Source organism: Schistocerca serialis, chromosome 9 (genome assembly GCF_023864345.2).
Source record: "Schistocerca serialis cubense isolate TAMUIC-IGC-003099 chromosome 9, iqSchSeri2.2, whole genome shotgun sequence".
Taxonomy (NCBI): domain Eukaryota; kingdom Metazoa; phylum Arthropoda; class Insecta; order Orthoptera; family Acrididae; genus Schistocerca; species Schistocerca serialis.
The window spans coordinates 245,907,329-246,046,846 of NC_064646.1; the positions used below are offsets into that span (position 1 = coordinate 245,907,329).

The 139,518-nt window shown below is 40.9% G+C and overlaps 2 protein-coding genes across 2 annotated transcripts in view; one reads left to right on the forward strand and one right to left on the reverse strand.

Moving 5' to 3' along the window:
• Nucleotides 1-5,096, reverse strand: part of LOC126419077 (uncharacterized) — a 13,318-nt gene extending 8,222 nt beyond the window's left edge. The window contains exon 1 of the mRNA XM_050086164.1: nt 4,886-5,096. Coding sequence (XP_049942121.1) covers nt 4,886-4,900 — 15 coding nt within the window. The 5' untranslated portion in view covers nt 4,901-5,096. The remainder of the gene's footprint in view (nt 1-4,885) is intronic.
• Nucleotides 5,097-53,205: 48,109 nt separating this feature from the next.
• LOC126419516 (uncharacterized) lies at nt 53,206-120,101 on the forward strand. The gene is made up of 7 exons (XM_050086705.1): nt 53,206-53,548; nt 57,175-57,347; nt 58,559-58,754; nt 111,707-111,753; nt 115,606-115,788; nt 118,105-118,300; nt 120,012-120,101. Exons 1-7 carry the CDS (start codon nt 53,206-53,208, stop codon nt 120,071-120,073), a joined length of 1,200 nt encoding a protein of 399 aa, XP_049942662.1. The 3' UTR covers nt 120,074-120,101.
• The last annotated feature ends 19,417 nt before the right edge of the window (nt 120,102-139,518 follow it).

The following is a 139,518-nucleotide window of genomic DNA, read 5'->3' on the forward strand; positions in this document are numbered from 1 at the left end:
CTCGCAGATCCGAGCAGGTCTCGGAGGCCGAATGGGACTCACTGACCGCCGTGTCATCCTCATCCTTTAGGCTCACTGGATGTAAACACGGGGGGGCATGTAGTCAGCACACCGCTCTCCCAGCCTTTGTCAGTTTTAGTGACTGGAGCCTCTACTTCTCAAACAAGTAGCTCCTCAATTTGCCTCACAAGGGCTGAGTGCACCCTGCTTGCCAACAGCGCTCGGCAGACCCGACAGTCACCCATCCAAGTGCTAGCCAATCCTGAAAGCTGATGTGAACAGGTGTTACCACTGCGGCAAAACCGTTGGCCCCTTATGAGTCCACCTAATTTTCAACATTCTTCTGTAGCACTACATGTTAAACGCTTCGATCCTCTTCTGTTCCTCAAAAGCCACACATTTATGTGGTCTGTCCCAGGCGAAACTTCAGGCGATGTGAAGAGCGATGCGACTCGACAATATGTGACTGAAACGAATGAGTTGGAGTGGTGCTACCTCGTGACAATCCAATGCCAGGGTTTGGATTTGACGAAATCCTGGAGAAAATTACCTGCCGTCGTGAGTGGTGTTACAGCATGGTGGTGTTTTTCGTGGTTGAGGTGCTGTCTTCTTATTGCGCTAGCGGAACGATATAAACAATTTTTACAGCTTTATGTACTGTGTACACTAGAGGAACAGTTCAGTGACGATGACTGTATCAGCGTGACAGTGCACTCTATCGTGAAGCAGCATCTGTGGGACAGTCGTTTGTGGATAATGACATTCCTGAAATGGAGTGGCGTGCCCAAAGTCTTGACCTGAACCCAATGGGACACATTTTGGATGAGTTACAACTTCGACTTCGCTTCAGATCCCAGTGTCCAATATCACTACCTTTTCTAGTTTCGGCTGCAGAGGAAGAATGGGTTTCCATTCCTGCACAGACATTCAGACACATCACTGACTGTGTCTGGAGCACAGTTCAAGCCTTCATAAGCTAATAGGTGTTCTGATATTTTTGATCAGACGATATACTTGTGGAAGTGTGATTGCGTGCCAACACTGACTTCAGTATAAAGTATAAAATACATTCCAAATGTAGACTTTTGAATTAGGTACCCATCCAACTGGGCTCAAATATCAGCCATCGCCTAGCGTGCTTCAGCACGTTACATGTTATAATTTTCTGTACACTCATAACTGTTACAGAAACCGTTTCACATGCATCCTCGCATTTGGATGTAGTAATGCACTCGTCTTTGCAGTGAGTTGCCAATTATTTCGACGCCCCCCTCCCCTTCCCATTCCCCGAATTATCTCGTAAGTCTTGACAAGACTGTAAACTTCACTACTCCAGTTCCTCAGCTGTATCATAGGGACTGCTGCGGATTTCACTGTTGGGATGACTCCAAAGAGAAAAAACAGGATCGAGGTCATATGATCTCACACCCTGGACCATACTGATACGCGCATTTCGTCTGACATCAGTAGCAAAACGCGGAAAATCAGGCATCTGCCGCATTCCCAATGAATGAAATTTGAGCCCAATGAGGCGTGGATTTAATCGAAAAGTTTACATTTCAAATACGTTAGTACTAACTAGGACAATATTTGATACTGAAGTTAATAGCGTTATGTAATCACCCATTCGCATTTAACTCGCAAACGGTTCGATTGCGAACCCGTGTTAAACATAAAGTTTTTCTTGTTTTATCGTGTACTTCCACCATATCGCTTTTATTTATGAAACATTCTGTAGATCAATATTTCTCTCATAATTGTAACTGTTGCAGTTTTTGAGCAATCGTTAGTAATCTATGCTCCAGGATAAAACCGTTGTGTATTTGTAAATCTTTTTTTATTTGTCTTATTTGGAGCATTTCACACTGTAGCATTGGTGCTCTACAAGGAGGTTCCAGACGCGATAAGCTAGACAACTGCTTAACGAGAGGTGTTGACATCCACGCCGAATGTAGGTGAATATAGAATAGTTTTGCTGACACGTGTTAATGCCTCCACACACTACGTCACAACGCGTGCAGAGTCAGTGTGCGCAACATTTCCTACGGTTGCAATTATACACTCGTTATTAAAGTGTTCAGATTAGATTACAACTCCTACTCATACATACATACTGAGCAAGTCGGCATGCAGTGCTTGGAGGAGGGTACTTTATATCAAAGTTAACTACTCTGTATTCCATTTGTGTATGGAGGAGCGGGGTGGTTTGGGGAATGGTGGGACTGCGCACCTCCGCGTTCGTCCTCATCTCACTTATTCTTTGAACGTATGGGGGATGTATCATGAGAACAGTTGAATTATTGTACCATAAACGTCTGAAATCCTTTCTTTAAATTTACCCACAGAGTTTCTCAAGAACAGCATCGCCTTTCTTCCAACGATTTCTGTTTAAGTTAGTGAAGCATCTCTGATATACCATTAACCGAATTTTCCGTCCATACTTGGCAGAACGTGATAATAATATTAAAAAGGAAAAAAAAATTCTACTGTTCTGAAAAGTTGTATTTATTTAGTCGCGAACCGGTCTTCGGTTTTTCAGGCTATCTTCATGTGACAATTGAATGTCGCAAAGACAGATAAACATGCTGTGCGATTTACACATGCTGTGCGATTTACACAGATATTGTTTGTACAGAAGCTACAAAAATGACGCAATGGCCTTGCCGGAATAGCTACACCGGTTCCCATCAGATCACCGAAGTTAAGCACCGTCGGGCGTGGCCGGCACTTGGGTGCGTGACCATCCGGGACCCCATGCGCTGTTGCCATTTTTCGGGGAGATAATTTGGAGAACGCATATGATATGAATAAAGCATTTCGCTGAATAAAACGTAGATTAGACAGTTACTGATAATTACATATAACTACAAGTATCTATAAGATAAATTTAATCGGTACTGCACATATAACGAAAGCATTCATTAAGGAAAGGATTAGCTTGCTTGTAACTTATGAGATAATTTGCAATTTGTGATGTTACCTACGTCAGACTAAGTTTATGTGAAGTGGATGAATACGACATGCTAGAGTTTATGTTGGGGGAATTGGGGCTTAACTCAACTGAAAACATTGAAGTACGAACGACGGTGTAAAACGTATTATCCACAAAAAGTGATGTTTCGAGTTCGAGCTCCGGTCCGATAAATAGTTGTAATGTATCAGGAAATGATTCATCTTGTCATGTCGATTATCCTGATCTTCCATATAAAAAGGAATCTGTCTTGAATATACCAAGTACATGACTCTGCATCTGTGGCCTACTAAGCGCCGTCACAGTTTATGGTTCGCTCCCATTAATGACGGGTATTTTGAAACAGTGAGCGTCTCTGTACTTAGGTCGCCATCATCGGCGTTGTTGCTGCCTGTAAAGGCAACAGTGCCTCTGTTTTAGTTACTTCAGCCGGTGTTCTCCGTAATAACTGCTAAGAAATTGTTGTTCTCGAGTATCTGTCTAGTCAACGCCGTACTACAAACTACCAATCGGGCCTCCTTCATTCAACATACGGTCTATGGTTAAGCCGTGTTTGAACAGTCGGGTGGCTTTCGATTCAGAGAAAATGAAACTCTTTAAGTTTTGTAGCTTTAAAGCTAAATATTTGCTCTTGGTTGTATGTAGCAATGAATCCACTTGAAAATCCTCCAGCCGCGAGGCTTTAAAAAGCCGATTACTTACAATGCCGATTTATTAATGACATATTACAACACTAAGTCCGCAGCTCGTGGTTTTGCGGTAGTGTTCTCGCTTTCCACGCACAGGGTCCCGGGTTCGATTCTCGGCGGGATCAGGGATTTTTCCTGCCTCGTGATGACTGAGTATTGTTGTGTCGTCTTCATCATCATCATTCATCGCCATTACGGTCGGAGGAAGGCAATGGCCAACCACCTCCGCTTGGACCTTGCCTAGTACAGAGGTGCGGTTCTCCCGCATCCTGCCCTACGCTCCTCGGAGTATGGGACATCATCATCACAACACTAACATGTATAATTTATACTTTTTCTCTGTCGGAACCATTGTACACAAAGGGCTCCACTGCAAAACGGCTGTCTACAAACCACTACAATATACAGGGAAATATCATAAACTGCAGAAATGATGTGATCAAGAGCGATGTGTCTACAAACGCCCAGAAGTTGAGAGGAGAAAAAGTCCCAATCTAACAACCAATGTGTTGCTCTAAGTCGATAACTTATCAATGCAACCATCAGTCACATACCGGTCATAGCTAACATAGGACTACTACTATCGCCGTAGAAAATTTATAGAGATGCTGTTAATGGGCAACAGTGTATGATGGTACTTTTTATGTTAGTAGCGTTTTTTGATACTGCTGAAATTTACTCTTCGGACGAACGTATGAAATTTGTGCTGGAATGAACCTTAAAACGTCGTTTTCAATGTACGAGTGCTAATAGACCTGTGAGAGATCCGAACATGAAGAAATGAATGAATACCGTGCCGCGTGGTTGCTTACTCGTATTCCGGTGGACAAAAGTATTACCGTCTCACTAAAGGCTCCGAAATCTTCCCATTTATCACCATCTCAGTTTCTGTAATTAGTTTTGGTGAATCTGCGTCTTCGGTTTTCGCTCACGAATGTAACGTGCAGTGACATGTCCTGTCGCGCAACTCGGACGAGTTAATCGAACTTTCGTGTGGCTGAAAGTATCTGTACCCTTACAGAATGGGCATCTGCGGCACTTCCAAAGACCTGAAGGCCACCGCACACACGGAACTTCTGTAAGACGGAAACAATCCGGAATCATGACTTCGCGTCACGGACAGATCTGAGCAAGACCCTTGACTGGGTGGCGCAGAGCTACGAAGTACTTACTTAGCCTTTGAAGCAGCAGCGGAAGTGTTAGAGAAGGCCGAGGCGGTCCTCACCTTAAAGGCTGCCATCCTGGCGCTGCTGTGGAGCTGTGTGGTCTGTGACGGCGCCCATCGGAGGCGGCGGGCCTTTTATACCGGCGGCGGCCCCGTCTCTGGCGCGGCTCGGGGATTCGACACACCCGCCGCCGTCTCCGGGCGCGGACTTTCTACGTCGCTACTACGAAACCCTCACACTGGCGCGCGACCGTCGCCCGCTAGCCCTACCGCCGCTGCTGCAGGCGCCACACTCTGGTATGAAGAGCAGACATTAAGTTTTAATCATCACTTGACAAAAAAAAAAAAAAAAAAAGTTACGTAACTGACAAGGAGATCACACGCACCGGATTCTTTTTTTTAATGTTACGGGGAGTTTAGAGCTCAGATATCAACGTCAGAGGCAGTTCGATGCACCTCCCAAAAATTCCCGAGAAAATCGACTGTGAAGTTGCCTGAGCATTTTCAGTACTGTGAAGTTTGGTCAGCTCTTCACTAGGCAGTGTACCTTTTTGGTAAACGGCCTTCCTGCCATGTGTGGCACCTACATTACATTCCTGACTGATGCAAGCTTTTAAAGAAAGGTGTTTGTTCTAGAGCATTTCCGTGAAGAGTAAAAAACGTAGAGATGAAAAATAATTTAATTTATAATGTCTTTAACTTAAGCAATCGTTATTAAAACTTTTTATAAAAGATAAGTGATTAAACATTTATATTCGCAATGAAAACTAGATTTTTGTGTGCGACATGTGATTAGAAATAAGAAGACGTGCACTTTTCAAGAACATGACCATTTGATATGTGTTAATTAGCATATATTTGTTTAATTTTAAGTTTAAATTACGTAGGTATTCGAAGTGAATGGGAAAAACCAAAAAAATATTGACCGAAACAAGACGAATCACTGATCCAGCGATTACGTCTTCAGCACTGCTGATTATTTTCCCATCTTAGTGTGTTTTACGTTTCATAGAAACACTCGTAGAACATGGAAATGTTCGTAGAACATAGCCGTTTGTTTAAAAATGTGCATATGTCGGGAATTGAATTCATGCCCCACAAGTGGCCGGGGAGCATTCTACCACAGAGCCACAGTGTCTAGTGAAGAACTGACCACACACTACAGTATTGAAGCTGCTCGGGAAACCTCAAATTCGATTTTATCGAGGTTTTCTATTTATTTTGTATTTTTAACAGCTTTTGGTGGCTGATATTTTAGTTCTGAACTTCATGTACCATTAATATAAAAAAATTACAAAAATCCGGTTGCATTTTGTTTCCTTGTGAGTGTGTTTTTGTTTAAAAGTACAGGTTGAAGGCCACCTATTTTTTTTGCCGGCCGGAGTGGCCGAACGGTTTTAGGCGCTACAGTCTGGAACCGCGCGACCGCTACGGTCGCAGTTTCGAATCCTGCGTCGGGCATGGATGTGTGTGATGTACTTAGGTTAGACAGATTTAAGTATTTCTAAGTTCTAGGAGACTGATGACCTCAGCAGTTAAGTCCCATAGTGCTCAGAGCCGTTTGAACCATTTTTTTATTTCTTTTTTTGAACTTAGTACCTAACGTATCATTTCAGAGAAAATGCCCTGAAAATATTCCTCTTTTCATACAAAATTCAAGGGGTCGGCGAATCAAAGTGGGAATTAGTGTGGTCACTTTATCCGTCGTAGTTTTTTCTTGTCTTTCGATGAAAACTGTGCGGTGCCAACAGAGATGGAAGTGTCACCTGAAAAAATGACAAATGAAAACACCTTCAGCAATCTAAATTTCCGGTTTTACTTTATTTGTGCAGCCAGTTTCCGCATTACAATACGCCATCTTCAGGTCCCCTGACGTGTAGTAGGCATCCCATCTCATGTGCAATCGAAATTTGGTTCAAATGGCTCTGAGCACTATGGGACTTAACATCTGAGGTCATCAGTCCCCTAGAAGTTAGAACTACTTAAACCTAACTGACCTAAGGACATCACATACATCCATGCCCGAGGCAGGATTTGAACCTGCGACTGTAGTGGCCGCGGTTCTAGACTGAAGCGCCTAGAACCGCTCGGCCACATCGGACGGCAACCGAAATTTGGGCCAGCACACAGTCACTGGTATCCGAAGACATCTTTTTAACAAAGCGATCCCTTGGATCGATTCTCCAAGTGTTGATCGAAGGGACTGTTTTGTTAAAAAGAAGTCTACGGATACAAGTGACTGCATGCTGGCCCCTATATCGATTGTACAAGAGGTGGGATTATTCCCACACGTCAGTCAGAGGTAACAGTCCAGTTCTCGCAACCATTTCATGTAAGACGAACTTACAGAGGGTTGGCGTGAATGTTAGTAACAACAGTGGTCCATTTTTTGATGACAGTGATGAAGAACCTGATTACGGAGAAGGAAATTCATCAGACGCTGAAAATACGCCGGTGTTACTTAGCATTATATTGCCACCAATCTAACTTCGTAAGGTTTAGACAAGGCATTTATTAATATTTTGGTAATTTCTTTAATGTTAGCGGTATATAAGCTGAATGTTATAGACGTCGATGAACGCTGGTAACGTTCGTTTTACCTTTTAAAAATAATAATATCCTTAGCGTTATACGAAATGAATCGCTGGCACAGGAAATTTTTCCGGACAGGTAAAAGTAAGCAATTATTAAACCACTTCATGACAAGGCAGACTTAAGCAATTATCGTCCAGTTTCCTTGTTGACATCTCTTTTCAAAATATTAGAAACAGTAATGTGCTCCGACGTAGTCGCATTTGGGAACAATTTACTTTGCATGTTAAAGATTGGATTCCAGAAAGAATTCTGTTTATACGTTCACTCATCAAACAGTGCAAGCCTTAAATAATAAAATATCGCCAATTGATACTTTTTGTGATTACTTCAGGGCTTTCGAGTGTGTAGATCACGATACTCTCTCAGAACAACTCAAGTTTTAAGGAATTTTACACACAGCTGATTTGAACAATATTTGACAAACAGAATGCAAAAGATTGAGTTAAAAAATTTAGACAGTGTCTGAAAGGTAGAAAATTTTAGTGAATGGGGTAAAATCGGAAAAGAAGTCCCACAGGGCTCAATCTTGGGTCCTACTCTGTTCCTTATATATGTGAATGATCTTCCACTTATCATTTAACAAGCAAAATTTATACTTTTCGCGAACGATAATAATGTTATAGCAAATCTCATTAGAGATAAAACAACAAGAGAGTTTGTAAATGAAAATTTTCAAAGAATTATTAAGTAGTTCTCTGAAAATGGACTCTCCCTTAATTTTGAAAAAATACGCTACTTTCAGTCTGTACATGAAATACAGTCTTATCAATAACTAATGTACCACAAGAGCGGGATTCAGTAAGGTGGGTAGCACACTCCAAATTTTTGGATGTATACGGGGTGTTACAAAAAGGTACTGCCAAACTTTCAGGAAACATTCCTCACACACAAATAAAGAAAACATGTTATGTGGCATGTGTCCGGAAACGCTTAGTTTCCATGTTAGAGCTCATTTTAGTTTCGTCAGTATGTACTGTACTTCCTCGATTCACCGCCAGTTGGCCCCATTGAAGGAAGGTAATGTTGACTTCGGTGCTTGTGTTGACATGCGACTCATTGCTCTACAGTACTAGCGTCAAGCATATCAGTACGTAGCATCAACAGGTTAGTGTTCATCACGAACGTGGTTTTGCAATCAGTGCAATGTTTACAAATGCGGAGTTGGCAGATGCCCATTTGATATATGGATTAGCACGGGGCAATAGCCGTGGCGCGGTACTTTTGTATCGAGACTGATTTCCAGAACGAAGGTGTCCCGACAGGAAGACGTTCGGAACAATTGATCTGGGTCTTAGGGAGCACGGAACATTCCAGCCTATGATTCGCGACTGGGGAAGACCTAGAACGACGAGGACACCTGCAATGGACGAGGCAATTCTTCGTGCAGTTGACGATAACCCTAATGTCAGCGTCAGAGAAGTTGCTGCTGTACAAGGTAACGTTGACCACGTCACAGCCGGCCGGGGTGGCCGAGCGGTTATAGGCGCTTCAGTCTGGAACCGCGCGACCGCTACGGTCGCAGGTTCGAATCCTGCCTCGGGCATGGATGTGTGTGATGTCCTTAGGTTAGTTAGGTTTAAGTAGTTCTAAGTTCTAGGGGACTGATGACCTCAGCTGTTAAGTCCCATAGTGCTCAGAGCCATTTGAACCATTTGAACCGCGTCACTGTATGGAGAGTGCTATGGGAGAACCAGTTGTTTCCGTACCATGTACAACGTGTGCAGGCACTATCAGCAGCTGACTGGCCTCCACGGGTACACTTCTGCGAAGGGTTCATCCAACAATGTGTCAGTCCTCATTTCAGTGCAAATGTTCTCTTTACGGATGAGCCTTCATTCCAACGTGATCAAATTGTAAATTTACACAATCAACATGTGTGGGCTGACGAGAATCAGCACGCAATTGTGCAATCACGTCATCAACACAGATTTTCTGTGAACGTTTGGACAGGCATTGTTGGTGATGCCTTGACTGGGTCCCATGTTCTCCCACCTACACTCAATGGAGCACGTTATCATGATTTCATACGGGGATAATCTACCTGTGCTGCTAGAACATGTGCCTTTACAAGTACGACACAACATGTGGTTCATGTACGATGGAGCTCCTGCACATTTCAGTCGAAGTGTTCGTACGCTTCTCAACAACAGATTCGGTGACCGATGGACTGGTAGAGGCGGACCAATTCCATGGCCTCCACGCTCTCCTGACCTCAACCCTCTTGATTTTCATTTATGGGGGCATTTGAAAGCTCTTGTCTACGCAACCCCGGTACCAAATGTAGAGACTCTTGGTGCTCGTATTGTGGACGGCTGTGATACAATACGCCATTCTCCAGGGCTGCATCAGCGCATCAGGGATTCCATGCGACGGAGGGTGGATGCATTAATCGTCGCTAACGGAGGACAATTTGAACATTTCCTGTAACAAAGTGTTTGAAGTCACGCTGGTACGTTCTGTTGCTGTGTGTTTCCATTCCATGATTAATGTGTTTTGAAGAGAAGTAATAAAATGAGCTCTAACGTGGAAAGTAAGTGTTTCCGGCCGTATGTCCACATAACACATTTTCTTTCTTTGTATGTGAGGAATGTTTCCTGAAAGTTTGGCCGTACCTTTTTGTAACACCCTGTATATTAATGAATACTTGACTTGGAAGAACCATTTTATTGAGCTTCTCAAACAGTTAAGTTCAGCTACTGTTGCTCTTCATATAATTGCTCATCTTGGACACAAATGTATTAACTTCCTGAGATATTTTGCATGTTTCCACTCTATAATGTCGCACAGAATTATTTTCTGGGGTAACTCATCACTTACAAGTAAGTATTGATTGCACAAAAGATAACAGTAAGAATTGTTTGTGGTGTTCATCCACGAACGTCATGTAGATACCTCTTAAACAAGCTTGGCATTTTAACAGCGCCGTCACGATACATATTTTCGCTAATGAAATTTGTCATAAGTAACCTTTCAGAATTTGAGAAGAACAGTGACCTAAATACCTGAAAAACTAGAGGGAAAATGACCTTTAGTGCCCATTGTTAAAGCTGTCAGTGGTTCAAAGAGGAGTACAATATGTAGTTATAAAATTTTTGATCATTTGCCCAATAACCTGAAATGCCTGACAGGTAGTGAAGCATAATTTAAATCTAAAATGACTTCTCCTGGACAACTCCCTCTATTCCATTAATGAATTTCTATTGAAAAACTGCCATTATAAAAAAAGTATAGTTCATGAGTAAGACTAAAAATAATCATGTGTTAATTAATGTTAACACTAATCATACATAAATATCCTATGAACTGACTCATTTCACATCAGTTCAATAAAAGAATGATTCAAATGATCTGTGGTACATCTGACTAACTAACTAACTAACCAACGCTGTGGCCCGTATGGGAGCACGATGCAGAACATACATGGTCGTCCGTGGTGAACACACCGTGTTAAGAACACGTCGGGCCTTTTGTAACGTCCAGGGAACCATCAGGATCCGCGGTGACTTCAGTGTAATTATTGTCTTGGAATAAAAGTGTAATTTTTGTTTGTCACATTGTGTATATCCTTCAGTTATCTTCTGCTCCATACTATAGTTCTACGTATGATTCAACTTTCATGGAGCTGTGTTACTTGTCAGTGACACGTCATGCGAAAGTTACTTCCGTCTTTGTACACCAGTATACGTTCACTCAGCAGAATAGCCTTCTAGAGCCTGCAGAGGGCCGTTAACGTTTGTTGTGTTCTGTAATACAATAGTCACGAGTAGTATGGACATTTCTGGAAAATAAAAAAGGTCCTTTATGGAGGAAATTGCGTTGCTAGTGGCGACTGTGTGGACGCTGCTGTCTCGCGCATGCATCGTAAAGAAGTTATTGTCTTGGCTATGTGCAGATGATATTTGTATTCAGTTGTGAAATCTGCACGAGAGACGTTTTTAAATGACAGAAGTATGCATTAAGGCCCTCATAGATAAAAGAAACATCCTGTAATAATTTCCTCATGAACCAGTGGTCGTAGGCAGGTGTGAATGTTTACGGCGAAAAGAAAAATATGGGACCATCAAAAGTAAGGAGTCGGTGGAAACGATTCACGCTGTGTTTAGAAAGAAAAGACATTTCATGATAACGACACATCACCTTGAAACGACTCCGTTCTGTATTGTCGCTAAATATCTTGAACTTTTATTATCCGCTTTACGAGTAGTTAGTCTCGACTGCGAAGTTTCGTGACCTTGCTAAAACCTTTAGCCGTTATCGTGGCGTAAACTATGCGCTCAAGAACATTATTAAAAATTACACCTGAGCACTTTTGAGAACTGTTTTTACCGAAACTAAATATTTAATAAAAGTTAACCCTATGTAAAACCTGTCTGATTATTGTAAAGGCAATCATTTCCCGGAGCTTTTTAGTGGAATTTAGGGGGATCGTTTTACACGGAACAATTATCTCTTCATTTCACTCTTGTTTTATCGTTTCGATAAGTCAGTATTTTCCACTAAACCATAGTACCAGTATTTACAACTGTTTCAGAATCCAGAACAAATTCATCTTGAGTATTTTCCTTCCGCAAATAAATAATACTGTGTGTAGAAATTGGGCGCCAGTTCTAAACAGATAAACATTGACAAAAGTTGTTTTAACTGGACTTAAGATCCTTGTCTATTTTTGGCTTGAAAAACTGCAAATTTATCTTTAGTACCAGATTGAAAGAAACAAGACATTTAGCGCCAGCCACTTTTTCAATAAAATTGACAATATTTTTCGACTAGAAATGAAGTTAATGTTTTTGTCTTATTAGTTTCACTTTAAATTTGAGAAAGTAAGTAAGGGAAATAAGTCCGCCCGGCTAGCCGCGCGGTCTAACGCTATCCTATAACTTTGACGCCCTGTAGCATCTTTGGATGAAGTTTCCGGACATGGGTTCCTACATAAAACTTAATATACTAAGTCCCCTTACGACCTCTAGAAATGTTTGACATGAATTGTGAAACGCCCTGTAGAAGAGGCATTCTAAGTGTGTACTTGGAAAAGGAGACGACGACGACGAAGAAGAAGAAGAAAGGAATATCACCATTTCTAGTGCTACTTGAACGTTTTTCTTGGTATACATATCAATGAACAATTTTCAGATTATCCTCATACTATTTCAGTACAGATGGAGAAAGAAGTGCTTAAATTCCGTGAACAGTAAGTAAACTTCCGTTAATTTTAGTCCTTAACTTAGACTGAACAACGGAACATGCGCTAGAGACCTGTCATGCTTATCCTTTGAGAGATAAAATACAACTATTTGATCGAACTATCGTGACATTACATTTCTGAAGACATTACAAAGACTGTAATCAAAACTAAACGTAAAGAGACACAATGTGTACATGTGCAAATGTGGCAGAAGAACAGTGCAAATTTAGAGCACGTAAGTGATGCACAGGTGATTTAAGTGATTAGCACTCTGTCTTCAGGCCCCAAGTGGCCCATCGGGACCATCCGACCGCCGTATCATCCTCAGTTGAGGATGCGGATAGGAAGGGCACGTGGTCAGCACACCGCTCTCCCGGTCGTTATGATGGTTTTCTTTGACCGGAGCCGCTACTATTCGGTCGAGTAGCTCCTCAATTGGCATCACGAGGCTGAGTGCACCCCGAAAAATGGCAACAGCGCATGGCGGCTGGATGGTCACTCATCCAAGTGCCGACCACGCCCGACAGCGCTTAACTTCAGTGATCTCACGGGAACCGGTGTATCCACTGCGGCAAGGCCGTTGCCGATTTAAGTGATTACCAAAAGCAAACTGAAAAGAGAGGCCTTGAAAAAAAAAATTCAATTCACATATAAAAACTCACCGCAAAGAAAGGAAAATCTAATGCCCTGACAGATATTTCACACTATTCATAAGTACGGGGCTATTACGAATGATTGAAGCGATTTCATAAATTCACTATAGCTCCATTCATTGACGTATGGTCACGACACACTACAGATACGTAGAAAAACTCATAAAGTTTTGTTCGGCTGAAGCCGCACTTCAGGTTTCTGCCGCCAGAGCGCTCGAGAGCGCAGTGAGACAAAATGGCGACAGGAGCCGAGAAAGCGTATGTCGTGCTTGAAATGCACTCACATCAGTCAGTCATAACAGTGCAAAGACACTTCAGGACGAAGTTCAACAAAGATCCACCAACTGCTAACTCCATTCGGCGATTGTATGCGCAGTTTAAAGCTTCTGGATGCCTCTGTAAGCGGAAATCAACGGGTCGGCCTGCAGTGAGCGAAGAAAAGGTTGAACACGTGTATCTGGACATGCTGGAAAATTGGCTCATGCCACAACTGGAGACCGACAGCACCGACTTCATCTTTCAACAGGATGGTGCTCCACCGCACTTCCATCATGATGTTCCGCATTTCTTAAAAAGGAGATTGGAAAACCGATGGATCGGTCGTGGTGGAGATCATGATCAGTAATTCATGTCATGGCCTCCACGCTCTCGCGACGTAACCCCATGCGATTTCTTTCTGTGGGGTTAAGTGAAAGATTCAGTGTTTAAACCTCCTCTACCAAGAAACGTGCCAGAACTGCGAGCTCGCATCAACGATGGTGTCGAACTCATTGATCGGGACATGCTGCGCCGAGTGTGGGAGGAACTTGATTATCGGCTTGATGTCTGCCGAATCACTAAAGGGGCACATACCGAACATTTGTGAATGCCTAAAAAAACTTTTTGAGTTTTTGTATGTGTGTGCAAAGCATTGTGAAAATATTTCAAATAATAAAGTTATTGTAGAGCTGTGAAATCGCTTCAATCATTTGTAATAACCCTGTAAAGCAAGCAACTGAAAATGACCCCATTAGCACTGTACTGATTTAATGTCATAACACGACAGTGAGATAATAAAAGCTTGCTATGTATTACGTTGTGGACACCATTAAAACAAAACTGTTGTGGAATAAAAAATGTGGAACCTTTTTTGCCACTTAATAGCTCACTGGTTAAGTACAGAGAACAAGTTCCCAACGTAATAGCCAGTGTATGGTTTGGTCAACAGATTTTTCAAGTTAGTGGAACTATAGTACGAGTTATATACTCATCTGCCTTGACTTATTAGAGCGTCTAATGTAGCTACACATTACGTCGACAATAATTTAGAATCTGGACATTCATGGAATCATTAATCACAGACTTAAACAATGAAATCAGAAGGGTTGCTGGGATACATTTTTACAACAATTAATATCGGTTAGTGTCATGTTCGGGAAAGAATTCTTATCTGGACTGAAACAGCGTTGTACAATATTCATTTTTTTGAACTCAGCATCGCCAATTAATGAGATGCATGTCTTTAGAGAGGCAGTTGTGATGTTGAGCTTGATGATGGAAGCAAAAGAGAAGTAAATACAAGTCCACAGGATTTGACGTCCTAGAAAAAGCGTTCGACAATGTAAAAGGTCGTAAGACGTTCTAAATTCTCAGGAAAATAGATGTACGATCTATGGAAATACAGGTTATAATAATACGTAGAAAAGCCAAAAAAGAAATTAAAATAGATGAACGAAGTGCTCGGACAAGAAGAATGTAAGAAATGAATGTGTCTTTCACCCCCATTGTTCTACGTATACAACAAAAAAGCAATGACGGATGTAAGAGATAGTTTCGCTTAATATGAAAGAATATCAATGATACGATTCGCTGCTGACTCTGCTACCCCAGCGAAAGTGAAAAATTGCAAAACCTTTAAAATGGAATGACCAGACTGATGAGCTCACAGTATGTTTGAGAGTAAATCGAAGAAAGACGAACGTAATGAGGAGTAGAAGATACGAGATTAGCGATAAACTTAACATTGAAATTGGGGACTACGACACAGAGGAAGTGAAGTACATCTGCTACCTTTGAAGCAAATTAACACATGCGAAACGAAGCTAGGAGGACGTAAAAACAGGCTAACAAAGGTAAAGATGGCATTCCTGGATTAAAGAAGGCTACTAGCATCAAACGTTGCCCTTAATTTGAGGAATAAATTCCTGAGAATGGACCTTTGCGACGGGATGCAACTAAATCGTGGACTATGAGACTGTGGAAAAAGAATAAACTCGAAACGTTTGAGATGTGTTACTAAAAAGGACGTCGAATATTAGTGAACTGGTATTATCCGAAGAAAAAACTGCATAACTTTCGAATTGACAAAGCTGTTGACAGCTGGGCAAGTTCCTTACTTCCTTTTTAAACTTGATCATAGTGCACAATTGGTACGACATCAGTATATTACTCTGAAAATATTCCCTTTTTTAACTAATTTTGACCCATGAATGAACAATAACGCCATCTGACTACTACTGATTAAATATTCCGAAGTAAGCGGAACGTTTTTAGAGCAACGGTGAACATAAGGAGATCCTGAATATGTGTTTAAGTAATGACATGTAATGAGCAAGACATTAAACTGATACCCATCAGTCCATTGCTGAACTGGCACTTCCTATGTTTCGTCGCAGTCTGAGTTCTGCCGCTGTTAATTAATAAATGTTGAACGTTTGTAGTGAATAGCTTCAGTGATTGCCCGGATTAAGTTGTCTACTTTTATATTAATTCCTTCTCTTTTCTGGAAGCAGTTTGCCTGTGATATTTTCTGTAGCTTATGAGGGTCGGTGACGAGCCAGGCTAGGTGGTGAGGATTAGGCCAGTGACTCGGTGTCCAGTCAGCCCCCCCCCCCTGTGAGTTTTATTCTTCATTCAAAAGGGGGGGGGGGGGGTGGAAGGATGAGACTGACAAGTGTGTAGGCGGCAGGTGCAATGCCTTAACCTAAGCAGCTGAATGGGTTGAAAATAAATAAATCGCCAGGTCCTGATGGGATTCTAATTCGGTTTTACAGAGAGTACTCTACTGCATTGGCTCCTTACTTAGCTTGCATTTATCGCGAATCTCTTGCCCAACGTAAAGTCCCGAACAACTGGAAAAAAGCGCAGGGGACGCCTGTATATAAGAAGGGTAGAAGGACGGATCCCCAAAATTACAGACCAATATCCTTAACATCGGTTTGTTGCTGGATTCTCGAACATATTCTAAGTTCGAATATAATGAATTTCCTTGAGACAGGGAAGTTGCTGTCCACGCATCAGTGCGGCTTTAGAAAGCATCGCTCCTGCGAAACGCAACTCGCCCTTTTTACACATGATATCTTGCGAACCATGGATGAAGGGTATCAGACGGATGCCATATTCCTTGACTTCTGGAAAGCGTTTGACTCGGTGCCCCACTGCAGGCTCCTAACTAAGGCACGAGCATATGGGATTGGTTCCAAAGTATGTGAGTGGCTCGAAGACTACTTAAGTACGATGTCCTCGATGGTGAGTGTTCATCGGAGGTGAGGGTATCATCTGGAGTGCCCCAGGGAAGTGTGATAGGTCCGCTGTTGTTTTCTATCTACATTAATGTGCGGCTGTTTGCTGATGATGCTGTGGTGTACGGGAAGGTGTCGTCGTTGAGTGACTGTAGGAGGATGCAAGATGACTTGGACAGGATTTGTGATTGGTGTAAAGAATGACAGCTAACTGAATAAATGTAAATTAATGCAGATGAATAGGAAAAAGAATCCTGTAATGTTTGAATACTCCATTAGTAGTGTAGCGCTTGACACATTCACGTCGATTAAATATTTGGGCGTAACATTGCAGAGCGATATGAAGTGGGACAAGCATGTAATGGCAGTTGTGGGGAAGGCGGATAGTGGTCTTCGGTTCATTGGTAGAATTTTGGGAAGATGTGGTTCATCTGTAAAGGAGACCGCTTATAAAACACTAATACGACCTATTTTTGAGTATTGCTCGATCGTTTGGGATCCCTATCAGCTCGGATTGAGGGAGGACATAGAAGCAATTCAGAAGCGGGCTGCTAGATTTGTTACTGGTAGGTTTGATCATCACGCGAGTGTTACGGAAAAGCTTCAGGAACTCGGGTGGGAGTCTCTGGAGGCAGGAGACGTTCTTCTCGTGAATCGCTACTGAGGAAATGTAGAGAACCGGCATTTGAGGCTGACTGCAGTATAATTTTACTGCCGCCAACTTATATTTAGCGGAAAGACCACAAAGATAAGATAAGAGAGATTAGGGCTCGTACAGAGGCATATAGGCAGTCATTTTTCCCTCGTTCTGTTGGGGAGTTGAACAGGTAGAGAAGATGCTAGTTGTGCTACGAAGTACCCTCGGCCACGCACCGTATGGTGGATTGCGGAGTATGTGTGTAAATGTAGATGTAGATGAAACACCCGGGAGTCGCACTATGGCAGTTCTTCGCACGGTGTGTCCTGCACAATATGGGGTCTACGCCTCCATTTAAAGAACTCTTACAACATACTGTAACGAGCACCTGCACTAGTGTAGGATCTTGGTTTGCTATCCAGTCAACATATATTTCGAAAGAACTTTTTGCCGAGGGCTTGCCTTTATGGAACGCTGTGGAGCCAGAACTCTACCACACAGACAGATCTTTACATTCCACGAGAACTGGAGGCAGCTGCATTGAGTTAAGAAATCTTTCCTGTCCAGAATGAAATTTTGACTCTGCAGAGGAGTGCGCTGATACTCGGGAACTTTGCAAAGGTCCCGAGTTCGAGTCTCGATCCCGCACACAGTTTTAATCTGCCTGTAAGTTTCATAACCTTTCCTGTGTTTGTAAAGCGAGGGGGCCGGCTTTCTGGCGCCACTGTACGCAGCGTGAACACCTTCTTGTCTAAAAAGCTGTACAGGGCTCCCCATTGGTTAATGTTAAAAATTGGAGAGGAGGGAGGTCAAGATACCAGTTTCCTAGAAATTCAGACTTGGAGGCTAACTTGTTGACTGAAGTGAAAAACTTACCTGAAGCATGGGAGCGCAACATGGAGCTATTTAAGAACTGTGTACGTGAGGGTTACGTAATTGGTTAACTTTGTAAAACGTTTGTTAACAGTATCATTGCCCAGCATTTCGCATAGCCTTTTTCACTGGTGCATGGAGTTTGCGTAGACTGGAAGAGAGAAGTACGTTTGGGGGGAGAACACTTTGCATTTGATTCAGAGGAGAAGACATCGTTTGGAAATCTTGAGGGAGCACTGAAATTATATTTCGCCCACAGATGTAGATTGGCAGCTGACGTGTTGCAGACGGCAGCACACTACTGCACTCGGAACTCTTCACACTACTGAAAGCAGGATCTGGCGAGAAATTGCAGCTTAAGTTATTAGGGTATTAGACTTACTGGGCACGTTATTGGGATCGAACAGGTTCCGTGAAAGTTATTGTTTTCGCAAGTGAAGGCTCATTCATGACTTGATCAGTGGTGTTATCTGCATGTTGTAATTTTTCATTCTTCTGGTGCAGTCAGGCAATGACTGAACATTCATCACAGATTTGTTTTTTCTGTAACTCATTTGTAAGATCCCAGTTTTGTCCCACTCACCTAAACTATCCAGGGTATGACAGGTTATTTGACTGTTGGATAAGATCTCTCCCATGTTAATAGTTGTCAGATTAAGTGTTCCCTGCATTTTTTTTAAAGATCAAATGACCTTCTCATTGTTTCCTATTAATGTATATGTTCACAGTGAAGTTTATATTTAGTAGGGGTTGATATGGACTCGCGTTCCGTTTCATAGGTGATGCCCCTGTTTATTATCTTCACATGTCTCATGTTTTCTAGGGCCAGGCCTGTCCTCAGTTATCCATTGCGCTACAGCTTTATTAAAACATATGAGCCCATGGAGAGGATTTGACTATCAACCAGTATAGCCTATGCAAGTCATTCTGACATACAGAGGGATATGCCAAAAGCTCAGTCGATTACTCACATAAGGAAATGGCGATGCCTGCACAGGATTTCGGTTACTTTGGTCATTCCGATCCACGGCTAGAAATCACAGTATAAAATTCAGAATCCTGTGCAGATTCGCTGGCTGATCGAGCATTTTGCGTCACAGGCCACTACTCGCTGAGTTGAAATTTTAACGAATGTTAGTTATAACTTCGATAAACAGTAGAAATTTGGGAAACTAATTAAGTTGCCTCCACAAGAAATTAATCCATGCACTCCGTTTGTACCGTTGTCTTAGTGTAATATTGGCTTTTATTGGTCTATCTTGATTTTATGAACAGTATTATCATCGGTGTTGCACTGTTTTCGAGGTGAAATTGCTTCAGAGGTTGTAGAGGTTGCTGATTGATTTCATGTATGAGGTAAAGGAATTAGTGGTGTCTTACTAATTTCAATTTTTGTTTACATGCATTAGGTGTGTTGCGCACATTAAAATTTGAGGGCTTACCAGACAATATATAAGTTGAAGTGCGCAAGAGCAATTAATTTAGTTAGAATGAGTATAGTGGAGCGGGATTCCTTAAATTTGGTGATCCTAGGTAGGGAGGGCAACTTGGAAAGCCAACAGGATATTGATCTGCAGCCTAGTTTTTTTTTTTTTTTTTGGTCATCGGTCTTCTGACCTGTTTGATACGGCCCACCACGAATTCCTCTCTTCATCTCAGAGAAGCACTTGCAACCTACGTCCTGAATTATTTGCTGGAAGTACTCCAATATCTGGCCGCCTCTACAGTTTTTGCCTTCTACAGCTCTCTCTAGTACCTTGGAAGTCGCTCCCACGTGTATTAACAGATGTCCTATCATCCTGTTCCTTTCTCATCAGTGTTTTCCACATATTCCTTTCCTCTCTAATTCTGCTCAGAACCTCCTCACTCCTTGCCATATCATTCCACCTGATTTTCAACACAACATGTCAAATGCTTCGATTCTCTTCCGTTCCGGTTTTCCCACAGTCAATGTTTCACTACCATACAACGCTGCACTCCAGACGTACATTCTCAGAAATTTCTAACTCAAATTAAGGCCGATATATGATATTAGTACTCTTCTCTTGGCCAGTAATGCCCTTTTTGCCATTGCTAGTCTGCTTTTGATGTCCTCCTTGCTCCGTCCGTTATTTTACTGCCTAGGTAGCAGAATTTCTTAACTTCATCTACACTCATGCTCATAAATTAAGGATAATGCTGATACATGGTAAAACAACACTCTGGTGGGCGGTTTGCGGGTTTAAATCACCTCGGGGTATGACCATGCGGTGCATTTGACCTGTGGTCATCGCACGGTGGCGCTGGCAGCAGTTCACATACACATAGATCTGCTGGTGCATGTCAGAGTACGGTGCAGCGAGTAAGTGTGCAGACGTTTCCAGACGTGCTAATGGTGACTGTGTGTTGAAAATGGTTCAAAGAACACATAATGATGACGTTATGAGTGGTAAAATACTAGGGCGACTGGAAGCTGGTCAAACACAGCAGGTCGTAGCACGGGCACTCTGTGTGCCACAAAGTGTGAGCTCAAGATTATGGGAACGATTCCAGCAGACAGGAAAGGTGTCCAGGCGCTACAGTACGGGACGTCCACAGTGTACAACACCACAAAAAGACCGATATCTCACCATCAGTGCCCGCCGACGGCCACGGACTACTGCAGGTAGACTTGCTCGGGACCTTACCGCAGACACTGGAACAGTTGTCTCTAGACGCACAGTCTACAGACGACTGAACGGACATGGTTTATTTGCCCGGAGACCTGCAAGGTGCATTCCACTGACCCCAGGTCACAGGAGAGCCCGTAAAGCCTGGTGTCAAGAACACAGTACATCGTCATTGGGACTGTGGTCCCAGGTTATGTTCACGGACGAGTCCAGGTGTGGTCTGATCAGTGATTCTCGCCGGGATTTCATCTGGCGTGAACAAGGAACCAGATACCAACCCCTTAATGTCCTTGAAAGGGACCTGTATGGAGGTCGTGGTTTGATAGTGTGGAGTGGGATTATGATTGATGCACGTACACCCTGCCAAACAGATCGTTATCTAGCGCAACCTCAATTTTCTTTTCCATTCTTCTGTATATTATTCTTGTAAGGAACTTGGATGCATGAGCTGTTGAGCTGATTGTGCGATAATTCTCGCAATTCTCAGCCCTTGTCGTCTTCGGAATTGTGTGGATGATGCTTTCCGAAAGTCAGATGGTATGTCTTTCGACTCATACTGTCTGCAAACCAACGTGAATAGGCGTATTGTTGCCACTTGCCCCAATGATTTTAAAAATTCTGATGGAATGTTATCTATCCCTTCTGCCTTATTTTACCTTAAGTCCTCCAAAGCTCTTTTCAAATGGTTCAAATGGCTCTGAGCACTATGGGACTTAACTTCTGAGGTCATCAGTCCCCTAGAACTTAGAACTACTTAAACCTAACTAACCTAAGGACATCACACACATCCATGCCCGAGGCAGGATTCGAACCTGCGACCGTAGCGGTCGCGCGGTTCCAGACTGTAGCGCCTAGAACCGCTCGGCCACCCCGGCCGGCAAAGCTCTTTTCAGTTCTAATAGCGGTTCCCCTGTCTCTTCTAAATCGAGTCCTGTATTTTTTCTATAACATCAGAAAAATGTTACCCTCATAGAGCCTTTCAATGTATTCTTTCCACCTATCCACTTTCTACTCTGCATTTAACAGTGGAATTCCCTTTGCACTCTTAATGTTATCACCCTTGCTTTGAATGCCACCGAAGGTTGTTTAGACGTTCCCTATGCTGAATCAGTCCTACCGACAATCATTTCTTTTTCGATTTCTTCACTTTGTCTTAGCTTCCCGCCACTTCCTATTTATTTAATTCCTCAGCGACTTGTATTTCTCTGTTCCTGAGTTTCCTGGAACATTTTTGCCTTTCTCCTTTCATTGATCAATTGAAGTATTTCTTCTGTTACCAATGGTATCTTTGTAGTTACCTTCTTTGTACCTATGTTTTCCTTCCCAGCTTCTGTGATCGCCCTTTTTAGAGAAGTCCATTCCTCTTTAACTGTACTGCCTGCTGAGCTATTCCTTATTGCTGTATCTATAGCCTTAGAGAACTTTAACCGTATCGCTTTATTCCTTAATACTTCCGTATCCCACTTCTTTGCGTATTGAGTTTCCCTGACTAATGTCTAAAACTTCAGATTACTCTTTATCACTACTATATTGCGACCTGAGTCAATGTCTGCTCCTGGGTACGCCTTACAATCCAGTATCTGATTTCGGATTCTATCTGACAATGATGTAATATGACTGAAATCTTCCCGTATCACTCGGCCTTTTCCAAGTATACCTCCTCCTCTTGTGAGTCTTGACCCGAAAGTCGCGGTCCAGCAGTAGCGTTCTCGCTTCCCGAACACGGGGTCCCGGGTTCGATTCCCGACGGGGTCAGAGATTTTCGCCTGCCCCGAGATGACTGGGTGTTGCTGTGTCGTCTTCATCAGCATCATTGATCCCCTTTACGGTCGGAGGAAGGCAATGGCAAACCACCTCCACTATGATCTTGCCCAGTACTGCGGTGCGGGTCTCCTGCATCGTCCCCTACACTCTGTCAAAGAGTATGGGATTTCATCATCATCATTGTGAGTCTTGAACAGAATATTCGCTATTTCCAGCTGAAACTTGTTACAGAACTCTATTAGTCTTTCTCCTCTCTCATTCCTTGTCCCAACCCATATTCTCCTTTAACATTCTCTTCTACTCCTTCCCCTACAACTGCATTCCAGTCTCCCACACCTATTAGATTTTCATCTCCCTTTACGTACTGTATTACCCTTTCAATATCCTTGTATACTTTCTCTATCTTTTCATCCTCAGATTGCGACGTCGGCTTGTGTACCTGAACTATCGTTGTCGGTGTCGGTTTGCTGTCGATTCTGATAAGAACTCTATCACTGAACAGTTCACAGTAACACACTCTCTGTCCTACTTTCCTATTCATAACGAATCCTACTCCCGTTATACCATTTTCTGCCGCTGTTGATATTAACCTATACTCATCTAACCAGAAGTCCTTGTCTTCTTTCCAATTCACTTCACTGACCCCCTACTATATCTAGATTGAGCCTTTGCATTTCCCTTTGCAGATTTTCTAGCTTCCATACCACGTTCAAGCTTCTTACATTCCGCGCCCCTACTCATAAGTTATTCAATCTTTTTCTCATGGTCACCTCCCCTTCGGCAGTCCCCTCTGATTGGCGGACTATTCCGCAATCTTTTGCCAATAGAGAGATCTTCATCACACTTTTCCAATTATGGGACACATGTCATGTGGATACACGTAATGCGTCATTAACATAGTGGTTTCCAATGCTTTCTGCATTCTCATGGCGTTGATCATTTCTGATTTTTCCGTCTTAAGGGGCAGTTTCCCACCTCTAGGACAAGAAAGTGCTCTGAACCTCTGTCCGCTCCTCTGCCCTTTTTGACAAGGCCATTTGCAGAATGAGGATGACTTCTTATGCCTGATGTCTTCTGCCGACAATGCTTATAATAAATCAAAATTTAAGCAGTGGAAGGTTAATTTGTAATTATATCATATGAACAATTTTTTTGTCATTGTCATCCGACATCAAATTTGAAATTAGAAAAATCAGTAATTCTGCATTCAAGCTTAGTGGGTCGCAATGATAAAAGTCGAATACCAGATAAAGAATCGCTTCTGGATATCTGATGATGGATAAATTTCACAACGCGTCATATGAACACTAAATTCATTCCTTGCCTTCTGTTTGACTTTTACTATTGCGACACAGTCTGCCTCAAATGGTTCAAATGGCTCTGAGCACTATGGGACTCAACTGCTGTGGTCATCAGTCCCCTAGAACTGAGAACTACTTAAACCTAACTAACCTAAGGACATCACACACATCCATGCCCGAGGCAGGATTCGAACCTGCGACCGTAGCAGCAGCACAGCTCCGGACTGGACGCCTAGAACAGCACGGCCACCGCGGCCGGCTAGTCAGCCTCAATGAAGATCTATTGATTATTACATTAATAATACTATTATAAAATAATAATAATATTAATAATGGTTATCCACCGTTGCTGTGTGCGACAACCTTATAACCGAGCCATCCCTCGAAGAGAAGAAAATTTCTTACTGTCAATACGCATAGTGAAATCAAACAGTAAAACTTGAAACATTTGTGGATAATAATCATACGTGAAGATAGCAAATTTTCTTGATTGATTACTGGTTTCGGCTAATTGACGAGCCATCCCTCAAATCAATCTAAAATGTTGTTCAGTGTGTGACTATCGTAACACATAGTGGTATTCTTAGAGTTCAGACGCACTAAAATGTAAAGTCGTAGTCGGTTATGTAAACCGGCAACGTTAAACACTAATCAAATATTGTTAAAGTGCCCGTATTGTCACACATGTGTACAAACGATCGGCAGAAATGAAAACTGCATCGCCCATGAGTGGATGTAAATAAAATATCATTTCTGATATTCATAACTGTAATAAGAAAGTGTGTATGAGAGAGCTGTCGTTTGTACACATGGGTGGTAATATGGGCACTTTAACAATATTTGATTAGTGATTAATATTGTCAGTTTACATAACCAACTACGATTTTTCATTTGAGGTCAGCTTAGCTCTAAGAATACGACTGTGTGTAATGGGTGTCACTCACTGAACAACAATTTAGATTGATCTGGGGATGGCTCATTAATGAGCTGAAACTGGTAATCAATCACGAAAATTTGCGATCTTGACGTAGGAGTTTTATCCACACAGATTGTGTATCTCCCCACCGACAACGTCAAAGAATGAGAGTAATCTTTACTGTATCTTTAGTAACCACAGTAAATGTAAAGCAAATCTTGTTGTCGTCTATTTGCTTACACAAACATGTGGCAGTCACCACTGAGTGATAATGTGACGTAATACTCACTAGTATGTGGTCACTAGATCAATTTCTCTTGTTTTTCCTTTTTGCTGAGTGCAAGATCATTGTTTCATGAAACATACTAGTTGACTGAAATAACTTGATCAAAGTATACAGATACGGGAAAACTTAATTTTTGTTCTCTTCTGGAAAGTTGTTCCTAAGCCTGTATCTGGTATAAACAAAAACACTATTTTAGTTAAGTAACTTAATCCAGAGATTCTGATGTTGGAAAATACTAATTTTTTGTTAGGTAAAACAAAAGTCACTTCCTCTGAATTCTATTTATGTCACACACATCAGTTCTCTAAGGTGAAAGAGGTAATATTATTTGGTTAATTCAGCCCAGGGTAAATTAAAAAAGGATATAATTTGTAATAATACTTTATCGAACAGAGACTATTACTATGAAGTCAACCAAGACTGCCTGGGATGAGACAACTTTGGCGTAAGTCAGACTACGGCCCACTCTGCCGCTCTTATGTATATGTAGCAGGTCCTGGTTTGGATGTGATGGAATGGATTTCGTGCTCGCCTTTCCACCCTCTGGAGATAAACTATGACAACTGTGCTTTTCTGTGTTGAGGTGAAAAGGCCGCAAGGTCGCTATGATTTTTCGTTTGGTGCACATCACATCAGATGTTGCTACAAATGAAATTTAGGTAGGATATTGAATTTTTCTTTAGACTCGGGAGGAAGTCTCCATTTGTCTTCAGTGTCGACGAAATAGAGGTTATGTAGCACGTTCACTTCTGACCGCATGCGCGCGATAATGAAATATCCTAACATTCCTCATATTTTCTAAACCGCTCGAGGTATCGATAAGAGATTTTGGCAACGATACCACGAAAAGAATATAGTAATTCCTATTCCAAAGAAAGTAAGTGGTGACAGGTGTGAGAGTCACCGAACTATCAGTTTAACAAGTCACGGCTGAAAAATACTAACACGAATTCTTTACAGACGAATGGAAAAGCTGTAGAAGCCGACCTCGGGGAAGACTAGGTTTGATTCTGTAGAAATGTAGAAACACGCGAGGCAATACTGACACTACGACTTGTCACAGAAGTTAGATTAAGGAAAGGCAAACCTACGTTTATAGCATTTGTAGAGTTAGAGAAAGCTTTTGACAATGTTGACTGGGTACTCTCTTTCAAATTATGAAGGTGGTAGGGGTAAAATACAGGGAGCGAAAGGATATTTACAATTTGAACAGAAACTAGAAGGCAGTTGTAAGAGTCGAGGGGCATGAAAGGCGAGCAGTGGTTGAGAAGGGAGTGAGACAGGGTTGAAGCCTATCCCCGATGTTATTCAATCTGTACATTAAACAAGCAGTAAAGGAAACCAAAGAAAAATTTGGAGTAGGAGTTAAAATGCAGAGAGAAAAAATAAAAACCTTGAGGTTTCCCAATGACATAGTAATTCTGTCAGAGACAGCAAATGACTTGGAAGAACAGATGAACGGAATGGTCATTGTCTTGAAAGGAGGATATAAGATGAACATCAACAAAAGCAAAACAAGGATAACGGAATGTAGTCGAATTAAATCGGGTCATGCTGAGGGAATTAGATTAGGAAATGAGTCACTTACAGTAGTAGACGAGTTTCCTATTTGGGGAGCAAAATAACTGATGATGGTCGAAGTAGATAGGGTATAAAATGTAGTCGTTGCTGAAAGTATTTGTATGGAGTGTAACCATGTATTTAAGTGAAACATGACGATAAACAGTTTAGACAAGAAGAGAATAGAAGCTTTTGAAATGTGGTGCTACAGAAGAATTCTGAAGATTAGATGGGTAGATCACATAACTAATGAGGAAGTATTGAATAGGATTGGGGAGAACAGAAGTTTGTGGCACAGCTTGACAAGAAGAAGGCACCGGTTGGTAGGACATGTTCTGAGGCATCAAGGGATCACCCATTTAGTACTGGAGGGAAGCGTGGAGGGTAAAAATCGTAGAGGGAAACCAAGGATGAATAAACTAAACAGATTCAGAGTCTGGGTCGGGCACACAGTTTTAATCTGCCAGGAAGTTTCATATCAGCGCACACTCCGCTGCAGAGTGAAAATCTCATTCTCAGAAGGATGTAGGTTGCAATAGTTACTTAGAGATGAAGAGGTTTGCACGGGATAAAGTAGCATGGAGAGCTGCATCAAACAAGTATTTGGACTGAAGACCACAACAACAACATCACGCAAAGAGAAGGGTATTTTGTTACATGGTTAATATACGTCCTTATCTACGGAGATATAGCAGATGCTATGGTTTTTATTTTATTTTTCCAATCCAGTATTGTTCTTGACCTGAGAAACATGAAAATAATTCACAGCAAATAGTGTACCTTTCTGTGTTCCTGTCCCCATTCAGAGTGAAATGTTGATCATCTTCACCTTAACTGTCTTTTGATGTGTTAAAAATAGGTTATATATATATATATATATATATATATATATATATATATATATTTAATAATCTGTTGTAAAATTATGATTAGTCTAAAGAGGTTCATAAAGTAATGACTATCACGTTTTTGTAACCTTGTTATCCACAGATACAGATGTACCGAATCTGTTATTTCTAGTAGAACAATGCTGCATTTTTGCTACAGAGAATCGGAGAAGGAGTGACCCAATAAAACTCTTTGGTAACTCCAAAGCTGTGAAAACACTGACGATGTACAGCACCTTGCCAACTATTCGTCAAAGTTACTATCAGTGATGAATTAAAATATATTCGTGCTAAGAAGATTCACTCCCTCGCTCTGTACAGGGATAGGAAGGGTAAGTTGTAAATTGCTGTTTGCTGCACATAAATGATGTGTAGAAAGGAAATCCCTTGGTAAGTTTCAGTCCTAGCTGTTCATTATTAAAGATACACAAGGCTACAGGATTCCCCTGAAATTACAGCAGAATTGGCGATTTATTTTTATGTGATTTGTTAAACTTTTTTACTTCAGAGAAGTGTTAGCAGGGACGAACATTGAGTAATGCAATCTTATTGTCAGTTTGAATTTTGCTTTTTTTTGCTAAAACACAGTATAAATTGCAGAAACTCACCATGGAATAGTTATTGCAACCGAATGTTGAAACAGAGTGTCTTTCTAAACAAGCAATAGGCAACCAGGGAGGTCAGTACCTTACAGAAAACCTCATTGAGTCAATTTGCTTAACATAAGAGAAAAAAATTTCGCGTTTATTTTCATACTATCAAATTCTCTTTTAACTAGCCATCAACGACTTTTTAAAAGTTACAGTACTGGGCTTAAAAAAAATAAAATTAAATTAAACCGTAGTTTCGGCTATATCGTCGTAGATAAGGAAGTTCCATATATTAACCAGATGGCAAAAAACTCTCCTCGTTGGGTGCTATCATTTGCTAAAAGTTCCTTTCGATATCTCGAACGGTTTAGGAGATACGATGTACGTTATGATTATTTCATTCTCGCGAGCATGCCGTTGGAAGTGAACGTTCTACATCAATTCCATTTTCTGATGACAGAGATCTCCTGCCAGGTCTAAAGAAAACTTCAATATCTTCGCTAAATTTCGTTGCCAGCTAACGCACGAAAAGCAAAAACATAGCGAACTTTATTTTTCATTGCTAACTTTTCGGATTTCGTCCAGTATCGTACTTAGATTCGAATATCACTTTAAGAATGATCATTATCGAAATTTTTGGCACTTCGTCATGAAGCTGACAAAGCTATAATAAACGTGAAAATTACATTTTTTTAATGATTAGTTTGTCTAAAATCGTGCGAGAAAGACAACAGAGCTAACGGTTCAAGGTTGTTGTTCTACCCGTAATGGTACTGCTGCACCTTGGCTCACAGGCTGACCAACGTCCTCTGTGGGCGCGTATAGCTGCGCTGTACAACGCGCCGAGTCAGCATACGGACAACCGGCTTCCGTTCTCTCCTTATAATTAGTGCGCTTCGCAGCCGGCTGATGAGACTGGTGTAGTATTTTGTCAGAATGAATAATCTCTAAATGTAGAAACAGAAAGAAACCGGTAGACTGTGTGCTGACTCACAGCACCGTCCAGCGCAGCTATACGCACCGGAAGCCCAACTCACACGGAGTCAGGTTCTTACAAGGGAACCTCCCTATCGCACCGAACCTCCCTATCGCACCCTCCTCAGATTTAGTTATAATTTGGCACAGTGGATAGGCCTTGAGAAACTGAACACAGATCAATCGAGAAAACAGGAAGAAGTCGTGTGGAACTATGAAAAAAATAAGGAAACTATACAAACTGAGTAGTCCATGCGCAAGATAGGCAACACAAGGAGAGTGCAAGCTCAGGAGCGCCGTGGTCCCGTGGTTAGCGTGAGCAGCTGCGGAACGAGAAGTCCTTGGTTCAAGTCTTCCCTCGAGCGGCAAGTTTAATATTTTATTTTCAGACAATTATTATCTGTCCGTCCGTTCGTCCGATGCGAGGTAACTGCGCCGTAGTATGGGGACGCTACACCTAAAAAAACATCGAAACACACGTCGTCAGTCGAATACAGCGCACGGAAGAGAGAGTATTCCTGCTAACGAGGCTCGCTGGCTGGCAGTTGACTGTTCGCTACTTTGGACGAGAGTGCATTAAATACGTGAGATGTGTTCCGTGGGCAATATGAATGTAGCAAATATAGTTCGCGACTTCAATAACAGGGTCAATGAATATTTTCCGAATTGTAAGGAATCGGAAAGTTCCTTAAGGGATCGAACGATTGTCGAACATTTGTATGATTATTTCCTACATTCGTTGATAAACAGTACGTGTGGTGATGACGATACCTTGCTGATTGCTGCGGGGCTGTATGTACCAGATGATGTGATTGTTGACGATCCGTACGAAGAACACGAAGAGGAAATACTGCGACTTCAATCTGATGGTATTTCTTTGGGTGATCGTGCGTCAATTATCAAAGTTCAGGCACTCACACATAATCGACTTCGCTCTACAAAATTCCAGGACATGTTCAGATTTGCATGGACATATGCAGGATTTGACGGTCTACAAACGGAAAAATTTGAAAACATTAAAAACTTATGTTTTGACAGAGCACAGGGAAAACTGTGTGACTGTGAAACTGTTGCATTCATTTGTTGCAATTTATGTGACAAACTCTTATGTTTTCATCACTTTTTTGGGAGTGATTATCACATCAACAAGAAAACCTAAATCGGGCAAGGTAGAAGAATCTTTTTACCATTCGCCAAGTGTACAAGTAAGGTCGGTCGACAACATATTCCTGTCATGTGACGCACATGCCGTCACCAGTGTTGTATAGAATATATCAGACGTGTTTTCATGTTAAGGAATCGGTTGACCTATGACCTTGCGATCAAATGTTTTCTGTTCCCATTGGAGAGGCACGTCCTTTCCTCTACTAATCGCACGGTTCTGCGGTGAAGTGGCAAAACACAGATACTAAACTTATTACAGTGAACAGAGACGTCAATGAACGAACGGACAGGTCATAACTTTGCGAAAATAAAGAAAGTAAACTTTTCACTCGTGGGAAGACTTGAACCAAGGACTGCTGGTTCTGCAGCTGCTAACGCTAACCACGGGCGCTCCTAAGCTTACAATGTCCTCCAATCTTGCACATGGACTACTCAGTTTGTATATTTTGCTTATTTTTTTCAAAGTTCCACACGACTTCTTCCTGTTTTCTCGATTGATCTGTCTTCAGTTTTTCAAGGCCTATCCACTGTGCCAACTTATAATTAAGTCTGAGTGGGGTGCGATGGGAATACAGTCTCTCTACCGGTACCCAGGTGGAGGGTGACGGCTACCGCGCATGCTCACCGCATCTCTCACGTTGTGTATGATTCAGCGCCGAAGCTAGCCATATGGCTCGGCTCCTTGAAAGGTAGGACCCGTGCGCCAGCCGAACTGCAGTCTTTCTCAAACCATTGTAAATAAACTATTAGGCAAAAAAAATTGATTCTCTCATCTCTTATAGCTTCATTCAACAGCTTCATGATGAACTGCCTATCACTTCGTTTATGGTCTTATTTTTTGTGATTTTTAGCAGCAAGTAAACTACTACAATAATTTTGGAAAGTTTGCAGCGAAAAATTTAGGTTGCTGTGAATTTGCGTTTGGTGCATGTTACGTCGTAAGTTGCTGCGTATGAAATGTAGCTGCAATATTGATTTTTCATTTAAACTTTGAAGGATATTGCTACCTATTACCAATCTCGAGAGAGAATGGATCGTATATAAGGAGCTTCGTCCCGAACTCGCGCGCCAGTGAAAAAGCCAGAATGAAATATTCACAAAACTCCTCATAACTCGTAAACGCTTTTAGTTATCGAAACAATATTTCGGAAAATGATAGTAGCCAAAGAGGAGAGATTTCAGCATTTGAATAAGATGCGAAACTTCCAGATATACTGCAATATTCAAGCGTCTACAGATTTTTTCATTGAAATGATGAATTCTAAGCAGCATGCATGAGAATTAATGTGGGTTTGGAAGTACATATGTGAGGAAGTTTCACTTTAATTTTAAGCCGATAATGGACATTTTCAAAAAATATTAACGTGTCTTCCCAACGGTTGTTGTTTTATGATTCTGTCGCAATATCATCTGCTTATGACTATTAACGAAATGATAAGCGGTTTATCAAGAAGCTGATGAGTGAAGCTATAAGATGCGTGAGATAAAATTTTTGAAGCTAATGGTTTCTTTACGATCGTTTGAGAAATATAGAAGGTCGACCGGAAGGAGACGTTCTGTTATAGTCTGTAGGGTTAACACGTTGTCTCAGAGTTGTAGGCTGTGACGTCAGTCGCCAAACAGGACTCCTGATTGGCCAGTGCAGGTAGTATGTAGTGAACACGACTAGGCGTCACAAGAAAAATAGCAGCGGACCTACGAGTATCACTGGAAACATGTACAGCCGGCCAGCAGAGAGCCATCGCATGAGCTGGCAAGTAAGATAACAACGAATCTTACTCCGTGTGGGACGGGCTTAAGGGCGCACACGGTTGCCTGCTAGTCAAGCTGCAGCTGTGCCATTACGGTCAGAACGAAAAGCTTGCACCATTAGTTCTGTAGCCTCTCTCACACGATTTTACAGAATCGGTTAATCCAAAAGACTTGATTTTGAAGTGTCTATCATCTCGTTGTCATACTATTGTGATATTTTCATTTAATTCGGAACAGTTTGCAATGAAAATTATGTTTTGTGTCTGGTGCATATTACACCATTTGCTCCAGCGAATGAAATTTAGCTAAGATATTGAATTTTTCTTTGGACTAAGGTGGTGTTCTCTATCTGTCTCCAGTCTCGAGAAAATGGAACTTATGTAGCACATACATTTCCGGCCACACGCGCTCGGGAATAAAATATTCATAACATACTCATATCTCCTAAACTGTTCGAGATATCAATACGACATTATGGAAAGTGATACCACGCAAACGGGATAGTATTTTGTTATATGATTAACGCATGGAACTACGGCGATATAGCAGAAGCTACGGTTTTTATTCTATTTTTTTCAGTTCAGTACTGTAATTCTTGTAACAGTCTTCGGAGCTACTGAGAAGGGATTTTGCTAGTCTGAATATTTCTTATCTTGTGTTTCAGCAAACCAATACGTTGACGTTTTTCATAAGGTACTTGTTTAATAAGACATTCCGTTTTAAGATTCTGTCGTAATAGTTATTGCAAGGTGAGTTTGTGCAATTTATACTGTGTTTTGGCAAAAAAGCAAAATTAAACCTGTCAACAATAGAAATGTAACTGATGAAGCTCCTTCATATGAGAAGTGGTTAACAATTCAGACAAAAATAAATCGCCGATTCTGTTTCAGGTTTGCAGTAATGCTGTAAAACGCCGTATGTTTAATAGTGAACAACTGGAATGGAAACTTACAAAAGGATTCTAGAATGAGATTTTTCACTCTGCAGCGGAGTGTACGCTGATATGAAACTTCCTGGCGGATTAAAACCGTGTGCTGGACCGAGACTCGAAGTCAGGGCCTTTACCTTTCGCTGGCAAGTAATGAAACAATGCAATTTTTAAGGGTTATGGAACAACATTTTTTACGGGTTTTTGCAACATGAGTGAAAAAATTGCATGTTTATTTTCATATCGACGATATACTTCTTGGAACGCTATTGACCTGATTTGTTCTCATTTCATCATTTAATGAACCACAGTTTTATGAGGTTTAAGGTGCAGAAATAAAATTATTTGCTCAGTTTCGGTGCCACCTGTTCGTTACTAAAAATACACTGGGCTACAACATTATTCTGAAATTGCAATAAAGGACGATTCATTTCGCACTGACTTGTTAACCTTGTCTCTTTCTGATATAATAATTCAGATGAAAATAAATCGCCAATTCTGTTGCAATTGCTGGGAAGTCCTATAACGCAGTGTATCATTAATAATGAGCAGCTGGGACTGAAACTTACCAGAGGATTTTCTTTCTACATCTCAGTTACGTTTGATATATGAAAAAGTACAACAAATATCTGTAATCTATCCGTCCTTATTCTTATACGGAGCTTAGAAGTGAATCTACTTGCGATAAATATTTTGTAATTCATTAGTATATTCTCTTTGACGAATACTTTGTAAGGTTCTGCAAGTCGTCAATGAATTCACGGATTCAGAGTTATGAAAGGGTTTTATTTGGTCAGTCCCACTCTACAACTGAAATGCAGTTTGCCGTGTTAGAAATAACTAATTGACCTTGTATCTGTGGATAAAAATGTTACAAAAACACGATAGCCATTACTTTATGAACGGCTTGAGACTACTGATTAAGGATAAAATAGATTATAACTGTACACAATCTCTCCAACACATTAAAAGATAATTATGGTAGAGAAGTTCACCACTACACTCTTAATGGGGATGGGTACAGAAACATGCTACACTATCCGCTGCGAATTATTTTCATATTTCTCAGATGAACAACAGGGAGAAAATCCTTTGGTAAGTTTCCATCCCAGTTGTTCACTATTAAACATACGGCGGAATCACAGGATTCCGCCAAAACTGTTACAGAATTAGCGATTTCTTTTTGTCTGATTTTTTAACCATTTCTCATATCAAGAAGCTTCATCACATATGACTAAGGGTTACAGTTATCCCGTTGACAGGTTTAATTTAGCTTTTTTGCCAAAGCACAGTGTAAGTTGCACAAACTTACCTTCCTGTAGCTATTGCGACAGAGACTTAGAACAGAATGTGTTATTAAACAAACAATAGGCGACCAGGGTGGCTAATACCCTACAGAAAAACTCATTGTGTCAGTTCTCTGTAATATAATATAAGAAATTTTGCGTTTATATTCATACTAGGAAGATCTCTTTTCAATAGCTATCGAAGACTTAAAAAAATTACAGTATCGAATTGAAAAAATAAAATAAAAACCGTAGCTTCTGCTATATCGCCGTAGATAAGAAAGTTACACGTGTTAACGCTATAACAAGTCACTCTCCTGTTTGCGTGGTATCACTTTCCAAAATGTTGTATTGATATCTCAAATGGTTTAGAAGATATGAGTATCTTATGAATATTTCATTCGAGAGCGCATGTGTTCGGAAATGTATGTACTACGTAAGTTCCATTTTCTCGAGACTGGAGACACATAGAGACCTCATCCCAAGTCGAAAGAAAAATTCAATATATTAACTAAATTTCATTTGCACCAAGATATGGCCTAACATATACCAAACAAAAAACATGGGGACCCATATTTTTCATTGCAATTTTTTTCGATTTTCGTGCAGCGTCTTACTCCAACGAGAATATCACAGTATGACCATTATTGAAATTTTGGGCATGAAGATGATATATGAAGCTATAAGTAACTTGAATTCTGTTACCGACTGGTTTCTGTAAAGTTGCAAGGCAGGCGATCCGATTCTACCAGAGCAGCGCATCGCCAGCCGGCGCGCCGAAAGCAGACAAAAAATGTCTTTTTTTATTCCGGCTGGGCGGCAGGCGCGGTTCGCCGCCTATAGGCGTACTGCCCGCTGCCAATGTGTGCTTCCTCATTAGAAAGCAAGGGTGTATTTTCCGCGCCGGCTCAAGCCGCCTCGCGCTGTTCCTCATTGCGCAGGTAGCCTGCATCCTTTCTGTGTGCATCCTAACGTCTGACAGCTGGTTTCTAGCAATGTCACCACATCTTTCTGCTGATGAAGTTTTGGTGTTACCTGCTTCAGATTTACATTGCTTCCTCAGATTCACATCAATGTGATCCAGCAAAACGTGCAACGGTAATACTTCATGCAATGGAATGCTTACCTGCACGACCTCAATTGGGTTTAGGTCTCTCTGTAATTGGTATATTGAGCAAGCAATAAAGGAAACAAAAGAAAAATTCGGAGTAGGTATTAAAATCCACGGAGAAGAAATAAGAACTTTAAGGTTCGCCGATGACATTGTAATTCTGTCAGAGACAGCAAAGGACTTGGAAGAGCAGATGAACGGAATGGGCAGTGTCTTGGAAGGAGGCTGTAAGATGAACATCAACAAAAGCAAAGCGAGGATAATGGAATGTAGTCGAGTTAACTGGGGTGAAGTTGAGGGAATTACATTAGGGAATGAGACACTTAAAATAGTAAAGGAGTTTTGCTATTTGGGGAGCAAAATAACTGGTGATGGTCGAAGTAGAGAGGATATAAAATGTAGACTAGCAATGGCAAGGAAAGTGTTTCTGAAGAAGAGAAATTTCTTAACACCGAGTACAGATTTAAGTGTCAGGAAGTCGTTTCTGAGAGTATTTGTATGGAGTGTAGCCATGTATGGACGATAGATATTTCGGGCAAGAAGAGAATACAGTAGAGTCTCGAAAGTTCGAGGTGAACGGGACCGGAACCACCTCGAACTATCGAAAACTCGGACTATCGAAATTTAAATGGGAAAAAGAAATATTATGATATTGTAAGTAATGCAGGTCAAAATATGAACTTTATTAAAATAAAAGTATTTACACATGCATTTGCATTAGCAGAATAACAATAATTATTTATTTAGATAAGTAATAGTGCAGTGTCTTTTGTTTGGCGAAGCTGCAACGTTTCCTCGCGGCAATGTCACGTCACCGTCTCAGGAGCAGTAGGTCATTGGTGTCGCCTCAGGCTGTTGTTCCACGTAGCATATGGCGGCCTCGAGAGCAGCGTAGCCATCGGTGTGACTCATCATCGGTGCAGCCTCTGCCTCGTCATCCTGGTCACTCTCACACTGCGATGGAATGTTAACCATGTCAATTATAGAAGAGTCTGGCACTTCCAACTGTTCGTCCAAATTTAACCACATGCCTACTTCCACCACGTCTGCCTCTTCACACCCTGCCAATCTTCTGATTAAATTACACAATGGCTGATCGTCCTCATCTGCTAAATCTTCAGCTTCTGTGTCTGGCATACTTTCCTGTAGAATTTTCCTCCATGACTTAGAAATTGTGTCTGACTTTATTTCGCTCCAAGATTCGCTAATCCAGTACACGACGTCCTTCAAAGTGACTTTCTTCAAAGCTCCTACAGTGCTTTCGTTGTCTTCGGAATGTAGCATCGCCGTCGATACTTTTTTTTTAGACCTTCCAGAACGCCCTGATCCATGGGCTGAATGAGACAGGTGACGTTAGGTGGGAAAAATAATGCGCGGATACCGTCGCACTGCAGTTCTCCTGCACTTGGATGTGAGGAGGCATTATCCATGAGCAAAATTGCTATGCATGGCAGTCCCCTTTCTTTTAAAAAATTCTTGCAGTCAGGTACAAATGAGTTAAAAAACCAGTTCTTGAAGATTTCCTGATTCATCCGGGCATTATTCTGATGTGTATAGACAACCGGAAGAGCTGAGATGGATACATTCTTGAATGCTCTTGGCTTGGCAGACTTCCCAATCACAACTAGTTTTAGTTTGTGGTTTCCAGTTGCATTTGAAGCTGCCATAACTGTGAGCCGCTCTTTGCTTTTTTTGTGCCCAGGAGCACTTTTTTCTTCACAAGAAGCAAGTGTTCTCGCTCGTAACATTTTAAAATTTAGCCCAGTTTCGTCACAGTTATATATTTGTTCATTAGACAAATTTTCGTCAGTTATGATTTTTTTAAACTCGACGATAAATTTTGAAACGGCCTGAGCGTCACCAGATAGTTTTTCTCCACATACGTCTAGTTGACGCACTCCATACCTCTTCTTCCACTAGTCGAGCCAGCCCACACAAGCGGCGAAATCGTCATCTCCTTCCTGCAGCTGGTTTCTGAGAAGCAAAGCTTTTTCTTGCAAGTTTGGGTCAGAAATCGGAGCACCCTTCTCTCTCTGTTGGGTAAACCACATGAACAATGCCTCACTTGTTTTTTCGAAGTCTGACTTCTTTATACTTCTTCGACTGAGAGATTCGTGTGAGCATTTCTGAGAAGAAAACTGTTCCAATTTAAGTCGGTTTCTTCGCCCCTCACCAACAGTAACTTCACCGACACCATATTAGAGAGCAAGTTTTTTTATTGTCTCTCCCTTGTCAAGTCGTCTTAGTGCTTCTAATTTTAGATGCAAGGGCACAAATTTCCTCTTTTTTGTTACAGCACTCATCTTTGTAGGGCGTACAACGGAACACACATTCAACAAACAAAACGACAAACAACACTGTACAGTACATGTACTGGGAACTACAGCAGGGCCCGCATCTCGTGGTCGTGCGGTAGCGTTCTCGCTTCCCACGCCCGGGTTCCCGGGTTCGATTCCCGGCGGGGTCAGGGATTTTCTCTGCCTCGTGATGGCTGGGTGTTGTGTGCTGTCCTTAGGTTAGTTAGGTTTAAGTAGTTCTAAGTTCTAGGGGACTGATGACCACAGCAGTTGAGTCCCATAGTGCTCAGAGCCATTTGAACCATTTGAACTACAGCAGGGTATGAACTCCCCAGTTTTGATCGGTAGCAGCCGGCAGCAGTTGGGGTGTTTCGTGCCATACTGACAAAAGATGTTCGTGCAACAGGACAGCGAGCTAATCGTCGCTGTTGATTGCATTGTTGTCTGCTTTATCACTGAGCTGTACTCTTCCTGTCTACCTTTTGCAATGATGTTTTCATTATTTATCATGTCAGTAAAAAAAAGAAAGTAGATCGTTGTAACTTTTTTTTTTAGAAAAAGAGGCTCGGATTATTGGAAACTCGAACTATCGAGACTCTACTGTAGAAACTTTCGAAATGTGGTGTTACAGAAGAATGCTGAAAATAAGATGGGTAGATCACACAACTAATGAGGAGGTATTGAATAGAATTGGGGAGAAGAGGAGTTTGTGGCACAGCCTCACTAGAAGAAGGGATCAGTTGGTAGGACATGTTCTGAGACATCAAGGGATCACCAGTTTACTATTGGAGGGCAGCATGGAGGGTAAAAATCGTAGAGGGAGACCAAGAGAAGAATACACTAAGCAGATTCAGAAGGATGTAGGCTGCAGTACGTAAATGGAGATGAAGCAGCTTGCACAGGATAGAGTAGCATGGAGAGCTGTATCAAATCAGTCTCAGGAATGAAGACCACAACAACAGCCGTAAGTCCTTAGCGGATTCAGTTTTCACACTGGGCAGATTCAGAAATTCTTTTGCATGCAAATCAACTTGAGATTGTTGTACCCTTCAACAATCAGATACCACGCAGTCTTATAGTTACTTTCTGTAACCGTTAACTTTTCCGTTAGTTTACGAGGTTCACGAGGCACACATGACAACCGATAATACGCTACTGACCATTAAAATTGCGCTACCACGAAGATGACTTGCTACAGACGCGAAATTTAACCGACAGGAAGAAGATGCTGTGATATGCAAACGATTAGCTTTTCAGAGTATTCAGACAAGGATGGCGCCGGTGGCGACACCTACAACGTGCTGACATGAGGAACGTTTCCAACCGATTTCTCATACACAAACAGCAGTTAACCGGCGTTGCCTGGTGAAACGTTGTTGTGATGCCTTGTGTAAGGAGGAGAAATGCGTACCATCACGTTTCCGACGTTGATAAAGGTCGGATTGTAGCCTATCGCGATTACGGTTTATCGTATCACGACATTGCTGCTCGTGTTGGTCGAGACCCAATAACTGTTAGCAGAATATGGAATCGGTGGGTTCAGGAGGGAAATACGGAACGCCGTGCTGGATCCCAACGGCCTCGTATCAATAGCAGTCGAAATGACAGGCATCTTATCCGCATGACTGTAACGGAACGTGCAGCCACGTCTCGATCCCTGAGTCAACAGATGGGGACGTTTGCAAGACAACAACCATCTGCACGAACAGTTCAACGACGTTTGCAGCAACATGGACTGTCAGCTCGGAGACCGTGGCTGCGGTTATCCTCGACGCTGCGTCACAGACAGGAGCGCCTGCGATGGTGTACTCAACGACGAACCTGGGTGCACGAATGGCAAAACGTCATTTCTTCGGATGAATGTTCTGTTTACAGCATCATGATAGTCGCATCCGTGTTTGGCGACATCTCGGTGAACGCACATTGGAAGCGTGTATTCGTCATCGCCATACTGGCGTATCACCCGGCGTGATGGTATGGGGTGACATTAGTTACACGCCTCGGACACCTCTTGTTCTCATTGACGGCACTTTGAACAGTGGACGTTACATTTCAGATGTGTTACGACCCTTGGCTCTACCCTTCATTCGATCCCTGCGAAACCCTATATTTCAGCAGGATAATGCACGACCGCATGTTGCAGGTCCTGTACGGGCCTTTCTAGATTCAGAAAATGTTCGACTGCTGCCCTGGCCGGCACATTCTCCAGATCTCTCACCAACTGAAAGCATCGTAGTGTAATACGGCTGGACATCAGTTAAGCCCCATTGCTGATAACTAGTCCTAAAAATACATGAGTGTTGCAACGCCACCATTGAATTTTGGCAATGAAATTGCTGTGGAGCTTTATTTCACGTGCAGTGCATAAGCTTGCATAATGAAAAGGTAACACAACATGTGACTGGAGTAATGTCATTATCTTTGATTCAGTATCCAAGCAGAGTCTTCAAATTACTGCGTATCTGCATCATGAGATCCTTTCAAATTGTCAATCTCTAACTGAATTTTGATGTCGTTGAATTCATCTTTTCTTGCATTCGGCAGTGACACCTAACTGTAAGGTCGTTGAGATTTGACCCTTGTTGAAAGCTATTAACAAATGTGGAGAGCCTAGTTACTCCTGACTTGATCATTGCTCTTTTCTTAAGCTTCGTTTACCGACAGGATCCATGGTTAATAAAACTGTTAGTGCACAAGATAACAGATTAAGGAAATAGAGCCAGACTGCTTACAGAACAAAAAAACAGTACCTGTGGCTGTGGTGCGCTGACGGGGCTGCAGCTGCCGGCAGAGTTGGCGACGAACGGCGCTGCTCCTGTCACCGTGTTGTCGGAACTGCGAGGCTGAGTTACGACGTATGCTGACCTCTCCACAACACCATTCTCGCGATATTTGTAGCATGGAGGGCTCTACTGCGGACATACCTCAATGTTGATGTGTGTGAGAAACTCTTACCTCACGCTAATCTCAGGGTTTCATATACCAAGCAACGATAACCAGATACTAGCAGTTCGTAGTATGTACAAATCAAAGCAAATAATATTTGTGCTGGAACACTTTCGAATAGTTTTATTCGCACCCGGAGGACCAAAACACAGGCAACCACAAAACGCAAACTAATTGTGCCTCTCTCTTTCCATTGTCCAGATGAATGAATACAGTCGTTGCAAAGGAAAGGTGGTTGAAAATAAAAGTACATAGTTGGTAAAAGTGGACTGTATTTAGCACTTCATTGTGAGACACAGTGACAACTGCATCTGAGTAATTTGATGACCACATGTAGTAGGGTACACAGAGTTCTGGGCTATTTTGTTTGTGTGGCTTGCCCAGCTCCGCCTCACCTATCTTGGAATTGGTGGGAAAAAGACAGTCTGTGCTAGAGAGGAAGGATCTCATGATATGGAATTGGGACGAATGTCAATTACATAGCAAAGGATATAACATTCGTTTATAAAATTCAATTTTCATGGTTTGGATATCTCTATTTGGAGAGAAAAGTGCACGTCCAGCAAATACATGTCTGGTTTGCGTAAATACACTGCTGCAGATTTGAAGTGTTTCCTTGTTGGAAAATTTTGGTGTGTGTGCTCACCTTGATATGCAACGATTGACTGAGCTAGTATACAGTGGCGTCACCAGGGAACATCACACCACCCCCTTCCCTCTCCTCTCCTTCACCACTCCCCCTTCCACCATCTGGAGATAGGTGGGAGAAAGACCCAATCTGTGCTGGAGATGAAGGATCACCTGACATGAAACTGAAATCAGTGTCAATTGACATAATAACCCACAACCGTTCTCCTTTCACACCCCTCTGCTGCACCATCTGGGAATCCGGTGCCACTTTTCATACAAAAGAAAAAAAAAATAGGCGGGAAATAGCTCAGTTGTGGTACCTTCACATTTATCACATCACTTCACATCTTACTGGTGGATACTGGTGCAGTTAGGTCAAAATCATTACTGCATCAATCCCACAACCCATTGCCTCCCCAGAAATACTGGTGCACTTTTGATTGATTGATTGCATTTTTGGCAGGAAATATCTCATCAAATTGATTGACTGTATTTAATATTGAAATCTGTGGGAATAACACTCATCATATATCTGAGGACTTGTATGCACAGGTATGTGGTTACACAAACATCCTCCTCCACCACCACAACCAATATCAAGTGAAAAAAACCTTCCAACTGCGTCTTATCACCAACCACAAGGAAGACACTCTGGGAACTGCAACCATGCTGACCTCCTCATGTATGCACTCACCCATATGATGGCATATTATAGATATCAAATTGATTGATTAATTAATTATACTGAACGTGAAAGGCGTCTTTATGGTGAGTAATTTTTCATTCAATCCGATTACACTCGCTATGTAGCTCAAATGAGAATCCCTTGACGGAAGACAATGTTCTTTTCAAGGAACATTGTTGATAAAATTTAGAGAACCGATGTCTGAAGCTGACAGCAGAAGATTCCTACTGCTGCCAACATACGTTTCATGTAAGGATCATGAAGATAAGATGTAAAAAATTAGCCCTGATATGGAAGTATGGAGACAGTCTTTTTCCCTCTTTCTATTTGTGATTGGAATAGGAAAGGAAATGACTTGCAGTGACACAGAGTACCCTCTGCCATACACCGTACATTGGCTTGCGAAGAAAGCACATAGTCTACCTATTAAGATGTCACTCCATCCATTGATAGGTCACGGTTAATATGCCCCATCAGTTGTCAATCGCATCGGTGGAGGAAGAATGTCGTTTTTTTTTATCAAGACAACAAATGATAGAACTCCTGCTGCTAATTGTCTCTCAGTAAAAATCTTTGTATTAGACCCTAAATTTCTCAGTGGAATCACTTTGTGAGACATATGCCCTCTTCATTTAAATTCATGATTCACAGTGACGAGTTAGCACATCTCTTGGTGTACTGTTTTTGAAGAGACCAAGATCATTTATTCCCCATATTGGTCTTGCATATTGCATGCAGTTACATGATCAATGTTTTGGTGTCCTAGGTGGTGGTCATTATGACCTCCGAACCTTTAGACACCGTGTCTTTCATTTTTATAGTTTACAAATCATAACCCCTTCTGGAGCATTCTGCAGAACGTCAACCTATAGAGCTCGGATAGTAGGCACTATCAGTTATCAATTGGACCGGTGGATGAATCGAATGATGTTCATACACTCAGGCGAGCATGTAAGTACCCTCATTCATCCACATTGCTGTCGTATTTACCTCAACTTTACGCATTTCCCATCAACTTTCGTAATTTCTCCAAGTTTTCCGTAATTTACCCAGCCTAAGGTATGCAATGAACTGAAATTCGCTGTGAATTAGATTTCCTGATTCAACTGTAGCTATATACACACATACTGATATGACTTGAACCGTGAGTCAAGTAAAACCATCACTGAAATACCAGTATGTACGAGGGTGCACAGTGGCTCACTATTAATTTTGCAACATACAAACGGATCAGGTTTCGCTGTTGACTGGTCATAGCCTTGCCTTCATCTAGGGCAGCGAGCGAGCTATCCACCCAAGTCACACCTTTTTCACACTGTCACCTCGATCATTGCTATCCCATTTCCTCTGTGGGCAATCACGCCTAAAGTGTCCTTGAGCACCACAGACAAAATAACTGAACTCCCTCACCTCTTGAGACCTGTGCCATCCGTTTTCTCTGTACACATCAGCTATTTTGCTTCATTCCTCTCGATCTTGATTAACATAGTTACCTAAAGCTCTAGATCTTTCACGCCAACTCTTCTGAGTCTTGGGATATTGTGGGTGGTTAGACAACCATTGTGAAGGGTCCAGAGGACTGATCCACACCACAATGTTTAGTACTACCTCTAGCTGGGTGCACGGTAGACACAACGCCCTGGCACAGTTTTTACCCAATTCAAATATTCCCCAAAGGGCTTCCTTACAATTATTCCCATTCTCAGTGAGTGTTTGCCCTATCCAGGATCAATTCTTTGCAGAACTATTGGTGAAAGCACCTTCTTGTGAATTTACTGCCCTGTTGTGACTTCTGAAGCAAACTTCCTATAGTCTGTGAATACAACATCTATAAGATATCAACGTCACCCAATCCAAACTCTTCCTTTTGCTCAGCAAGCGATACTAAAAAACACGAAAACTGTGCTGCCACTGGGATAAAATGCACTGGGAACATTCACTCCTTTAACATCTCTGAAAGATGATGTGGTAACTTGGAGAAGACTTTGCTCCACTGTACCACCTCTACATCAGGAACTATTAACTCCTGATCTTGACGACCTCATTTTCCAGCTCCATGTTTAAATTAGCCCTAGTATCTTGCTGACAGCATGTCATTTAATGTCAAATCTACTTGTGTAGTCTTTGACTGAAGCCCCTCCAGCACCTCACTGTTCAACCTATCCTTAGTTAGGAACATTAAGACATATAAACGATTTAAAAATATTCTACCCTGGCCCCAGATCTCTTCACCTGTGATCAGGAGGGCAGCTCACCTTCCAAGTTTCAGTAAATGCGCACTATATTGTAGCACTTGCGCTGCGTAAGTCCTGCTGCTCCCCTGATGCTAACCGCACTGCTTCCCCCACTAACAACTGAAGCTGCTGGATCAACTCGGGCATCATATCTGCAGTGGCTCGTCCATGAATGGGAACCTCATAGGCTAACTCGTCCTGTTGCAGCCAACGCATTCCTGGCACGTCTCTAATCACCATCCTGGAACATCAACGGCGAAAGAGCGCAAGAACACGGTAATATCACACTTCCTTTACTTGCTTACAACATGCACCCGCAACAACAACCGCGATTTCCTACCAGCAGTGGTGCAGGAAACGGTGTGTGTAGTAAATTGACGAGGATTGTGTGGGCATTAATACTTAACAAATTTTGAACACATTCATTAATAACGTAATCCAGAAAATTAGAATGTATGAACAAAATTAAAACAAAGGAAAATCACCAGCACTCAATACACCAGATAAAAATTAACTTAATATCTAACACAAAACGCCAGCACAGTAAAATTCGTGCCCTTAAAGTAACTGTTGCTTTACAGTAACACTCGTATCACTTATAGATGTAAAAGTTGGAAGGAATGATAAGAAAAATAAAATAAGTAGGCTGTAGCTCAAAAATTAACCAGCTGGACCCGACTCACAAAATCTTCAATGAGATAATAGAAAACAGACAGTTAAACCATACAGAACCAACTTGGCAAATGGGTGAAAGAAATAATCCTTGTAATTCAAAACAAGGCCAACAACTTATATGTGAAAAAGGTATATCAGTAATGGACAACTGACAATAAAATAAGGTACACCGTCAGGGTCTAATATGCATAGAATCTTCTGCTACCAAAACATATTCCAGATAACAATAGTAGCTCTTGCAGTAGCGCTGCTGTTTTGGCAATGGAGCAACTAGCACAGGTTAACATGAAGCACAGTTCAAATGGCTCTGAGCACTATGGGACTTAACATCTGAGGTCATCAGTCCTCTAGGACTTAGAACTACTTAAATCTAACTAACCTCAGGACATCACACCAATCTATGGCCGAGGCAGGATTCGAATCTGCGGCCGGGGCGGTCGCTCAGTTCCAGACTGAAGCGCCTAGAAACTCTCGGCTACACCGACCTGCTGAAGCACAGTCAGACCCAAGCATCGCACATTGGTGTTTCCACGAATCACAACTATGTGCATCGCCATTCTAGAGCACACATCGTAGATAAGGTCCGCTTGTGTTCTTCAGCACGAGGGAGAGTCTGATTGCCCACAGTAAAGTCAGATATGACATCATTATGACGTGTACATACAGTATCGAAAACAACAAAAGCCATGTATCGACTTTTGTGATTGTTTAAGATACTAAACTGCGGTGGCCATTCTTGCAGACAAAATAATGGAGCAGCTCATTCTATCTTCGGTTGTACATTGATTGCAATTTTGGAAGCTTTTGACGTGTTGATTTTCTCTGCAAGTGTGAATCTACCAACTTTCCGAAACATGAGCTCACAATACGATTTGTGAACGCTAAATTTGGCAGTGTGCAACCAAAGTCACGATGGCTCATTTGATGAAATACTGTTGTCGGTAGACGTTGTGTGATCGAACCTACCGAACTATGTTCTTTTAATCTATTTTTTCTTCTTTTTTTTTTGACGTAAAAACTGCTGGGTGATAGTAGCATTGTACAAAGTGGTCGTTAAACTCGAAGCATGTCAGTTGTTAAAATTAAAGGCTGGAATTTTAATGCCAGTGCTTCCATATTGTCAACCAATTATACATATCACTGAATAACTGCATTGATGTGTTTGAAGTTGTCCTAGTTGTTTATTATTAAGAATTATTGAATCTTGTCTTCACATTTTTGAGATTTTCAGTCTCACCAGGGAGAAAGACAGGTGCCAGTGTGACTTACTTGCTGTGAGACGCCAGGGAGGTCAATAGTCACATCACAATGCTAAAGTTAACTTTCGTCTCTCGGTACCTGATGGGTACAGCATTTTTGTGACAGAACAGCTTTCTTCTCAAGTATCAGTTTCTAGTGAGAGTACTGAGCTGATAATATTTGCAAATGGTCCTTTATATCAATAAAATGAAAAGTTTTGTCAACATCGCTCATCACAATCCTAAAAACGTAGAGTATGACTAATACAATGTATTTAAGCGAAGTGGTCTGCCCTGACACACAAGGTTATAGCATGCAATAGATTATTTTTCCAATTAGTTTAGTATCTTTGTCCCATTTTACCCGAGAATAAACATAAATAGAATACTTCAGTCCAGTATCCATCATTATTTTGCCACTGCAATCAAGTTATTGTGTGAATTTTAAAATGTGTTGAAAGTGAGTGCCAGAATAGTAACACTAACAAAAGTTTGCATATAACTGATACAAAGAACCATTTGCAGATATTGTCAGTTGTACGCATCATTTACACAGAAAGGAAATGAGAAGTTAACTTTAGCATTATGATATGACTAACGACCTTCTTGATGTCTCACAGCAAATAAGTCTTTCACCCTGGTGAGATTGAAAATCTCAAAAATGCGTCTAAAGGTTAGATTCAATAATCCTTACTAATAAACTACTGAGGCAACTTCAGACACACTGATGCAGTTCTTCAATGATATATGTAATTGGTTTCACAAAATAAATAAATAAATAATAGATTCTCGGTAGGTTTGAACAACGAGCGCCTACCACAGCATTTAATTGACTCGCCCTCAGTGACTTTGCTTCCACACCCCCAAATTCAGCGTTCATTAATCGTATATTTCGCAAAGTTGGTAGGTTTACACTTCCAAACAAAATAAAGACGGCAATAGCTTCCAAAATTGAGATGTGCACACCAAATGAAGATGTAACAAGCTCCTCCTTTAATTCATCTAGAAGAATGGTTACTGCAGTTAAGTGTCTTGAATGATCACAACAGTCAATGCTTGGCCTCAGTCGTATTGGATACAGTGTGTACAGATGTGTCAGGTCACACCTGACCTTAACTGTGTGCAATCAGTCTCACCCACAGGACAGACTTCCCAGGACCCATGGCGCCAGGTACCATCTGTTCGCCTGGAACAGAATCCAATTCCTTGTGTTGACGACAAGTCGCTGCTACCTCAGGCCCAGACTCCTCAGACTGCTCCGACTACAGGCCTTGCAGACTTGCCTCTCCCTACGTACAGATAAGTCCCGTGAGTTTCCCCATTGACTCTCAGCAGCTTTCATCTGTTGAGGCTCCTCGCAGACTGAGCGCGACAGCTCTTGTATTCGAACGACGTGTTTGAGGAGAAGCCGGCAAGTGAACGCTGGACATACTCCTTGCAGCGGGAGGGAGTTCAACATGCCTTAATTCACAGCAAATATATTAACATATTTATCTTTTCAAGGAACGCTTTTCTTGCTGTTGCATGTGTGTGTTTTATATCCTCCTCACTTCGACCATCGTCCATTATTTGGCACACCAAGTAGCAAAATTTGTCTACTAATTCTACTAACCTGAATCAGTTGCTTAATCTAATTCCTCAACAACATGTGGCCTATTTCGACTACTTTCCAATACATATGTTTTACTTTTGTTGATGTCCATCTTATAATCTGTCTACAAGACAATGCCCATTCCAGTCAGCTTCCAAGTCCTTACTTGTCTCTGACAGAACTGCAATATCTTTGGCTAATTTTAAAGTTTTTATTCACTAGGGTATGCTGCCCACACAACTTTATCTGATATCAACTTTTCAGATGCCCTGATCCCTGTATATGATAAATTGTGGAATGCATAGAAACAGGACAATACCAACCTGGTGGGATGAAAGGACGGGCCTGTTGCCTGACGTGTCACACCAGATGTGCAGATCCCTGTAATGGCATTTGCTGAAGATGCAATCCAGTGGAAGCAGGATTTCATACCCTTCATATGCCTCCAGATATTTTATGCGAAAGATCGTAAACTTTTTAAAAATAATACAGACTTAATTGACAGTTTACATTTTTACTCTTCATGACTACTTATTTATTCCACAACATTGTGACTCTGACGATGAACACATTTCTACCAATGAGAGACCAGTTTGTTGATACCATCAACTGTAGAAGACAGAGCCACAACCTCACCTCTGCTTGCACCGCTTCGTCGCTATGAAAATCAAGTCCTCGAAGGTGCTCTTTAAGTTTTGGAAACAGATGAAAATCGAATGGGGTCAGGTCGGGAGTATATGGAGTATGATCGATTAAGTGAACCCAAGGCGTCGGATTGTTGCAAACGCCGCAGCAGACGTGTATGGTCCGGCATTGTCATGCTAAAGGGGCGGGCGCTCCATGTGTGGACAAACTCTTCTGCAGTTAGAAAGTCGATTACTGCACACTGTGGACTGACATAGTTATGTTATACACTGCCATGTTGCACGCTACGATTCAGAGCCCTCTAAGGTCAGAGAGCTGCAACTTGCGCCAGGGAAGCTGGAAGGCCGACCAAGTAATATGCATGACATGTAATAATATCTCAACCGATATCTGGAACAGAATAAAAAATTTGGAGGCATTAATTCTCAGCACGCCCTCATATTAACCCTCAAATTTAGCTCCGTTTCCGAATTATACCTCAGTTTCCTTTACTTCTTGCTCAGAGGTCTGACTTATTAGGAGAAGAGTGCTGCTAAACTTGCACTTTCAAAATCCATTGTGTTAGTGGTGGTCGCCCTCAACGTGGGATCCATTTGTGTCCTCACACATCTCCATTCGTTCACTGCACTGGTGCACAGAGTATACCCGCATGACGTCTGTGATGGTAGCTCCATCATTTTCAACACATTTCTATTAGGTCAGTTCCTTGTCCGTTTGTCTGTTCGATACAGATCTTGAAATTAATTTTAAACTAACTTCCCAGTGAGCTAGAGGCTTAAAACTTTCAACATAGCTCAGACCTAGTTGACAACACAATATTACGTCGCTGTTTTGTCTGGTGTGTGGTGGAGGGAACATCGTTTATTTGTCTGTCTATCCATTTGGTCAAATTCTGCATTTAATTTAAAAGTAATTTCTGATGAGCTAGACGAATGAAGCTTTTAGCATTGCCCTGAGCTAAATGACAGCGCTATATTAACTCGCTTTCTTAACTGGTGTGTGAGAGTGAGTATTGCTGCTATTTCCTCACTTTGTATTCCATCCACGAATATTTCGAGGTATCGACGATTGCTGGAGCCTCCGTGTAAGCTCGATTCTCACTCATTTTTATTTTCACGGAGTTTGCGTGAGATCTACATAGGAGCACATAGGTGAAGAGAAACTGAAGGAAACTTGATATTTATGGCATGTCTCTGTTGTAATCTCATCAACATGTTTGAAATCGGTTGAAAAATTTTGCACATGCAAGACTAAAAAGCAGAAAATATTTATTTATTTAGTGTCCTCGTTGACACTGTTGTGTCCTGTACCACAGGACTCAAGGGAGAGGATGTGGTTTGGTGGCTGGTTCCCTCTTTGTACGACACAATTGCACACATGTATTAACAGGGTTCTTTATTTACATAAACAGGAAACAACTTTAAGAGTTCATGTGTTGTGGATCAAGCTCTTGAATAACAGTCCACGTTAGCCTCACTGCTAGTGGAGGTTCTGCTATGCGATGAATGAAGGATGTCAGACTAGGATGCAAGTTAATGCGCCAGTGACTGAGCCAGTGACTGAGACAGAGACCGCGACTGAGCCCTCCAGACAGCGGCTGCGATCGGGGCAAAGGGGGCGTTGGCGGCGCGTTGCTCACGAGTCTGTCTGTGGCCCTCTCCTGATAGGCGAATTTGATCCAGCGCCTAGTATCGATCTTCTTGCTACATCTTTGATGACCAGGGTGCTGGTGACAGCTGACAGCTTATGACAGCACAATTTAAATAAAATCCTTTTTAATACAAAATGTTTCTAACAAGAACTGTATAAAATCATTTCTCCTGGCCTCATACATATTCCTAACCACATACCGATAGTCCTGAAAATTTGGTCTTGTCAATTTCTAATAGTTTCGACAATACTCGTAAAATTTAAAATGAAGAAAGGGGGGCACATGAGACATATATTCATAAGAAGAGAAGAGAGTAGCTGTTGTAAGAAAAAATCACAGAACAGCTCTTATCAGTAGCACTGCAGCAAAACTGTTAGTGATTTAGGTGAACAATGGATGAATCATTTATCTATCACATGCGACCCACGTTTTTCGTTTGAAATTTTGCAACTTTATCATAGTTACTAAAAATTCTCGAGAACAGATTCTCAGGACTATCTTTATGGTGTCAGGAATCCGCATGGGGCTGGGAGAAATGATTTTATACATTTTAGTGAGTCTTGAAAACGTGTTAAATTAACAACTTGTTATTTAAATAACTATTCAATATTCAGCCAAGTACAGGAACATTTCTCTAGTAAACTGCTAGTCTACCCTTTTCGGAATTTAACATTTGATTTCTACTTACTTCTGTTTTGAATGAGTCTTCTGTTCGATGCATTTCATGCACGCCAATACCGTCAATAAGCAAGTGTAACTCCGGAGCATATCTGTATCCAAACTGTGATGTTCCTTATAAAAGTAAGTAATATCATTAACGTGAGGACTTTAAAAATAGACAAAAGAGAATTACCAGGGTTGGAGAAAAATATGGAAACACCGCGACAAATGCATGCTTGAACTTACAGATCCTGGTGAGGCCTACAGGATGCGCTGATGTGCCGCAGACTGCACCTGCACAGCGTCCTCAATACGTACCAAGTGTCAGCCGTGACCAGAACAGTGTTTTGCGAAGTTGTGAAAGCACTGTATCGAAACCAAATGAATTAGAACGTAGGAAAAATTGTTGGTGTTCGTTTGGTGAGTGCTTCCGTAACCTATACAGCCAAAGTGTTTGGTATATCACGAGGCATCGTGTCGAAGATTTATGCCGCACGCAGGGGAAGCGGAAAACTATCATCCGCAGAGTCACAACTCGGACGAAAGTATGTGTTGAATGATCGTGACGGACGGCCTTTGAACAGGACTGCGCCCACTCAATTCACTGCAGAATTGAATGGCGAATGGCGCACTCGCGAATCCCGTCAGCGCGAAAACAACGTTGGAGTTCCATGAGCAGGGAACTGCAAGGCTATCTGAGATCTGGTGGAACGACTGGAACTGATCGGCTGTCAGACACCCTCCGTTTAATAGTGATATCTCTGAAGAGTCAATGGGACTACGTCTGTGATACAATATCCACAGTCGTCGTCTATCTTCATTAGTTCTGGGAACTGGGGTGATGAAAAATGTCTTTTGACGTATGTAGCTGTTATACACTGTATTTTACATATATTTCAATAAGTTATTGTTGTATATAGACCTTAAAAAACATCGTCTTAATGATGGGAGTATTTTAAGCACCGGATGATGTCTATTTTATTCCTTTACTGCACCATGCATATAAATTACATTACAGCCTTGAGCATTATCAGATGTCTGCAATATAATACCAAAAGTACAGCAAATAGGTAAGATATATTAGCAGATAATGTTACGTCTGCGTATTACAATAATTGTTTAAATTATCTACATGATCTTGGTGATATGAGTGTCACATTTAAAAACGTTTGTTTTGTGTTGTGTGGAGACAGATACCTTCCCACACAGACAAAGGTCGAACGTTACTGACAGGTAGCTTCATAGCCCCTGCACACTCCTTTAGCAGCATACTGCGTACTTTTCCGCCCTCATACATACACATAACTGTTACAAATCGCAGGAAACGTGCATCAACCAAAGAGAATACTAAGATCCGTCATTTTGCATGGACAAAGTTATGGGCGGAGAGATCTGCAACGACGTGTTCAAAGTGATGTACGAGAGGCTCTATTTTGTTGATGCACGTTTTCCGTGATTAGTAACAGTTACGTGCATGTATGAGTGCACAAAAGTATACGGTATGCTGCTAAACGAATGTGCAAGGGTTAGGAAGCTGTCTGTTAGTAAGGTTTTTTCTTACATGACGTGTTGTGAAAGTTGTTCTTGTAAGCTGATTAGTATTTGCAAGACCGTATCTATAACATTCGAGATGCTCATGTGTGGGAACGTGCCAGACCCCACGTAACACGAAACCAACATTTTTGTCACCAACATCTTCTAAGTAATTTAAACAACATTTATAATGCGCACGTGTAACGTTGTTGACTAATGTGTCTTACTTAATTAATATACTTTTGATATCATATTGCTGACATTTGATAATGACCTAAGGCCGGAAAAGACCAGTAATGTAATTTATATGCACGGTGCATAAAAGGAATAAAACCGACAGCCTACGGTGGTTAAAATGTTTCCATTATTTAGACGATACATTTAGGTTATGGAACTGTATGTGAAGAAATTACAAAAAGTAACAACGGAACCACAGCAGGTGTCATGCCGCCGACTTTAGGTCCTGAAGTTCAGAGGGTGACACTCAAATCTGAAAGATGCAGTAGCCAGGGGAAACTCTAAGAAAAAAATAGGTTTATAGCCAAGGACAAACTTAAACAATGCACAAGTGTACAGATGGCAACATACACGACATAGTGCGAAGATAAGTAATGAAAATAATCTACTCATGGCGGTACAACAGTACTGAGAAAAATGTAGCCTTAAAAAAGTAGGAAGATGTACATTTTTCATGCGAGTGTATTTTATTTATATGTGTACACGAATGTACTTCAGAGGCTTCAGTGTAAACATTGTAGAACGATCGTCTCCATTGAGTGACGCCTCGAAATACACACAGCGCATTGGTAGGAAAGCTAAAACACGCACGACAACGTAATCACTGGCTGCGCGATAAGAAGAGAGTTAGGTAGGCTACAGTCGTCAGGTGGGCGCGACCACTGCTTTAACAGGGAAAAAAACATTCAGTATTTCCGCAAGAAAGTAGTTCACAGCATAGCTGCACGTAGCAGCGGCGGGCGTTCAGATATGTGCACGCCCGTGACGAGTTTTGAAACTGCCCTGGGCCGCGGCCGCTGCGTCTCAGAGCCGGGCCGAATCGCGTGCCATGCGGGCGGACGATCTGGCCGCCACGGGGACCCGGGCTTTCGCCGCTCCCGTTTGCCTGGGCCTACACGGCACCTCGTGGCAGGAAACGGTTTGGCGCGAGCGGGGGTGGAGCAAGAAGCGGGAGCAGACTTCTTCAGGGGCTTACGCAGCGCGCTGTGGCACCGCCCGTATAAATGGGCACCGATCGACAGTAGCGGCACCAGTTACACCTTAAGTGGGCGCCGAGTACCTGAACTCACAAGCAGACATGATCCGTGGGCAGGTGAGGTGGAATGGTAGCTTGGAGATATTCTTCAGCTTCATATCACTTGGCGACTCAGTTATTGACTTGACTCGTTTGTAGTTTGTCTTAATGCTATTTCTCAAGAGAAATATTCGATTGGATCCTACTATTGCATCAGGAACAAGTTGTGGCCTAATATCTTCGCAAGAATTTATGATAATCGTACATGCATCTGCACAACCTAATACTCGGCAAGAAAGTGATAAGACAGGAAGGAAGGAAGATTAGCGTTGACGACGTAGATATTAGAAATGAAGGACACGCTAAATAGGACTACATGAAACAGTCTTACACACTCTGTATTCACCATTTAAGATATCCTCATTTAAGAATTGTAGACTGTGGTATTCTGGTCGATTAAGAAATTTTTAAAACGTCCATAGATAACGCAGTCATGGACCGTTCATTCGTAGTAGGGTGGAGGTTACAGCTATAACCATTTCCCGATAGCCCTTACTCAAGAGAAATATTCAATCGCAAATGAATATATGATACTGCGAGAACAGTTTGATAGGGCATTCTTGGGAGAGTCAGTAACGACAAAACTATTCCACTGTGTGCAACAAATATGAGACAGGTTAAGAAGAATGTAATAATTCCAGATGGTGACAGGTGTGAATATTACCGACACATCAGTTTTCTAAGTCATTGTTGCAAAATACTGAAACGAGTTATTTGGGGAAGAATGGGAAGCCTGGTAGAAGGCGACCTTGGAAGAGATGAGATTGTGTACTGGAGAAATTTAGGAATACGCGAGGCAATGCTGATTCTACGTCTTATCTTAGAATAGTATAAAGAAAGGCGGACCTAAGCTTATAGCATCTATAGATTTAGCAAAAGCTTTTGTCAATGTTGACTGGAATGAATTATGAAGGCAGCAGGGATACAATACAGGGAGCGAAAGTTTATATAGAACTTGCACAGAAACGAGACTATATTGAAACATTGGCTGAGAGAGAACGAGGTAGCTTTGTGGACTATGCCCGGTGTTATTCAATTTGCATACCAAGCAAACAAATAAGGAAACATGGCAAAGTATGGGAAGGGCATTAAAGTACAAGGAGAATAAATGAAAGTTTTGAGGTTTGCTGATGACATTGTAATTCTCTCAGAGACGGGCAAACACTTGGAAGGGCAGTTGAACGGAATGGGTAGTGTCATGAAATGAGGTTATGAGTAACAAAACAAATAAAACAGGAGTAATAGACTGTAGTTGATTTAAATCAGGTGATGCTTAGGGATATAGACTAGGAAATGAGACACAAAATTAGAAGAAAAGTGAAATAATTGATGATAGACAAATAAGAGAAGATATAAAGTGCAATCTGGCAATACTAAGAAACGCGTTTCTTAAACAAAAGGAGTTTGTTGACAGTGATTATATATTTAAGTGTTAGAAAATCTTTTCCGGAGCTGTTTCTCTGGAGAAAATCTTACAGGAAGTGAAACATGCACGATACACTCTTCAGATAAGAATAAAACAGAAGGTTTTGAAATGTAATGCTACACAAAAGTGTTGTGGATTGGATTGGTAGATCAGATAACTAATGAGGAGGTAGTACATCTAACTGGGGGAAAAAGATATTTATGGCTAAACTCGACTAAAAGAAGAGATAGGTTAAATGGTTACACCCTGAGGCATGAAGCAATCGTCAATTTGAAACGGAAGGAAGTGTGAGGAAAGGAGGGAGATGAAAGTTATAGAGGGAGAACAAGGCATGAATACAGTAAGGAATTTTAAATGATTGTACGCTGCCTAAGATAGGGTAGCGTTAGAGCAGCATCAAAACAGTCTTCGGACTGAAAACTACTACCACCACAACCAAAACAATGTCCCAATGTCGAGCATTGTGGAGGGTGGCTGTACAAAATCGCCTCAAACCGGTGGAGGGAATCAGTCGTGAGTTACAAAATGCTACCATCAGTCCAGCCAGCAAAGTGACACTGCGTGGAGCGGAATGGTCGAGCAGCTCCTCATAAGCCAACTATTCCTGCCTTAGTCAGTGCTAAACGACAATTGAAATGACGTAAAGGGCGACGCCGCTGGTAACTTGATCAGGCTATACCCTCTGGCAGTTAGACGGAACGGTCTGGGTTTGACGATTGTCAGAGAACACTACCTGCTATCGTGTGTAGTCTCAACAGTTAAGTTCGAAAGAGGTGGTGTTACGGTATGAGAGTGTTTTCCGAAGTTGGGGTGTGTCCCCCTTATTGCGCTTAAGGAAACTCTAATTGAGGAAGGTAAGGAAAAGTTTTACACCGCCTACAGTAGAGGAACCGTTCGGAGACGCTGACTGTTTGTACCAGCATGAGAATGCACGCTGTTATGCAGAGGCAGCTGTGGGGCGATGGTTTGTGGACAAATACATTGCTGAAACGATCTGACCTGCCCAGAGAGGAATAATTTCGGGATTTAGGATATCGACTTCCGTGCAGCCCACAGCGTCCAGTAACACTACCTTCTCTGGTTTCGACTCGTGAGGAGGAATGTTCTGCCACTTCACTGAAAGGGTCCCCAGCACCGGACAAGCAGTCATAAAGGAGGGACACTCCCATCTCAGTGTCCTCTAACAGGTGTCCGGATATTTTAAATCAGATGGTTTACAGAGTTTCGTTTGTTAGATATCGATGAGAAAGCGCGTAGAGGAGGCTACAGGACAATATTGTGGTCTGAATTACGTAAATAATGCAAAATGCTTTAATGAGGGATCTAGGAAAAAAATATTCACCGAAACATTTCTGCAGTTTTTAATGTTGCATCAACAGCGAAGGCATGTGTAAATTTAATGGCACTCAGTCATAGAAAAATAATGAAGAAGAGTAATAACAAATTGTGCCAAAGTTCAGAAGGGAAGTATTTTGGGGAAAGTGTCAAAAATCGATAAGTGGCTGACAGAATACAGATACCAATACTTTGGCTCCGAAAACGAGTTCATTTAGTAATGCACAACTTCGATCAAGAATCTGGGAAAATCATTTAAAACGTGAATTGAGATACCCATTCATGTCCGACTTTGTGTTTAATCTTTAGCAGTTCACTGTATTTTTCGTTTTGTTTTGTTTACTTTGCAAACTGCTCACTAAATGAGATCTAAAACGACGTCGTAGGTCTTCTGTGGTTGAAGACAGTTTACTTATTAACTGTTTATTTTATAAATTTGAGTAACAGATCACCAGTCTATGCATTGTTCATTTCTGGAGTGGATGTTTGAAAGCCTGTTACTAAATAAATTTCAGACAACGTAGTTACGAGTCACTGTTACAGCTCTTCATTCCAGCTGATTGCCAAAGAGCTGTATCGTCATCTATAATGCTGATTATTAGGTTTCTGAATTTGTTGGGACACAATTTCTTGTGTAACCAGAACTATTTTGGGGGTAAAAATTAGTATTATCAAACGGAAAGAAAGTCTGGTTTCAGAATGAGTCTAGAAATAAATAATTATAAAAGGTGATTGGTGGTATGTCATTTCGGTTTTTCTCATATGTTACTAGTCAGTCAGGAAATGATTGTACACTTGATAGATGTATGATACTTTCCTTCATATACGAAGCCGTTAATTTGTGTACAAATTTACTTCATTACCTGTCTTCAGATATTGGCAGCGCTGTTGCTGTTGGGGATTGCTGCAAAGTGCCAGCAGGCGCTGTGCGGCCACGCCCACTCCTACGCCCACCAGACGGGTCCCGTGGTGGGTCCCGCCCACCCAGTCACTGTGGGACACGCCGGTTACGGGGGATACGGACACGGACACGGAGGACACAGTGTGGACTACGTGGTGAGTCTGTAGTTTGTGATGGCGGTACTCCACGGCGCTTCTCTAAGCGATTCTGTTGATAGAAGACTGACTATCTCCCACTAATCTCATTAAGTGCGTCCTAGTGTCCTCTTAGTGTCTTACTAGCGATAATAAATATGAACAAACCGTCTTTCAGTTTACATGAAAATCACAGTTAATGGGACCGTTCACTATCTTTGAAGTACGATCCTCTACTTAGATATTGGTCAGGAATGTTCCTGTATTGTGATGCACCACGGATAAACACAGAAATAATGAGAGACCAAAGCTACCAACAACTTAGAAAATGTATTTTTATTTTATTTAGTTTGATTTAACCAGGGGGACAAAACAACGGCGGTCCCTGGCCCCTGTTGCTCAGACCGAAACTAAGTTTATTGCGTAGTATAGCTCCCTGGCATTCCAGAGAAGCCAACTAATATGCTTAAAGGGTGGTAGGATCCCTTTGCTAGTTATCCATTGCAAAATACTTAAGCATACGTGTTTATTCCCCTTTATAACTGGCTCGCATCACGCCGCAAAGCCTAACTTACTCCTACGTTAGTCTATCAAAATTAATGTCTTATCACTAAGGGAAACCTTAATTCGCATGATTACTTCTTGTGGATGTCACTGAAACTGTTTTCCTCAGTCATTTGGGGTCGTATGGTCTCAGATTCATTATACTTCCCAAGGACTCTCACTTGAAATACACTTAGCCGTTCTATCTGTAATCAGTAATCAGCTACCGGTACTAGAAAGCAAACCATGTTGAGGAATACGTGCGCCCTGCTCTAGTGTCTTCGCCGAGGTTCTTCCCTGGGCCACCATCAGCCTCACTCATTGGTTGTGCTGAACTCACCAAGACTGCATGATCGTGTATCAATTCCACAGACCTTCCGCATGTATACGTTTCAGGTTGGTAGCACCTTCCGATTTGCCCCCAAGGATATGACAGTAACACTCGGCTAAGGTTGGCTCCGCTCTTTCCTTTTGATCAGTTCTCTCTGGCTCACGTGGAGGTCAGACGGGTGGAGAACATAGGATTCATATCGGCTGGAATTATCATCATCTGAGGCCAACACAATTTTCAGCTCGAGTCTTTCTGAACCCGAAGTTATTGTGAACTCTGTTTCTCGTTGCATTTGAAATCCAAAGAGGTGGGAGCAGCTCGTGTCAGACTAGTATTAAGGTTTTATCTGTAAATCCAGGCATACCCGAAGTACGAGTTCGAGTACGGGGTGTCTGATGGTCACACAGGGGACCACCACTCCCAGAAGGAGCACCGCGACGGAGACGTGGTGAGTGGCGAGTACTCGCTCAAGGAGGCGGACGGCAGAGTGCGCACCGCCAAGTACCACGCCGACAAGTCCGGCTTCCACCCCGTCGTGCACCACTCTCACCATGGTAAGCAATTCCAATAACATACTTTGCACCAGGTTGGATGGTACTTTCACGACTCAATAGGACAATGACGCTGTTCATTATTTTGCGTCAGTGTCACCAGTTATTTGAGTTCTACACACATACTGTTGTTTGCTACACAGTATCTGAATAACTGTTTAATTACACGTCTTGTTTTCTGTGTTAACAAAGTTAGGGCTCTTGACCGTCTGGAAGCGCGCGACCGCTACGGTCGCAGGTTCGAATCCTGCCACGGGCATAAATATGTGTGACGTCCTTAGGTTAGTTAGGTTTGAATAGTTCTAAGTCTAGGGGACTGATGACCTCAGATGTTAAGTCTTATAGTGCTCAGAGCCATTTGAACCTTTTTTGACCGTCTGATTTCTCATTAATCGCGTCATGATTTATGTATTCACCATGAAGCGACACGTGAATATGCTACAGCAATGTAGCCAATAAATGAAATAAACTCCATATATGTGTACATGGACAGTATTTGTGCTCGTTATCACAATATCCGTGCAGGTCACACCTTTATTTAATTTAATTCCCATCACGTAGCATGTTTCGGCATACAGCCATCATCAGATTCGAATTGAAGACAATGGTAAATGGTTAATCTTAATTCAAAACGATACCATTTGTGTCACAAACGGCTGATGCTTCTGACACGGGTGTTACCGTACTATATCATCAAACATTTTGTTCAACTGAGAATAAATAAGTTAAATGTACAATCTGGAAGGAAACTTAGAATAAGACCACATTATTTAATAGTCTTTTAAACGAATTTCGCTTTACAAGGGTATCATCAGACTATAACTTACTATCGGCACCAACCACTATAAAACAATGGTTAACAACTTTTGTAAGGAAATATCATCGGAAAAAGTGTGTTCCAAGAACTGTCTGAGTAAAAGTTACCTCGGGTAGCGGTGCCATGAAATAGCAGCAAAGCTTCAACTACGTCGTGAATAAACGTGAAAAAGAAGTATTTTATGCTAGCAGAATAATTTTCTTGAAGTAAGCATTCTTATTTGCTCGATCATATTGTTTTGTTCTGCTGCGGAGTTAACAGAACTGTTCCAGTTCTTCTACTGCGCCTTTCATATGTTGTAGTTTGACGGATTTGTGTTCTCCTTTTATAAACTTTACCATTTACAGTTTTATTTTATTTAGCCTTAATCTAGATTACATGGGAAATAGGCCCTTCATTACACTCAACTAAGCTTCTGAAGGATCTGCGTTTTAATCAAATTTGGCTGTGTAATTTAGGCTTACCTTTAGTTTATGTTCCCGTTAAACTTACATTACAGTTCTGTTCATTTTCACTATTTACCTCATCGAGAACATTCAGTAGGTCTACTGAAGTTTCGTAATTTTTCCGATTTCATGCTTCCACCCGTATGCAAAATGTGACAATAGGCTCTTCTACTTCAAATTATTCTGATGTTGAACTAATCTTCATCCCTGTAGTGTTCAATTAATTTTTCTTTTTTCATCGAAATTTCTTAATAACTTTTCATATGTACAGGATAAAATTTGATTCTGGTTTACAAGTCATAAAAAAGTATGCTAGGCTTCTGAATGAAATTTTCACTCTGCAGCGGAGTGTGCGCTGATATGAAACTTCCTGGCAGATTAAAACTGTGTACCGGACCGAGACTCGAACTTTCGCGATCAAGTGCTCTACCAAATGAACTACCCAAGCACGACTCAGGACCCGTCCTCACAGCTTTAATTCCGGCAGTACCTCGTCTCCTACCTTATGCTTGGCTTGCTTTAATGAATTAATTCCTGTGCCAATAACTGGAATTTGCCTCATCTGTCACAGAGGTTAATATCTGCGATGCAGTTGTACTTTTCAATTTCTGACGTTTGAATTTTTTTTTTGCAGGCTACGGCGCTGGATTTGGCGCCGGTGCTGGCGGTTACGGACACGGTCACAGCTACTACTGAAGGCACGTCGTACCATGCGTTCTGAAACGTCCAAGTTCAAAGTGCTGCGTACCTCTAGGCTCTCTAATTTTCTTCACAGAACCATTTTAATATTTATTCCTATTTAACCATGAGATAAGCTGCTGATCTTGTAGCTCCATCTTCATCCTGTTGTTATAAATAGCAGTCGCTGACATAGAGTCCTTGTGCAAGTTATTTTTGTTGTTAAACACAGTAAAATAATGTTTATCACTTCGTACTGCTTTATACAACTGTGTTTGTCTTAATAACTACTGAAGTTGTATGTATATATTTTCTGTTGATTTTTATACATTTTGTATGATTTATTAATCTATGTGGGACAAGAAATAAAATGTCTATAAGAATAACAATAAAAAAGTTTTTCTAAACATATACATGGTGTTTGAGTGCAGAAATTATTATCTTCAGACACGACATGAGTGCAGAATGTTTCATTGGAACTCCAGCACAACCTCTTACACTGCCTACACGTCATATGGAGAAAAATGGTGATCTACGCAGTGAAATACCCTCAGTGTTTATCCACTAAATTTTGGAAGTGACACGTTTTCTTGAGTACGAAGACAAGGTACTAATCTATTACGATTTGCGTTTTCTAGTATTTGACACACTTTCCAATGCGAAACTCTTTACTTAAATTTCCGTCACAGAAGAAGTGAAACCGAAGTTTCTGTTGGGTATTAAACAATATTAGGTTCATTGCTTAGTATATAGTAAGTAGGGGAGTTGATACTGAGAGACACGCTAACACTAGACATAGTCCATATGTAGTTTGTAAATAGTTGACATAATCCACTTTCTACAAGTATGAAGTTGATGAGATGCTACAAAGACTAAACTTTGAGGATAGGATTTTAGTAGGTTGCTCCATGTACCAGTTGTAGATACCGTCTTGTCTGGATTCAGAAATATGCCCACACTTCAGTGTTTTATATATATATATATATATATATATATATCCAATAGTGGATACGATAATATCATTCTAATACCTATATATATATATATATATATTAGAACGATATTATCGTATATATATATATATATATATATATATATATATATATATATATAGGTATTAGAACGATATTATCGTGTGTATATATATATTGCGTATATATATATATATATATATATAGGTATTAGAACGATATTATCGTGTCCAGATTTTTAGACGAAAATCTAAACCATTCCACAATTGGTGCTGAAATTCTTCTGTGGTGTAAAAGTTACACAAAATATCTCATCATCCAGCCCTTTATAGCCACCATGTCATCTCGGGGACCGAACAGTGCTACATAGAGTTTAAACCAAGGGACTCCTATTCAGGAGATGTGATGTTCAAATCTTCACTCTGCCATCTAGGTTAGTCTCATCTGGTGTTGCTCATATGATGAAGAGAAAACGCCACCCAGTCTCGTTGAATTGATGCTTGCGATCTCTATATAATGATCCCATTGTCAACTGATGTTGAACCTGAACACAATGTTCTTCCTACTCGTTACCCCATTATGGGAGTTACCTATCGCTATTAAATTATGCACTTTTCGTTCTGTATTAATCAGCTTTTACGAAGTAATTTTGTTTGACTACATCTGAAAGTGATCGATATCACTGGACATTCTTGAATTTCTTTTACTGATATTACAGATGTGTTTCTTCATTACTAGTTGTAATCTACATACAGTGGTTCTGCAGCCTTCGTTATTTTTATAATTATGCCGGTGACCGAAGGGGCTCCTTTTTGCTAGTCAGTGAACACAGATTCTAAGCTTTTCGAATGCAACTCTGCATTTCATAGTTTAATAGCAGTATATCCTCATATGTTCTAACTCACCTAGAATCTTTAGAATTCAACTACATGAGCATTCTGGCCCACTCTGACCTTAAACGTTGTCAAGATCATCCCATGGTCCTCAAGATCATGCATGACATCGTAGATGATCTTGATGTCACGATATCATGATCCTAATCGTTGAGACCATCGTTCTTATCAATGGGGATCAATGCCTCCTGCTTATCTCCAGCCAATCATAGCGCAGTATTAAAAGTAAAATAACCAATGAAATATCAAAGATGGTGGAAATAGCCCAATTATGTTTGCCAAAAATTAAAAATACCGTCCAATGTCCCTATCTCCAACCAATTACAGTGCAGTGATCCCCAGCCAATTATAATGGAATATTAAAAATTCCAAGATGGCAAAAATAGATCAATTCTATTAATGGAAAATCTGAAACACTATCCCATTCCCCTCCATATGTTTAGAAGTATGTGTAGTATTAAAGATAATGAAAACAGACCAATTTTATGCTTTATATTCCATGCTCCCTTCTCTCTATCACCAACCAGTCAGCATGCAGCATTAGGCAATAGCTCAACTGTATAAATAGGTAATTAAAATCCATCCCCTCCCCAAACTTTAGCCAGTTAAATGCAGTATTAAACATCCAAACGTAGAGGAATAGCCTAATTGTGGATGGAAAATTTAAAAAAAAAATAAGAAAAAAAACGGCAACCAGTCTGTGCATAGTATCAAAATTATGTGTAAAAATGGTATCAAATTAGTTTATTTTCGACATATGCATCAAGTCACCCCCTCTCCCTTCTTATCCCCAGCCAATCATAGCGCAATATTAAAAATCTAAGATGACTGAAACTATCAAATTGTGCTTTAATTACACATCCCGTCCCCTCTGTCTACAACTAACACAGCGCAGTATTAAAACGATGCATAGAAATGGTGTCAGATTACATTATTCCTGACATGCATTTACCACCCCCCTCCTTCTATCTCCATCCAGTCAATCCATAATGTAAAAAAATGACACCAGCTTCTGATATGCAGTAAAAATTACATAACCTCCACTTGAAATTAAAAAAATATCCATTATTTCCTAGAAAGTCACATACATGTTACATAATATTATATGATGTGTAAAAATTGTGCGTAAGTTCCAATATTTACGAACTAATCAGTTACGTACTTTACACTCCCCTCCCCCTCCTCATTCCAACAAGTCAGAGTATAGCATTAAAAATGTCTCAGGCTGCAGTAAAAAAAAATTATGCAACCTCCACTGTACATCTTGCTCATGTGTTGGTTCACATCTTTCCACCTATGTCTCGTTATTAAATACACTCCTGGAAATTGAAATAAGAACACCGTGAATTCATTGTCCCAGGAAGGGGAAACTTTATTGACACATTCCTGGCGTCAGATACATCACATGATCACACTGACAGAACCACAGGCACATAGACACTGGCAACAGAGCATGCACAATGTCGGCACTAGTACAGTGTATATCCACCTTTCGCAGCAATGCAGGCTGCTATTCTCCCATGGAGACGATCGTAGAGATGCTGGATGTAGTCCTGTGGAACGGCTTGCCGTGCCATTTCCACCTGGCGCCTCAGTTGGACCAGCGTTCGTGCTGGACGTGCAGACCGCGTGAGACGACGCTTCATCCAGTCCCAAACATGCTCAATGGGGGACAGATCCGGAGATCTTGCTGGCCAGGGTAGTTGACTTACACCTTCTAGAGCACGTTGGGTGGCACGGGATACATGCGGACGTGCATTGTCCTGTTGGAACAGCAAGTTCCCTTGCCGGTCTAGGAATGGTAGAACGATGGGTTCGATGACGGTTTGGATGTACCGTGCACTATTCAGTGTCCCCTCGACGATCACCAGTGGTGTACGGCCAGTGTAGGAGATCGCTTCCCACACCATGATGCCGGGTGTTGGCCCTGTGTGCCTCGGTCGTATGCAGTCCTGATTGTGGCGCTCACCTGCACGGCGCCAAACACGCATACGACCATCATTGGCACCAAGGCAGAAGCGACTCTCATCGCTGAAGACGACACGTCTCCATTCGTCCCTCCATTCACGCCTGTCGCGACACTACTGGAGGCGGGCTGCACGATGTTGGGGCGTGAGCGGAAGACGGCCTAACGGTGTGCGGGACCGTAGCTCTGCTTCATGGAGACGGTTGCGAATGGTCCTCGCCGATACCCCAGGAGCAACAGTGTCCCTAATTTGCTGGGAAGTGGCGGTGCGGTCCCCTGCGTAGAATCCTACGGTCTTGGCGTGCATCCGTGCGTCGCTGCGGTCCGGTCCCAGGTCGACGGGCACGTGCACCTTCCGCCGACCACTGGCGACAACATCGATGTACTGTGGAGACCTCACGCCCCACGTGTTGAGCAATTCGGCGGTACGTCCACCCGGCCTCCCGCATGCCCACTATACGCCCTCGCTCAAAGTCCGTCAACTGCACATACGGTTCACGTCCACGCTGTCGCGGCATGCTACCAGTGTTAAAGACTGCGATGGAGCTCCGTATGCCACGGCAAACTGGCTGACACTGACGGCGGCGGTGCACAAATGCTGCGCAGCTAGCGCCATTCGACGGCCAACACCGCGGTTCCTGGTGTGTCCGCTGTGCTGTGCATGTGATCATTGCTTGTACAGCCCTCTCGCAGTGTCCGGAGCAAGTATGGTGGGTCTGACACACCTGTGTCAATGTGTTCTTTTTTTCATTTCCAGGAGTGTATAAATACTGCGATCTCTCATGTTCTTTCATCACAGACGTGCATAGAGTACACATATTATGTAGTGTCAGCTGTAATCCTTACCTGCCACTGCCAGATACAAGCAGTGGTCCACTGATGAGAGAGAATTACCTCTGCATGTCTCAGCTACGCTGATAAGACGCAGACCAACTCACAGACATCTATGTGGAAGCAGTTGTAAGACGTCGTGGTTTCCTGACCTACACTGCTTACATATTCCGCCCTCACAATCATATTCCGCACATCAAGACGCTTCATTTGAACCCAAACTCGATAAGATAAAGTCAATGTTGTATGAATTCATGTAAACGATATGCAATTAACAAGTAAGCGCACCGTGATTGAAATACTCGAGGCTGGCGTACACACATACATTCCAGACACGACGGTTACAGAAGCTTTTAGTTCGGGAGAGAAACCGCACAACGGGACGCCGGTCCCTTCAGGGGACGACCCACCCTACGTCGGCCGGTGACCGCCCGTGTAGCGGACAGCGTGGGCCTGAGTGAAAGGAGGGAACAACCCCATGTTTGGCTTAAAAGAAAATTCTGCTACATTGTGTGTGAGCGGCCAGCCTACGCATTCTTTACACATAGCATGCAGTTTCAGAGATTTTCACAGGGAGACAGCAAACGCCAAACGCCGACGCTTCAGGTTTCCGGATTGGTCGCCTTAAACGAAACGTCATTCTCCCGTTTTAGAAGAGCAATGCTGATTGGCAGACGATATTTATGACGCCTTGAGTTGAAGGAATAATGGAAGAGACCGAAAGATATACCCCTTCACGTCTGGTGTGGAGAGGCCGTTCCGTTGTCGCTCTTGGAGCGAGGAACAAGTCTCTCCTCAGTATTTCACTGGGAGAGCACCTGTGTCGAGAGCGAATCGAAGTGCTACTCTATATTGAGTCCTTGCGATTAAGCATTGTTCACTGTGTTGGCCGACACACTTATTGTGTGCTGTGAATGGACAGAGTTATAGTTAAACACCTGTGAGCGAATTTTGTGTGGCATCGCAGTGGACTGGTTATCTGACCTCTGTACCACGCCAATAGTTAGACTAGGGGTGATTAGGAATCCTTGACTTCATCAAGGCATAGGGAGAGTTTGATTGGTGAAGGTCAATCCAGATAGAACGAGAGTTATCTTATTTGTCAGCAGTGAGTGGCGCAGACAGCAGTCATCGCAGCTTACGGTATTGTGCGCTACAGCTATTGCGAGCCTCATATTTCTTCCACAACAGTACACTTCACTGCATTTCACACGCGACAGCCTTGACTGTACCTAGCAACATTCTAAAGGATAATTATTCAAGTTGAGTAGGTGCGCCTCTCAGCCATTCTGCCAAGTCAACAACCATCTTAAACTTTGCATAGAAATTTCATTAACGAATCCTATCCTTGAGAGGTAACTTCACATTCCGAAAAGAATCAGGATATAAATTGTTCGATTCATAACTAAAAGTGCCATTGTGATTTCTCAGAATTTTTGCAAAATAAATAATAACTTTCGTTAGTTTCATGTTTTTCTTACACTAACTAGCACTACTCCAGTACCCAAGTATCCCAGTAGTTACGTAAAAAATTCTGTAAATTTTTGTGACATTTCCTTACAGCGGACGACTCCAGAAGATATTTATTGCTGAAGTTGTTCAGGCATTTCTCTTTAGAACGTTAGGAACGTCTGTCTGACTTCTGTAGTAGTGTGGGGTTGGAAATTGTATCTTTCAGGAGCCACAGGGTAAAGGGTACATCTCAGATTAATCCGTAGTGCAGAATAAGAGAATAGAAGACCAACCCCACACGTCAGACAGTCAATACAGCGACTAGGAAAGATAACAAAAAAGAAGTCAAACACAAAATATGGTAGATATAATGCTTATTATAAACATTTTACGTTCAAAGTTTTTTAATTTCTTCCACTATATGAGCAGTTTTAATGGATTACAAAATTTCCATACAAGTATACAATTTACACCATATATATTTAACGTACTATGCTTCCTACACATAATGTAATTACAAAAAATCCTACAGACAGCTGCAGCGACGAACCCCCCCTCCCCTCCCCTTATATTGTGCCTTGGAACAGTGGAACTACTGAGTGTGTCAGTGAACAGTGATTATACGGTTCTTAGTCCAATGCATTTACGTGTGTTTCTGTCAGAGAAACTTTGACTCATGTGTTTTGCAGGGGTTCGATTTATTGGTGTTTATTAGACTGACTCTTGTATTTTGCAGGTGTTCTAATTATTTTTTTTTTAGACTTTGACTCTTGTATTTTGCAGGTGTTTTATTTATTGGTGTTTTTTTTTTTAGACGTTGACTATTGTACTTTCAGAACTGTTTTATTGAGTAATGTTTGTTCTTGTGTGATATATTAGATTTGTGATATTTTGTTTCGTAAATTCATTCCTGTGGTATTGCTTCGTTTATCAGTCAGAAAGCTATTCTTCTCATTGGACTGTGATCGATTAGCCTTTGCATGGGGCATATTTATAGTGAGGAACCCCATAAGGGTAACAATAACATAATTAATTGTAGTTTCAATATAATGACACAGTGATCATTGTTTGCTAACTAACTGAAATATATTAGACTGATTATATTAGTGCCACAAAGTTATTTTAGTTCTACAAATTATTAGTTTTATAAGATATAGAATTTTTTGCGATAACCACTTTGTAAAACATGTTTTTCTCTCTTATCATTTTTTTGCTTTTGCGGATTGTGCATTGTAATGTTCTGCTTTATAATACTGATGTTATTTTCATGTTTTTTTTTAAATTGCTGTGGCACCTTTGCTATTTTCATAAATTTTGCTTGTTAATAAACAGTCATAAATTTTCCTGTGATCAGCTGGCTCTTGCAATGAGCAAATACTGGTGAACTCCATAAGGGTAACAACCAGAAATTGTTTGAAACTTCCTGGCAGATTAAAACTGTGTGCCCGACCGAGACTCGAAGTCGGGATCTTTGCCTTTCGCGGGCAAGTGCTCTACCAACTGAGCTACCGAAGCACGACTCACGCCCGGTACTCACCGGTAAATTCTAAAGATCTGCTGAAATTATTGTGTTTAGCAAATAGCTGGTGACCTTTTGCCTTTTCTTTACATTTTTGGTTTAAGTTGGGTGTGAGAAGTCTGCTTGGGAATGTCCTAGCATGGCCAGAAAATTCCCTGCACAGTCTTTTCCCAGAGCGTTGGGGTTATGAAAGGTCTTTGTTGGATTCCTTTCATGTTAATGTCTTAAATCTGTTGTCATTTACGGCATAAATTCCTCTTCTAAATTTACTGTGGTGTTTCTGACTATCTGGGAGGAGACTGAGCAGTGGAACATGTTACTTTTACACATAAACAAGAACGATCTGTCACACTACTACACTTTAAAACACAGTTTATATGTAATTCATGTCACACAGTCTTATACAGAACCTACATCTGCCTTCTTTTATATACTGTATATGATAAGATACTGTCATCCCCTTCCCTTCTGTGTGAGAGGATTTCTAGTTGCATGCTGGATGGTAGCAGACAAACCTGTCTGCTAGAGAACAGTAGGACTAACGTCGGAACAGGTAGCTACGCTTTCTAAAAGCAGAGAGGTTTCTATTCTTAGTATGGTCATGTCCGTCCCTTGTCATGTTGGTACAGGGAGTTGCCTCTCTGGTCACTTCTGTTGTATTTGGGAAGCATGCTCGGTAGGAGCCCAGGTCAGTCTGTCCACGACAAACATCTGAAGTGGTAAGATCTCCGGCTAAGCGTGTGTCTGCTAAGTCTGTCAGACAATGGATTTCTTAAGATCAGCCTAACTGAAAATTTAATCACCTTTATTTCAGGTTTAGCTCTAAAATATCTAATGTTATCTTAAATTGCAATGCAGTGTAATTCGAGTGTGAAGTTCATAATATATTCCTGTTGTTGCTTTGTCACTACTTTGTGACTAAAGTGGAACCACGTGTTGATCAGTAACTCTAACTAAGATCATCAATCTTAAATGCGAATGTGCTTGAGATTATAACGTCTCGTCTTGACAATATTTTTCAATATAGCAACTTTTCTTTATGTTCAACCCACGTGGGGTGTACTTTGTAAGACCAGTACCACATGCTTATACAATTGTTTGACCCATCAGGTTAATAGTAAGTCGATAGTAACCAGTTTGAGGTTTTTCTTTTGTAAATTGATTTTCGATCTAATTCATTTTAATTATCAAAATTATTATGGTGTTACACTCTTTGTGTAAACCAAGTTGACCACATGAAGCATGTGAAGTAATCATCAAAGTAGCCCTCAGCTATTCTTTTCGGGAAGATTTCACAGAGAGTTAGTATGAATTTAATATGCCAGTGTGTGGTAATTACATGACGGACAGGATTGTGCTACGAAGGTAACTTCTTTGGGTGAAAATTGAATCGGTTGGTTGTGGTTAATTTCCTCTTGCATATGTGTCAACGTTCTTCGTGTGTTCTTTTATGAATGCAGTGCTGTATGCAGTCTCCCAATCTTGGCTCCATATTTGATGTGTTCCGTAAGATTACAATCTCACATTTTCACAATCCTAAATAAGACACCAGTTTAGTTATGAATCAAGTTTAATATGCTGAAATTTCAATGATCAATGTTAAAATAAATTTCCAAATATAAACTGATTTATTTCTATTTATTTAAATTCTCTTTTATATATATATATATATATATATATATATATATATATCACCGGTTGTCATATGACTAATTAATGTTAGTCTGGGGGGGATTTGGTAAGCTAGACTGGATACCTGGTGAAACAGTTGTGCAGTAATGCAAGGTTAACTTTCCCAGACAGCTCACAGCTTTTAACCCGCTTTTATTGTCTATCAGCACCGCATTCATAGCAAATTAAAGCAACAACGTTACAACATCTCATATTAATCCGTTGCGCAGAATAAAAGAATAAAAGATCAACCCCAACTATCAGAAAATGGCGACCCTACCAGGATAAGTAAAATAGGTAAGCTACCAGGATAAGAAAGTGTCAGGATAGTTAGGTATGGCAGGTCGCAGCAGTAGCACTTTGAAGAACTTTCTTTCATGTATTAAATAGCTAATTGCAATGATTGGGATCAGAATAGATACAGGTAGTGAAGAAAGCAGAATTGTAGGGAAAAGGACGTGTGTTATTGTGTTGGAAAATTTTGCATTTTTTTACTATTTTTCTGTAGCTGTTAGGGCATAGAATTTTCATTTGATAGGCACAGACGCAGAGTGACGCAGAAAAGCAGTGTGACGCAGCATCGCATAAATTAGAATTAAGAAATATCATTTTTCTCCCTTTGCAAGCGCACAGGTAGAGATCTGAGTCTGTAGCAGAGCAGACAGAACATTAGCCGAGAAGTCACGCCGTTGTTGTTGTTGTTGTTGTTGGTTCAACCAACTGGTAAGTGGTCGTACAGTTTTGTAGATAGGGTTGTTGTGTGTTGAAAGAATTTCCATGTTAATGAGAACACAAGCCAAAAGGTTACGTGAGAGACAGCAAGTAGACACGATGGGGGAGAATGAGCCAGATAGACAGCAAGTAAACGAGCTTATTGAGAATAGGACTGAAGGTGAACCTGAAAATAGGACAGACGGTGAATCAGAGAATAGGACAGTCGGGGAGCTGCAGAATTAGCAAGCTCAGTTAGAGTGGGATAAAATTGAGGCAGATCAGACAGATGGGAATCGAAGGGATAAGAACATCGAATTTCCAGAATATGAAATTCCAGGTAGGGCACATTCTGAGCCAGAAATAGAGAGCCCACGTAGGAAATGGCAAAGAATAGAAGCGTAACGAGCACAGGAAACGCGTTTGTTTGCCGTATATTCAGGGACAGAATACACGTCAATACAGTCAATGAACCGGCAGTTAGATAACGTTCAAAGATAAGTAGACAGTGAGGAAGAGGGGAAACATTTAGAATACGTCGTTACGAGCGCCACGAAAAGGTTCCGTAACAGACGCAACAGTGCCTGCAAACACAAGACACAACAGAGAGGGCAGAATGCGGAGTTGTTTCCGCCACGTAATGGTTCAATGACAAACGCAACTAGTCCTCAACACAGACAGCACGGGTTATTGCAGTTATCAAACTGAGAAACGCCACAGCATAGCGCAGTAAACGACGTAACTGACCGAGTAGAAAACAGTAGATCGAGAATACATAGTTCAGCAGAAGGTAGTGTTACAGGACAGGACGTGATCATGGAGATGTTACAAAAAATGAACGCTAGTACGACTAAACAGAATACACAGATAACAAAACAGTATCAGGAATTGAAACAGGATGATCAGGAATTGAAACAGGACAATCAGGCTGTTAAGACACAGATCCAACAGCTTAAAATCCAGATGGAAGAAGGGATCGCCAGAATTGATAGTCAGATCACTCAGATAAAAAAAGTCGCGAAAGAATCTAGAGAAAGAACTAACACAAGGTCAGCAGCACTTGCGCACTGACGTGGACAAGGTCCAATTGGACATCGAAACGTTGACAAAAAGGTGGAACGTTTTACGAAAAAAGCCACTCGAACAGCAATACGAATTTCGGAAGAACAAGCAATTTAAAGCAAGGTCGCAAAGGTTGCACTGAAAAAGTATGATCAGCGGATTAATAAAATAGAACTTAAAAACAAAGATCAGTTTGAAAAGCTTCGAACAGAGTTGATACAAACTATCCAAGAAAAGATTGAGACCGATTACACCTGCAGTGAAACAACTGGCGCGTCAAGCATTAATTCAGTACACAAACACGCGCCGTCTAAGAAAGTTCAAGTAGAACCAAAGATAGACGTAACACTCGCGCAGATATTGAAACAGAAAACCCCGATTAAAGTAATACATGACATGCCACAGGACCAGGCACAGTACCCAGAAAAACGGAACACATACCTTCAGCCGATACCAATCGAAAGACAGGCAACTGAACCAGTACATCCAATGACACAACATAATAGCAGCACAGGTACTATACCACGAACGACGAGAGTAGAAACACACGAACAACACTTTTGTTCACCAATGATACGATATGACGCGGGTATGAGTCAGGAAATTGAGAATAGGCAGACAGGCAGTAGATTGCCAGAGAATAAACACGACGACACAAGCAGTGGCAGATTATTTGAGTCCATGAATCAGCCACAAACCGGATTTATGAGTAGATATGATACAGACAACTTCCTTACAGTTAGAAAATTTCAACATTTCAAGGAAGAAGGCGGTAGCTTGCATGCACGCACATTCATCGACCAGTTTCAAGTAGGCTTACCAAACCACTGGAGCGTAGCTCACAAACTTTACTTCATTTGTGCATACATGTCAGGGACAGTAGCAGAGGTGATCCAAAAGATCGCGGCTACCTGTACATCTTACCTACAGTTCAGAACAGCATTTCTCGAAAGATATTGGTCTAAGGAGGCCAAAAAAAAAAAAAAAAAATTAAATACGAGTTACTTCAGATGACACCATATGAAAACTCAGGAGAGAAAAGCGTGGTAAAATTCTTTGATACAATGGACAAAAATAATCAATGCCTAGACAAACCATACAGTAACAGAGAGCTGATACGTCTATGTACAATGAAATTACCGGTAAAGTATCAACAGGCGACAGTAGGAAAAAATGAAAATACCGAAGAATTCAAAGAGGTTTCAAAAGAACATGAATTTATGTTTAAAGAAGACAAGGTGAAAGAAAAAAAAGGGAAAGGGAACAGCAAATGGAGAGGACTAGGAACGAATATTCCAATAATAATAATAATCGTAATCCCAACACCAATAATTTCAGGCAATTTAACAGACAAGGACAGTGGCACAATGGAGACAATTGGCATAGAAACGATAATTAGAATAATTGGTACCGAAATAGGAACGGTAATGGACACTCATACAGTGGCGGATATGGATTTAGGAATCAAAATGCCAACGGTTAAGGGTATTTTGAAAGAGGTCACGATGTTAGAAACAGCAACTGGCGGGGCCAGAGCGCGAATAATTACCTAGGAAATTATGGTCCACAGAGACAAGAACAACACAGCAAAGGGAAACCAGAAGTAGAAATTAGGCCACCAAATCCTGAAAAACGTAAAGATTGACGGGAAATATCGGAAGAGGTTAGGCAAACTGACGTCCATTCATTAAAACAATCAAGAAAGGACATTCATGTTTCGGAAGTAGCTAGATCAAAATTAGAAAAAACATGAAATAACCAAAATTCAGACAAACAGGGACTTACGAAAATTTCCGATAAAGAGTCAGCACCAGATACACTTGAATTACGCTACATATCCTGGGAAAACAGCATAGAATGGGAAAATTCTGAAAGCGAGGATGAGCTGCCACCACTTTCGTGTATTAAAGAATTAAGCGATGAAGAATTGTTAACCGGATTTAGCAATATATTTGACGAGAAGCAAGTAAATGAAGGCGATAAAACAGAGCAGAGTATCCTAGATAAAAACAAAACACAGACGCCACGAACACAAAAGACGTATAATGTATACAACATGAGTGACTATGAGGAGATAGAGAGAGAGTACATTCGGGAATGTTTGGAAATGAAGGAAAAGGAGAGACAGGAGCTCGAAAACAGACGAAAAGACATAGATGGGTCGCAAACGGTTTTGCTCACGGAGTTAACATCAAAGTAAACACAAAGACAAAGGGAAGGTACAACTATCCACAAGTTAACCTATGAATCTATAGCAGAGGATTTGATGCAAGAAAAGGAAATCGTAACATCCACAATTATACAACCCACATTAAAGATAAACATTGGTGAAATCACGACACAAGAAATCATAGATAGTGGGAGTCAAGTGACGGCTATATCAGAAAACCTATTTGAAAGGTGCAATAGAGAGAAAGAATTACCGATTTTAAGGAGGAAAAGGATAAGAGTTTTTGGAGCCTTAGGAAAACATGCAACAGAGGTGAAATACGAAACACGTCTTTCATTCAATTGCCAAGGTTACGAATTTGAAAACAATTTTATAATCGTACCAAGACTTACAGCTGATATGATAATCGGTGTAGATATCATTAATGAGGGTAAGGTCACATTTGCATACCACAAGGCTTCGTAACAGTAGATGATGTAATCCTGTATTTTATTCAAACTTTGAACGATGAAAAAGAACAGGGAAAAGTAAAGCAATTACATTTGAGTCAAGAAGGGAACGAAATAGAGGAGGAGAGACACCCTAGATATAAGTTTGAGGAAAACGTTGACCCATTCCCACCCAAAATAATCGAAGAAATTCATCAAGAAATTAGTAAGAAGATGGAGGAAATAGATGATATTTCGCTCCACGATAAAAAAAAAAAATTTAGAAGGCATATTGAGATCACATGCGGAGGTATTTGCACCAAAGACAGGTAGCATTAAAGATTTTCAATACAAATTTGAAGTAAAAGATCATAAAACCTTTTGTGTTCCACCTTATTCCATACCACATAGTTATCGATAGGAAGCGTTTCTTGAAATCAGAAAAATGTTGTATGATGACATAACTGAACCCGCCAAGTCACCGTATAATTCACCCTTACACGTTGTAAGTACGAAGGATGGGAGCATACGTTTGGTACTCGATTCAAAACAAATAAATACAATTATAATTTCGGAAACAGATGGACCAGAGAAATTGGAAGAGTTGATTCAGAAGTTTCATGGAGTACAGATTTTTTCATCCATCGATTTGCGTTCAAGTTTTTGGCAAATAGATTTGGAGCCATCATGTCGAAAATACACAGTCTTTATGTCTTTGGCCGTTGCTACCAATTCAAACGTTTACCGTTTGGCCTCAAAATTTCGTCAACTGCCTTTATTCGCGGTCTAAATTCTATACTAAATCTCGACATACTTCAGAAAATTACTTGCTGTGTGGACGGTGTTCTTGTGGCGGAGGCAACTTGGGCAGAATATAATTATATACTGGATAATTTCCTACAAATTATGAAAAAACATGGGGTCACCGTCAACATTACTAAATCGCATTTTGGAAAATCAGAAATTAAATTTTTAGGACATAAAATATCTGCAAAAGGTATAACGCCAGCCGGCCGCGGTGATCTCGCGGTTCTAGGCGCGCAGTCCGGAACCGCGCGACTGCTACGGTCGCAGGTTCGAATCCTGCCTCGGGCATGGATGTGTGTGATGTCCTTAGGTTAGTTAGGTTTAAGTAGTTCTAAGTTATAGGGGACTGATGACCACAGCTGTTAAGTCCCATAGTGCTCACAGCCATTTGAACCATTTTTTTGGTATAACGCCAGACGAGAAGAAGATAGACGCTATTCGTAATATTCCTATTCCGTACAACAAGTAAAGTCTAATGGGAATCTTGGGGTTGATAAATTTTTACAAAAAATGTATATGGATAGACACACTTACAGCACCTAGACTGTGTGCACTGACAGGAAAAAACACACCGTGGATATGATAAACAAGCAGATGAAGAATTTCATAATTTGAAGGAGGCATTGAATAATGATCCAAGTTTATCACACCCACATTTAAGTCAGGAGCTCTGTCTAGTAACTGATACTGCAAAGACTGGGCTAGGGGCGGTACTCTTTCAACAAATTGAGGAAAAAGGTAAGAAAATAGATAAAAGAATAGCCTTTGCAAGTAGAGTACGATCGAAAGCAGAAAAGAATTATTCCATTACAGAATTAGAAGCTGTAGCCATAGTATGGGCGTTTCAAAAATTTCGACATTTTCCGTTTGGCAGAAAAACACAAGTATACACAGACCATAAAACATTAGAGTCTTTAATCTCATCCAAATTAACCCACGGACGTTTGGCAAGATGGATGCAAATACTGCAGGAGTATGACTTTTCAATCACATACGTACCAGGACCGGAAAATATTCTGGTCGATGCATTGTCTCGTTTACCACAGAGAATGGCAGAGGGCCAGAAAATCAACATTGAAGATGAAGAACGGACTATCCATAATCTAAAAAACGTACCATTCCAAAATTTTATCACAAATGCTTCAAAAAATTTATCTGACGAACAAAACAAAGATCAGACCCTCCTCAAGATCAAACACCAACTTACTGATAAATCCAACTCAGAGATTAGAAAAAATTACATAGTAAAGGATAATATCCTATATTTCAAACGTCGTAATGATGCTTCACAATGGTTAGCATGCATCCCTGACGAATTTATTAATAAATACCTTTGGTACACCCACTTTAGCAGTGGACATTTTGGACCCAAGAAAAGCTATCTAAAAATGAAACAAACAATACACTTCCCAAACATGGAGCGATGTATTCGACGCGTTCTTAAAAGTGGTAAAAAATGCATACAGTCAAAACATGTGATATATCAGACCAGACCCCCAATGTTTCCACTTACCCCTGACAAATTAAGACAGATTGCTGCAACCGATATTTATGGTCCAATTCCACGAACAAGGAAAGGCTTCACCTACATATTTGTTGTAATTGAACTAGCATCAAAATACACTACACTTACACCCTTAAAAAAAGCCACAGGATTTACAACTAGAAAAGCATTTCAAAAGGACTTTAGACAACAAGTTGGGAGAGTGAAAAGGATCATCTCAGATAATGGGCCCCAATACAGATCAGTGCATTGGAAAAACACATTAGACAAATTAAAAATCAAACCCACCTTTATTTCCAAATATAAACCAAGTGGAAATCCAGCCGAACGTACCATGAAAGATTTGGTAACACTTTGGTGGCTGTTTTGTAGAAAGAACCATCGTACTTGGGACCCATATCTACGAGACTTCCAAGAGGTAATTAATGAGACACCACATAGTACCACGACTTATCCACCAAATACAGTATTAAAGAATATAGATCCACCAGAAAAAATAAAAGAAATCATTAAATTTCCAGTTATTCCCCGAAAGCAACATAGACAAATCGTAGCTTCTGCCCTAAAAACATTCGCTCAGCAGCAATTAGACGTAAAATCACTCAAGACAAATCTGCCACAAAGAAACGCTGGGCCAAAAGGTATTCATAAAACCTCATTACCTTTCACATAAGAGTCAAAATAAATGCAGAAAATTGTTTGCAATACATAAAGGGCCAATGATAATTTCCAGGATCGCTCACGAAAATGCCATAGAGCCATCCAAAAACAGGTAAAATTATTGGCATCTACCTCGTGAGCCACCTAAAAGAATGTGAATGAAAGAAATGGTAAAAGAGAAGAAAGGGAAACAGACAGAGGGGCAATCGCAAATCGTGTACTAACCAATAAATCAAAAAATAAATTAAGAATCAACAAAATAAGACATTAATTAAAAGAAAATAGAAACACAATACACACTAACAATATCTTGTAGTATCAAGTATACTACAACATGCACACAAACAATAAATGGTACACAACAATTAAATGAATGAAGAAGTGGTAGGACATAATTAGAATAAAGAAAAGATGTCATATACTATATACAATAATTTTTGCCACTATCAGAAAATTTTTGCATTATATAAAATCAGAGTTTTTTGTAAATAACAAATATATGTAAAACAAAAATTGTAAATATTTCTATGCGTCAGAGGGACATCGCCACCAACACCAATCACTAGCTCCCTTAACACCAGATGCTTCGAGATAGCGATGGAGAGGATACAGACATGTTGAGAAAGCATTTAGGGCAATATCAACAACATGAAGACCAACGGCACACTGGAAATGCGGGTTGCAACCAAGTTGGACTTCAGGAGGACAACGTGCAGCATGGACGTTTCATATGTCACGACACTGCTACACCACACAAGACTGTGGGGAGAATCACAACATGACGAGACGACAATGAAGGTACAAAAAATTACTAAGATCTACAAATTCATCAAGTAACAGTTGGAAAGTTAGTCAGATCCTACAAATCCTATATCACTCCTAGACTAAATTTCACATATTCCTAGCCCAAGAAGAAGAAGGCAAGAAAGAAGAGAAGAACAGAAGATGCAAGATGAAGAAGGGCAGAGGACAGCAAGGTACCTTTCTTTCCTATCCTACAAAGAAAATTGCTACAAACCTCTTTCCATGACCTTTGAGGCATAGCAACTACTACAAGCACCTCTCCAAAAATAATCCTTGTATTGTCAAACAAATACAAGCGAATGGCAAACGTAATATTAAGTAGTACCAATCAACATTATCTAGAAATAGACTCAGCAAAATGAACAGTATTCTCCCTACCACATCATCAAATTGCCATACTGAACCAGGCGTGAAGTACCAAGAGGTCACAGCACAATATTGGGTGACGATCGTCGGTAGTCAACTACAATCATTGAACTGCCACACCGTCCCAGGTGTGACAGCAAAGGAGTACCAAGACATCACTGTTTATGCAGTAAACCACAATCATCATCATCAGTTATAGGTACCACTCCATGATGACAATGTCAACAAGTAAGACCCGGCATCGCATGCTAGAGTGCTTCTCTCATGATTTGTGACACCCATACATATGAGTCGACGCCTTCCAGCATTTTAGTGGGGATCATCGAGCACAGATCTGACGCAGCAAGGAAAAAAAAAAGAGAGAGAGAGAGAAGAGACAGTATGTAAAGTCCACAATTTATAGATACCTTAAACCGTTTGTAAAGAAACTTAGTTAGTATAGTTATATAATCTCACAAACTCATGGAAATTCTATTTATTTCTTTTATATGTAAAATTAGAAAAGGATTTGTGCAGGATTTTTCTTCTTTAAGTAACATTCAAAAAGCACCTTTTTGGGGTAATAATATTAATACCGAGGATAGAATTAAGAGGGAACGCTTCTTCATTCTTACAAAAAAAAAAAAGAAAAAAACAATGACACATAAAGAAAAAGATAATACCTAAATAAATAAAACAAAGTAACACAACAGAGCTTTTGCGAACATTTACACAAGCTTAATTAAAGAAAAGATATAACCACACTAAAAAATGATACACTGTACACTTACAAGTTTAGAAAAATTAATGTTGTAAAAACAAATTTTTGGAAATGAAAAAGAAAAACAGAGACACATACTGGCAACGACAAAGAATAACAACCTTTGTAAAGCCTATATTTGCCTAACAACAAAACATAAATTGTAGAATTTAAAAAATAGAAACAATAGCTATAAAGAAATCATTAGAAAAAATTGTTAAGAATGGCTGAGAAAAGTTTATTGGAAAATCTAAAAGAACAATTTTTGCCTGACTTTGTCAATGTTTTCCTCGGCATTGACAAACCCCAACAAAAATTTTGTCAGAAGGCGGGACGTCTTACGAGACGTCGTGGTCTACTGACCTTCTTTGCTTACATATTCCGCTCTCACAACCATATTCCGCACATCAACACGCTTCATTTGAACCCAAACTCGATAAGATAAATTATGAATTCATGTAAACGATATGCAATTAACAAGTAAGTGCACCGTGGTTGAAATACTCGAGGCTGGCGTACACACATACATTCCAGACGGTGTAATGGTACTTTGACTTCCGCAAAGTTATAATTTACGATCGCGCACGCAGAAGAGCGCTGCGCCAGCGACCGATTTTATAAATAATTTTGTTCTTTTTTTTTACTTTTGCGTAGTTTTTTGTTTTTAAGAACTAATGGATGTCTCTCTCTCTTGTCTTGATACGAAAGACGTGTATTTTTCCGCAATGTGTTGAATGTGCTTTTGGTGAAAATTAAAATTACATTACAAAGCGATGTTGTTTCAATAGCTAATGAGGAGAAGATAATAAAGGTAACACTACAATTGGCGTCCTGGTGACAGGACGTGCAATCTTCGGATTTGATACAAGTGCAGTTTGGATTTGATACAAGTGCAGTTTGGATTTGATACAAGTGCAGTTATTATAAATTTTGTACATTTTATCTAATTTTAACCACTTAATAGCATCAGAAAATGAATTTGGATTAAGTCTCATTCATTTCAATTGTAATGTTACATGCATGAAATTTACAACAATATTGTTTTCCCTGTTATTAATTTCTGTTAATTTTCATGCTGAGGAAATTAATTTGGGAAAAAAGGGAAAAGGATAACATTCCATAAAATAATTTCCACGGACGCAAAAGAAAAATTTTGGATTGAAAACTGTATATTTGACGCTACATTTGCAACATAAGACTGAAAAAAATTGGTGAGTACAGAAATTTACATTTTTTCCTGTTTCAAGCAGCCATCTGTACTTCCTTTATTCCGATCTATTTATTTCGAAATTATTTTTTCAAATTGTAGTTAAAATTGATTTACTACTATTATTGGAAATGGTAAGTGAAGAGCATATTCACAGTCATTTATTTGTGAGGGGGAAATTTCAGTACCAGTTTAATAATTCAATTTATAATTAGAAATCATATAGTAATATCCATTTCCATAAGAGAAATTTCAGATTTCAACATATCATATTTAAAAAATTTTTTTTTACCATTGGAAAATTTTATTTGCAATTAATTATGAAAATCGCAAGATGGACGCTGTTTCCGCGGACGAGCTTAGTGAAAGTGACACATTGCAAAACATGTCCGACAGTCAAATGAATATTGAACTTAATAGGGAGGATGTTCAAGACATAATTTTACCGGATCGATTAAGACAACAATCCCTATATTTAAACAGATATACAGGTGAATGGAGAGTGAGTACTACGCGACAAAACGTGACATTGACAACGTCAACTTCAGAACCAGACATCAATCAGACACGAAACTGACACAGGACTCTGACATGCTCAACCAGATTCTGAAGTTACTTGGTGACCAAAACAGAAAATTTGACACTTTAGACAAAAGATTTGACGCTTTAGACGAGAAAAATGACAATTTAAAACGTGACATCGGGAAATTTGACACTAAATTCGATGAACTGACACGGGACATAAGACAAAATTTTGAAAAACAATCGAGACAAATTGCCGACTTGACAGAAACCACCAGTAGTCTTGGAAGGAAATTTACTAACTTATCAGACAAGGTTACGAGACAAGAAAAGGTATTTGTGGAATTCAGTGATGAGACAAAAACTGACTTACAACGATGTAATGAGAAATTGTTAACAGTAGTTTTTGAACAACAGAAAACCAGTACCCAAGTTGACGAATTACGACAGTCACACAATTCCGTAAAAACAAACCTAGAACACTTAGACCTGACGATTACAGACCTTTCAGACAGATTAAATGATGTAACATTGGAGCAGAAATTCTTATAGGAAAAGTTAGAAAAGCTTGAAGACAGAGCAGATGTAGCATCTTTAAAGAATGACACAACTCTAGCAGAAAAACTTGTACATGAATGCAAATTATGTGATGATTATTTAGATGAGAAGTTTGAGACGATCACACAGATCATTTTATATAAGACAAAGGAACAAGTAATGGGAGAAACAGATAATATTCAGAAAGAGGTATGTAAAATTAAAGAAAATGTAATAACAAGTTCGTCAGTGATACCAAAACCCATAACAGACAACCAAAACGTAAATGAGAATCATAATAATGCTAGACCCAGCACACAGCCGAAAATAGAATTACCAATGAGTGATACAAATCCCAATGAACCATTTTCAATGCTACCACAAGATCAAAATTACTATCAGACATCACCACATACTATGCACAGTTTGACACAAAATACAGGACCCATAATACCATCGGGAGTAGCTGATGAAACATTAGTACGACATGGATACTTTCAGACATTTTCATGTGATGAGAAAGACAAAGTGCTTCCGATTGTTTTCATCCGCTCTTTTGATGGTATTTTCCTGAGACATTGGTTAGAAGCCGACAAAATTCGATATGTTACAAATTTGTTACGTGGAAGAGCAGCTAAGTGGGGAGCAGCAATTAAAAGACGATGTTTAACATTTGAACAGTTTGAACAAACATTTCTTGAGGAATTCTGGTCGATCACAGAACAGCAAAGTTTAAAACGAGAAGTATACAATCCAGAAATTTACAACCCAAAGAAAGAGACTTTACGACAATACTTCGAACGCTACCTACACAAAACATTATATTGGACAAAACCAGCAGATTTACCAGACGTAATTAGAACACTTAAAAGCCACTTACCATTTCCTTACCGTGATAAATTAATAGGAGTGTCCGAGGACAACATAAAGAATTTTTTCAGTTATGTTGATGAGATAGATGTTGTTTACAGAGATGAGATTAGGAATTTCAATCAATTGTATCCGATCCATCCAAGCAATTTGCGTACGCACAACAGAAATGACAGAGGCTATTGGAATCCGCCTCCGACACCACAACAAAACACTCAAAGAAACAATTCACACTACACTGGGACAAATCCATTCAATATTAGGAGAAACAACTCGCAGCATTGGCAAGAAAACAGTAATTATTACTATAATGGTTATCTGAACAGTAATTACAATCAGAACAATAACAGTTATATTCAAAATAACAACAACAGAAGAAGGAACCGAAATTATAGAGATCAAAGAAGGGAGGATAACAGGTACCATCCAGGATATTTTCAGAGAAACAACATCCAACAACATCCAAACATGTATTGCAGGAATAACAGTAATGACAATACCAGTTACAGTCATGGGCGAAATAATGTATGGGGAAATCACAATGGACAACCGCCACGACACATGCAATACAGGAACCCTCAATTTGTACCTAATGGAACTCCCAATGCGACGCGGGGTAATGTCAACCAAACAGCTGATATTTGGGTGACGCGTGACAGAAATGTAAATATTATTGAGTTGGGCAATGAACCCAACCCGCAGCAACAACCGAATTTGGCGGAAAACGAACGACGACCGAGCTAAGCGCTCGAGTTACGGTCAATAGGGAGCAGAGCGCAACGTAACCGACGATTTGTTTTCTCCGATATGATGACAGTAAGAAAATAGAAAAAGAATTATATCAGGATGTAGATTTTAATAGTACCAGTAAAACAGAGAAGATAATTAATATGATATACAGTTATGATGAGCCTACATTTAAGTTATACAGATACTTACAATCTAATGAATGCAGGTAAGTCTAGAAAGCAATGTGAAACATCCAATAGCCAATAAGATATTTGGTTATAAGAGGAGTTGCTATTGAGGCATACACACATTAGAGGAGGCATATACACATTAGAGGAGGCAGAGAACTGAACAGAATTATTTTCTTTAGGAGGCATATGATAATAATAATGTTGATATGAGTGATGTGAGTGACTGAATGAGATGAGTGAATGTAATTTTAGTTTAATAATAGGACAAATAATAATACGGAGAGAGGTAAATGGAATATAAGATGAGAAAAGGGTATTATTATTGTTGTTGTTGTTGTTGTTGTTGATGTAAAAAGTAAGTGGTGATGAATAAGAGGAATATATATATATATATATATATATATATATATATATATATATATATAATGCGGAGGAATAAGTATATGTTTTTTGTGAAGAATGAATAATGGATAGATGAGAATGTTATGAATAATTGAGAATATGTTGAGAGGAGAGAAACTAGATTTGAACGCTATATCACATGTACTCATGGAATACAGAATGAAAGTAGTGGAAAGAATATTATTTATTGAAAGATTGGTATGCCTGAGATAATAACTTATGTGGTGTCTTATATATTCTTATAACTAAAGGTGGAAGTATAGAGCCGGCCGAAGTGGCCGTGCGGTTAAAGGCGCTGCAGTCTGGAACCGCAAGACGGCTACGGTCGCAGGTTCGAATCCTGCCTCGGGCATGGATGTTTGTGATGTCCTTAGGTTAGTTAGGTTTAACTAGTTCTAAGTTCTAGGGGACTAATGACCTCAGCAGTTGAGTCTCATAGTGCTCAGAGCCATTTGAACCATTTTTTTTGAAAGTATAGATTTATGTGGAAAGAATTATTTACAGCAGCCACTGTTGGAAATATACCAGAAGATTTAAATCTATAACACTTTAACACTAATCTAATGGGAACTTGAAATGAAATTTTTGGAGTTATGTAGACTTGACACTTCAGATTGGAAGAATTATTTAAGAGAACATATTTAGCAGTCATCTAATGACATAATTAAAGCTCATCTACTGAACTGAACTGACGCACCATTAAATAGAAAGGAGAATAAGGAGAAAACAAAACGTCAGTCCTCTGTTGTGGCTCATACTCTCATCCCTTCCTTAGAAAAATTTGTACACGTTTATGAAATATTTGACATTATATAATTCGTGATTATCTGACAGTATGGAGAGACATACACACATATTTATTTATGAATAGAATTTTACAGGTACCACAAGGTAAATACAGAATGGATATACAGCATGGAACGCAGCAGCAATTATCTAAGAAGATTTATTTATTTATTTATTAAGTAAAACATTTATTTATATTGCTTGATCCTCATGAAAGGAAGGAGATGAACTACACAAACTTTATAGGAACATGATTGACTTGAAATAAATAAATAAATAAATAAATAAATAAATAAATAAATAAATAAATAAATAAATAAATAAATAAATAAATAAATAAATATATATACTTACCACACTGATGTACATACTTGTAGGATCCTAAGATAGTTAGAGGGGCAACACTCTTAGAAACGGTAATAGAGGGGTACCACTCTTAGAAACAGCAATAGTGGGGACACCACACTTAGAAACGGTATTAGGTATAGGAACTTTTATGTTATATTAAGTTAACATGTATTTTATTTATCATATTTTATTTTGGGTAGTCCACTGTAGGGGATGACTTTACTAGTATTTATGAAGTAGTTAGCAACCATCCCATGAACCTATCCTCCTACAGAGGGCTGTCTTGAGGCTTGAAATATGTGTAAATTTTATTCCAGGGTGCAAGATGAATTTTAAGTTGAATATTCTAGCGAGTTGCCACAATTATTTTCAAATGTTGCAAGTGTAAAAAAAAAAAAAAGAAAAAAATGAGCTAACAAATAAAATGTATATTTCAATCTGAATGTAATGTAATTCACATGTCAGCACAATGATATTGAATGTAACGTACAAAAATTGACTACATGTTTCATTTAATTCTGTATATATACTATATGACAACAATGTATCTCATGTAATGATTAATTGTAAATATTTGTATATTTATGTACTTACTATATCAAGAAATGTATTTTAAGGAGATGTTAATAAGCTGCAAAGGACTTGTGCATGTAGCACATGATTCATATAAATGGAACAGAAAATGCAAAGAAGAAACCAACGTGATGGAACACTGGTCAAGCAATATTTACGTAGTGTCAATATCCTTTGAAGTGTATGGTGTTGTGGATGCCGGGAGGTCTTCAGGTTGGTGTAAAAGACAAGCTCATCACCTGTCGTAGGCAGTGAGGTGTTTCCTGTTCCCTCATTGACCATTTATACGCCAGTAGACGCCACCAAAATTCGACTGCTGGAGATCACAATTTCGTGTTGACACACTGAACAAACTTTGGATTTCCTTCAAGTCACACGCAAGAGATCCAGGCAGTTCACACACACTCAGAATCCGATACTACGTTTAAAGACATTGGAGCAATATAATAGAAACATTTATTGTTCGAATTAATTCCATTGTAAACATGAATCATGTGAACTGAATTCAAACACTGTGCTAAGCAACGATAATACGCTGCAATTCAAAGACATTAATGTTACGACTCCTAAAGAAGATACACACCAAAAAGACTGTATACAAAGACTGATATGCAAAGAGCATTGTGCTCAGAAATATTTTTTGTAATATGTAAATTTCTTATTTCCTCATATATGTATGTATCTTTGTAAATTTTCTATACTGCCACGCTCGCTTGCGGAGCGTGTCAGTAGAGGAGGCATTGTAATGGTAGTTTGACTTCCGCAAAGTTAGAATTTACGATCGCGCACGCAGAAGAGCGCTGCGCCAGCGACCGATTTTATAAATAATTTTGTTCTTTTTTTTTACTTTTGTGTAGTTTTTTGTTTTTAAGAACTAATGGATGTCTCTCTCTCTTGTCTTGATACGAAAGACGTGTATTTTTCCGCGATGTGTTGAATGTGCTTTTGGTGAAAATTAAAATTACATTACAAAGCGATGTTGTTTCAATAGCTAATGAGGAGAAGATAACAAAAGGAAACACTACAACAGGACGGTCACAGAAGCTTTTAGTTCGGGAGAGAAACCGCACAACAGGACGCCTGTTTCTTCAGGGGACGACCCACCCTACATCGGCCGGTGACCGCCCGTGTAGCGGACAGCGTGGGCCCAAGTGAAAGGGGGGAACAACCCCGTGTTTGGTTAAAAGTAAATTCCGCTACATTGTGTGGGAGCAGCCAGCCTACGCATTCTTTACACATAGCATTCAGTTTCAGAGATTTTCACAGGGAGACAGCAAACGACAAACGACGATGCCATAGGTTTCCAGATTGGTCGCCTTAAACGAAACGTCATTCTCCCGTTTTAGAAGAGCAATTCTGATAGGCAGACGATATTTCTGACGCCTTGAGCTGAAGGAATAATGGAAGAGACCGAAAGATATACCCCTTCACGTCTGGCGTGGAGAGCCGTTCCGTTGTCGCTCTTGGAGCGAGGAACAAGTCTCTCCTCAGTACTTCACTGGGAGAGCACCTGTGTCGAGAGCGAATCGAAGTGCTACTCTATATTGAGTTCTTGCGATTAAGCATTGTTCACTGTGTTGGCCGACACACTTACTGTGCGGTGTGAACGGACAGAATTATAGTTAAACACCTGTGAGCGAATTTTGAGTGGCATCGCGGTGGACTGGTTATCTGACCTCTGTACCACGCCAATAGTTCGACTAGGGGCGAATAGGAATCCTTGACTTCATCAAGGCATAGGGAGAGTTTGATTGGCAAAGGTCAGTCCAGATAGAACGAGAGTTATCTTATTTGTCAGCAGCGAGTGGTGCAGACAGCAGTCATCGCAGCTTACGGTATTGTGCGCTACAGCTATTGCGAGCCTCGTATTTTTTCCACAACAGTACGCTTCACTGCATTTCACACACGACAGCCTCGACTGTACGTAGCAACATTCTAAAGGATAAGCCCTTCTGCCAAGTCAACAACCATCTTAAACTTTATATAGAAATTTCATTAGCGAATCCTATCCTTGAGAGGTAACTTCACATTCCGAAAAGAACCAGGGTATAACTTGTTCAATTCGTAACTAAAAGTGCCATTGTGATTTCTCAGAATTTTTGCAAAATAAATAATAACTTTCGTTAGTTTCATGTTTTTCTTACACTAACTAGCACTACTTCAGTACCCAAGTATCCCAGTAGTTACGTAAGAAATTTTGTGAATTTTTGTCTCATTTCCTTACAGCGGACGACTCCAGAAGATATTCATTGCTGTAAGTTTTTGAGGTATTTCTCTTTAGAACGTTAGGAGCATTTGTCTGACTTCTGTAGTAGTGTGGGGTTGGAAATTGTATCTTGCAGGAGCCACAGGGTAAAGGGTACATCTCAGATTAATCCGTAGCGCAGAATAAGAGAATAGAAGACCAACCCCACGCGTCAGACAGTCAATACAGCGACTAGGAAAGATAACAAAAAAGAACTCAAACACAAAATATGGTAGATATAACGCTTATTATAAACATTTTATGTTCAATGTTTTTTAACTTCTTCCACTACATGAGCAGTTTTAATGGATTACAAAATTTGCATACAAATATACAATTTACACCATATATATTTAACGTACTGTGCTTCCTACATGTAATGTAATTACAATGTTTCATTTACTTTCCATCGAAAAGTAAATAGAATTTACAATTAAATCATATTACGATGAATCACAAAAAAAATTTTATCCGTAAATAGTGACATTAACCTCAATTTACATCTCTTACACTACTTGCATTTTTTTCTTCCATCAGAAGGTGGTACTGAACTCATATTACATTATTTACAGTATTTCTATTTTTTCTTCCATCAGAAAAATCTGCTATCTACAATAATTACATTTTACATTATTCATGTATTTACTTTGTTCGCAATCATTATTATTATTACTATTATTATCATCATCTTTTTTCATGAAGTAATGTCCTCAGGTCAGAGTATTTACCTTATCGGGAAGTATATATCGTTTGTTGTCCTTACCAGGTAAAGAGTACTTACGTGTTTTAATAGTCTCAACAACATGCTGATTCGAGTGACTGACAAAATGCTCAATGGTTTTCACTTCGGAATCCAGGATGTGCTGCTTGTAATCGTCAACGGTGAGCCTATTTACAGATGATGGTTGTACAGCTTTTCCTCTGCACATTAAGCGCTCAGATTCGGTCTCAAGTACATACGCTTTTGAGCGTAGGCCTACTAATTGTGTGAAGTGGTTCGCACTCGATTCATCTTCCATCAGACCAACCAATCATTTGTTTCTTCACCAGCAGAGTAGTGCTTTGGTTATTCGGTGGGAGTCCCGAACAGTCGAACCTCGTATCCACGTCACTCGTGATATCCTCATAGATTGATGTTGTATGTGAGGCTATCAGTGTCTGCGTAGCGCAATTTTACATAGTTTGGCGAAAATCTGTTCAATTTTTATCCATAATGTGAAATTTCAAAGGACAGTTTTCGAAATATCTAAAATCGCAATTCAAACTGCGATTGGTTAGTCGAAAATTACATTTAGTCTGCTAAGTAAAATTTCGTTAAAAATAATGCTCCTTTGAAAATTAGGCTTTACAAATGCAGCTACTCCGAACCTGCTCTCCCATGATGTTGCAAGTATAATTTACCGCATCTTTAGCATACTTTGTACGGTCTGGGCGAATATAGCATTGTTCGAGACCTGGGCGTGCGACAAATTTCAATTCATTGCACCAGCTTACATAATTATCTAGTACAGCATCATTCATGAGTTTAAAGAAATTTTTCTAAAACTTGATCGCCGCAATCATGCTGTTTAATGGTATTAATCTCTATGTGTGACTTCATCCAGGAAGCTTGCCTGAACGATAAGATTCTATGAACGTTTTCCAAACCAAATTGTTTATCAAACGTTGTTTCAAATTTCTTTAATGAATGACGTCATTTTTCTTCTCATTCAACAATTTCTGTGCTGCTTAATATCTGAAAGGGATGCCATTTTTGCTGCACATGAGGGTTAATCTGAATGTAAATCGAGAATGCTTTCAGGTCATTCAAGATCTGCTTCCAGTATGTATCACATGTTAGAATCTCTAGTAGTTTCTCCGAATCAAAAATTTTGACACGCTGTGAAGGAAGCCATTCGAAATTAGATCCAGGATGATGCTGAAACATCTCCCAGCTATATAAGTTATTCACATTGGGAAAAAATATGTATGATTTTTTGATGGTTGTCATGATAATTGGAGATGTATCTGTTGTTGACAATTGCATGCCTGAAAGAACAATGAGCAATTTCCCCCCCCCCCTCCCCCCCTGGTTCTACAAACTGGGGTTGTTCAATATCGGTTATTAGTTGCAAGTCACCTTTAGCAATTTTCGGCAGAGTGTCCAACGCCAAAGTAGGGGAGCTAATGTATTTTGTAGCGTGTAGTTCGTATGCCTTAAGTCAAAGACAGCAAAAGTTTTCAAACGTGTTGACAAGGAGCAGCACGCCAATTTTCAAATATAAAGCAGAGTTTTCTTCGAATGCCTTACAACTGAATGCATTCAGTACGCTGCAGGCTTTTTTGTACTCGGTCTCAGTTATTGTTTTGCCTGTCAGTAAACTCATCAGGCGGATCCACACTGAGCGCGCAACGCACAGCTGTAACACAGAAGAGTGCTTATTTGAATGCGTTCATCAGGTAGAATTCGCTACTCTGATAAATTATATGTAAATTGAAGGTGGAGAGCGGAAGAAAGGGAGAGGATCATTTCTGTCAGGTGCATCGGGATATTACGCGGTATCAGCGGTGTCGAGAGAAAACGTGTACCGAACTGGACTTCGAACCATTGCGCCATGCGGAACACAGCATTATCGCAAGTGCGCGGACTACCTCGGCACGTCTCCCGCCTGATCCACGCTCCCATCGAGAACTATCTATCAACAGTTCCTGTCTATTTCCTCCATGTTCGCTGCTCTGAGATTCCCACAGGAGGTCTGACGTATTTGTGCATCCACACAGAAAAAGGTGGATCCATTGCCCAGCTAGGTGTATTATTGATGTAAGCTGGAGAAATGAATTATTATTTGACCCACGGCTGGGACTCGAACAATTCTATATCCGGCAATACCATGCAAAGTATGCAGAAGATGCATAACATTATACTTGCAACATCAGGGGAGAGAGCAGCTGCATTAATCGTAAAACCTAATTTTCAAAGGAGCGTTATTTTTAACAGACATTCTGACGATAAGATAGGACAGGATGGTAGGACATAAATAAGACATCATAGAATGATTTCCATTGTATAGAGGGAGCTGTAAAAGGTAAGAACTGTAGAGGAAAACGGGGATTGGGATACATCCAGAAAAAGTGAGGATGTAGGTTGCAAGTGCTACTCTCAGAAGAAGAGGATGGCGCAGGAGAGGAATTCGTGGTGGCCCACATCAAACTAGTCAAAAATGATGTATTGTGTTCATTTACATGAATGCATGTCCGAAAGAACAGTCACCACACGTTCATATAATTAATACGCCTAGCTGGCCAATGGATACAACTTCTTCAGGACACATGCACAAATACGTACCACCTGCTGTGGGAATCTCAGAGTAGCGAACATGGAGGAAATGGACAGAAACTGTTGATAGATAGTTCTCGATGGGAGTGTGGATCGGGAGTGAGGCGCGCCGAGATAGTCCGTGTTGTTGCGATAACGCTCTGTCCCGCATAGCGCAATGATTAAACGCACCTGCCTGGTAGTGCAATACACAATTTGACAAGTCTCCGCTGATTCAGCGTAATATCCCCATGGAGCTGACGTCAATAACCTCTCCATTTTCCTTCCCTTTCTTCCGCTCTCCACCTTCATATAGAGGAGACTGCGCCGCCCCGCTCCGAGGCGCTCATTGTCACAGATGTAGCGAGCCGAGACTGTTAAGCGCCGCATTTGCCGTGCTGCACCCTCAGTTAAAGAAGAAAAGAAAAAACCATCGCCACTGGGTAACACCGATGTTAAAGAGTAGGGCATTGTACAGTGGAAGTAATCTATTTAGTGGACTGCTTACAGCCAACAGTGGTCAGTTGGAAAACTTTTATCGACTGTCTTTCGAGGACTTCCAGCATCTGTTGGATGTGATCGAACCATCCATAAACAAGAATGACTTAAATTTTTGACGTGCTATATCTAACAAAGAGAAAGACTGGCAATAACTTCGCGCTTTCTGGCAACTGGAGATTCCTTTACGAGTTTGTTGTATGTGCTAACTAAGTATACCAATGATTGTCATCGAAATTTGCGACGCTTTCAATAATACCCTGAAACCCTTTGTAAAGGTAAAGCATTTACCGTCAAAATTAATACGATGTAGCCTAATTTTTCATTTCAGAGTTCTGATGATGAGGAATGCCTACACGATTCTAAGCTAAATGTCGTGGAAGACGTAATAAATATGACACTTTTCATGAGAGTCTTGGCGATTCAGCTTCTACTAACGAAGAAGAAATGGCGTGCCAGGGAAAGATTTTCAAGTAAACGTAACAAGAAAAAAGATCAGGCGCTTAGGGCGCTTTGGAAACTGTGTGAAATGTACGTCCTGATGAGTGTTCTACTTTTGGGGAATTTATTACAATGCAGCTCCGCCAGTTTGACAATCTGAGGAAATCAGTTCGAATGCACAAGATAAACAATTTGATATTCTAAGCGGAGACTGATTTTTATTCACAACATCTACCAACAGATAGTTCTTCGTCTTCTGTCGTCCGTTCTCCTCAATGCAGTTCTGTTCCTGAAGAGCTCCTCCCCCCAGTGCAGTCCTATTCTGCAACTTCTCCCTCGAGTGCCTTCCAGTCACCTCCGCCACTCTCACTTCAAACACATTCCCCTAATAAGCCATGCAGTAGCAATAGAAACATGGTTATTTTTTGATTATGTTATTGGATGTGTTAATGTTTGCAATGCAAAATGATATATTTAAAGAATTTTGGTCCTGGAAACAGTTGTTATGCAAAGGTGTCAGTGTCTGAGGTTGCATAACTGTGGAGTCTTAGAGAAAATTTGACAGCCAGTAGTGGATAGCTGCGGTGTGCAGCAAGCAGAATTTTTTTCGTTGAGTTTACAGTATAATGCATGGACACATTTTTGGGACTACGTGAGTTGCAGATTTATTACGAGGAGGAATGATGACTCAGAACAATGGTTGGGTAGTAAACGGACATAAAAAGGGTTTTGAAATGAAACAAAGTATTATTTGATGACATAACAAGTTTATTTTTATTTTTGCAGACTTGTATTGTTGATCCACTTCACCCTCGTCACAGTCGAGTTTTTGATAATTAGTCTACTGATTATCTTCTGAGTTAATTTACTGTATCTTGGAAGTTATTAGATCAAATGAATTTTCATATTAGAGTCTATAATTGCTCTCGTTTATAAGTTCCTTCCTCACCCATTTTCCAGAATTTAAAGGTTGAGTCATGTGTCTCATTGGCACTCTGTGTCAAGATTATGAACCCAAGTTCCCTGTACCAAATGTAGTTAGTTTTCAGTAGTATTTTTTTAGCTGTTGCCGAGTCTTGCTGTGTTGCTGTTTCTGCCAATACTTAATTTTGCAGGTGAGATTCACAATACGTGAATGCTTCGTTTCCTTCACACAATGTAGGTTCTGTCAGTTTCTTTATTTTACCAGGGCCAATTGTCAGTGCAGAAATTTTCTTGTGTTTCACCTTACATTCTTATACAGTTCGACATTACAGTGTCGTTCAACCAGTTCACACTGACCAAGTCTACTGAGTGTGAAATTATTGGTTTGATTATTTATTTGCTTGTGAGTGAGATTGGTTTTCAAACAAACAGATTCTTTTCAGTTTCATGTAAGTGATGGGGCTTTGAGTTCAGTAGCACATTCAGGTTATCAGTTCACATTCCTTGGTCTGTGTTTAAGATAACACACGTTCAAGTAATATTACATAATGACCATCATCCGTCTATCACACTCAGCTCTGCTCCTAGAAACTCGAACAAATTGGATAAGCAGTGACCCAGCGACGTGGCACATTAGTTAGTACACAGGACCCTCATTCGGGAGGAAGACGCTTCAAACCCGCAACAATCCATCCTGAATTAGGTTTCCTGTGCTTTCTCTCAATCATTTCAGGGAAATGCCAGGATGATTCCTTTGAAAGGGCATGGCCGACTTCCTTCCCTCATCCGCTGGGACCAATGACCACACTGTTTGGTCCCATCCCCCCACATCTGCCACCCATATTCCATTTTGCAGCCCTTCGCAAATAGTTTTGATGGCTATGGTTCAAATGGCTCTGAGCACTATGGGACTTAACTGCTGAGGTCATCAGTCCCTTAGAACTTAGGACTACTTAAACCTAACTAACCTAAGGACATCACACACATCCATGCCCGAGGCAGGATTCGAACCTGCGACCGTAGCGGTCGCGCCGTTCCAGACTGTATCGTCTAGAACCGCTCGGCCACCCCGGCCTGCATGCTCTTGATCCCTAACTGCATTCTGTTAACAATAACGTGTTTCTGTGATATGAGTATCATTTTTATTCGTGTGTGGATATTTACTTACATAAGCTTGTAACCAACAACAACAAAACCGCATTCAATAAACATTTCTTTGTACAGTTAATTGCTTGTTAGTTATGAAGGACGCTCTGAAGGAACGTTTTAAAACATTATGAACACTTGTTACAGGAGAACAGGAGAACTCACTCGGCGGGACCACAAGAGCCTGTTAAAAACATACCAATAATGACCCTGTCTTTCAAATACAATTACAATCAAGGAAATTAACTGGTTAAAATCTAAATCTATCCACAAGACCTCTGTTTGTTTAACGGCAACCAGTGCCTTGGTACAATTGATCCGACTCTAATTTCGACCAGGAGCTGATTCTTTAAAACGATGTTGGGTATGAACTATAAAGGAAGGGCAATATAAGACCACAAGATATTTTCAAACTACAACTAGCGTCTAGTACAATACTACAGCCTATATTTACGACCAAAGAGCCGGCCGAGTGAAGGTCGGGTACAAACCAGAAAATAATTAGCAGGTCGGGTAGACAATGACACCACTCACCAAGAGGATGACAGAATGTTACTCCCCTTTATCAGCAAGCAGCTCCATGGATCCTCGTTGCGCAGAGACGGTTACTGAGTGGTGCCGATGACAGCCAGGTAGAAGGGGGCAGCCAGGCCACGAGCGTGTTCTGACACAGATGTCACCAACCAACCGAAGAGATGTCGGCCTGCTGCTTGTAGTCGACGCTAACAGAGTGAAGTACTCCAGTATCCTTGCTCTGCGCAGGCCCTCCTTGCATAGCTCGTGGCTTCGACTGCTCGGACCTCGTGGCCGCCTGTTGTGACGCTACCGCCAGTCCCCAGTCTTGGTGCCTCCTTTCTCACGCCAGCGAACCCGTATATATATCGGCAAGCTAAGAGCTTCTGGGGACACAACCTACAGATACAAACTCATCCTCATAGATATTGACAACAGGGCCGCAAGAAGGATAGTCGATACTACCGTTGAGCTAGTGGCCCCAGAGAGAACAGTCTAACTTAATAGCGTCTCGGCTCACCAGTGTGTCATTCGCTACAGAGCTGAAACATGTTCATGTTTTCGAAACACTGAATAAAGACGTTTCTATAAACGTCTACATCTTCGAGTATTTAGATTATGACTGAATGGCTGTAGAAGATAAGACAAAAGAGAAATAAGGGGAATGACAAGTAACTCATTGTTGTACCACTGCATATTACCACAATCTTTCGAGAGAGACAAGTGAATTGGTTTATGTTACAGGTTGGTGATAATACTGACATATGTCATTTACATTACATAAAAAAACTTCTCGAGGCTCGCACGGAATAGTATCACAACTCCCATTAGATCCACTGTGGTATGTGAATGCTTTCTCTGTTGTTTTAATTCTCAGGTAAGATAAGATGCACACTCAATTAACTGTGTTCAATATATACCAGTTGGAAGTATCTAATGAGAAATAGTTAATGATGGGAAATTGCGAAAAATACTTAATAAAATGAAAATTATTTAATTTGGATATCTCTGATGAAAGGAACTTTGGACCTTGACAGTATTAAATGAAATTAACCTCCTCGCGGAAATGCTCACTCACAGTAGCTGAAACTCACAAATGCAGAATGTGTCCACCTCCAATTTATTTCACTGCAGGCAACAAGAGTTATGTAATTTAGCCCTGTCTTACCGGCAATAGATGTTCAGTTCTATTCTGTAGCAGTGTAGCTGCCAGTGACAATGCTACTGGGATTCTATAAGCTGAAAGAGAAAACCACTCCACTGAATGCTATAATTTGCAACATCTCATGAAAGGCAACACTCTTCCCACTCACCATTTTGTTCAATTGCTAACAATGCTCTGAGTGCTCATTGTATTCAAAATGTATTCGAAATGTATGCTGTTTAAGAAAACAGGGAGGATGATTATAAATGAAAATTAAAATGAAATCGGAACTTATTTTCTCAAAATTGCAAATCTAATATTTAAACTCCTATTAATAAAATTATTTTCAGTCATATCAAACACACCAAACGCTACAGAAGTATAAAACTGCTGTCAGTTTTACTTCTAATTTATTAAGTCAAACTCTTCTTTTAACTAACAGATGTGGATGGAACTTTCTAACACCTTAGGGATATGACTGATAAATCGTCTCTTTATCTAACACTTGAAATCTCTGAACAATGACAATTTAAAAAAACTATGATAATCGCTAAATGCATGCAAAGCAATGCGGAAAAATATATTTTTTGGTTGCTGAATCGTTTTTGCGTCAAAACCAAGTTGCAAAAGGCTTTCCTACAATAACATTCAATTCTTAGCTCTTATCCACTTATAAAAATTTCTCATCTTCAAAAGGGAACAGCTTGCTCTAACCCAGAGTTCGTCAGCTAAGCCGACCGATCATCGTCACATCTCGTTCAGGACTCGACTGCGACCCATGCTCCCCGCTGCTGCTGTTCTGCCTACCACGATCTTTTTTACTCAACAATGCGTTCCTTAATACTCAAAGACTATGTATCCTGTCAAGTGTCCAAGCTTTACAAACGTATCCGTAGAAATTTAAAATCCTTGCAATCGATCTGTTTAATAAAAGGCTGATAAACTCGTGCTATCGAAAATATGTATCAGTAAATCGATACATTACACTAAATAGATACGTTACAATCACAGCTGACTAACATTTTATTATATATAAAATTTCTTCTTGATGTAAGTGTCAGATAAAGTGTATAACTGACAGACAATGTGTTTCTCTCAGATTCTTCTATAATTGTAGTCAAATTGATCTAGAAAGTGTTCCTATTTCATACAGAGTAAGTGGCCTTCTCCTTACACGTACCTTTTACAGTGACCATTATGACTGGTAAAAACTAATTTGTGAAATTTATGAAATTTAGTAATAAACTGAAACAGTCATTACTGATTTGTGCAAATACACAATGCTTATTGGAACCAATCGCTGCTTATAGTCAGTGTACAATTCTGGATCATATTCCGATGAGGTAAATTTGCATAGTCGATTCAGTCGTCGCCTGCTGTGTACACTGTAGCTATAGCCAGTACTTTCCAGTTTAAATTGTATAGAGGCAGTGCCTACATGGAATTGTTTACTCAAAAGCTGTATGCAGTAGCTGAGACTGTAAACATCTCTGTTACAAAATAGACATCTGGTATTTAACCCCTTGGCTGGTGGCGCTGGAAGGGGGGGGGGGGCGAGCTATGGGGACAATACCCCCCCCCCCCCCCCCCAATAGAATATCATATTACACTGGATAATACGACATCAGAAATCACTGAATATATTACTTCAGCAGTTACTACCCCAGTCTCGAGTTGACATATTCAGTAAAAAGAAACAGAGACGAATGAGCATGGCAGTTTGGGGAGAAGACGGAAATATCCAGTAAATTTTGTTACAGATTTTTAAAAATTCATGTCAAGTTCAAGTTTTTACTTTCACGCCATTTTCTGAGGCTAGAAAATTAATGAAAAGTTGTTGTAAGTTGACCTTTTTGTGGTTAACGTAATTTATAAAATCTCCCATGTTAAGTTTTTTTTTTTTTTACCCTGAACTCCAAAATAGTTACCAAAAACTACTTTAAGTAACACCAAATTTTACCAGTTTGTCGGTGGAGGGACCCGACTCTCGTTTTGTTAAGCTATATTCCATTCCCCCAAACCCCCTCCTCCCCCATTAGCCCCCTCCCCCTTGATCGACTTCGAGAATCGGCGTTTCGCTGAGCAGGAGTCTGCACATTATCACAGGTGCATACCGAGGTGCAGCAGTCCTGGCTTCGGTGTGAATTACTGATATTACTATACTGTGTTCATAATGTTGTAAGTAGGCTGTTTAGGTTTTTATATTGGTAACGCCACGTAGCGCTCTGTATGAATATCACTGACAGTGCTGTGTGCAGTCTGTGGCTGATTTGCATTCTTGGAGTATTTGGTATTGTAGTGTTGAGCAGTTGGATGTGAACAGCGCATAGCGTTGCGCAGTTGGAGGAGAGCTCCCAGCAGTGATGGATGTGGGGAGTGAAATGGCGGAGTATTGGGGACGGATGATCTGGACATGTGTCCATCAGAGAGAGTAAATTTGTAAGACTGGATGTCATGAACTGATATATATCTATTATGACTTTTGAACACTATTAAGGTAAATACGTAGTTTGTTCTCTATCAAAATCTTTCATTTGCTAACTATGCCTATCAGTAGTTAGTGCCTTCAGTATTTAGAATCTTTTATTTAGCTGGTAGTACTGGCGCTCGCTGTATTGCAGTAGTTCGAGTAACGAAGATTTTTGTGAGGTAAGTGATTCATGAAAGGTTAGGTTATTGTTAGTCAGGGCCATTCTTTTGTAGGGATTATTGAAAGTCAGATTGCGTTGCGCTAAAAATATTGTGTGTCAGTTTAGCGTTGATCAGAAAAAGTAAAGAGAGAAATGTCTGAGTACATTCAGTTTTGCTCCTTTTCAAATACTTGGTAATTTTTTCGTAGAATAAGTTGTTGTGGTGCACCACTTTAATGACATAGACACTAAGATGTGAATAGACGTTTCCCTCATCTGCATTGTTGTCTTTAGTGTACTATTTTTTCTGCTTGTGTGTTTGTCATGTTTAGATATAAGTTATTGCATTTGCTGCTGCTGTTTGCCAGGCATAGTTCTACTGAATTTTATATTGTATTAAGCTAGTTTTACTACTGATTTATTTTTATTGTTGCTGCACATTGGCTCATATTAGTTGTAATGTCGCATTTGCTTTGCTAATTTAGATATATTGCTGCTTGCTTTGCCAATTTGCATTTTTTTGTCATTGCTGTTTGTGTAAATTGTTTTGTACTGCTGAATTTCCTCGTCCCTTAGTTTATGTTTCTGAGCTCAGTAGATTTAAGTTAGCTAAGGAGGGTGGGATACTATATAAGAAACTAACTGTGGAGAATAGGGAAAGAATGCATTGAGAAGTTATATGAAAAAGATTTGGGCAAAAATGAGTAGTGTACAATGAAGGATAATTATTTTGAAAGAGGGTATGGACAAAACAGTAGGGTTTAGGGACAACAGGTATAGATAAGACTTTGGGAATAATGAAGAACTAAGGGAGATCTCCAAGAAGTAAAGAAAGCTTTGTTTGCAAATCAAATATTACAAGTACCGCAGTAAAACAAACGCTGTCCTTTCCTTTTGTGTTATCCCGCTATGTGTTTGTGTACCCTTGTGTATTCGTGTTCTTCCAGAGTCTGTGCACTGTTTCATAGAATTTTTTTCTCTTCTAATACTAAGCTACATTTACTATGATGAGGAATACTTTATCCTCAAATATAATTTACATTAATACTATGTTATTTACTTTGTAAAGACGTTTAGAAATTATTTATTACGTTCTGTTTCCATACTCATGTGTGAAATTAATGTTTCGAAAACTATTCTCATTATTTTATTATTTACTTATCTCATAATTCCTGTAACACTGATGTATATGTTTATTTCTATTCTTTTGTAAAGCCTGTATTACTAGAAATGTTATCTGTATTAATATGTTTTAATGATATATTCTGTACCTTTGTAATTGTATTCTCATGTTATAATATTGTAATTGACACCAGGTCATCAAATTAAGTAACTTATAAGCATTCATTTCACTGCACGCATTTCTGTTGGTCATAGTATATGCACAATATGTGAGAAGTTGGGACCGTTAGTGTTTGTATGCGTGTTAATAATTCAGCAACTGACTGGTTAACAGCATTGCTGGTTCTAAGGACAATTCCAAAATCTTTGTGAGTGCACAAGTGGTGGTTTATGGACTTGCTATATTGTCCGCAAGACTCTTCGATGGTGACTGTCCACCTGCACAGTCGCAACAGATGGCTGCTGGGCGAATCTACAAGGACTACAATGGGTCTGCATCTTTGATGGCCCACAGTACCATTATTTCTACAAGGACTGCAGTGGGTCTGCACCTCTGGTGGCTCACCAATACCGTAATCTCTAACAGGACTACAGTGGTCTGCTGTGTGATGACCTACCTATCAATATTCTTCAAAACTTCGACTGACTCTGCTGTGGGTTTGCTCTGTTGTGGCCCATTACCTGTCTGCATCTCAAGAGTCAGCATTGTCTTTCCGTTGGATGGACAACACTACTTCTTCAAGACTGCATGGAAATCCACTACTTCCGTGTGCATTTTCTTTTATTGCTCAGACTTTGAGAAAAAAAACCTCCAAATACTACAGTGATGAATGATCAGGACTGTCTTTTATGGACTGAGAAAATTTTAGCTTTCGACCAACATTGTATCGATAAATGTGTGCATTTGATATATTCGTTAGCGTTAATATAAAATTTTTCAACGAATATGTATTGGCCAAGGCCAAAAAAAAATAGTAAAATTTTTTGTGAGGATCATATTGGGTAATGTAAGTAGGCTGTTTAGGTTTTTATATTGGTAACGCCACGTAGCACTCTGTATGAATATCACTGACAGTGCTGTGTGCAGTCTGTGGCTGATTTGCATTGTTGCAGTATTTGGTATTGTAGTGTTGGGCGGTTGGATGTGAACAGCACATAGTGTTGCGCAGTTCGAGGTGAGCCGCCAGCAGTGGTGAATGTGGGGAGTGAGATGGCGGAGTTTTGAGAGCGGATGATCTGAACGTGTGTCCATCAGAGAGAGTAAATTTGTAAGACTGGATGTCATGAACTGATATATACATATATTATGACTTTTGAACACTATTAAGGTAAATACATAGTTTGTTCTCTATCAAAATATTTCATTAGCTAACTATGCCTATCAGTAGTTAGTGCCTTCAGTAGTTAGAATCTTTTATTTAGCTGGCAGTATTGGTGCTCGCTGTATTGCAGTAGTTCGAGTAACTAAGATTTTTGTGAGGTAAGTGATTCATGAAAGGTATAGGTTATTGTTAGTCAGGGCCATTTTTTTGTAGGGATTATTGAAAGTCAGATTGCGTTGCGCTAAAAATATTGTGTGTCAGTTTAGTGATGATCAGAATAAGCAAAGAGAGAAATGTCTGACTACGTTCAGTTCTGCTCAGCTATTTGAAAACCAAATAACGTAAGGGGTTTACCAGCACAGTAACTCATAAATTTTTCTAAGGGGATGGAGGAGGAGTAGGAGATTAGTGTTTAACGTCCCATCGACAACGAGGTCATTAAAGACAGAGCGCAACCTCTGGTGAGGGAAGGATGGGGAAGGAAATCGGCCGTGCCTTTCAAAGGAACCATCCTGGCATTTGCCTGAAGCGATTTAGGGAAATCACGGAAAACCTAAATCGGGATGGCCGGAGACGGGATTGAACCGTCATCCTCCCGAAGGCGAGTCCAGTATGCTAACCATTGCGCCACCTCGCTCGGTCTCTAAGGGGACGTTTCTATGTACCACAATCTGAGCAAGTACGACGGGTATTTCTTGATCATGAATCTATGTGAACAAAAGACACCAAATGACTATGAAGAAATTATTTTAAATGCAGATCGTGTTTCTATTATACCAATGAATGTGGTAAACTACAAAACTTTGACAAAGAGTGTTCCAGTAACACATAACGAGTAGAGATGCAGTATAAATTTGAGATATCTTGATTCACTAGATTTTATAATGTGTTCCCTTGAACAGCGTGCTTGTTACCTGAAACCAGGAAAACCCAAGAGAATAAGGACATGATTATCTTATTATCATCGAAAGGGAATGTTTTTCTGATGATCATCAGAAGGTAACTTTCTCACATGAATATGTGAGCAGTGAATCAGTTCTTTCTGGAATTACTAATCCTCAATTGAAAAGACTAAAGGCAAGTCCACACTGAGCGCGTCGTTCCGCGCCGCGCAGCACAGAACGGCTCTGCGTGGGTCTGCGCGCCCAGTTAGGATGACGAACTACGCCGCTTCGAGCTATTTTTCGCCTGTTGTCGGTGCATGGAAGGAAGGTGCGCGTTGGCACGCTCTCAGTTTGGAGGGGGCTTCGTTTGGCGGGCCTGTAGTGTACTGCATGCGTGAATTCGCATTGTGACAGATAACTTGTTCTCGCTTTGTAGGCGGGAGGTGTCCCCAGGAATGGCGTGGGACCGGAAACAAAGTGAAAACCTCATAAATCTGTACAGACAAAGGCGGGAACTGTGAAATCCGTAAGGCAAATGATCACCACATAAAATTAAAAAAAATTACGCTTGGTAGTATTAAACTGAATAAGCCCTCGGTCACAAATTTTAAGTCTTTTGACCAGGTTTAAACATTTCTATTAGTGCCTTCATCAGAAATCAAATAACGTCCAAGATGCTACTGCAGGTGGGTGTTAAATGACGGCACAACGGAGAATAATAAACGCTAAAATGAAAATTTGGCTCTGTCTGATTACCCCCTGAAGCAAATCTTAGAATCTCTTAATGCTCTTTAACATTCCATCCTAAACAGAAATGAATGATTAAGGGAACTAATTATACTAAATGAGAGACTTTGTTGCTGCTTATACATTTATTGTATATTAAAAACAATCTTTATTACAATTGTTATATTTCCTAACTAAAATTACTGATCCATTGAACAGCTCTGCGCTTTTATTATGACTGCGTGATCTAAAATAAATTACGCAAATTGACAGACATCATCTATGTACCAAACACAAGAAGACATTACTTTTAAAGATGATCTACAATGGAGTGCAACGTCAGTGGAAGGCAGTTATGAGTTCCAAATGCTTTTAGTGTTTGTTAGTGTCCGAAACGGAACGCGTTGCCGCCATAATCAGGCGAACGCATTACTGAATAGGTGTCTCTAATTCAGCTGCTCATGAGTGTATTATGTTGCTTCCTAGGCGCTCAGTAAAATATACACATCAAAAAAAGTTTTGCATCACCTCAGTTTCGAGAGTACCGGAAGCTGTAGAGAAAATAGGGATAGAGAGCAACATAAACACCATTTCAGCCCTTTTTATTGCTCATGAAAACCACACATTGCGTGTCGTACCACCACACAACGAGAGCTTCAGAGGTGGTGTTCCAGATTGCTGTACACCCAGTAGCACATCCTCTTGCGTTGATGCATGCCTCTGTTCGTTGTGGCATACTATCCAAAAGTTCATCAAGGCACTGTTGGTCCAGATTGTTCCACTCCTCAACGGCGAATCGGCGTAGATCCCTCAGAGTGGTTGGTGGGTCACGTCGTCCATTAATAGCCCTTTACAATCTATTCCATGTATGTTAGAAAGCGTTCAAGTCTGGAGAATATGCTGGCCGCTCTAATGGAGCAATGTCGTTATCCTGAAGGAATTCATTCACAAGACGTGCACGATGGGGGCACGAATTGTTGTACATGAAGACGAATGCCCCACCAATATGCTGCCGATATCGTTGCACTATCGGTCGGCCGATGGCATTCACGTATCGTACAGACGTTACGGCGCCTTCCATGACCAACATCGGCGTACGTCGGCCCCACATAATAGCACCCCAAACCAGCAGGGAACCTCCATCTTGCTGCATTCGCTGGACAGTATGTCTACGGCGTTTAGCCTGACCGGGTTGCCTCCAAACACGTCTCTGTCTGAAACTTCCTGGCAGATTAAAACTGTGTGCCCGACCGAGACTCGAACTCGGGACCTTTGCCTTTCGCGGGCAAGTGCTCTACCATCAGAGCTACCGAAGCATGACTCACGCCCGGTACTCACAGCTTTACTTCTGCCAGTATCTCGTCTCCTACCTTCCAAACTGTGAGTACCGGGCGTGAGTCGTGCTTCGGTAGCTCGGATGGTAGAGCACTTGCCCGCGAAAGGCAAAGGTCCCGAGTTCGAGTCTCGGTCGGGCACACAGTTTTAATCTGCCAGGAAGTTTCATATCAGCGCACACTCCGCTGCAGAGTGAAAATCTCATTCTGGACGTCTCTGTCTGATTGAAGGCATATGGGACACTCATCGGTGAAGAGAACTTGATGCCAACCCTGAGCGGTCCATTCGACACGTTGTTGGGCCCATCTCTACTGCGCTGCAGGGTGTCGTGGTTGCGAAGATGGAACTCGTCACAGACGTCGGGAGTGAAGTTGCGCATCATGCCACCTAATGAGCACAGTTTGAGTCGTAACACGACGTCCTGTGGCTGCACGAAAAGCATTATTCAACATGGTGGCGTTGCTGTCAGGGTTCCTCCGAGCCAAAATCCGTAGGTAGCGGTCATCCACTGCAATAGTAGCCCTTAGGCTGCCTGAGCGAGTAATGTCATCGACAGTTCCTGTCTCTCTGTATCTCCTCCATGTCCGAATAACATCGCTTTGGTTCACTCCGAGACGCCTGGACATTTCCTTTGTTGTCCGCAGCTCGTGATCTAGTGGCTAGCGTTGCTGCCTCTGGATCACAGGTTCCCAGGTTCGATTCCCAGCCGGGTTGCAGATTCTCTCTGCTTGTGGACTGGGTATTTGTGTTGTCCTCATCATTTCATCATCATCATTCGTGACAGTGGCTAGATTGGGCTATGAATAAAATAGGACTGTGTAAAAGTTGGGACTGGTCGGGCGCTGACGACGTCGCAGTTGAGCGCCCCACACACCAAAATCATCATAATCATCAACTTCCCTCGTTGAGAGACCTTCCTGACACAAAGTAACAATGCAGAGCCGATGGAACCGCGGTATCGACCGTCTAGGCAAGGTTGAAGTACAGACAACACTATCCGTGTACCTCCTTCCTTGTGGAATGAGTGGAACTGATCGGCTGTCAAAGGGACTGTGCCTGTGATACAATATCGACAGTCAACATCTGTCTTCTTGAGTTCTGGCAACTGGGATGATGCAAAACGTTTTTTGATGTGTGTATGTAACTGTTATACACTGTATTTTACATATATTTCAATAAGTTATTGTTGTATGTAGACCATAAAAACCATCGTCTAAATGATAGAAGTATTTTAACTGTAGTGACGTAACAAGACTGTTACGCCACTTGAGGTAGCCGATTGAAAGAAAGGCACGCGTACACACACGCCGACGGGCGTGAATTCTGGAACAGGATAACTATTGAATGGTAGCAAGAAAAGTACGTAGCTGCTTTATACTTAACTTTATTAGTTGATGACTACAGCATTCTTCTTGAGACATTTATACTATAATTCTCAAACTATGTAAGGCTAATGGTGCCTTGCTAGGTCGTAGCCATGGACTTAGCAGAAGGCTATTTTAACTGTCTCTCGGCAAATGAGAGGAAGGCTTCGTCCGTATTGTCTCTAGCAATGTCGTCGTACAACTGGGGCGAGTGCTTGTTCGTATCACGAGACCTGCCTTGTGGTGGCGCTAGGTCTGCGATCACACAGTGGCGACATGCGGGTCCGACATGTACTAAATGGACCGCGGCCGATTTAAGCTACCACCTAGCAAGTGTGGTGTCTGGCGGTGACACCACCTTCCTCCCCCGCAAATCGGCGAACGGTCGTGAGATAAGGCTTCCGCCCGCTGTGGGGAGGACCCCATGTTGACGTATGCGATGAGGTGGGGAGCCTAACAACAAGCGAGGCTGCGCCACCCGCACCCGGCCATTCGGTCCGAGGGGAGCTAGGAAACGCCTGAAAACCCAGTCCAGGGTGCACGTCAACATGCGGTGTAGGCGCCCGTAATGAGACAGGAGGGGCCGAAGGGTCGACCTCCATTGCGTCGGGGTACCCGACGCGCGATGACGTCATGTGGTCCGGAGCGGGCAAGAGTTCCATGGCGGAGGACAGCTGGTCACGGGAAGCGATCGGCGGCGCATGACCCTGGGAGGCGCATGGCGGCTGCAGCGAAGCGTCGAATGCGGGTGGCGCCGACGGGAGTACCGGCGGCTGCGGCGGCGGCGGCGGCGGCTGCTGCGGCGGCGCGCCGCCATGGGGCAAAATGGAAGGCATCGTCGGTAACACCTGGGGATGAGGCGAGCCAGTAGATGGGTCCCCAGGGCGCTGACCGGACGGCACCGTCGCTGAAAGCAGACAGGGAGCAGCAGAACCCGTGCGACGACAGAGGCGCAGCTGATTGAGATGCCGGCGCACCTCACCAGAGGCCCCCAAAACCAAATACATCGCGCGGCCGAGGGAGCGAAGAATGCGCCCTGCGAGCCAACGCCGTGAACCGCGATAGTTGCGATAAAATACAACATCGCCTGGAGCAAAAGCAGGAATCTGCCGCTGCACAGGAACCTGATGCGGCGGATGCAGCAAAGACATCAAGGTGCGATGAGGACGACCGTGGAGCAACTCAGCCGGCGAGCGACCATCTCGGGGCTGAGAGCGATATGAGGACAAAAAGAGCAACAATGCGTCCTCCCGAGAATGCGACTCTTTCAACTTCAACATCTGTGACTTGAAAGTCCGGACCAATCGTTCAGCGGCACCATTTGACTGAGGCGAAAACGGCGCGGATGTCAGATGTTGAATACCATTGGCCTGCCAGAATGACTGAAATTCTGCGGACATGAATTGTGGGCCATTGTCGGAAACAATAGTCTGCGGAAGACCTTCAATGCAAAAGATAGCAGACAACGCTTGGATGGTGGCGGAGGACGACGTGGAAGACATCCGGACAACAAAAGGAAAATTACTGAAGGCGTCGACCAGAACCAACCAGCGAGCATTCCAGAATGGACCAGCAAAATCAATGTGCAAGCGTTGCCAAGGGGAAGTGGCTTTTGGCCATGCAAAGACTTTCCGCGGCGGTGCGGATTGTTGTTCGGCACACGCCATGCAAGAAGAACACATATCCGTAATCGCAGCATCGATTCCGAACCAAGTACAGTGCTGACGAGCAAGTTGTTTCGTTCGCACTATACCCCAATGTCCTTGGTGAAGAAGCCGTAAAACAGAGGACTGTAACGAACGTGGGACCACGACTCTGGACTGATCATTATCAGAACGCAACAACAAAACACCACGTCGAACAAAAAGTCTCTCCTTGTGAGCAAAAAATCGGCGAACCAACAGATCCTCGATCCGAGACTTTGACAAAGGCCATTGCGTAGCAACAAAACGCAAAACAGTAGCAAGGACAGGGTCAGCAGCTGTGGCTGTAGCTACACGACGAAAATCAATCGGAAACGATTCGACCACTTCATCGGTTTCCGAATCAATGAACAGGCAAGCAAGTTCGGAAGAATCGAATGCTTTATCCTCAGCAACAGGCAAACGGGACAACGCATCAGCGTTGCCGTGCTTAGCAGTGGACCGATACAAGATATCGTAGCGGTACTGCTAGAGGAAAATAGACCAGCGAATGAATTTCTGCGCTGTACGCGGAGGTACAGGCTTGTTCGGATGAAAAAGCGATGTCAAAGGTTTGTGGTCTGTGATGATGGTAAAGTGACGACCATGCAAGAAATCATGGAACTTAGTAACACCAAACACGAGAGCCAAAGCTTCTTTCTCTATCTGTGAATAATTTCTTTGCGCAGACGAGAGCAATTTGGACGCAAAGGCAATAGGGCGATCATGGGAGCCAACTTTGTGCGCAAGCACAGCACCGATCCCGAAATCCGATGCATCTACCATCAACAAAAGGGGTTTCCGGGGATCGAACGGCGTGAGGCAAGTATTAGAAAGCAACGCCGATTTCAACTGGCAAAAGGCGCGTTCGCATTCCGTCGTCCAGACGAACGGAACACCTGTACGGCGCACGCGATGAAGCGGAGCTGAAAGAGAAGAGGCATTGCGCACATTCACTCACACCTTGTGAGTCGACATTGTTCAATGTTCTTGCGACCTCCTGACGCAATGCGTGAGGAACATTGCGTGCTCTGAAAAATTGCGGTTGCGCGTTGACCTTCAGTTCCAAATGTGCTTCATAGTTTTTAGCGCAACCTAAACCCGGTGCAATAATGTCTGCAAATTCTTCACATACACTAGAACCACTGTCTGTAGGCACAGTTTGAATCACTGATAGTACCTGATTTACAATAGACATGTTAAACAACTGAAATAAATCTAAGACAAACAAGTTCACTGCCGTAGAAGAACGAAGAACGTAAAATGACACAAGTTTTGTTTGTCCTTTATATGTGGCAAAAAGACTGCACTGTCCTAACACAGGAATTTTCTGTCCTGAATATGTGGTTAGCTTAACATTTGCGGAACGCAACGGAGGTTTGCCCAGTTGTTTGTACGTGTCGTGATTGAGCAATGAAACTGCAGCTCCGGTATCGAGCTGGAATGGTGTCATTTTGGCTTCAAAGTCTAAGTCCACAAAAAGTTTATTGTCCTGCTGACGACAAGAGCGACTGTTTTGTGCAATTTGAACAGACACCGGTACAGAATCACTTGCTAATTGACGTGATTTTCGGCGACGTCGACGCACAGTTTTTGAGGGACGAACACAGTCACTGTTAGAGAAAGTGGCACTAGACGAAGTGGAATTAACGACATGAATGTCCATGGGCGAAGGTCCACGAGCCTGAGTGTCCTTGGTTCGATTCCGGCGCGAAGCAAAGGGCCTGGAATGATTGTGATTGTCTGATCGGAGCTTTTTCTGGCAAACACTTTGAACATGTCCTTTCCTGTGACAGAAAAAGCAAATAGCTTGGCGTGACGGGCAATGTTCACGCGAATGTCTAGTAGCACACCGCGGGCATGATTTCACTGCATTTGTGGGCTGGCGCGGCACACGTGGCTTAGAGCGCGGCGGCAGCTGCGTTTGTTTGCGCGAGGGCAGTTGACCGGGCCGCGCAGCTCGCCCGGCGGGCCGGTTAATGTTACACACTGCTGGCGAAGTTTCAAAAGATTCCTGAGCACAGTCAAGTGTGTCCTGTCTATCCAATATGTCTATCACTTGTTGAAGGGAGGGATAAACTAGTTTCAAAATTTGCTCCCGTATGCGAACATCAGAAACGTTTTGTGCAATTGCATCACGTACCATTGTATCTGAATAAGAAAGACCACAGTCACAGTCAAAGGCACAGTCCCTAGTAAGTCCTTGCAATGTTGCTATCCACTCCCTATTAGTTTGACCGGCCATACGTTTTGTACGAAAAAACGTATACCGTTTTGCAACCACATTAACTGTTTCTTTGAAATAGGCATCTAAAGCAGACAAAATTTCCTCGTAGGACAGAGTTGCTACGTCGCGTCGGGGAAACAATTTCACTATCACACGGTAGGTGGACACACCGACACAAGAAAGCAAAAACGGCTACCGCTCATTACCTTGAATTCTGTAGGCGGCGAGGTGGAAGGCGAATTGACGGGACCACTCTTGCCAGGACTCGTGGGTTGCATCGAAGGGTCGGAATTGAGGTGCAACAGCATGTTGTGGCTGCGGTACCGGTGAAGCGGCGGCGGCCGCATCGGTTTGAATGGCACGTTGACCCTGGACGAGCTGTCCAAGGGCATCCAATAACGCCTGCGTCTGCTGATTCTGCAAGCGATAAAATTCGGACAGTACATTTGGAGAATGTGGCGAAGCCATGACACAAATAAATGTAAGCAAAGTAAAACACAAGATCCTTTGTAGACTCGTCGCCAATCTGTAGTGACGTAACAAGACTGTTACGCCACTTGAGGTAGCCGATTGAAAGAAAGGCACGCGTACACACACGCCGACGGGCGTGAATTCTGGAACAGGATAACTATTGAATGGTAGCAAGAAAAGTACGTAGCTGCTTTATACTTAACTTTATTAGTTGATGACTACAGCATTCTTCTTGAGACATTTATACTATAATTCTCAAACTATGTAAGGCTAATGGCGCCTTGCTAGGTCGTAGCCATGGACTTAGCAGAAGGCTATTCTAACTGTCTCTCGGCAAATGAGAGGAATGCTTCGTCTGTATTGTCTCTAGCAATGTCGTCGTACAACTGGGGCGAGTGCTTGTTCGTATCACGAGACCTGCCTTGTAGTGGTGCTAGGTCTGCGATCACACAGTGGCGACACGCGGGTCCGACATGTACAAAATGGACCGCGGCCGATTTAAGCTACCACCTAGCAAGTGTGGTGTCTGGCGGTGACACCACATTAACCACCGAAGGATGTGTGCTTCATCTAGCAGATAATATTATGCCGTGTATTACAATAATTGTTTAAAGTACCTACATGATCTTGGTGATACGAGTGTGACATTTAAAAACGTGTGATTTGTGTTATGTGGAGACAGATACCTTCCCACACATACAAAGGTGAATGTTACTAATAGGTAGCTTAATAGCCCTTGCACACTCCTTTAGGAGCATACTGCGTACTTTTCCGCCCTCATACATACACATAACTGTTACAAATCGCAGGAAACGTGCATCAACCAAAGAGCATGCTAAGACCTGTCATTTTGCGTGGACGAAGTTATGGGCGGAGGGATCTGCAGCGACGTGGTCACAGGGATGTACGCAAGGCTGTGATCACATGACTGCTGGATTTATTTTGTTAACGCACGTTTTCCGTGTTCAGTAACAGTTACGTGCATGTATGAGTGCAGAAAAGTATTCGGTATGCTGCTAAACGAATGTGCAAGGGCTAGGAAGCTATCTGTCAGTAAGGTTCTTTCGTACACGACTTGTTATAAAAGTTGCTCTTGTAAGCTGATTAGTAATTGCAAGACCGTATCTATAACATTCGAGATGTGCATGTGTGCGAACGTGCCCGTTCGCACGTAAAACGAAACTAGCATTTTTATTACCAATATTTTGTAAGTAATTTAAACAACATTTATAATGCGCAAGTGTAATGTTGTTCACTAATATGTCTTATTTACTTACTATACTTTTGATACTTTATCGCTGACATTTGATAATGACCTAAGGCCGGAAATGACCAGTAATGTAATTTATATGCACGGTGCATAAAAGGAATAAAACTGACAGCCTACGGTGGTTAAAATGTTTCCATTATTTAGACGATACATTCAGGTTATGGAACTGTATGTGAAGAAATTACAAAAAGTAACAACGGAACCACAGGAGGTGTCATGCGACCGACTTTAGGTCTTGAAGTTCAGAGGGTGACACTCAAATCTAAAAGATGCAGTAGCCAGGGGAAACTCTTAAAAAAAAATAAAAAAATTATAGCCAAGGACAAACTTAAAGAATGTATAAGTGTACAGATGGCAACATACACGACATAGTGCGAAGATAAGTAATGAAAATAATCTACTCGTGGCTGAGACAAATCTAGCCTTAAAGAGGTAGGAAGAAGTACGTTTGTCCCGCGAGTGTGTCTTCAAGGTGTTTTATTTATATGTGTACACGAATGTACTTCAGAGGCTTCAGTGCAAACATTCTAGAACGATCGTCTCCATTGAGTGACGCCTCGAAATACACACAGCGCATTGGTAGGAAAGCTAAAACACGCACGACAACGTAATCACTGGCTGCGCGATAAGAAGAGAGTTAGGTAGGCTACAGTCGTCAGGTGGGCGCGACCACTGCTTTAACAGGGAAAAAAACATTCAGTATTTCCGCAAGAAAGTAGTTCACAGCATAGCTGCACGTAGCAGCGGCGGGCGTTCAGATATGTGCACGCCCGTGACGAGTTTTGAAACTGCCCTGGGCCGCGGCCGCTGCGTCTCAGAGCCGGGCCGAATCGCGTGCCATGCGGGCGGACGATCTGGCCGCCACGGGGACCCGGGCTTTCGCCGCTCCCGTTTGCCTGGGCCTACACGGCACCTCGTGGCAGGAAACGGTTTGGCGCGAGCGGGGGTAGAGCAAGAAGCGGGAGCAGACTTCTTCAGGGGCTTACGCAGCGCGCTGTGGCACCGCCCGTATAAATGGGCACCGATCGACGGTAGCGGCACCAGTTACACCTTAAGTGGGCGCCGAGTACCTGAACTCACAAGCAGACATGATCCGTGGGCAGGTGAGCTGGAATGGTAGCTTGGAGATATTCTTCAGCTTCATATCACTTGGCGACTCAGTTATTGACTTGACTCGTTTGTAGTTTGTCTTAATGCTATTTCTCAAGAGAAATATTCGATTGGATCCTACTATTGCATCAGGAACTTGTTGTGGCCTAATATTTTCGCAAGAATTTATGATAATCGTACATGGATCTGCACAACTTAATACTCGGCAAGAAAGTGAAAAGACAGGAAGGAAGGAAGATTAGCGTTGACGACGTAGATATTAGAAATGAAGCACACGTTAAATAGGACTACTTGAAACAGTATTCACCATTTAAGCTTTCCTCAGTTAAGAATTATAGACTCATGTATTCTAATCGATTAAGAAATTTTTAAAATGTCCATTGATAAGGCAGTCATGGAACATTAATTCGTAGTAATCTAGAGCTTACAGCTATAACCATTTCCCGATAGCCCTTACTTAAGAGAAATAATCTATCGCAAATGAATATATAATACTGCGATAACAGTTTGACGGGGCACCAAAAGACCTAATTCGAAACGGTGTAGGTGACACTCAGAATTAATAATATCCTTCGGAGAGTCAGCAATGACAAAACTATTCCACCTTGTGCAACAAATATGAGACACGTTAAGGATAATGTAATAATTCCAGGTGGTGACAGGTGTTCAAAAAAATGGCTCTGAGCACTATGGAACTTAACTCCTGAGGTCATCAGTCCCCTAGAACTTAGAACTACTTAAACATAACTAACCTAAGGACATCACACACATCCATGCCCGAGGCAGGATTCGAACCTGCGACCGTAGCGGTCGCGCGGTTCCAGACTGAAGCGCATAGAACCGCTCGGTCAAACTGGCCGGCAGGTGACAGGTGTGAATATTACTTAGTCATTGTTGCAAAATACTGAAAAGAATTGTTTAGGGAAGAATGGGAAGCCTGTTAGAAGGCGACATTGGAAGAGATGAGATTGTGTACTGGAGAAATTAAGGAACACGCGAGGCAATACCGATTCTACGTCTTATCTTAGAATAGGATAAAGAAAGGTGGACCGAAGCTTATAGCATCTATACATTTAGAAAATGCTTTTGGCAATGTGGACTGGAATAAATTATGAAGGCAGCAGGGATACAATACAGGGAGCGAAAGTTTATATAGAACTTGCACAGAAACAAGACTGCACTTATAAGAATCGAAAGACGCTATATGGAAACAGCGGCAGAGAGAACGAGGTAGCGTTGTTTACTATCCCCGGTGTTCTCCAATTTGCACACTAAGCAAAGAGGTAAGGAAACGTGGCAAAGTATGAGAAGGGCATTAAAGTTCAGGGATAATAAGTAAAAGCTTTGAGGTTTGCTGATGACATTGTAATTCTCTTTCAGGCGGGAAAGCACTTGGAAGAGCAGTTGAAGGGAATGGGTAGTGTCATGGAATGAGGTTATAAGATGAGTATCAAAACAAATAAAACAAGAGTAATGGACTGTAGTTGATTTAAATCAGATGATGCTTAGGGATTTAGACTAGGAAATGAGACACAAAATCAGAAGAACAGTAAAATAACTTATGATGGCCAAAAAGGAGAAGATATAAAGTGCAATCTGGCAATACTAAGAAACACACTTCTGAAAAATGAAGTTTGTTGACAGTGAATATATATTTAATCGTTAGCAAATCTTTTTCGAAGCTGTTTCTCTGGAGAAAATCTTACAGGAAATGAAACATGCACGATACACTCTTCAGAAAACAGGTTTTGAAATGTAATGCTAGACAAAAGTAGTGTAGATTGGACTGCTAGATCAGATAACTAATGAGGAGGTAGTACGTCTAACTGGGGGAAAAAAAATGATGACTGAACTCGACTAACAGAAAAGATAGGTTAAAAGGCTACACCCTGAGGTATGAAGCAATCGTCAATTTGAAACGGAAGGAAGTGTGAGGAAAGGGGGGAGATGAGAGTTGTAGACGGAGAACAAGGCATGAATACAGTAAGAAGTTTCAAATGAATGTAGGTTGCATAAGATAGGGTAGCGTGAGAGCTGCATCAAACCAGTCTTCGGACTGAAAACTACTACCACTACAACCAAAACAATGTCCCAATGTCGAGCATTGTGGAGGGTGGTTGTACAAAATCGCCTCAAATCCGTGGAGAGAATCAGTTGTGAGTTACAAAATGCTAACATCAGTACAGCCAGCAAAGTGACACTGCGTGGGGCAGCATGGTCGAGCAGCTCCTCGTAAGCCAAATATCTTAGTCAGTGCTAAACGACAATTGAAATGGCGTAAAGGGCGACGCTGCTGGACAGTGTATCAGGCTATACCCTCTGGCAGTCCGACGGAATGGTATGGGTTTGACGATTGCCAGAGAACATTACCTGCTATCATGCGTAATTTCAACAGTTAAGTGCGAAAGAGTGGTGTCACGGTATGAGAGCGTTTTCAGAAGTTAGGATGTGACCCCCTTATTGTGCTTAAGGAAACTCTAAATGAGGAAGGTAAGCAAACGTTTTACACCATTGTTACCGCCTACAGCACAGTAACAGTTCGCAGACACTGACTGATGAGAATGCACGCTGTTATACAGAGGCAGCTGTGAGGCGATGGACTGTGGACAATTACATTCCTGAAACGATCTGGCCTGCCCAGAGAGGAATAGTTTCGGGATTTAGGATATCGACTTCTGTCCCGCCTACAGCGTCCAGCATCAATACCTTCTCTGGGAAGAATGCTCTGCCACCTCACTGAAAGAGTCCCCAGCAGAGGACAAGCCGTCATAAAGGCCAAGGATGGACACTCCCATCTCAGTGTCTTCTAACAGGTGTCCGGATGTTTTAAATCAGATGGTTTACAGAGTTTCGTTAGTTAGATTTCGGTGAGAAAGCGCCTAGAGGAGGCTACAGGACAATATTATGGTCTGAATTACGTAAATACTGTTAAAGATATTAATGAGGGATCTAGGAAAAAATATTTACCAAAATATTTCTGTAGTATTTAATGTTGCATCAAGAGCGAATGCATGTGTAAGTGTGATGGCACTCAGTCATAGAAACAAACCAGAAAAATAATGAAGAAGAGTTGTAACAAAATCGTGCCAAAGTTCACTGGGGAAAAATTTAGGGGAAAGTGTCAAAAATCGATAGGCGGCTGACAGAATACGGATACCAATACTTCGCCTCCAAAAACGTGTTCATTTATTAATGAACAACTTTGATCAAATAACATTTCCCTTAAAGAATTTGGAAAAATTATTTAAAACGTGAACTGGGGTGCCCGTTCTTGTCCGACGTTCTGTTTAATCTTTAGTTCGCTGTATTTTTTGTTTTGTTTTGTTTACTTTGCAATCCACTCACCAAATGAGATCTAAAACGACGCCGTAGGTCTTCTGTGGTTGAAGGGCAGTTTACTTATTAACTATTTATTTTATAGATCTGAGTAACATTTCGGTTGTCTATGCATTGTTCATTTCTGGTGTGGACGTTTGAAAGCCTGCTACTAAATAAGTTTCAGACAACGTAGTTACGTGTCACTGTTATAACTCTTCATTCCAGCTGATTTCCAAAGAGCTGTACAGTTATCTATAATGCTGGTTATTAGGTTTTTGAATTTGTTGGGACACATTTTGTGCGTAACATTACTATTATGGGGGTAAAAATTAGTATTATCAGACGAAAAGAAAGTCTGTTTCAGAATAAGTCTAGAAATAAATAATTACAAAAGGTGGTTGGTGGTATGCCATTTCGGTTTTTCTTATATGTTACTAGTCAGTCAGGAAATGATTCTACACTTGACAGGTGCATGATGCTTTCCTTCATGTATGATGCCGCTAATTTGCTTCGTTAAATGTCTTCAGATATTGGCAGCACTGTTGCTGTTGGGGATTGCTGCAAAGTGCCAGCAGGCGCTGTGCGGCCACGCCCACTCCTACGCCCACCAGACGGGTCCCGTGGTGGGTCCCGCACACCCAGTCACTGTGGGACACGCCGGTTACGGGGGATACGGACACGGACACGGAGGACACAGTGTGGACTACGTGGTGAGTCTGTAGTTTGTGATGGCGGTACTCCACGGCGCTTCTCTAAGCGATTCTGTTGATAGAAGACTGACTTTCTCCCGCTAATCTCTTTAAGGGGCTCCGGAAAAGCTTAAAATCATGAAAAGTTCAATTTTTACTTTTTTGCGTTTTCTAAATCTGCAGGCTATTACCTTTTAATAAATATATAATTTATTCAATTCCGAAGACTACAACTATTTTTAAATTTCTTTTGAAATGTGTTCTACATGGGCGTAATCCACTGTGGCGCTGTTAAACTGCTGTCAAATGGTGTTATTATTAACGTCCGTGTTCATCAGGTACATTTTAGTGATGTGAGATAAAGTATGTGTTGTGGCTAACCTGTGATGGTTCAATATATATCGATGGTGTGATTGTGGATTTGAAAAACTCAAAACCCCAATGAAAGTGTAAATAGTGTTATATGGTCGAGAATCCCCAAGACTGTATTTGTTGGAATAGAAACACTTCACTTTGGTGTGCATGATGCTGTTGCGACTTTCAATGATGGCAACATTGTAAGGTGCAAGGTATTTAGAAATATGGGAATGAAGATAGGTTCTAACATGGTACGAGCGATGCTTGCTTTAGACAAGGAACGCCTTCGGGCTGCAGACAGGGCTGTAAAGAGTCTAGAAATACAAGCAAGAGTAAACAGGAGGAGGAACAAGAGGAAGCTGGAGGAGGAGTTTGCAGAGGATGAAGATAATCCATCCTATGGACCTGGAATGCACTAAAAAGTTAATCCAATCTTTGTCGCTCGATTCCCAAAACTTTTATTTTCTCATACTAATTACATGTTTTCTAAGGATCTTCCAAACATATTTGTTTCAAACTTTCAGTAAATGTTACACAGTACCTTCTGCATAATTTAACACAGCCTTTTTCCAAAAAACTGTATATTTTTGAATATATAAATAAAAAATTGCAAAAAAATGTTGTGAATTTTCATTACAATTGAAAAAAAAATCATCTTTAATAACTGAACTAAAATTTTGTAAAATCCCTGTGTTAAGTTTTAGTCCATATTCCAATAAATAATCTGTAAAAAGTTCTACTTCCTACCTCAAATACTTTGTGAGGAAAGATGTAATTTATAAGCGTTATTTTAACATTACAAGTATAGGGCGTTCCGGAGCCCCTTAAGTGTGTCCTAGTGTCCTCTTAGTGTCATACTGGCGAATAATAAATCTGAATAAACAGTCTTTAAATTTACGTGAAAATTAAGTTAATGGGACCGTTCACTATCTTCGAAATACGATCCCCTACTTACATCTTGGTCAGGAATGTTCCTGTATAGTGAAGCACCATGGATAAACACGGAAATAATGAGAGAACAAAGCTACCAACAATTTACAAAATATTTTTTTTATTTTATTTAGTTTGATTTAACCAGGGGGACAAGACAACGGTGCTCCTCAGCCCCTGATGCTCACACCGAAACAAAGTTCATTGCGTAGTATAGCTCCCTGGCATTCTAGAAAAGCCAACTAATATTCTTAAAGCGTAGTACGAGCCCGTTGCTAGATATCCGTTGCAAAATACTTAAGCATGCGTGTTTATTCCCCTTTATAACCGGCTCTAACCATGCCGCGAAGTCTAACTTACTCCTACGTTAGTCACTCAAAATTAATGCCTTATCACTAAGAGAGACCTTAATTCGCATGATCACTCCTTATGGATGTCACTGAAACTGTTTTTCCTTTGACATTTGGGGTCGTATGGTCTCAGATTCATTACGCTTCCCAATGACTCTCACTTGAAATAGACTTAGTTGTTCTATCTGTAATCAGCAATCAGCTACCGGTACTAGAAAGCAAACCTTGTTGAGGAGTACGTGTGCTCTGCTCTAGCGTCTTCGCCGAGGTTCTTCCCTGGGCCACCATCAGCCTCACTCATTCGTTGTGCTGAACTCACCAAGAGTGCATGAACGTGTATCAATTCCACAGATGTTGCGCATGTATACGTTTCAGGTTAGTAGCACCTTCCGATCTGCCTCCAAGGATATGACAGTAACACTCGGCTAAGGTTGGCTCCGCTCTTTCCTTTTGATCAGTTCTCTCAGGCTCTAATGCAGGTTAGACGGTTGGAGAACCGAGGATTTATATCGGCTGGAACTTTTATCATCTCAGGGCAGCACAATTTTCAGTTCGAGTCTTTCAGCACCATTGCCACCTGCTTCACCCTCAGTTATAGTGAACTCTGTTTCTCTTTGTATTTGAAATCCAAAGAGGTGGGGGTTAATTTTTCTGTGCAGTTTGTGTCAGACTAGTATTAAGGTTTTTTCTGTAAATCCAGGCATACCCGAAGTACGAGTTCGAGTACGGGGTGTCTGACGGGCACACAGGGGACCACCACTCCCAGAAGGAGCACCGCGACGGAGACGTGGTGAGTGGCGAGTACTCGCTCAAGGAGGCGGACGGCAGCGTGCGCACCGTCAAGTACCACGCCGACAAGTCCGGCTTCCACCCTATTGTACACCACTCGCACCACGGTAAGTAATTCCAAAAAGATACTTTTTTAAGAGGTTGGAACGTACTCAACAGAGCAAGAGCGCTGTTCATTATTTCCTCTCAGTACCACCAGTTACTTCAGTTCTGTACACATACTGTGGTTTGCTACATAATATCTGAGTAACTGTGTAATTATAGGTCCTATTTTCTGTGTTAATAAAGTTATGTATCTTGACCATCTGGCTTCTCACAATAACGTCATGATCTATTTATTCACTATAAAGAGACATGTGAATATTCTGTAGCGATGTACCCAATAAATGAAATAAATTCGATATACGTGTACGTTGACAGTTCTTGTGATCGTTATCGCAATATCCCTGTAGGTCCAATCAGATAACATGTTTCGACATGTAGCCATCATCAGATTCGAATTGAAGACAATGGTAAATGCTTAGTCTTAATTCAAAACGATACCATTTGTGTCACAAACGACCGATGCTTCTGACACGGCTGTTACCGTACTATATCACCAAACATTTTGTTCAACTGAAAATAAATAAGTTAAACGTACAATCTAGATGGAAACTAGAATAAAGACCACAATGATTGAATAGTCTTTTTAAACGAATTTCACTTAACAAGGGGATCATCCGACTGTAACTTACTATCGGCACCAATCACTATAAAACAATGGTTAACAACTTTTGTAAGGAAATGTCATCGGAAAAGTGTGTTACAAGAACTGTCTGAGTAAAAGTTACCTCCGGTAGCGGTGCCATGAAATAGCAGCAAAACTTCAACTACGTCGTGAATAAACGTGAAGACGAAGTATTTTATGCTAGCAGAATAATTTTCTTGAAGTAAGCATTCTTATTTGCTCGATCATATTGTTTTGTTCTGCTGCGTAGTTAACAGAACTGTTCCAGTTCTTCTACTGCGCCTTTCATATGTTGTAGTTTGACGGATTTGTGTTCTCCTTTTATAAACTTCACCATTTACAGTTTTATTTTATTTAGCCTTAATCTAGCTTAGATGCGAAATAGGCCCTTCATTACACTCAACTACACTTCTGAAGGATCTGCATTTTAATCAGATTTGGCTGTGTAATTTAGGCTTACGTTTAGTTTATGTTCCCGTTAAACTTATATTACAGTTCTGTTCATTTTCACTATTTACCTCATCGAGGACATTCAGTAGGTCTACTGAAGTTTTGTAATTTTTCCGATTTCATGCTTACACCCGTATGCAAAGTGTGACAATAGGCTCTTCTACTTCAAATCATTCTTATGTTGAACTAATCTTCATCCCTGTAGTGTTGAATTAATTTTTCTTTTCTCATCTAAATTTTTTAACAACTTTTCGTGTGGACAGTATAAAACTTGATTCTAGTTTACAAGTCATAAAAAAGTGTGCTTGGCTTCTGAATGAAATTTTCACTCTGCAGCGGAGTGTGCGCTGATATGAAACTTCCTGGCACATTAAAACTGTGTGCCGGATCGAGACTCGAACTGGAGAACTACGCCTTTCGCGAGCAAGTGCTCTACCAAATGAGCTACCAAAGCACGACTCAGGACCCGTCCTCACAGCTTTAATTCCGGCAGTACCTCGTCTCCTACCTTATGCTGGGCTTGTTTTAATGAATTAATTCCTGTGCAAATAACTGGAATTTGCCTCATCTGTCACAGAGGTTAATATCTGCGATGCAGTTGTACTTTTCAATTTCTGACGTTTGAATTTTTTTTTTTGCAGGCTACGGCGCTGGATTTGGCGCCGGTGCTGGCGGTTACGGACACGGTCACAGCTACTACTGAAGGCACGTCGTACCATGCGTTCTGAAACGTCCAAGTTCAAAGTGCTGCGTACCTCTAGGCTCTCTAATTTTCTTCACAGAACCACTTTAATATTTATTCCTATTTAACCATGAGGTAAGCTGCTGATCTTGTAGCTCCATCTTCATCCTGTTGTTATAAACAGCAGTCACTGACATAGAGTCCTTGTGCAAGTTATTTTTGTTGTTAAACACAGTAAAATAATGTTTCTCACTTCGTACTGCTTTATACAACTGTGTTTGTCTTAATAACTACTGAAGTTGTATGTATATATTTTCTGTTGATTTTTATACATTTTGTATGATTTATTAATCTATGTGGGACAAGAAATAAAATGTCTATAAGAATAACAACAAAAAAGTTTTTCTAAACGTGTACATGGTGTTTGAGTGCAGAAATTATTATATTCAGACACGTCATGAGTGCAGAATGTTTTATTGGAACTCCAGCACAACCCCTTACTCTGCCTACACGTCATGCGGAGAAAAAAGGTGATGTACACAGTGAAATACCCTCCGTGTTTATCCACTAAATTTTGGAAGTGACACGCTTTCTTGAATACGACGGCAAAGTACTAATCTATTACAATTGGCGTTTACTAATATTTTACGCACTTTCCAATGCGAAACTCTTAATTTAAATTTCCGGTATAAAAGAAGTGAAAGCGAAGTTTCTGTTGTATATTAAAGAATATTAGGTTCACTACTTAGTACGTAGTAAGTAGGGGAGTTGATACTGAGAGACACGTTAATACTAGACGTAGCCCATATGTAGTTTGTAAATAGTTTACAGAATCCACTTTCTGCAAGTACAAAGTTGATGAGGTGCTAGAAAGACTAAATGTTTAGGATCGGACTTTCGCAGGTTGCTCCATACCGTCTTGTCTGGATTCAGAAATATGCCCAGACTTCAATGTTTTATTTTTTGATGTATTAGAACGATATTATCGTGTCCAGATCTTTAGACGAAAGTCTAAGTCATTCCACAATTCGTGCTGAAATTCTTCTGTGGTGTAAAAGTCACACAAAATATCTCATCATCCAGCCCTTTATAACTACCGTTTCATCTCGGGGACTGGGCAGAGTTACATAGAGTTTAAACCACGGGACTGTAATGTACAAATCTTCAATCTGCCATCCAGATTAGTTTTTTCTGGTGTTGCTCATATGATGAAGAGAAAACGCCACTCATTCTCGTTGAATTCAAGCTTGTCATCTGTTTGTACTGACCTCATTGTCGACTGATGTTGAATCCGAATACAATGTTCTTTCTACTCGTTACCCTATTATGGGAGATTTCTATCGCTTTTAAATTATTCACTTTTCGTTCTGTATTAATCAGCTTTTACTAAGTAATTTTGTTTGATTGCATCTGAAAGTTATTGATATTGCTGGGCATTCTTGAATTTCTTTCACTGATTTTACGAATGAGTTTCTGCATTACTAGTTGTAATCTGACTACTGTGGTTCTGCAGCCTTCGTTATTTTTATGAATTAAGCTGGTGACCTAATTGCTCCTTTTTGATAGTCAGTGGTCACAGATTATAAGCTTTTCGAATGCAGCCCTGCATTTCATAGCTTAATAGCAGCATATCCACATATGCTCTAGCCCACCTTGAATCTACATCTACATCTACAGGGTGATTCAAAAAGAGTACCACAACTTTAAAAATGTGTATTTAATGAAAGAAACATAATATAACCTTCTGTTATACATCATTACAAAGAGTATTTAAAAAGGTTTTTTTTCACTCAAAAACAAGTTCAGAGATGTTCAATATGGCCCCCTCCAGACACTCGAGCAATATCAACCCGATACTCCAACTCGTTCCACACTCTCTGTAGCATATCAGGCGTAACAGTTTGGATAGCTGCTGTTATTTCTCGTTTCAAATCATCAATGGTGGCTGGGAGAGGTGGCCGAAACACCATATCCTTAACATAGCCCCATAAGAAAAAATCGCAGGGGGTAAGATCAGGGCTTCTTGGAGGCCAGTGATGAAGTGCTCTGTCACGGGCTGCCTTTTTCGTAGGTCTCTCCATACAGTTGATTGTGGAATTTGCAGCTCTCTGCTAGCTCTGCGAGTCGATTTTCCTGGGCTGCGAACAAATGCTTGCTGGATGCGTGCTACATTTTCATCACTCGTTCTCGGCCGTCCAGAACTTTTCCCTTTGCACAAACACCCATTCCCTGTAAACTGTTTATACCAACGTTTAATACACCACCTATCAGGAGGTTTAACACCATACTTCGTTCGAAATGCACGCTGAACAACTGTCGTCGATTCACTTCTGCCGTACTCAATAACACAAAAAGCTTTCTGTTGAGCGGTCGCCATCTTAGCATCAACTGACGCTGACGCCTAGTCAACAGCGCCTCAAGCGAACAAATGTACAACTAAATGAAACTTTATAGCTCCCTTAATTCGCTGACAGATAGTGCTTAGCTCTGCCTTTTGTCGTTGCAGAGTTTTAAATTCCTAAAGTTGTGGTATTCTTTTTGAATCACCCTGTACATCTACATGTACATCTACATCTACATGGATACTCTGCAAATCACGTTTAAGTGCCTGGCGGAGGGTTCATCGAACCACCTTCACAATTCTCTATTATTCCAATCTCGGATAGAATGAACACCTATATCTTTCCGTACGAGCTCTGATTTCCCTTATTTTATCGTGGTGATCGTTCCTCCCTATGTAGGCTGGTGTCTACAAAGTATTTTCGCATTTGGAGGAGAAAGCTGGTGATTGGAATTTCTTGAGAAGATTCCGTTGAAACGAAAAACGCCTTTCTTTTAATGATTTCCAGCCCAAATCTTGTATCATTTCTGTGACACTCTGTCCCATATTTCGCGATAATACAAAACGTGCTGCCTTTCTTTGAACTTTTTCGATGTGCTCCGTCAGTTCTTTCTTGTAAGGATCCCAGACCGCGCAGCTGTATTCTAAAAGAGGACGGACAAGCGTAGTGTAGGCAGTCTCCTTAGTAGGTCTGCTACATTTTCTAAGTGTCCTGCCAATAAAACGCAGTCTTTGGTTAGCCTTCCCCACAACATTTTCAATGTGTTCCTTCGAATTTAAGTTATTTATAATTGTAATACCTAGGAATTTAGTTGAATTTACGGCTTTTAGATTAGACTGTTTTATCGTGTAAATGGATTGAAGTAAATGAACACAATACATTACTTTTGAGTCTTCTGACTGGTTTGATGTGGCCCACCAAGGATTCCTCTCCTGCGCCAACCTCTTCATCTCAGAGTGTCCTCATTTATTTGCTCGACGTATTCGAATCCCTGTTTTTGTCTACAATTTTTACAACTCCCTCTACACAATGGAGGTCATTCTGTGATGTTTATGTCCTACCATCCTGTCCTTTCTTCTGGTCAGAATGTTCGAAACAACAGATGTCACGCTGGGCAATGGATCCACCTTCTTGAGTGCAGATGCACAAATACGTCCGACGTCCTGTGGGAACCTCAGAGTAGCGAACGTGGGGGAAATGGACAGGGACTGTGGACAGGTGGCGCTCGATGTTAGCGTGAATCGGCCATGAGGCGTGCCGAGGTAGTCCGTGCAGTTGCGATAACACTGTGTACCGCATGGCGCAATGGTTGAACGCACCTGCCTAGTAGTCAGGAGATACCGGTGCAATACATGCAGGGTGTTTGTAAAAGAATATCGGTGTTTTAACACTTTATAATATTTATTACACTAAACTTACAGTTATAAATTATATGTCAAAGAACCTTACAAATGTTCACTGGCATAGCGAAGTACGCGATTGGTTGAACTTCACTGTACCCAAGCACTGGATAGGCCGCAAGGGGCCCAATGACAGGGCTTGCTTCGCATGGCCTCCACGTTCACCCGACCTAACGCCATGCGATGTTTTCCTTTGGAGCTTCATCAAGGCTTGTGTGTACGGCGCCTCCGCTACCAGCAGACGTCCCTGAATTAAGAAACCGGATCCGAGCAGCTGGTGCTGCAATCACTAAAGACACACTTATCAACGTTTGGGAAGAACTCGGCTATAGACTTGATGTGTGCCGTGTGACAAATGGTGCTCACATTGAACGTTTATAAGGTTCTTGGTAAAACTGTTTGAGTTGCTCTTTCATTTGACATATCATTATCACTGTAAGTTTAATATAATAAATATTACAAAGCGTTTAAACCCTGACATTCATTTATAAACACGCTGTATTTTGACTCGTCGCCGCTGATTCAGTGTAATATCCCCATGGAGCTGACGGCAACAACCTCTCCCTTTCCTTCCCTTTCTTCCGCTCTCCACCTTCATATAGAGGAGACTGCGCCGCCCCGCTCCGAGGCGCTCATTGTCGTAGATGTAGCGAGCCGAGACTGTTAAGCGCCGCATTTGCCGTGCTGCGCCCTCAGTTAAAGAAGAAGTGAAAAAACAGTCGCCACTAGGTTGGGTTGGGGGGGTTGTTTGGGGAAGGAGACCAGACAGCGAGGTCATCGGTCTCATCGGATTAGGGAAGGACGGTGAAGGAAGTCGGCCGTGCGCTTTGAAGGGAACCATCCCGGCATTTGCCTGGAGCGATTTAGGGAAATCACGGAAAACCTGAATCAGGATGTCCGGACGCGGGACTGAACCGTCGTCCTCCCGAATGCGAGTCCAGTGTCTAACCACTGCGCCACTTCGCTCGATCGCCACTGGGTAACATCGCTGTTAAAGAGTAGGGCATTGTACGGTGGAAGTAACCTTTTTAGTGGACTGCTTCCACGTAACAGTGGTCAGTTCGAAAACTTTTATCGACTGTCTTTCGAGGACTTCCAACATCAGTTGGATGTGATCGAACCATACATAATCAAGAACGACTCAAATTTTAGACGTGCTATATCTAGCAAAGGGAAAGACTGGCAATAACTTTGCGCTTTCTGGCAACTGGAGATTCCTTTACGAGTTTGTTGTAAGTGCTCAAAATATCTAACTAAGTATACCAATGATTGTCATCGAAATTTGCGCCGCTCTCAATGATACTCTGAAACCCTTTGTAAAGGGTTACCGTCAAAATTAATACGATATAGCCTAATGTTTCATTTCAGAGTTCTGGTGATGAGGAATGCCTACACGGTTCTAGGCTAAATGTCGTGGAACACGCATTAAATATGACACTTTTCATGAGAGTCTTACCGACTCAGCTTCTACTAAAAAAGAAGAAGAAATAACGTGCAAGGGAAAGATTTTCAAGTAAACGTAAGAAGAAAGAAGATCCGACGCTTAGGGCGTTTTGGAAACTATGTGAAATATACGTCCTGATGAGTATTCTACTTTTGGGGAATTTATTACAATGCAGCTCCGCAAATTTGACAGTCTGAGGAAATCAGTTCTAATGCACAAGATAAACAATTTTGTATTCTATGCGGAGACTGATATTTGTTCACAGCATCTAACATCAGATAGTAGTTCTTCTTCTGTAGTCCATTTTCCTCAGTACAGTTTTGTTCCTGAACACCTCCTCTCCCCAGTGCAGTCCTATTCTGCAACTTCTCCCTTGAGTGCCTTCCAGTCACCTCTGCCCCTCTCACTTCAGTTGCCCCTAATCAACCATGCAGTAGCAATAGTAAGATGGCTATTTTTGACGATGTTATTGGATGTGTTAATGTTTGTAAAGGAAAATAATATATTTGAAAAATTTTGGTCCGAGAAACAGTTGTTGGGCAAAGGTGTCAGTGTCTGCGGTGGCAGAACTGTGGAGTCGTAGAATCTTTGACAGTCAGTAGTGGATAGCTGCGGTGTGCAGCAGGCGGAATTTTTTTTGTTGAGTGTACAGTGTAATGCGTGGACACATTTTTGGAGCTATATGAGTTGCGGATTTATTACGAGGAGGAATGATGACTCAAAACAATGATTGGGTAGTAAACGGACATAAAAAAGGGTTTTGAAATAAACAAAGTATTATTTTATGAGATAAAAAGTTTATTTTTATTTTTGCAGACTTGTATTGTTGATGCTCTTTACCCTCTTCACAATCGAGGTTTTGATAATTATTTTATTGATGATCTTCTGAGTTAATTTACTGTTTCATGGAAGTTATTAGATCAAATGAATTTTCATATTAGAGTCTATAATTGCTCTCATTTATAAGTTCCTTCCTAACCCATTTTCCAGAATTTAGAGATTGAGCCATGTGTTTCATTGGCACACTGTGTCTAGATTATCAACCCAAGTTCCATGTACCAATGTAGTTAGTTTTTAGCAGTATTTTTTAGCTGTTGCGGAGTCTTGCTGTGTTGCTGTTTCCGCCAGTACTTCATTTTGGAGGTGAGATTCACGATACGTGACTGCTTCGTTTCCTTTACGCAATGTAGGTTCTGTCAGTTTCTTCATTTTAACAGGGTCATTTGTCAGTGTAGAAATTTTCGTGTGTTTCAGATTAGATTCTTATACAGGTCGACATTACAGTCTGGTTTATTTTTATATAGTTACGTTTCGTTCAAACAGTTTGCACTGACCAAGTCTACTGAGCGTGAAATTGTTGGTTTGATTATTTATTTGCTTATGTGTAAGATCGGTTTTCAAACACACAGATTCACTTCAGTTTCATGTAAGTGATGAGGCTTTGAGTTCAGTAGCACATTTAGGTTGTCAGTTCACATTCCCAGGTTTGTGTTTAAGATAACACACACTCAAGTAATATTTCATAACGATCATATACTATACTCAGCTCTGCTCCAAGAAACTCGATCGTATTCCATAAGCAGTGACCGAGTGAGGTAGCGCATTAGTTAGCATACAGGACCCGCATTCGCGAGGACGGCGCCTCAAACCCAGTCATCCTGATTTATGTTTTCCATGATTTCCCTCAATCGATTCAGGGAAACGCTGGGATGATTCCTTTGAAAGGGCGTGGCGGACTTCGTTCCCTAATCCGATGGGACCGATGGCCTCGTTGTTTGGTCCCATTCCCCCCCCCCCCCCCCAAATAAGCCACTCATATTCTGTTTTGCAGCCCTTCGCAAATACTTTTGATCCCTAAGTGCATTCTATTAACAATAACCTGTTTCTATGACGTGAGTATCATTTTATTTGTATGTGGATATTTGCGTACATAAGCTTGTAACCAACAATAACAAAACAACATTCAATAAACATTTCTTTGAAAAGAACTGTCCTTGATAGATGCTGTCACACTATCTGAGTAGAGAATAATTCCTTCAACCTCTTTTACTTTAGACACATTTTACTTCAGACGAGTAACAATTTGATGCAAATAATGTAACTATAAATCTTTCACAAAGGACGGTTTCATTTAAAGAAATTAAGAATGGAATGAAAATAGATTGCAAAATGTGTAATGAGTATAAAATAGTGCGATATGTCATGCATTTTGCATTGAATTTTCATTCCATATCCGAAATTCGTATCGCTTTATTTTATACTCAAGACAATTACATGCCAGTTACAATAATATAGATTAACATATTAACAATTTCAACTTGATAATGGTTTAAAGCCGAAACTGCAGTCGTAACATCATAATATAAATTTGTCAACAGTCAATGGCAGCGTGATTTCCTTAGTCCGGAACCGCGGGATCGCTACAGTCGCAGGTTCGAATCCTGCCTCGGGCATGGATGTGTGTGATGTCCTTAGGTTAGTTAGGTTTAAGTAGTTCTAAGTTCTAGGGGACTGACGACCACAGATGTTAAGTCCCATAGTGCTCAGAGCCGTCTGAACCATGATTTCCTTCAAAATATATTATATGACTGGAACCCCCACAAGAGAAATTCTTCTCTTTCGCATGGTTTCATTCTAGCACTGCCCCATTGTAGACTGCCCCATTCAACCACACTTGACACGGTTATGTAATAGACACATGTTAGAATTATTAGGGTTTTACGGCAATGCTTCTGGGCCCAGAAAAATCCAGTGTTATTTTTCTGACAACTATTTACTTGCTTCATTATTTGAAGCAAAGCAAGAAATCTTACATTTTGTACGCTCCAGGCGGAACAGTGGATAGTGAGCTAACAGATGGTGCTTTAGTGGAAGGAACCTGGAGACGGGAAGTACAACCCACGTCTTCATGCAATTTAAAGGCAGTGCCAAAAAACAGTTTGTCAAATGGATGAACTGTTCGCTGAGAGACGGCCGACTATTTCGTCAAAAGTGGACGTATACTTTGGCAGGATGAGACAGAATGAATGCATATATGTGCTTGTTATCACTACAGAGTTGCCAAGCTCAACCTTTGGCCTAAGTAATAGTGTGTTAAAGTGCTAACGGAATCTGACCCTATATTTTAGATAATTATTGCATTAAATTACGTACATGTACTTGCATTTTCTGTGTTTATGGTAGCAGCGGGAGTGTAACGGTCCTTTAGGAATTCAAATAACAGCAAAGCAACCCAGTTATTACTGTGTCTGCCAGTCCTGAAACAACAGTGCGATGTTATAATAAATGCAAATGGAATCCACAACAATAACTGTGTTTATGCAAACACTGTTTATGAATAGTTACCTTTTTCGGTGTCGCTCGACTTCTTCATTTGAATTTTCTCCCTTCTGTAGAAAGACAACAAACAGATCACCCTTTTTTAAAGTTAAACTAAATAAGTCGTTGGTCACAAATGTTAAGTCTTCTGATCAGGTTTCAGCACTTATATGAGTGCCTTCATCAGAAATTAAATATTCAAATTGACCTATAACATAAAAACAAATTTATGGGAAATTTTTTTAATGAAAGTGTAAGTACTGACTAACAGTACAAGAAAGAAGCAGTACTTACATGTCACGTGTAAGATAAATATTAAGCGAATAAGCTTTAGTCAAAATTTTTAAAGTAGAATGCGTAGAAAAGCAAGCCACTACGGGCTGCACGCATACGTCGAGCCGCAGGTAGCATCAGACTCAGGCGCCCGCGTTAACGACTGCGGACAGGTGAACATTGCACTGAGAGTGCCATCTAGTAGCCACAAGTACAAACCGGCTACTTAACATTCAAATAAGAACAGACGAATATTATGATGAACATTATCCAGTACATGATGTAAAGGCAATATTTTGTTTAACAGCAGCAGAAGAGGTAACATTTTGTCTACATCAGAACTTAGAAGTACAGTTTAAAGTATGAAAACACAATTATAGAAAATAATTGAACGTTCTGGCGTCTATAAGATTTTCTGCTATACCTGCTCTTATTACTACATAGGACAAACAGGACATGCCTTTACAACCAGATATAAAGAACATCTTTTAAGAAAAAGTGGCACTACCACCCAAAATTCGTATTTTGCTGACCACCTTCTAAATACAGGCCTCGCGCCTAAAGCTATTCATGATATCAACATTTTGCACATCGAGAATAAAGGGCGTAGATTAGATACTATTGAAGAATTCGAATTTTTTAAACATCTTTCTCGAATTAATAGCCTCATTCTCAATGAGCAGCTGCAGTTGCTTAATAAAAGCTTCTTCAGCGGTATAAAGCCGTTACTTGATATTTAATTTCGGGTTTCCTCGTGCAGTTACCGAAATGTTTTTTCCATCTAAGTCAACTCATAGTTTTTCGTGTATTAAATGGTTTATATTGGCTGTATTTCATGTTGTATCGTTTTCTACAGACTGTGTCATTCAGCCCTTTTTGTATTTTCTATAATGGTGTTTTCATACTTTAAACAATACTTCTAAGCTCTGATGTAGACAAAATGTTACCATACCTGCTGCTGTTAAACAAATTATTGCCTATACATCATCTACTAAAAATGTTTATCATAATATTTCCTGTCTTTATTTGAATGTTAAATAGTCAGTTTATACTTATGGCTACTAGATGGCACGCTTGGTGCATGTTCACCAGTCCGCACTTGCTAACGCGGGCGCCTCAGTCTGTTGCTAGCTGTAGCTTTATAGGTATGAGCAGCCCATAGTGACTCGACTTTCATGTATTCTTTTTAAAAAAATTTGTGACTAAAGCCTTTCTGGCTTGATATTTATCTTATACTTGACAGGTAACCACTGTTACTCAATTCTTTCACTTTTATATACAAATTTTTTTCCCCACAAATTTGTACTTACGTTATAGGCCAATTTGAATATTTAATTCTGATGAAGGCACTCATCTGGTCAAACGACTTAAAATTTGTGACCGAGGGCTTATTTAGATTAACTTTAATTTATAAACGGTCATTGAACTCAGCAGCCATGTTTAAAACACTCATTCTTTGTTTTTTTGCTTCGTCGATTCCAAAGCCGACGCCACTACGGCCTATATATATATATATAATGCTTGGCAGTCACAAATTTTAAGTCGTTTGACCAGATATATATATATATATATATATATATATATATATATATATATATATATATATATATATATATATTTGTTGTTGTTATGTGGTGATTATAGTCTTTTGGATTCTACAGCTCCCACCTTTGTCTATACGGATCTATAAGGTTTTCACTTTGTTTCCGGTCTCGCACCATTCCGAGGGGCACCTCCCGCCTACGACGCGAGAACAAACGATCTGTCACAATGCGAATTCACGCATGCAGTACACTACAGGCCCGCCAAACGAAGCCCCCTCTAAACTGAGAGCGTGCAAACGCGCACCTTCCTTCCATGCACCGACAACAGGCGGAAAATAGCTCGAAGCGGCGTAGTTCGTCGTCCTAACTGGGCGCGCAGACCCACGCAGAGCCGTTCTGTGCTGCGCTCAGTGTGGACTTGCCTTTAGTCTTTTCAATTGAGGATTGGTAATTTCAGAAAGAACTGATTCACTGCTCACATATTCATGTGAGAAAGTTACCTTCTGATGATCATCAGAAAAACATTCCCTTTCGTTGATAATAAGATAAACATGTCCTTATTCTCTTGGGTTTTCCTGGTTTCAGGTAACAAGCACGCTGTTCAAAGGAACACATCATAAAATTTAGTGAATCAATAAATCTCAAATTTATACTGCATCTCTACTCGTTTGTGTTACTGGACATTCTTTGCCAGAGTTTTGTAGTTTACCATATTCATTGGTATAATAGAAACACGATCTGAATTTAAAATAATTTCTTCATCGTCATATGTTATCTTTTGTTCACATAGATTCATGATCAATAAACGCCTGTCGTACTTGCTCAGATCGTGGAACATGATGAGCACACTGCAGCCAGGACTGCTCCACCTCGGTATGCACCTGTGAAATGACAATGACCCCGGTGCTTCACATCGTTTTTTGCTAAAGGTTTGTTGCAAATGTGCAGACTCCTGCACTGCGAAACGCCGATTCTACTAAGGGCAGGGGCGTTTCTAGAAGTCGGTCAAGAGGGGAGGGCTAATGGGGGGGGGGTATATTGCTTAACAAAAGGAGAGTTGGGGTCCTCCACCGACAAATTGGTAAAATTTGGTGTTGCTTTAAGTAGTTTTTGGTAATTGTTTTGTTCAGGGTAAAAACCAGGGTAAAAAAACTTATTTTAAGACGGAAGATTTTATAAATTACATAAACCATAAAAAGGTCAACTTGCAACAAATAAGATTTCATTAATTTTCTGCCTACATAAGATGACATGAAAGTAAAAACTTGAACTTGACATAAATGTAGTAAATAAATAAAAATAATTCTGTAACAAAATTCACTCGATATTTCCGTCTTCTGCCCAATTTCTCATGCTCATTCGCCTCTGTTTTGTTTCATTTTACTGAATATGTCAATCCCAGACTGGGGTAGTAACTGTTGAAGTAATATATTCGCTGATTTCAGAAGTCGTTTTATCCAGTGTAATACGATACTCCATAGCCTCCCTCCCTGGCACCGCCCCTGTCTATGGGGTTTAATAACAGCTGAATATTTTGTAACAAAGATGTTTACAGTCACAGCTACCGCATACATCTACTGAGTAAACAATACCACGTAGGCACTGCCTCTATACAATTTAAACTGGAAAGTACTGGTTATAGCTGCAGTGTATATAGCAGGCGACGACTGAATCGACTATGCAAATGTACTTGATCGGAATATGAATCAGAATCTGTATTATGACTATAAGCAGCGATTGGTTCCAATAAGCATTCTCTATTAGCACAAATCACGAATGACACTTTCAGTTTATTACTAAATTTCATAGATTTCACAAACTCGTTTTTACGAGTGGGTGTCATAATGATGACTGTAAGAGGTACGTGTAAGGAGAAAGCCACTTACTTTGCATGAAATAGGAACATTTTCCAGATCAATTTGACTCGCATTATAGCAGACTCTAACAGAAATTCATTATCTGTTACTTATACACATTGTCTGCCACTTATATCAAGAAGAAATTTTATGTGTAATAAATAGTTACTCGACTGTATTTCTAATGTATCGATTTACTGAGACATAATTTTCCATAGGACGAGTTTATCGGCCTTTTATTAACAGATCGATTGCAAACATTTTAATTTCCACGGATACATTTGTAAACCTTGAGTAAAAAAGAGTGTGGTAGGCAGAACAGCAGCAGCGGGGAGCACGAGTTGTAGTCGAGTCCTGAGCGACATGTGACGATAATCGGTCGGCTTATGTGAGGAACTCTGGGTTGGAGCAAGCTGTTCCCTTTTGAAGACGAGCAGTTTTTATAAGTGGATAAGAGCTAAGAATTCAATGTTATTGTAGGGAAGTCTTTTGGAATTTGATTTTGACGCACAAACGATTCAGCAACCAAAAGATATATTTTGCCGCATTACTTTGTATGCATTTAGGGATTATCATAGTTTTTAATTTTTATTGTTCAGAGATTTGAAGTGTTCGATAAACGAGACGATTTATCACTCATTTGTCCAAGGTGTTAGAAAGTTCCATCTACATCTGTTGGTTAAAAGGAGACTTTGACTTAATAAATTAGAAGTAAAATTGACAGCAGTTTTATACTTCAGTAGCGCTTGGTGTGTCTGATAGGACTGCAAATAATGAGTAATTTTATTAATAGGAGTTTAAATATTAGATTTGCAATTTTGAGAAAATTAAATAAGTTCTGATTTCATTTTAATTTTCATTTATAATCATCCTCCCTATTTTCTTAAATAGCATACATTTCGAATACATTTTGAATACAATGAGCACTAAGAGCATTGTTAGCAAATGAACAAAATGGTGAGTGGCTAGAGTGTTGTCTTTCATGAGATGTGGCAAATTATAGCATTCAGTGCAGTGGTTTTCTTGCAGTGGTTTTCTCTTTCAGCTTATAGAATCCCAGTAGCACTGTCACTGGCAGCTACGCTGCTACAGAATAGAGCTGAACGTCTATTGCAGGTAAGACATTATCAGGGCTTAATTAAAGAACTCTTGTTGCCTGCAGTGAAATAAATTGGAGGTGGACACATTCTGCATTTGTGAGTTTCAGCTACTGTGAGTGAGCATTTCCGCGATGAGGTTAATTTCATTTAATACTGTCAGGGTCCAAAGTTCCTTTCATCAGAAATTTCCAAATTAAATAATTTTCATTTTATTAAGTATTTTTCGCAATTTCCCAACATTAAATATTTCTCATTAGATACTTCCAACTGGTATATATTGAACACAGTTAATTGAGTGTGTATCTTATCTTACCCGAGAATGAAAACAACAGAGTAAGCATTCACATACTACAGTGGATCTAATGGGAGCAGTGATAGTATTCCGTGCGAGTCTCGAGAAGTTTTTTATGTAATGTAAATGACATTTGTCAGTATTATCACCAACCTTTAACATAAACTAATTCACTTGTCTCTCTCGAAAGATTGTGGTAATATGCAGTGGTACAACCCTGAATTACTTGTCATTTCTCTTATCCCTATTTCGTCTTATCTTCTACAATCATCCAGTCATAATCTGAATACGCGATGCTGTAGACGTTTATAGAAACGTCTTTATTCAGTGTTTCGAAAACATGAACATGTTTCAGACCTGTAGCGAATGATACATTGGTGAGCCGTGAGTTAGTACACTGTTCTGTCTGGGGCCACTAGCTCAAAGGTAATATCAACTATCCCTCTTGCGGCCCTTTTGCCAATATCTATGAGGAAGAGTTGGTATCTGCAGGTTGTGTCCTCAGAAGCTCTTTGCTTGCCAATATATATATATATATATATATATATATATATATATATATATATATATCGGCAAGCAAAGAGCTTCTGAGGACATATATATATATATATATATATATATATATATATATATATCGGCAAGCAAAGAGCTTCTGAGGACATATATATATATATATATATATATATCGGCAAGCAAAGAGCTTCTGAGGACACAACCTGCAGATACCAACTCTTCCTCATATATATATATATATATATATATATATATATATATATATATATATATATATATATATACGGGTTCGCTGGCGTGAGAAAGGTGGCACCAAGATAGGGGATTGGCAGTCACGAGGTCCGAGCAGTCAAAGCCCGGAGCTACGCAGGGCCTGTGCAGAGGAAGGATACCGGAGTACTCCACCAGGGTCAGCGTCGACTACAAGTAGCAGGCCGACATCTCTTCGGTTGGTTGGCGACATCTATGTCAAAACACCGTTTGTGGCCTGGCTGCCCCCTTCTACCTGGCTGACATTGGCACCACTCAGTAACCCCCGTGGCGCACCGAGGATCCATGGAGCTGCTGCTTGCTGATGAAGGGGAGTAACAGTCTGTAATCCTAATGGTGATTGGTCTCATTGTCTACCCGACCTGCTAATTATTTTCTGGTCTGTACCCGACTTTCAGAGTTTTACTCGGTCGGCTCCTTGGTCGTAAATATAGGCTGTAGTTTTGTACTATACACTAGATGTCTTTTGAATATTTGTTCTGATATTATATTACCCTTACTTTGTAGTTCATATCCGATAATTAATGTTTTGATGAATCAGCTCCTGGTCAGAAATAGAGTCAGAGCAATTGTACCAAGGCACTGGTTGCCGTTAAACAAATAGAGGTGTTTAGATTTAGATGTTAATCCTTTCAATTCCTTGGTTGTAATTGCATTTGACATAATCTGAACTACCTGTTGTACTAAGCTGTGCGTTGCTGTCTTTGAAAGACAGGGACATTATTGGTGTATTTTTAACTGGATCTTGTGATTCCGCCGAGTGAGTTCTCTTGTAACAAGTGTTCCTTCAGAGCGTCCTTCATAACTGAGAGTTAATTAACTTTTGACGGGTTGGGGTCCAGTAGCACCTTGTTGCTGATTGAAATGAAAAGGTTGCTTGTTTTGAAGCAAGCCTTATCACTGTCATAATTGTTTCCTAATTTGTTTAACCTCTAAGCATAGGTGCGCATCTTAACCCCGAAACTTTCGACATACAATTTTCAAATTAAAAAAAAAAATGTCATTTTTTGAGTAATTGAAACTCTCTTGTCATAAATATTACTTACATCTTTTCATGTGCTGCAGAAGGGCATTTAATAAGAGAAATTGTGTCCAGCACGGTTGTAAACACCACTCTTTCAGCCGATAACAGGCGGGCAGCAGGTCCGGGCCCTTGTAATTATTGTCATGTTGTTCGTGTTTTGATTTCTCTTGTAAAAGCTTATTAATTTCACCAATTTGTTAATTTGTAAAGAAAACAAATTTATGATTATATATTGTTGAATAAAAGGGTTGTGTGAAAAGAAAGTTACGTTGGTGGGTCCTCCCTTCCACGTTTTCCTTACCAGTAAATACCACGTATCAGTTGGCAACGAGTAATTGGTATTGCTGATATTTACACACACTTTGTGCATGCTTATTTCCTGGATGCAATTCTGCTACATTAACCACCTAAAACAAGGCTTATACTTTAACTCAACGTTTATTAGTATGTATTTACCTGCTGTTACCTTAGAGAATTTCATGTGTACAACTGCATAAAATCCTTCATTTTCACAAGCATTAAATGGCAATTGAGTTACTCCCTTAACACCAGTACATACTAGTCTCCTAAAACAAGGCTTATACTTTAACTCAACGTTTATTAGTATGTATTTACCTGCTGTTACCTTAGAGAATTTCATGTGTACAACTGCATAAAATCCTTCATTTTCACAAGCATTAAATGGCAATTGAGTTACTCCCTTAACACCAGTACATACTAGTCTCCTAAATGCAGACTTGGCATAATCATGTAATTTGATATGTTTTGGTGTTGCTTCATTCATTATAATATTATTATTGTTACTAGGTTGGTCAATGAGACTTTAGATTACCGATATGATGGTCTTCTTCTTTTGCAGGTTCTCGCTGCTGCTCTGCTACCGCTTCTTCTTCTTGCAGATTTCCCAGCTACTCAATCAGATCACAGCTCGACCGGTAGGAACGCAGATATTTTGATGCTTAATCAGGAGGCCCGCAGATTCTGTAACAATAAATGAGGAAACATGTATTCATATATATGATAAACAGGAAAATATCGGGATTCGATAAGCAGAATACTTACATTTGGGAATGTTCGCCAGAGAACCGCCACCGCCTTGTGCCCGTCGCGCAGTACAGGTGTTAAGGAGCTGCTCCCCTGGAAGACGACGGATCCGCGTCCTCCCATCGACATGACGAAGAATGTATCAGGATTCATCACACCACGCCGTTGGTTGCGTGCCCATTTCAGTCGTAGTTGCCCATGTCGTGGTTTTAACACTGGCACCTGCATGGGTCGGTGACTGCGGATGCCCATCGTTGGGACAGTTTTGTGCACTGTGTGTTCAGACACTGGTAGGGTTCCTGCACTTAACTTAGGATCCACTTAGCAACTAATAAATACACTAAACCCTACGTTGTCAAATTTACCTTTATTTTGTAATTTTAATTAACGTGGAAGCTATAAAAACACCAAACATGGAGGCAAAATGTACGCATCTAAAAGCTACTTAAAAAGGAATAAAATCACTTAAATTTGTTTCCAAAGAGGAGAATACAACGTCCCAATACGGATCTCGCTAACACTTACATTTTACTGACATTAAATGTATCAAGATAAAGAATCATACATGTGACGAGGACAAATGAATAACACTATCAATCTTTACAGATGAGAATACGACTATATCCACGAAGGTTCGCGCTCTGGCAAGGGAGATACTTAACTTCAACATGTAAGGTGATTACAGTAAGCCCTGATTCCACTCGACAAACGTAGTAACGATATAAGCGAGAGAAATGTACTGAAGGAGGATAGCTGGATGTGCCGTAGTAAAAAGGGCCATTATCAACCCCGTCAGGACGCGATCCCCGTGAACACATCAGTTTCAGCTACCTGCAACATACACAGAGTCATTTGTAGCTTCTTAAAAACAATTAACATGAAAAAGGCACAACGCGTAACACACTAATGAAATATACACGACTACTTCACAGAACTCTTCAGACAAAGCAAACAGCAGAATGTTAACAACACGTAAAATACTTGTAACCTATAACAAACTAAGGCACCACGTAATAGGATATCGTCGTGAGCTCATAGAATACTCAGTTTGACTTGCCTGTTTATAGGTCTTACAACTCAAAAATGGTTCAAATGACTCTGAGCACTATGGGACTTAACTTCTGAGGTCATCAGTCCCCTAGCACTTAGAACTACTTAAACCTAACTAACCTAAGGACATCACACACATCCATGCCCGAGGCAGGATTCGAACCTGCGACCGTAGCGGTCGCGCGGTTTCAGACTGTAGCGCCTAGAACCGCTCGGCCACTCCGGCCGGCTCTTACAACTCAATAGTGTCAGCTAAAGCAAACCTGCGAATACAAAACTCGAAATATGACATGAATAATGATTGAAGCCACTGACAATGCTAGGCTGCCACACGGAGGAGACAATAGTAATTTACAGCGGCACACAACCGACCTTACATCTCCAATTTAGTATAATCAGAATAAACAATTTTGTGTATAATAATTACTTACAGTACCATGACAAACTCCGAATAACACTTATTACCCAAGGTAGGTGCTGCTATCGAAAGGCACCTTGAGTAATACAGAGTTCGAGTGTATTCAATTATTGGAAGGGTTTCAACTTTACATCCCTTTCCACATACCTCTCTGTTTATACATTTCTATAACTTCTGCAACTAAAGAAGGGCATATGACACATATTAAAGCAGAATAAAACAGTACCTTAATATGGCGCAAATGGCTTCATTTGCTTTACACGTGGGATATCTTCACCATTCAGTAATTCCGAAATATATTCACCAACACGTGAGAGCAAGATGTCGCCGTGGTATCAGCTATTTACTTCAAATAATTTCCTGCACATACACAAGGCAGACGAAGTGTTTTCACATGCAACACCGGAGAGCATAACACATTTCCTCCGTCACGCCATAGACACATATCAATTTCAATGGCCAGTAACAAGAACCTATACATGCCTTCGCAGCAGAAAAGCCCCAAAACACAACAGTGCACCACCGCGATACCAAACCCGAGGTCCCATCAAGTCACTACCGGGATCTTTCGCTGAGCCTGCCCATAGTGTACAGGCGTCGTACCACAGGCCTCACGGTAAACGTCAACAAGCCACCTCCGGCCCTGCGAATATCCACTCCGCTGTCTCTTTTTCCCTCCCCGTTAACCACCCGACCACCGGCCTGAATCGCGGAAGGCAAAGATGGTGACCGTATAATCGATGGCAGCGATGCCATTCTAAGTGAGAGAACATTGGCGCCAGCCGCGCCACGGCTCACACACACTTGTATTCTGTGAGATCAAGAACAGGAATCGGGATTAATGTAAAGAAAACTCGTAGAAGGGTGGCCCAACTTGAATCACCACTTATCATTCCCAAACAAATATTATTATTTAGTAACAATTCAATCATGAATCAGCTGACAGCTACGAAGGTTCTTACGAAGTATACATAATTAGCTGAGATTTTCAAATTAAATTCACAATGTATAAGGACATTTGCATTACATATAAAATTACAATTAGTGCTCAAAAAGTCAACTACGTACCATAATAGTGGCCCGACTACAAACAGTTAATTAATTAAATAAATCTGCGGCGACACTCTGTCCCACAACTAGAACACAACTGTGGCTAATCCCACAACAGTACTTGAATATAAGTTCAACAAACATTAAATAAAATACATTAAAATGCATACATCTCCACTGGTTATTCCGCTCTCATACAGACAAGATAGCGCCAAGTTACGTGAAACCCAAGCAACACTAGTACTTTACTGACTGGTCACAAGTCTGTTCCACATAAATAACGTTAAGTACTTTAATAAATCACCGGCCCCTAAAACACAAAACTATAATGACAACTAAACCCCTAATTTTTAGAGAAAATAAGATATTCACTGCTCATTTAGCCCAAAGACTTTAATCACATGCCCACAAGGTCCTTACAATAACAGAAATACTGAGTCAATTACTTCCTAATCTGGCGGCAGCCCCACCGTGGCATGATACCAAAAAAATAACAACAAACTACTCAGCTTGAGGCCGGAAGGGGAG

Excerpts from the sequence above, each read along its gene's own strand:
- LOC126419516 (XM_050086705.1), top strand. The coding sequence starts at position 53,206 with ATGTGCACGCCCGTGACGAGTTTTGAAACTGCCCTGGGCCGCGGCCGC. Across the intron at positions 111,754-115,605 it reads CAGACATGATCCGTGGGCAG|ATATTGGCAGCACTGTTGCT; the intron begins GTGAGCTGGAAT and ends AAATGTCTTCAG. Across the intron at positions 115,789-118,104 it reads GACACAGTGTGGACTACGTG|GCATACCCGAAGTACGAGTT; the intron begins GTGAGTCTGTAG and ends CTGTAAATCCAG.